Source organism: Canis aureus, chromosome 20, assembly GCF_053574225.1.
Source record: "Canis aureus isolate CA01 chromosome 20, VMU_Caureus_v.1.0, whole genome shotgun sequence".
NCBI lineage: Eukaryota > Metazoa > Chordata > Mammalia > Carnivora > Canidae > Canis > Canis aureus.
The window spans coordinates 45,303,939-45,448,117 of NC_135630.1; the positions used below are offsets into that span (position 1 = coordinate 45,303,939).

The 144,179-nt window shown below is 37.6% G+C and overlaps 1 protein-coding gene, 1 long non-coding RNA gene and 1 other non-coding gene across 10 annotated transcripts; 1 reads left to right on the forward strand and 2 right to left on the reverse strand.

The window, feature by feature from the left end:
• Positions 1–4,876: 4,876 nt before the first annotated feature.
• On the reverse strand, positions 4,877–4,970 carry LOC144292006 (small nucleolar SNORD12/SNORD106). Its single transcript, XR_013359553.1, has one exon. It is a non-coding gene; the product is annotated as a small nucleolar SNORD12/SNORD106 (small nucleolar RNA).
• A 9,321-nt stretch (positions 4,971–14,291) lies between these two features.
• DARS1 (aspartyl-tRNA synthetase 1) lies at positions 14,292–75,040 on the reverse strand. Of its 2 annotated transcripts, XM_077861534.1 has the most exons (16): positions 74,839–75,039; positions 72,559–72,616; positions 68,951–69,043; positions 59,036–59,138; positions 35,193–35,295; positions 32,311–32,391; positions 31,236–31,295; positions 29,198–29,309; positions 28,248–28,382; positions 26,028–26,175; positions 22,740–22,886; positions 21,016–21,058; positions 19,478–19,558; positions 18,298–18,409; positions 18,045–18,116; positions 14,292–14,954 (listed from the first exon to the last, which is right to left on the reverse strand). In XM_077861534.1, exons 1-16 carry the CDS (start codon positions 74,902–74,904, stop codon positions 14,863–14,865), a joined length of 1,506 nt encoding a protein of 501 aa, XP_077717660.1. In that variant the 5' UTR covers positions 74,905–75,039; the 3' UTR covers positions 14,292–14,862. The 2 variants fall into 2 exon arrangements, with proteins under 2 accessions (XP_077717660.1, XP_077717661.1); XM_077861535.1 differs by lacking the exon at positions 31,236–31,295 and having other exon boundaries at positions 74,839–75,040.
• On the forward strand, positions 74,807–120,079 carry LOC144291769 (uncharacterized). Of its 7 annotated transcripts, none has more exons than XR_013359233.1 (5): positions 74,807–75,421; positions 94,794–94,956; positions 106,568–106,627; positions 112,488–112,541; positions 119,876–120,079. It is a non-coding gene; the product is annotated as an uncharacterized LOC144291769 (long non-coding RNA). The 7 variants fall into 7 exon arrangements; XR_013359232.1 differs by having other exon boundaries at positions 74,807–75,385; XR_013359237.1 differs by lacking the exon at positions 119,876–120,079 and adding an exon at positions 113,807–114,397 and having other exon boundaries at positions 74,807–75,385.
• The last annotated feature ends 24,100 nt before the right edge of the window (positions 120,080–144,179 follow it).

Here is a 144,179-nt window from a genome sequence, read left to right on the forward strand (position 1 = left end):
GCAAGGGTTTTGTGCTGGTCTTCTGGAGTGGGGTGGGGGGGGGGAGTGGCTTGTTGTGCTGATTCTCAGACAAGCTTGCTCTGGTGAAGATGTACCTGCAGAGCACATCCCCCTCCTCTCTTCTACAAGGTCTCAGCAGACCTGTAGAAGACTTTTGCCCAAGGCTTCAGATAGAAAAACCTAAGAATGAAGGTTAGGAATGTAAATATGTGAAGAGTGTGACCAGCTAAAGGGGTCTGAGTCTTTGATTGCATCTCCCTTCAGATTTATGATGTATTGGCCATGCACCAGTCTGGTTTGGGGAAGGCACCTTTCCCTTATGAGGCCTGCCAAGTAAGTCTTTGTAATCACCTATGGCCAGGCCTGAAAAATCACACATAGATTTTTAACAAGCAACTAGACTCCTTAATCAGTAGATCCCATGGTACTGTGCCTACTGTTCTGCTATAAAGTAGGGCTCTTAGTATGAATTGTAATGTTGGATTCCCTGTGACAGATCAAAATTTGTAAGCTGCTGGATACTGCTACTAGATGAGCTTTTGTGGAAAGGAAAAGGAAAAGGAAAAGGAAAAGGAAAGAAAGGAAAACTTACACCTTAAGTATGTCAAGGGGAATTGCTGCCCTTTCTAGGGTGGAAGGGTCCAACATAATAAACTTGCTAAAAAGTGAAGGGTTGGGGATCCCTGGGTGGCGCAGCGGTTTAGTGCCTGCCTTTGGCCCAGGGCGCGATCCTGGAGACCCGGGATCGAATCCCGTATCGGGCTCCCGGTGCATGGAGCCTGCTTCTCCCTCTGCCTATGTCTCCGCCTCTCTCTCTCTCTCTCTGTGTGACTATCATAAATAAATAAAAATTTAAAAAAAAAAAGTTTTAAAAAAACAAAACAAAACAAAAAAAAAAAGTGAAGGGTTGGTTTTCTTAAGAGATGATTTCTGTCATTGACAGGACATTTAGCAGTGAAAATAATTAGATCAGCTTTAGTGTGTGGAAACTCATACTGGGCGCATATTCACTATCTTTGCCACCAGACTACTCTTTCAAGAGCCTATTGTGCCAGCCTTGCAGTGGCTGATGACAGAGGCTGGCTGACATCAACTGGCCCAGCTACTCTGTCTACCAGTGCCTCTCCCATGGTGATTATTTTCTCTTGGGCATTAACATGTGATATTAAGATCTTTACATTTTGTGCATATGCCTTTTTAATAAGTCTCCTTATTCCCAATTTCCAATCTTTCTCTTTCCCAGCCTCTGACGAATCAGCATAGCCATTTTATTCACCCACAAATGAATGTATAGTCTTACCTAGGACCACTTCTCCTTCTAAACAAAACAGATAGCCAGAGGCACTGTCCACTAGGAGGGTTTCAAATCTTTCAAGTCCACTCTTGAGTGGTAGTAGTGTATAACAGCAGTCACTTGTCAAGTCAGCCCAACCATGTATCAAATATGGCCCTTTTCCTCCTCTGCCAACTGGTCTTAGGAATCTCCTTTCCCCCTTCTACCCCATACATGGTCGTAAGTTTGAGCTGAGGAGCAATGGAGCACCAGTAGTGATGACAAGGGGCTCTTGAGAGTCTTGATTATCTAACTTACTTGGGCCTTTTTCTATTCATGCCCAGTTCCAAATGTACCACCTACTATCTAATGATAGATTGCTTTTGACTCTTGTAATTTGGTGGATCTGACAAAACCCAGCACATAATGGGAAGGTCTGACCACATGGTCACTTGGTATCCTGTAGTTAGGTGCTTTATCTCCACCAGGGCCCTGTAGCAAGCCAGGGGCTATTTACTGAATGGTGCATAGTTTTCTGTTTTAGATGGCATGGCTATGAGGACCATGTTATGATTCTCCTATTGAGGCCTCCTATAAACTCCACATGGCACCTTTTCCACCAATATAATTAAAACCATAGGTTCTGCTGCTTGAACCATAGCCTGGACCTGGTGAAGAGCCCTCTCCTGTTCTAAGCACTACTCACACCTGACAGCATTCCATGTAGATGGGTCAGAGCAGTATTCTGTGAAGTAGTCTGTTAAGAGATATTAGTTCCATATATTCTAGACTTGGAAGGTAAAAATAAACTAGGATATTATTATTACACTTTTTGAATGTCTTATAAAAAGTGGGGCAACCATAAAAATGTTATGGAGGAAATCTCTTTAATCCAGAATCATGAACACAGCACAGTGCTTTCTGCAAATACTGCTGTAGAAATTGTCAGTGTGAAAGGAAAGAATCCCAGTGAGCAAATTTTTTAGGATGCTCTTCAATGAAAAGTTTCTTAAAAGCCATTCCAACTTTCTTTCCTATCACCTTAACATAAAAGTGAAAAAAACCAAAAAAAACAAAAAAACCAAAAAAACCCAGAACCTTTAGTATTTCCAATAATAAAGTTACATACACATTTTCAAAATCTATTTTGTACATGTTTAGCCTTACCATGACTGCTTGCCTTGTTAACTATTTTGGTGATGGCAAAAAGAAAACACAAGAACTTTGGAATTAGTATTTTAATGCTTCTGGGAAATTCAGTTAGGTCTGGTTCTGAAGGAAATATTTAGATATGGAGGCTAGGACTAATAACCAGTTAGAGCAGCAATAAAGCTGTGTGCGCATGTCAGTGGTTTTCCTGCAAATTGGAAATGTTTCCTATCCCAAACTCAGTCAGGTGACAATCTAGATGCAGGAGTGTGTTACTGTATAAAGCATGTTTGAGTTACTTATTTAAAGAACACTCATACAGAGATATGTCTGCCTGAATATGTTGAAAAGTAGAGTGCAGGCATCCCCTCAATTTACTGCACTTTGCTTTACTGTGCTTCACAGATACTATATCTTTTACAAATTGAAGGTCTGTGGCAATTCAGCATTCAGCAAGTCTATCAGCACCATTTTTCCAACAGCATTTGCTCACTACATGTCTCTATGTCACATTTTGGCAATTCCTGCTATATTTCAAATATTTTCATTATTATATTTGTTATGGTGATCTGTGATCAGTGATCTTTAAAGTTACTATTGTAACTGGCTTGGGGCACCACAAACTACGCTCTTATAATGGCAAACTTAATAAATGTGTGTTCTGACTTTTCTATCTACCAGCCATTCCCCCATCTCTTTCTCTCTCCTCAAGCCTCCCTATTTCCTGAGACACAACAACATTGAAATTAGGCTAATTAATAACCCTACAATGGCCTTTAAGAAGTACTCAAGTGAAAAGAAGAGTCACATGTCTTTCATTTTATTTTTTTTTTTTAAGATTTACCTACCCATTTTAGAGAGAAGGTGGGGGGCAGGGTCAGAGGGAGAAAGAGTCTCAAGGAGACTCTGCACTTAGTGTAGAGTCCAATATGACCCTGAGATCATGACCTGAGCCAAAACCAAGAGTCGGGCACCCAAATGACTGCCACCCAGGTGCTCCTATTTATTTTAAAAGGTGGGAGGAGGAGCAGAGGGAGAGAGAATCTTCAGCAGGCTCAATGCCCAGCATGGAGCCTGATGTAGGGCTTGCTCTCATAACCCTGAGGTCACGACCTGAGCTGAAATCAAGAGTTGGACACTTAACTGACTGAACTACCAAGGCACCCCACATGTCTCCAATTTAAGCTTAGTGAGGAGGGCATATTGAAAGTCAAGATAGGCTGAAAGCCAGGCCTTTTGTGCCAAACAGTCAAGTTGTAAATGTGATGCATTTAAATATGAAATTTAAATGTGAAATGTAAATGTGAAAAGTTATTGAGGGAAATTAAAAGTGCTACTCCAGTGAACACTTAAATGATAAGTAAGCAGAACAGCCTTATTGCTCATATGGATAAAGTTTTAGTGGTATTGACAGATCAAAGCAATCACATTTCCTTAACCAAAGCTTAAACAAGGGCAAGGCTCTAGGACTCTTCAATTCTTAGAGAGGTAAGGATGCTACAGAAGAAAAGTTGGGAGCAAGCAGAGGTTGATTCACGAGGTGTAAGGAAAGAGGCCATCTCTTTAACATAAAAGAGCAAGGTGAAGCAGCAAGTACTGACGTAGAAGCTGCAGCAAGTTATATAAAACATTGAGCTAAGATAACTACTGAAGTTGACAACACTAAACAGATTTTCAATGTAGACAAAATAGTCTTCTATTGAAAGAAGACACCTCTAGGAATTTCAGAGCTAGGGAGAAGTCAATGCCTGGCCCCAAAGCTTCAAAGGACAGGCTGACTCTCTTGGTAGGGGCAAATGTAACTGGTGATTTAAAGTTAAAGCATTGGGTGATGCAGCTACTAGGATAGGCTCCATCCTAGAACCCTTACAAATTATGCTCAACCTCTGTCTGTGGTCCATAAACAACAAAGCCTGGATGAGAGCACATCTATTTTCAACATGGCTTACTATTTTAAGCCCACTGTTGAGACCAACTGTTCAGAATAAGAGATTCCTTTAAAAATGTTACTGCTCATTGACAATGCTGCTTGTCACCCAAGAGCTCTGATGGAGATGTGCAATGAGATGAATGTTTTTGTCTGCTACCAGAATATCCATTCCATAGCCCATGGATCAATGGGTAATTTTGACTTTCAAGTCTTATTATTTAAGAAATACCTTTCATAAGGCTACAGCTGCTATAGATAGTGATTCCTCTGATGGATCTGGGCAAAGACAATTGAAAACCTTCTAAAAAGGATTCACCATTCCAGATGCCATTAAGAACATTCATGATTCATGGGAGGGGTCAAAATATGATGAACAAGAGTTTGGAAGAAGTTGATCCCAACCCTCATGGATGACTTTGAAAGACTCAAACTTCATTAAAGGAAACGATAAGAGAACTAGAATTAGAAGTGGAACCTGGAGGTGGCTGAATTGCTGCCTTTTTTTTTTTTTTTCCCCCTTTCTTTCCAATGCATCAGAAAAAACACTGGCTAATGGTTCAGCTAGATCAATAAGGTTAATCTAATGGGGAAAAAAGTTATGTTATCAGCTGTGTTTGTTATTGCTTCTACCTTATGATAAAAATTTAATGGATAAGGAGTTCCTTCTTATGGATGAGCAAAGAAAATGGTTTCTTGAGATGGAATATACCCAGTGAAGATGCTGTGAAGGTTGTTGAAATGACAACAAAGGATTTAAAATATTACATTAATTTGTTGATAAAGCAATGGCAGGGTTCCAGAAGATTTCAATTTCGAAAGAGGTTCAATTGCGGATAAAATGCTACCAGTGTCACATGCTACAGAGAAATCATTCACGAAGGAGTCAATTGATGTAGCAAACTTCATGGTGGTCTTATTTTAGGAAATTGCCACAGTCACCCCCAACTTTTAGCAATTACCACTGTGATCAGTCAGCAGCTCTCAACATTGGGACAAGACCCTCTATCAGCAACAAGATTATGACTGGCTGATAATGGTTAGCATTCTTTAGCAACAAAGTGCTTTTATTTATTATTATTTTTAAAGATTTATTTATTTATCTTAGAGAAAGAGAGAGAGAGAGAGGGAGAGAAAGAGCATGGGGAAGGGCAGAGGGAGAGAAAAACTTTAGCAGACTCCTCGCTAAGCTCAGCCTGATGCAGGGCTTGATCTGATGACCCGGAGATCATGACCTGAGCTGAAACCAAGAGTTGGACGCTTAACCAACTGCGCCACCCAGAGGCCCTAGCAAGGATGTACTTTTAAATTAAGGGATGAACTTTTTTTTTTTTTTAAAGAAAATAATGCTGGGACGCCCAGATGGCTCAGAGGTTTAGCGCCGCCTTCAGCCCTGGAGTCCTGGGATTGAGTCCCAGGTCAGGCTCCCTGTATGGAGCCTGCTTCTCTCTCTGCCTGTGTCTCTGCCTCTCTCTTTCTGTGCCTCTCATGAGTAAATAAATAAAATCTTAAAGAAAAAATTATGGCATTGCATACTTAAGAGACTATAGTATAAACAACTTCTATATGCACTGAGAAACCAAAAAAACTCATTTGATTTGCTTTTAGATATTCACTTTATTGTGGTGGTCTCGAAATGATTTGTAGTATCTCCAAGGTATGCTTGTAGTTAACTTGAAAACTATTTCAGTAAAGATCTAAACTAGAAAAATGGATTAACTCTTTTGAAGCTGAAATAATCCATCAGTATATGTAATCTTATTTTATTTTTCATGATTTAAAAAAAAATTCATTTATTTATTCATGAGACACAGAGAGAGAGAGAGAGAGGAGAGAGAGAGAGAGAGAGAGAGAGAGAGAGGCAGAGACACAGGCAGAGGGAGAAGCAGGCTCCATGCAGGAAGCCTGATGTGGGACTTGATCCCGGGTCTCTGATCAGGCCCTGGGCTGAAGGCGGTGCTAAACCGCTGAGCCACCTGGGCTGCCCCTTAATCTACTTTTTAAAAGCAGATTAGGAAAAAGGCATAGGGTTAAAAATGATGTACTGTTTATATCTGTTCAGACCTCTCTGAGTGCATACACATATTTGGATAGGTACATGTAATTTTCCGTGAATAGTGTGACGTGGTGTCTAGGTTAGGGTCCTGGTGGGAAACACATGGCACACTCAGGAGTGCTATGCTTGAAGATAGCTTTGTGAAGAGGTCATAAACAAAGCTTTGGGAAGCTTTAAAGAAAACCACAAGGGATGGTAATGTACCCTACTAGAACTAATGAGTATAGGAAGCTATTACCACCTCTAGACCTGAAGGGGCAAAGAGAGACAGTAGTAACTGGAACTTGAGAAGCTGTGGCTATACAGGAGCTGAGACTTTTGCTCAGTGCAAGGTGTGGCCTTCAGGAGAGGACAGAAATCTCAAAATGTGGCTCAGCAGAGAAGGAAAATAAATATCCTGACTTTTCTCTTCTCCTTGCATTCGATCTCCTGTTAATGCTTTCCAACGACCAAATCCAATTAGAAGCTATTGAGAAGGGAGGGCAATTGATGCAGTCTATAGAAGTTGGACTCCCAGAGAAGAAGGGGGAAAACAAAGAATGCCCAGCTCTCATACAGAGCTTTCAATAACAATGACTACACATACATGAAGTCCTAGCTTTGCATGGTTCAGATATACACAGCTTTCAGTTACTACTGTTCCGTTAAATTACACGTCTTTGAACAACATGGTTCAAATTCCAGTTATCATGGCATATTAACAATGAGTAATTGCATAAAATACAAACTTCACTGTTAGCTTTCCAGTCTACAAATCACTCTGCAAATAATAAATGTTCATCATATTTGTAACCAATCATGTCACTTCTTTCAAAGCTTGCCAGTGGTTACTGCATGTTGTTCAGTTCATACATGTTGTTCAGTTTTTTTTTTTTAAAGCTAGGTGCATTTCTTTACTGCATTCCTACCCCCCCACACATATTCCCATATCACCCTCCCTTCTTCCTTGCTGCTAGTATGAAGGGAGCCAGGGAAGACAAGGGGAGGGACGCTTGCAGCCCTTGGACAGCAACAGATACAGCAAAGTATATAGTTGTGTTGCCTCCTTGTCCCCATTAATGAACCCATGTGACTTTTTAGAAAAGCAGGTAATTCAAAGAGGGAACTGGCCAACAAAGATGAAAGTAATGCAAATAAAAACAGAAAAGAATATTTTAACAGTCTAAATATTTCCAGATATGTCAATTATATCTCAATAAAGCTGGAGGAATTAAAAATCCCTTCCCCCTTAAAATACACCTTCCAGAGCTTGCAGGAGCTTGTCTGCTGAGAAATAAGTTTTATATGACTCATATATAGTAATATACTATATAGAAACATTTACTTCAAAGGAAAAAAAAAATTAGAGGTCCTGAACTCATGTTTCAGCCTGAGTTAACAAAGTTTTATTTCATAAAGTGCTCTTAGCTATAAGTTACAAAGAAAAAAGAAATCCAAAGTACAGGAAGTTATGCAATCCAAGAGATAGTCCAAGGCAAAAGCCTCAAAACAAATTTGACTCTATCCCAGAACTCATGCAATAGCCAGAGAGAACTTCCTATGGAGCCTGCTATCCTCAGCCACTGTAAAAGCCAACTGGCCAACAATTCAGTATGAAAACTACTGGGCTAGGAGGTAGCATTTACTCATTATTCATATATTATTTTCTTCTTTCACATTATAATCATCCTCCTCAAGATGGTCCATGGTGAGAGGGCACCTGGGTGGCTCAGTCCATTAAGCATCTGCCTTTGGCTCAGGTCATGATCCTGGGGTCCTGGGATCGAGCCCCGCATTGGGCTCCCTGCTTCTCCCTACCCCTACTCCTACTCTCTCAAATAAATAAATAAATCTAAAAAAAAAAAAAAAAAGGTCCATGGGGTTTACATGTGATAACTCCTTTTATGTCAAGAACAAAACCAAAATAAAATCAGGCAAAAATAATTTTGTAGGATAGTATGATAAAGCATTTATTGGAAGCATAAATGATGGCATAATTCTCACCAAAGAATATATGAACAAAAATGGGCACAAATGAGGTAAGAACTAATTAGAAATTTTATTTTTTATTTATTTTTTTTGTTTTTTTTTAATTAGAAATTTTAGAAATGAAAAAGTCACTAAAAATATGCAATAAATGGGGTTAATTTTAGATTAAGCATATTTGAAGAGTAATTAAATAAATTAGAAGACCATGTTGAAAGCCTCAGAAGAACACAGAACACAAAGATGAAAAATATGAGAAAAGTTAGAGACCCAACAGAAGAGTTAGAGGCCCAAATTTAGCAAATTGGAGTTAAAAAAAAAATGGAGCAAATGGTAAGAAGCAATATTGAAGATACACTTGCTGAGAATTTTTCATACTGAAAAACAGATGTGGGTCTTTGACAAAAAGCATATTCATTACTGAGCAAGATGAATAACTGTCAAACAGATGACAAATTGGTAGAATATCAAAGATAAAGAGGCAACTTAAAAGCTGCCAAGGAAAGAGGACAGATTATCTACAAAGGAAAAACAACTATACTGACAGTAAACTGTTCATAAACAGCAAGAGAATTTTTAAAAATTTCATTTATTTATTCATGAGAGACACAGAGAGAGAGGCAGAGACATATGCAGAGGGAGAAGCAGGCTCCCTGTGGGGAGCCTGATGAGGCACTAGATCCCAGGACCCTGGGAGCGAAAGCAGATGGCTCAACCACTGAGCCACTCAGGCACCCTGACAGCAGAGAATTTAATGGTGCTAAGGGAAAGATAACTGCCAACCTGGAATTTTATACTGAGTCCAACTATCATTCAAGAGGACAGGACACATTAATGTTTATAATCATTAATCAACAGGCTCTAACTTAAAGAAATACTAAAGGGGGAACTACAGAGAGAAAAATGAACACAGATGAAATGTACAGATAAAAAATGTCACACAAGTTTATAAAAAAAAAGTCAGTATATCAACTAGACTATAAGAAAGAAAACTGAAACTTAGTCTTAGCAAACTAGGGGAAAAAACCTTAAAGAAAGCATAAGGAAGGAAAATGATATAAGAGCAGAAATTAAAAAACAAACAAGAAAACATAAAGAGGATCAATAGGATCAAAAGCTAAATATTAGGTGAAGAGATTTAAAGGAAATACATAAATGTTTAATAAGATCTTAAGGATTAATGAAAGAGAAAAAAAAGGTACAAGAAGATGAGGTTAAAACTTTTTAAAATCCTAAGAGAATACTGTGAATCTTATCCTATTAAATATAAAACTTTCTAAATCAAACCTTTTTTTTTTTTTTTTTTTTTTAAGATCACATTTATTATTTAGAGAGAAAGAGAGCATGAGTCTGTGTGTCAGCAGGGAGGCTTGAGGGAGAGGAAAGGAGAATATCAAGCAGACTTCTCAATGAGCGCAGAGCCTGACTGGGCCTCCATCTCACAACCCATGTGAGAGTTCCTCCCCACAGGAAGCCTGACATTATGACCTAAGCTGAAATCAAGAGTCAGATGCTTAACTGACTGAGCCACCCAGGTGCCCCTCAACAAACCTTTTCAAAAATCAGAGGCTAGGACACCTGGGTGGCTCAGTGGTTGAACGTCTGTCTTCAGCTCAGGGGGTGATCCTGGAGTCCCGGATTGAGTCCCATATTGGGATCCTTGTGAGGAGCCTGCTTCTCCTGTCTCTGCCTCTCTGTGTCTCTCATGAATAAATAAATAAATATAAAAAAATCAGAGGATGTTATCTCATAGATATTCAAACTGGAAAAAAATATATAAAAAAGAAAACAATGGCTATAAACAGAGACAGAAAATCCTAAGTATAAAATTAGTAACTATAAGTGGACTGTAAAAGTTAAGAATGTATATTATAGTCTCTAGAACAATCACTAAAAAACAATACAAAGAAGTTCAATTAAAATACCAATAGGAAAAAAAATTCCAATAGGAAAATGAAATACTAAAAAATATTTAGATTCATTAAAAAAAGACAAGAAAAGAAAAATAGAGGAACAAAAAACAGAAGAGGCAAGTAGGAAACATTAAAGGTAGATACAAACCTAACCATGTAAATAACTACATTAAGTCTTTTGGGATAAACTTCCCAATTAAAATGTAGAGATCGGGGACGCCTGGGTAGCTCAGTGGTTGAGTGTCTGCCTTCAGCTCAGGTCATGATCCTGGGGTCCTGGGATTGAGTCCTGCGTCAGGCTCCCCACAGGAAGCCTGCTTCTCCCTCTGCCTGTGTCTCTGCCTCTCATGAATGAATAAATAAAATCTTAAAAAAAAAAAAAAAAGGAAGACTCAAACTTAATGTGCCAATTCTCCTCAAATTGATTTATAGAATCAATACAATCCAAGTCAAAATCTTAGCAAACTTTTTTGAAAATAAATTGATATGATGATATAAAAATTTAAATGAGAAGTCACAGGACTTAGAATAATTCTGGAAAGAGGAACAGGACTGTAAGATTTATACCCTGATTCAAGATTTACTTAAAGCTGCAAAAATCAAGACATTGTAGTACTGGTACAAAGAAAAGACAATATAAATCAATGGAATGGAAGAGAGAGTTTAGAAATAGATCCATATATATAGGATCAACTCTTTTCTACAAAGGTGCTAAGATAATTCAACAGGGAAAGAACCTTGACCCCTACAAATACCATTTACAAAGATTAACTCAAAATGGATCATAGACCTAAATGTAAGAGCTCAAATTACTAAAATTATAGAAGAAAACATACGAGAAAACACTTGTGACACTTGATGAAGCAGAGATTTATTAAACAGATCACAAGCACAAGCATAAAATTAAAAGCTTTTGCTCTTTAAAAGGCAGTTAAAGAAAAAAAAAAAGGCAAGCCACAGACTAGAAGAAACTAGCTGCCAAAAATACACTGTCAGAGAGTTCATATTCAGAATATATAGAGCTCTTACAACTGAAGAAGACAATCAACTCAATAAAAGAAATGGGCAAAAGATAGGAAGACACTTCCACAAAGATACAGATATGGCCAATAAGCACATGAAAAGATGCTTAACATCATCTGTCAGGAGGGAAATGCAAATTAGAGCCACAATGAGATACAACTATACAATCACTGCAACAGCTAAAAGGAAAAAAAACCTGACATTTCTAAGTTTGGCGATAATGTGGAACAGCTTAAATTTTTAGTCCCTGCTGGTGGAAATACAAAATGGCATAGCTACTTTGGCAAACAGTATGGCAGTATCTTACAAAGTTAATTAAACATACACTTCTCATATTAGAAATTTCACTCCTAAGTATCTACCTAATACAAATGAAAACATGTCAGACTCCTGGGTGGCTCAGCAGTTTAGCATGTCTGGCTCAGGGCATGTTCCCAGGGTTCTGGGATGGAGTCCCACATAAGGCTCCCTGACTGTCCCTCTGTCTGTCTCTCTGCCTCTCTCTGTCTCTCATGAATAAATAAAATTAAAAAAAAAAAAAAGAAAACATGTCTACACAAAGACATTCAATGTTCATAGAGGCACTATTATAGATTAAAATCTGGACACTACTTATATGTCCCATCAACTGAATGGGTAAGTAAAATATGGCATATCTATTCTATGGAATACCACTCATCAATAAAAAAGTATACTAGTGTATCTGGGTGGCTCGGTCAGTTGAGCATTCGACTCTTGATTTGGCTCAGGTCATGATTTGAGTTGTGAAACTAAGCCCCATGCTGGGCTTCACACTGGGTGAAGATTCTCCCTCTACCTCTGTTCCTCCTCCCCGCTACAAAAAGGAAATACACTATTAATACACGCAACATGGATGAATCTCAGAAACATAATGCTTAGAGAAAGGAATGAAGCATGAAAGACTATTATATTGTTCCATTTATATGAAACGCTAGAAAAGGCAAAACTATAATGAAAGTAGATCTTTAGTTGCTAGAGGTGGAGACTGACTAGGAACTTGCTGGGGCAATGAAAATGTTCTGCAGTTTGATTATGCTGCAGGTTACTTCACTGTACAAAATCACCAAAATTAATCAAAATGATACACTTCAGTGAATTTTTGTTTTGGTATTAGAAAGCTGAATTCAGTAGTACATACGAACAAAGTATTATGTAGTGTTCAAGGAATATCTGTTCCAGAAAATTATCAGGATTCTCTATTACTGTAATCTACCATATTCAAAACTAAAAGAAAAAAATTGCAGCGAACACGGAAAAAGTATTTGACAAATTCAACATTCATAACAAAGTCTTAACAAAAGGCATCTATTCAAAACCTACAGAAAATATCAGTCTTGAGACTTGACATGTATTTAAATTAAATAAAAACAGGAAAAGCATGGCCCCATGCTTTTATTCAACATTCTACTTGAGGACTCAACCTAATGCAATAAGTAAATGATGCAAGAGTTAGACAGAAAGAGCTAAAACTCCTTTCCTTAACTGCCAGACACTATTCTATGTGCCAGGCACTGTTCTAAGGGTTTCACTTTTTAAACCCTACAATAGTCCCATGAAATAGGATTACGCAGATGAGGAAAGTTGAGGATAAGCAAGTTACCCAAGGTTATACAGATAGTGAATAGCAAAATCAGGATGCGAATCCAGTCAGTATAGACACAGAACACATAACTTACTCCTGTGCTATCCTTACCATTAGTCTACTTTGAAAATACACTCAGTACGAAGTATACAACTAAGAGTTCAGGTATGTTGCTGCACACACAAAAACCCCCATAAAAACTGGTAACTGATAGTATTCTTATGCCTTAGTAACAAACAACTTAAAAATCTAATAGGAAAAAAGATCCCATTCCCTATAGAAAAAAAAGTAGTAAGATACTCTAGCATAAAGTAAAAATTAAAAAACAACTTTGAAGGAAAATAAAGAGTACCAATGTATTTTACAATTAAAGAAAAAATACGAGAAATGAAGGGATAGACAATGTTCAGTCACTGGAAGACTAAAGAGAAGAAAATTCCAAGTCTTTCAAATTGTTCTACAGATTTATGGCAATTCCAATCAAAATCCCAGAATATATATATCAAATAAATCTGCAAAATAATACGAGACATGTTTGGAATACTTCATAATACAAAAATTAAATAAAAAATGTCGTATCATTTTAAGACTTTACAGACCTTATTTTGAAAGAAACTATGATTCTATAAATTTGAGAATAGCTTTAGGCTATTTTAGGGCCTGGGAGTTAATACAGAAAAAGATGGTTAATAGTCCATTTATTCTTGGGGTAGCTTAAACTTATTCAATAGTTTTGGAGTGCCTACTAAGTGCCTTCATATTCTAGTAGAATATGAAGGAGATAGTCTAAAAATTGAGTCTCTACTTTCTCAGAGGCTTATAATCTAGACTATGAAATATTAATTTTCATAAAAAGTAGTGGGTAGATGTTTATGGGCCAGGAGTAATGTCCTACCTTTCTGACTTCATTATTTTCTGCATTATTTTTTCTTTTCCTGTAGGAAAATATCCATTTTATTTCTGTCCATTACATGTTTTTCACTGTAAAATTAACATTAGCATCAACATAGTTAATACTCTAGTGGGAAAGTATTCCTAATTGTAATTCGTACACAAAAGTTTCTTTTTGGTAGGGAAAATGATAGTGCATTTCAATGAAATTTCACTAAATATTAGTACCAGTTAAAAATGAAACAAAATTCTGCAATATTTTAAAATCTATGTGAAATAAACTATTAAGTAACCCAAGCTTTCAGTTTTAGGAATTCTACCCTCTTATATCCATCTGAACTTATATCCTGATATATGTTATCAATATATCAGCTTTCATTTATTTTTAGGCATTTACATGAACTAAAGTACTTTTTCTTTTTCCAAATTATAAATGTCAAAACCAGTTACAAAATCAGACTGCCATGAAGTTACACAAAGACAACGATGACTAGCTTTAAAATTTTATTGAAATTCAAGTTAGAATTTAACAATTTAATACAGCATTATATTGGATATCTTCTAACCAGTATTCTCACCTGCTTTACAGGATTTCAGGGCACAACGTTAAAGAATTGATACTTTCTGCCTAATTTTCCATGAGATGCCAATTATACAATCATTAAAATCTTAGATGCTTCCCTAAAATTACCCTTATTTCAATGTTAGAATTTAAAAAAATAAGCTCAAATATTGAAAATTTAAGACATTAATATTGTAGCCACTATAATATAGAAAAAAAAACTTTACACAATCTGTTTAAAATTAACATTTACTGTAGTAATGCAGTATGAATTTTTAACGTAACCACATGAATTTTTCATTAAAATGTTCGACCATTTCCTACTGAAGCATGTCCAAAGTTATAAAAATCTTCTGTCTTAAAGTGACCTATATTGCATTAATCCAAAGTAACTGTGGCACTTGAGATAAGACATTTATTCCATTGTATATTTTAACTAGCTAAGGGATAGCCTGATCAATAGCAGGTTACTGGAAAGAATAAAAAAAAGCAAGGCTTCTTTAAGGAGTGAGTCGTTTAGGATCCCGGGGGAACATTGACGTCTGACGAACATTGTGCAATCCCAAAAAAAGCATCGTCACTCGTTCTAACCCTGGGGAAAAAAAAAATAATTAACTCCTTTTCTGAAAACCTTTCAGGGTCTTACTTATTGAAACTACTATCACAGTATCATTCAACAAAGTACTATTATTTTGGGTTTATTTCAAATGGACTGATTTGGAGTGCCTAAGTGGCTTAGTGGTTCAAGCATCTAATTCTTGATTTCTGCTCAGCTCATGATCTAAGGGTTTAGAATTGAGCCCCATGTGGCTCTGTACTGGACATGGAGCCCATTTAGGATTCTCTCTCCCTCTTCCTTTGCTCCCTCACCCTGTGCCCCCATGCACACTTTTGCTCTAAAATAAATAAATATTGGGTATGATTCAGAAATGGAAAAACAGAAATGATGCTGGTTGTGGGAAGGATTAAATGAGATATCCTTAAGTTGTCTGGATTCTGTGAACTACAAAAATCGTCTAAATGTCCAAAACTTATAATTTAAACAAACACAAAAAACCCATTTTATAAACCTATCTATATTTGGGGCATCTGGGTGGCTCAGCTGGTTAAGCATGCAACTTCTTGATGTCGGTTCAGGTCATGATCTTGGGGTTGTGAGATAAGGCCCCCATACTGGGCTCAGGCACTGGGCATGGGCCTGCTTAATATTCTCTATTTCTCTCCCTCCCCTTGAGCTCTCTTAAAAAAAAAAAATATATATATATATATATATATTTATATAGGTGTATATATATGTATTTTCAAATGGGGCCAAAATCTTTTTTTTGGGGGGGGGGGGGTCCAAAATCTTAATAGTCCAGGCCATCACTATAAGATGAGAGCCATAAACTTGTTCAAGGAAGATTTTATTTATTTATTCATGGGAGACACACACACACACACAGAGGCAGAGACATAGACAGAGGGAGAAGCAGGCTCCAGGCAGGGAGCCTGATGTGGGACTTGATCCTGGGACCAAAGGATCAGGCCCTGGGCTGAAGGTGGCGCTAAACCACCCGGGCTGCCCTAACGCTTTTTTTTTTTTTTTTTTTAAGAGTTTATTTATTTATTTGAGAGACAGCAAGTGCGAGCATGAGCAGGGTGGAGTAGAGGGAGAGGGAGAAGCATCCCAGACCCTGGAATCATAACCTGAGACAAAGACAGATGCTTAAATGATGAGTCACCCAGATGCCTGAGAATTAACATTTTTAAGAAAAGATTTTATTTATTTACTTGAGAGAGAGAGAGAGAGCGCACAGGCAGAAGGGAGAAAAGGGGAGAGGGAGAAGGTTCCCCATTGAGTTGGAAGCCCAATGTGGGACTTGATCCCAGCCACTCTGGGATCATGGCCTAAGCCACCAAGGTGCCCCCCAAATTAACATTTTTATTGTTATACCTTACAAAAAAAAAAACAACTGCAGATATTTGAACCTCGTATTATAGTAATCTAATATTAATCTTAAAATAAAAACACCATATCCCAGGACGCCTGGGTGGCTCAACGGTTAAGCATCTGCCTTTGGCTCAAGACATGATCCTGGAGGCCTGGGATTGAGTCCCACATCGGGCTCCCTGCATGGAGCCTGCTTCTCCCTCTGCCTGTGTCTCTGCCTCTCTCTCTATGCCTCTCATGAATAAGTAAAATCTTAAAAAACAAAAAACAACCCCCCCCCACATCCCCACTCAGAAAATGAGTGGTATTTGATATTCATTCAAATGTCCTTCACAAGTATGATTAAAATTTACATTGTCAATCAGTCACGAAAATTTGGAAAATACAAATGCACATTACTGAATACTTTAAGAGAAAATAGCTGTCAATCTCCCACTAAAAATTAAACTATATTTCCAATGTAGCACTGTTTGTAATACAAAAAAAGGTTGGTATCAATCTACATGTCCATCAGTTAAGAAGGTGATAACAAGATTATGGTGTACCCTTTCAATGGATTGATTCTATGTAGTGTTAAAAAGACTGAAAAAGTCTTTAAGAATTGATAAGGAACACAGCAGCCCAGGTGGCTCAGCGGTTTAGTGCCGCCTTCAGCTCAGGGCCTGATCCTGGAGATCCGGGATTGAGTTCCATGTCAGGCTCCCTGAATGGAGCCTGTTTCTCTGCCTCTCTCTCTGTGTCTTTCATGAATAAATAAAACAAATCTTAAAAAAAAAATTTGATAAGTTACAAAATATAGTGAGAAATGCAAGGTATTGAATAATTTAAACAGTATGCTACAACTTGTGTAAAAATATTTTTAAAAGTGTATTTTTACATATGCAAAGATTATCTTTGCAAAAGTAAAAAGAAAAAACTAGAAACAACAGTTTTTTATAGGGAGATGAATTCACATTCTTCTATACCTTTCAAAAAAATTTTTAAAGTATAGTACCTATTCACCAACCCCCTCCAAAAAACAACAAACAAAAATTTTAACAAATCTATACATTCAGAATTCAGAGTCTTTGATACGGACATACAAAATTGAGCTAAACATTCACTCTTCCTATTTATCTTTTTAAGTGATCTGTACACCAATTATAGGGCTCAAACTCACAACCCTGAGGTCAAGAGCTGCATGCTCCACTGACTAAGCCAGCCAGTCACCCCTTACCCTTTTTAAATCAGAGTGGTATCTTACATGTATTTTAGAAGTGACCCGAAAAGTCAATGAAATGTTACATTACAAAAAAATTTGGGAGCAATCTGAGCTAACTTGTGGGAGAGCTTTAATTTGGGGTGGTCCAAATGAACTCATGGATGCATAAAGTAGGATACTCAATTTATAAGAAATTTTGCTTCTAAACTCTTCAGAGAATAACAATGGCTAGAAATTATAGTATTTTAGAACATACAAATTACCTGTTTGTTTTGTTCCTTGGAAATCAAATATTCATTCAGTTGCAATTCATTCATTCAGTTGCAAAATGAATGAATTATTCATTGAATTATAACAAATTATAAAATTTGTTATAATTCAAATTTGTACTATATTTAGCACGTATGGGCTTATTTGTAAGCAATCACAATAAACAAAATTTAGTTTTTGGATCCAATGCTGAAGAAATTTAGCTAGAAGTGAATGAACACTTTGCCAAATGAAATCTGGGTTGGAAATACATTGTCATAATATTAAAATAATATTACCAATGCCTCCGCCGGCATGAGGAGGGGCTCCAAAGCGGAAGGAATCAATGTATGCCTTAATTTTCTCCAAATCTAGAAAAAAACAGAAAAAAACTCAAAAACCAAATGTAACTTATCATCTTATTTAGTGACTTTTAGCAATTATTGTTCAGTAAAGATTAGAACAAATGATGATATTTCTGAGAAGTCTTTAAAAGGTTTAAAATGTGTTGCTTTCACAATATACATTACTCTCCCGCATATCTCTGTTTACCAATTCCATGATGTAAGGCTCGCTCTGTTAGCAGCTGAGGATCATGTATTCTTTGAGCTCCTGATAGTATTTCTTCTCCTCTCATGAACATATCGTAAGAGTTGGACTGTTTCTTCAGGGAAAAACAAACACACAAGAAAAGACCACTTTTCAACTGACTGTCATTCCACTTCCATTACTCATGAGAAAAAAAATCTCTTGCACAAAGAGCAAGTCCATTTTCCCCTCTATTAATGATGCAATCTGCTCCAATGAGCACAATTTGTTTCTCTAACACAAGATTAAACTAGTGAGAGCTGTATGATAACTTCTTCCTTCCCTCTATCAGATTTTATGATCCCCCTCTCCTACACTTTCGGATAACAGATCAGAGCACCATAATCTGGCTTGTAAGATGTAGTGCTGATTCTCATTTCATCATCAGAAATGTTTTTAAGTGTGATATGATTTGGGGTCATTTTTAGAACTTCAAATTATCAACAACTGTTTGTCTTTTTAATAAAAAAATTTTTTTTTATTTTTAAAAAAGTAAATAGAACATCAATTTACCATAGTTTAACTTATTCCTGTATCAGGTTTTAACTTACTTTCCCTGTCTTTTGATAAACCAATAGTTTTCAAAGTATGAGTCCTAGATCATTAGCCTCAGTAATACAAATTATCAAGATCCCCTAAGACCAACTAATCAGAAGGTCTGGTGATGGGGCCCAATTATTTGTCTTTTAAAATGCCCCCCTAGTGATTCTGATGCACACTGAGGTTTGGGAACCACTACAATGAAAAAACAGTAAAAGGCCACAAAACACAAATTAGATGAACTCTCAAGACAGAATGCTGTTTCTTAGTTCAAAGTCAATGGTAATATGATATGTTAAAGTCTGCAAGTCTAATGATACTACTTATTATTTATATGGCATTTCTTCCTCATAAATCTTCAAAAAAATTATACTTGAAAATGATTTTTAATGTAGGTTTTGGGACTAATTTTCTAGAATACTTATATTTCACAGTATCATTTTGACCTGAATTGACAGAAACTAGTAGTAATACATATAATGATAGCCCATTAAAACTGCAAATTACTGATAAAAACCATTATTCCCAGTATACAATTTAACATAGTCACAATAAGATTTTTCCTTCTTCCCCAAAACAAATTACTTAAAATAAGATTACTTACAGGATTTCTTGGGTCAGGCATGGTATAGAAAGGTCTTACAGCCAATGGATATTTATCAAGAATATAAAAGTCTGTATCATACTATAAAAAAAAAATTAAAAATTTAACAGAAGTAAAAAAGGTTAACATTTTGATAATTAACTGTCCTTTAAAAAATGTTTGGTCTTTCAAAATTACTGTAATTATACTATATATGCAGTAAGTATTCTACTTCTTTCAAGTGTCATCTGTATCCTATAGTATTTTGCCATCACGTTATAAATTCCTCCAATACTTAAATTGTAGGAGCTACTATTTATTTACTATTTCAAATATTTGTTTTCTTTTTTTTTTGACACGTAATCTCTTTCCCAATGAAAATTATGCTACAATACAATTCTTTGAATTTCATTTCTTTCCTTTGCTAATCTAATTCATTTATTCTTTCAGAAGCAATTTATTAACTTTTTGTTAAATTATCCCAAATCTCTTTGGGTTTTACAAAAACTACATTAAATCTATAAATTACTTTAGGAAAACCTGACATCTTTTACAATATTCATCTTCAAAAAAAACCTTATTTTACCAGCAATTTAAATTTTTGTGCAGACATCTAAAAGAAATTTGGTAGTTTTCTTCATATGAAAAGTATAAGTGAAATAAGTAACATTAACATGAAATTATGACATTTTTGTTACAAAGAATAGTTACTTCATAACCTAAATTTAGTTGAAAAGAAACCAACCACATTTCAACTGTTTTTACATTAAACATTTTTACTAAAACTCAAGTGTAGAGGAAGGTCAAGAGCGGACAAACTGGAATCTACTCTGCTGAAATAGCACTTTATTTTTTTTAAAGATTTTATTTATTTATTCATGAGAGACACACAGAGAGAGGCAGAGACACAGGCAGAGGGAGAAGCAGCTCCATGCAGAGAGCCCAATGTGGGACTCGATCCCGGGTTTCCAGGATCACACCCTGGGCTGAAGGCTGCGCTAAACCGCTGAGCCACCCAGGCTGCCCTGAACAGCATTTTAAAGGTATATATTCAACACTGCAGTTTCAGAAACAGGTGAGCTCTCCAGTCAGTTTTGAGTGCAACCAGTAGGAGGAGCTCAAGGACTGTTTCCATTTATACACAATTCTAATTTCTTGAAAGACTACATTAAGTTCAGCTTTTATCTCTGGAGTTTTAGAAAATGAGATAGGAAAGCAGCTTTCACAAAAGAGGCAAAAAAGAAACTCATTTGCCTTCAAGTACCATGAGTCATCAGGGGTAGCAGGGAAGGCCATTTCTAAATAATTTTAAGCCATCTTGAGGTTGTTTCTGGTTAATCTGACAGTCTAATACAGATATTACTTTTAGAGGTACCTCAGTACAACCTAGTACAAGAATTAGACACTGAGCTAATCAAACTGACTGAGCAAAGCCTGTCTGAATATTTTTCATTATGGGATCTTACCGTTTGGAAGACTGTTTACCCTGCAACTGTTCTTTAGTACCAGAATATGTTTCAGATTTAGAAAAAGAAATCTACCATGTACAAGAGACCTACCTTTTCCTTTACCAGACGACCCAACAGTTTTTCATTTGGTGTACTGAAAGACAAAAACACCCCCCCCCCCAGGAAATCAGGTGTTTGAATATCAAGTAGCAACTTAAAGAGTTTTAAGTTAATAAGGCCCCTCTCCCACTTGAAGTTCTCAAAGGATAAAAAAATTGGTCATAATACATAGTTGTCTATCCTGTTTTTTTTTTTTTTTAAGATTTTTATTTATTTATTCATGAGAGACACAGAAAGAGAGAGACAGAGACATAGGCAGAAGGAAAGCAGGCTCCATGCAGGGAGCCCGAGGTGGGACTCGATCCTGGGACTCCAGGATCACGCCCTGAGCCAAAGGCAGATGCTCAACTGCTGAGCCACCGAGGCATCCCTATCCTGCTCCTTTTAAAAAGAAGTATAATGACAACACTTAGTAGGTGCTGCTCAAAAATATTTAAATAAAATAAACAGATATAACAATTTATAGATTCAGAAAGAACATGGATGAAATAATATCCTACAATTATATATAATAAAAGTTTACTATAGCAACATAGGCTATTCTTGCCCTCTTAAGTGGCTCCACTTCAAGATGGTCTCCCATTTTGTTACTTTATCATCAAAAGTTTATAAAACAAAAATCAACATTTTCAAGTTTAAAAAAAATTTTTTTTAAAAAATTTATTCATCAGAGACATATAGAGAAGCAGAGACATAGGCAGAGGGAGAAGCAGGCTCATCTCGGATCCCAGGATCATGCCCTAAGCCGAAGGCAGATGCTCAACTGCTGAGCCCCCTAGGCATTCCAAGTCTTTAAAATTTATTTATTTATTTTTTTTATTTTTTTTATTTTTTTTATTTTTTTTAAGTCTTTAAAATTTAATAGTGTTACTATAGCTAAGAGGCTATTACTTAACTTCCATCCTAGGTAAGAACAACTGCCAAAATACTTAAGAAAATTCTGCTCAGCTTAAAATAATTAAAGAATTTATAGTTTGCCTTAAAAATGTAATTTAGCAATGAAGGAGATGCTTAAAACCATAAATGTATATTCCTGTCAAACAAAAATAAAGGGTTTTGAGCAAAATATGCTTTTAAAAAGCCCTAAAAAAAGACAACAACCGTCCTTTTATTCCTTTATCCATACCAATTATTATTATTTTTTTATCCATACCAATTATTGTAAGGGCTTAAATATTTTAAGAACCCTTGAGAAAAATGTAAGTATGGTAGATAGTATTTCTTTATTAAACTACATAATTTATTCAAAATTATAAGTTACATGACCTGAATTTAGATAACATAATACTATGTTACCAAATAAAGAACAGATATTTTTATAACTTTTGGAGATATTAATTTTGTGCCCTAATCCTGTGTGGGGATGGATTAAAACTGCTGTCTACTCTAACACCACTGATTTAGAAAGAGAGTAACATATCAGATGATAAAATCACAGGCGTACGTCCCTATATATTCTTTAAAGTGTTACAAACATGAGGGTGGTGTAGGGTCAAAAAATGGTGTGTATAAACAAAACTACTGAAGCTCGGGCAGACCATATTAAACATAATGTTTTATTTCAGATCATACATTAAACAAAACATCATATTATACATCAAAGGTAATAAAACTGAAGTTTATCAGCTAGGTGGAAAAAAAATCATTTGTTAATATACTCATTCTTTTGTATCTTAAACCTAATTACTAAAGTTTAAAAAATCACAAAGTCAAACCTCAGATCTTCTTCATCTCCCATTTCGATTCCAGCTTCCCTAAGCATAGCCAATGCTTCACAATACTCAAGTCTTAATGTTGGTTCCAAAAATTTGAATGGCTCACACGGGAATTGTTTATTCACTGTCTGAATTTCAGTTTGAAACCTATTTGTACAATGATAGAATTAATAAAAAATGTGTCATGTTCTCTCCACAAGAGGTCACTGTCACAATACATAAACATAATTTTTAAGAAAAATTTTACTAATACAAGTGAAATAAAGAGCATATAGCTTTATTCTTCTACAACTTGATACATATATATTTTTTTAAACAAAGAAACATTTTTAACATTTCACGGGGGTCACTGTATGTGCGATGATGAAGAAAGGGCGATCTGAGTAGGTTCAGGGGTGGTAGCTGCTCCATGGTCAGCCAAGTGCCTTCTCTGGCTGAACCACTCAGCCTTACAGACTCTCCTAACTATCTGGGGAACCATTCCCTAATGGCTGGCTGATATGAACCCAAAGAGTCTACTCTACATATTATTAGTTCTATCTGTTCCACTGATAATGATTTTGAAATTCAGAGGTAACTCAAAAGGAAATAGTTTTATAGCATTTTAAATTAATTATAGCATAATTAACTTTTTATAAAGGGGATGGGCAGAGGCAAGGGGAGAAAAAGAATCTTAAGCAAGCTCCATGCTCAGTGCTGAGCCCGAAGCAAGCTTGATCTAACAATCCTGAGATCATGATCTGACTCAAAATCAAGAGTTGAACGCTTAACCTACTGAGCCACTCAGGCACCCCTAAAAGGAAATACTTTTAGAGAAAGTTGTCTTATGTAAGATCAGCCTCAATACAAAAATTGCCTTGGAGACTTTCAGGCTCTTCTGTAGTAGTAGTAACATCTAAGAAAAAATATATATATGGTAGGTATTGAGTACCTAACTGTCACATAAAATCATTCTTTGAATCAGTGTATGTACCAGGAAAAAGTATTAACAAGGAATTATTTACATTAAAGATGAAATTTAAATACTCAAAATATTTAACACCTTTCTTTAGTCTCCTCTTAATTTGTCACTACAGTGGGATTAAAGGATTAAAAACTTTATAACTCGTATCAGCTAATACTACTAGTGATATAAAATATCCACTTTATAAGGCATTAAAAATAACAGACTTTTTAATCCTTTAACACTTGTTATCCTCAAGGCAGACCAAATTAATGAATACTTGGTCTTATCTTTCACCGTTCCCATTATACTGTAAGTGTGTGAGTGCCAATTTCCCATTTTAATAGCCACTATAGTACAGTGTCTGGTCTTTAAATAGCAGGCATATGACAAATATTCACCATATTGAATTGTGGAAGATCATATTTTAGTAAGATTTAAAAAGTGTCTTGAAATTTTCATAATTTATAAAATTGAAAAAGCATGCTTATATTCCATGAAAACGGTAGAAATGAAAACATTATCATTTTCTGATTAAAGATTTTCATGGGAGCAAGAAGACCTTGTCACTAATTTATTCAAATCTCTATGTAATAAGGGTTAAGAAGATCCCAATAATTAATTTTTAAATTGCCTTTCTTTGCTTTGGATATTAACCGATGCATGTCTATCAATATTTTAAAATGTATTTGTATATTATTCTTCTATGAGCGATAAGTACTAAGGATATACGTGAGAGGGACATGACACAAGTCAGGTAGCCCAACTTACAACTGACTGAAAAACTTAAAATTCCTAAATGATTTATAGAATATAAAAAGAAGGCTTTTATTTCTATAAAGGTTGCCACCTTAAATCTACTTGAAAAAGTCCAGTGATGATGGTGTCTGAATCTCTAATTTATAAACAGAGATTTGATTAATCCCAAGGACCCGATTCATACTTGATCTGTTATTAAAAAAACAAAGTGGGAACTTTCATTTCCTAATATTAAAGAGAGAAAATATCAATATCCAAAATAAATGGGCTTAAGAAACGTTCTTGAATTATAAATGTGAAAAAAAATGAGAAAAATGTTCCTTCACTGGGTTTCAAAGGGTATTTTATTTTATAAGGAAACATTAGTTGTTCCATAGACTATATCTAAACGAAAGTTGCTTAAAATAAACTGTATTGAAATGTTTCAGAGAACAAAGATTTAAGAAAAGGCTGTCATCAATGTTCCAATGCAATGCAGAGAATGCCTAGAAAATATTGGTGCTTTATCCTACAAGATTTTTGTAAAATCAATGATTAATTTCTATGTCCTTGAAATTACTCATTAGACTTGCAATGGAGTAAATAAGATTAATAGTATTTTTGAACTCTTTTTAAGTATCAATGGAGCATATCCAAATAAATCAACAATTAACTGTTAAATCAGCAATCTTTAAGTAAAAATTTCAATACAGACTTTGGTCAGTTATCAAAGTGCTATAAGTCTACTATAGCCTACTTATTATAGAAGTACTGTCTCAAGTATGGAAAAAGGAAAAAAAAAAAGATTCTCTTGATCCTACTTAACTTGTTCTTCCATTTTCTTTTCCTATTTTCTCTGTGTTAAACATTATCACAAGTAAACAATTTTCTTTCTTTTTTTTTTTTTTTAATTTTTATTTATTTATGATAGTCACACAGAGACAGAGAGAGGCAGAGACATAGGCAGAGGGAGAAGCAGGCTCCCTGCACCGGGAGCCCGACGTGGGATTCGATCCCTGGTCTCCAGGATCGTGCCCTGGGCCAAAGGCAGGCGCCGAACCGCTGCGCCACCCAGGGATCCCAAGTAAACAATTTTCAATGACCTTTAAGGGAGAAACTATTTGCCAGTTTAGAGGGTGTACCTAATGTGAATATTTTACATAATTCAGATTTCTGCATATCCCAAACATGTCTAATATTTTTTTGTAAAATTTTACTCACATTATTATTATTACCACTACCAGTTTAATAATAAACTGGTATAAAAATAACATAGGCTTTATTTCTTTTAGACATTCGGGATACAATATAAAGGAAAACACTATAGCTAGGCTGGTTCACAACAGGGTAAACTTCGCTACCAAAATGAGGTTAACTAGCTGAAGACCAAACTGACTTAGATTCAGCAGAAGTACTATTTTGAGTGTTCATTTTTTCTCTAATTAACTATTGATCATCTAGGTGGCAAGTTCTCTCTCCCCATATATATATGTATGTTCACTATATAAACTTAGTTTACATGTTTTAATTCAAGAATTGCTTTATCTGAAGAACCCAAACTGATTAGACATTAAGTCCATCTAGAGATATGCAATATTTGTTTTTACCTTTTTTGGAGTCCTTTGAATATTTGTACTAAGGTATCAGCAATTTCTTCAACAACTTCATGATAATGGTAATTAAAAGCCATTTCAATGTCCAAACCAACAAATTCAGTTAGATGTCTGTGGGTATTCGAGTCTTCAGCTCTGAATACTGTAACATTATTAAAAGAAATAAATAGTAAACAGTGTTTCAGGTTTTGGAAAAATTAAGATTTAAACACAAAATTTTATTTACTCGTACTATTATTTTCATGATCATTACAGGGTTCTAGAAAGACTTGTGATAAGCCATATATTTCAGCATTCTCTTGGTCAGCAAGTACATTACCAACTCCTACAGTCATGCAGTAAAAGCTGTAACAAATGTAAATTAATAAATGAGGCTCCAGATAATCCTGAGGGAATGCAAGGTCCTGAATGCCTTCTCAATAATTAAAAATATGTTCAATATATTGAGTTCTTCTCAATTTTATTAAAACTTGACCCAAGCTAAATGAAATCTGTACTAGTGAGGTAACATTATATATATTCCAGCCATTACTTCCGTCCAGCTGTTATTGTCCTCACTGCACTTTCCTCCTTTTCCAGTCTTCCTGACTCTAATCTCTGCTTCATCTTTCACATCACTTTAAGATTAATATTCCTACAACACATTCTTGCTCAGTAATTAACTAATTAACCACTGATCATAAATTGCTCCCAGATGGCACTGTAATAGAATATAAAATGACAAAAAACTAAAACCGTTATGCTTTCATATTTAATCCTACCCTATATTTTCTATTTCTTCTTAACACTAACTAGTCTTACTTATATTTTCTCCAATGTTCTTTATGAATTCTGCTTCTGCTTACTAGAATGCCATTTCTGTAGTCTGTATTTCCTTCTCTGTTCTTAAAGCCCACTTCAGTTTGCATTTTCCTTTGGGGTAACTCTAGCAAACTCCATCTTCTCCCTCTTTTTACACTATGTAGTATAGATATACTACATAATTAACACCAATCTGCTGATTGTACAGCACAATCTGATTATTCGCTGTGAAAATCAGTTGAATATTCCCTGCGACTGCTATATGTATGCATGTCTTATTCTGTCTTGGGAGCATGGACAATGTTTATTCCCTTGTAACTCAAAACATGGTCTACAAATCAGCAGCATCAGCAGTACCTGGAAGCTTGTGAGAACTACAGAATCTCAAGCCTCCCTCCAGACCTACTGGTCAGAATCTGCATTTTAATAAGATCCTCAAGTGATTCATGCACATTAACATTTGAGAAATGCTGGTTGATTCTTCTTTCATGTACATGTTATTTAGCACAAGGCTATGTATGCAGCAGGCATACAACAAATTAGTTAATAAATTCAGAAAATTAACACAATTAATGTTCTTGCCAGTTTCTCTAACAGAGGCATTCAATTTCTCTTTTAGCTATCAAAAAACTTACATATATAAAATAATCAGGTAAATTTTATAGAATGAAGCAAAGCTCGTTTTCGCTTATAATCAATTAGCTTCATTAAAGAATATGCTACATGATTATGTGTCCATGCTTTAACTTTCGGTTAATATTTCTTAAAAATCATGTTAACATATTCTAATCAATATCAGACATTCGTTAATAATTCTGATGGACTTTAGCATATTCTCAACACTAAGAACAGTACAAACAGTAATAGTAAAACAGAACAGCTTGAAATAAAGTCGGTAGCAAAGTATACAGAGGTACATTTATAAACTTACAAGAGTAGTAAAAGGCTACCAAGGACAAAAAAATACATTATTTAGAAGATTGCAACTACTTGTTCTTTCATGTTCATGGAGAGTTGAGAGCTCAAACAGGAGCTAATTCTGTTCTAATTACACTGAAATAATAAGTAATATACTCAAGTGTATTTTAGAGGGTATATATTTTCAAAGTATGCATTTTTAAAATGAGATATTCCCAAGGCAAACATTTTCTTCAGCAATCTTATGTAGGAATATAAAATGCTTATGACTCTATTCACATAAATGATGTTCAACTACTTAAAGAGCATACAATTTTTTTTAGGAAATGTCTACCCAAGCACAGTGTCATTTTTACCTAAAAGTCTAGTATTTATACAGCCAACTTACAAAAGGATTTAAGCTTTGAAAATGTCTGTATGTAAAATGTGTTCCTAAAACTGTAACTATGATATGATTAATAAATTTTGAGAAAACCATAACCACCAAAACCTTACCTGGTCCAATACAGAAAACCTTCTCAAAGTCAGCACAAATACACATTTGCTTGTACAGCTGTGGGGACTGCGCCAGGTATGCATTATTTTTAAAATATGACACAGTAAATACATTGGCTCCTCCTTCACTGGCAGCTGAAATGTAAATATGTATGTCATTATAAGCAGCTTCAAGCTTATCAATGCATACTTCTAATAAAAAGTTTATACTTTTAAGCATTTCACTTAAAAAAATAAAAAATTTCAGAGAAACCATAGTCTATACATGTCTTTTACCTGATTCTAAACTGTTTATATTTAGGACAGATTTACTTCTTTGGCTATACCTTCATTTTACTTCTTCAGATTTACGTACTCCCATTCTGCATCAATTTCAAATCAATTAAAGCTACTCTGGGGTTGTAAAAAATTATTTTTAAAAGAAAAAGATATTCCTATTGATTTTTCTATGTATCAAGAATGCAATACTCAATTTTTGACTTTAGAGCTAAATGTTATTTGTAACATACTATTTAGTGTTACTTAAGCAACTCCAAAAAAGGTAAAATGATTAAAATAAGGTCCTTATGTAAGAATGAGAATTAATGAGATATTTCTATTTGTAGCATTTAATAATATTACAATGCAGTTTATACAAAACAAAATTGCAATATCAATTTAGAAAGAAACCTACATAATGAAAGTAGTTCTGGTGCAACTTACATAATAACAATCTTGCTTCATGTGTTACTGCCTCATTTTATAATCACTATCACATAATGACTTCTGAAACAGGAGATGTGTTATTGATGTCAATTGTAAGTGACTGCTGCTATATAGCAGACCTCAAAATAAGAAGTCTCATGGCAATAAATCTTAAAAGACAGTTGGGGTTCTCAAAGTTAATATTAAGCAACTTGGAAGAAAGCAATTTTACTTTTAAAAATTAAGAGAAATGTCTTAAAGCATACCTGAGATAATTTTAGGAGTTTGGATCTCCACAAAACCTTTGTTAATTAAAGTTTCTCGGAAAAGATGGCAGATGCCAGACTGAAGACGGAAGACTGCCTGACTAGTTGATGTCTAAAAGACAATAATAAAAATCTAATGAAATCCATCTGACACTTTAGCTGAAATGGAGTATTTTCTAATCAGGCCACCTGCATAGAAGATTCACAGAAAAAACAATTCATTATATGACAGAAAAGTTAGGTTATATGACAATTGGCCTAACTTTAACCTAACTTTATATGAAATTAACCTTTTTCTTGTTTTCTATTATAAGAGAATGGCAATTTTGCCCTTTAAAATCTCCAACACAGGGGTGCCTAGGTGGTTCAGTCAGTTCAGCATCTGCCTTGCTTGGGTATGATCTTGGAGTCCTGGGATTGAACCCTGTGTCAGACTCCCAGCTCAGTGAGGAGTCTGCTTCTTTCCTTCCCTCTGACTCATCTCTCCACCTGTGCTCTGTCTCAAGTAAATAAATAAAATCTTTAAAATCTCCAACTTCTCCAACTCTTGACTTTGCTGAGAGTCTATAAAAGATTAGAGAGTAGTTTAGACATAAATTAAGATGCTTAAAGGATTTTAAGTATACAGTGTTTCCCCAAATGTAAAGTCAAAGTAGGGGTTAAAAATGTGAATGCTTAGGGGCGACTGGTGGGTCAGCTGGCTCAGCTGGTTAAGCGTGGGACTCTTGATTTCCTATCTAGTCATGATCTCAGAGTCATGAGATCAAGCCTCCCATCTGGCTCCATGCTCAGCGGGGAGTCTTCTTGAGATTTTTCTCTCTCCCTCTCCTTCTGCCCCTTTCCCCTCTGCTTGCAGGCACATGCTCTCTCTCTCTCAAATAAATAAATCTTTAAAAAAAGTGAATGCTTGCAAGGGCCAGAAAAATAACATAAATGGAATAAATGAATGAAACTTTCTGGGTGGTGCAGGGCATAGCAGAGGACATAATGCCCCATCTAGAGTGCTACCTAATGTTGCCATGTCACAGTATTGCCAGATTCACCGCCAAATTTTTAAGAAAAGCCATCTATCTAGATTTAATGTGGGAATCCCTACTTTTCAAAGGTGGCAATGAATTTTAAGTTTAAAAAAAAAAAAAAAAGATGCCAAAGAAAAATATCTTGAGGCCAAATTCTACAGGCACAACCAATAACTTGTGTGAAGAGAGTATGATGTCTACCTACTGTGGCCAAAATTAGGAAAAACCTGAGGTTTCTAAGCAGTATCAAGAGGACTTTTGATTATTGTTATAGCCTTTTCTATGAACTACAAATTAAAATAGGAAAGGAAAAGGGATAAAAAAGCAAATAATCAAGAGAAACATGAGTGTATAATAAAGGTAGACCCATATGATTGCAGAAAAGTTGGAAAGAACTCTTAAGGTGACAAAGAATTTATGCTTTAGGTAGAATATTTAAGGAGGAAGATGTGGTCAAAACATTAAGAAAGAAAGATGACACTGGTTTTACTATAATGATGAAACCACTGAACTCTTTCACTTGCAACCAAACCAGAAAGGGAAACAGAAGACCTATGAGATTACTAAATAAACCACAAGGGCCAACTACTTCTTTATTATTAATTCTGTGCTCAGATCAAATTCAAAGGACTGAGGCATTAATTACTGATCTATACTTGGTCCACAATCTAAAATGTGCATATAATTTCTTTCACAATTTTGTAGTGATATTAATGGTTATGTTTTTCCTTACTAACTTGTCTAAAACAGGTATCATTTGACAGCAAGCCCATTTATTGGTTTCAGGTTCCTTTGTCATTTTAAAACAAAGTAAGACAATATCCTGTGAATTATTACTTGACTGCCCTGTTGCCTCCAATTAGTTTTAGGGGAAGAGTCAGTCAGAAAGGTAAATTGCTTCTGTATCGTCATACAATAGGTAAATGCCAATCAGTTCTATAAGCCTCAGACAAGTGTGGTATCCCTGCCCATCCTGATTTTGGCACAATCATGTCACTTAATAAATAAATGAGGCATACCCTAAGATCAATGACTCTGTTGTCTAATCTTGTATCCTGGTTAACAGTAGCTCTTCCTTCCTAAAAAAAAGAAAACAAAACAAAACAAAAAACAAAAAAAATAGATTTTACTAATTTTTTTTAAGAACACAAAAACATTTAAGGAGCCATGTTTACTTTTAAGTGAGAATAAGTGTGCTTATGTATATTAATATTACACCCCCAAATCAGAGATCCAAGAAACAAGAACCAGGGCCAGAGAGAAGCTGTTGTTAAAATAGAGATGGAAAGAAGAGAAATGCAAATGAACAGAGGTTAATGCTTTCTTTCCATCTCCCATCCCCATCAAAGCCTTGTCTCATTACAGAGACAACTGAAGAATCAACCGCTTGCCCCTTCATGGATTCCTGGATTTTACCTGCTAGTTAAAGACTGAAGTAACAGATAAAAGCTGACAGAGTAGTGGTTCTCAAAGTATGTTCTGGGCACCAATGAAGGTCCCAAAGACACTTTCAGGGAGTCCATGAAGTCAAACCTACTTTTCACAATGATACATTTTCACTCTGCACTGAGTTTTCCCAAGGCTTCATGATGTGTGCTATCACAACAGAATGAATGCAGAGGCAGGTATGAGAATCTAATTGCTGTCTATTAAGGCAGACATTACAAAGATTTGTAGATATTTAAGACAATGTCACTCGTGGCACTGAATTATTTTTTGTTTTTGAAAATATTTTTCAAAAATGTTATTTTTGTCATTCATATAAGATTAATATATATAAATACCAAAATATTTCTAGATTACTGATTCTTTTATTAACACACACTAAAATTTTTCTATTTTGATTTCTAATGTAAATATTGATAAAGATATACAAAAACAAAAGTTGGTGGGGGCAATTATTTTTAAGAGTGTAAAGGGATCCTGAGACCAAAAAGTTTGGGAACTATCAATGTAAGAGTAAATTTAGATAAAAAAATGAAGCTCAAATCACTTCACAGGCACCCTTCATACAAAAGTAGGGCATCAGGTTTTCAATGTTTTATAAATTAAAGATACAGAGGAAGAACAATATTTCAAAAATGTAATTTTAACCTCTTCTCCTTCCACCTCAGGCCGAACAGCATCATCCAGCTGCAGGGGTAGGCGGGGTTCAGCCAAACTGATCACATAAATCTGAAAGTGAGAGATTACCAAAAATATCATGAAGCACACAAAACCTGTTATCTTTTACTTAAAAAAAATCTACAGTTGACTTAAATATGAAGCTATGTTTGCATATATCTTAACTGAAACTACTTGCTAAAATCAAACAAAGATATACATGTTTTTTCACTTATTATAAAATGGGGATCATAGTATTTCTTGCCAACCTCCACAGGTTTTTGGAAGTCAAATGAGATAACATACATACAAATATTTTGTAAACTCTAATGTGCATACCAGTGTGACAAATAAGTACTAATTGGAGTCAAGGGGTCTAAGCTTAAGGCCTTCCTTTGTCACATAAAAGCTGTTGTTAGGCGAATCATTTAACCTCAGAGCTTCAATATTCTACTCTGTAAAATAAGGTCTGAGGTATGAATCAAATGGAGTAATGAATATGAAAACACTTCATAAGCAAAACACTTGTTCTTTTGAAGGGGCCATTAAACAAATGTGTTACTATCAAGGTTCACAGTATTTGGCCATTTTTACCACTAAGACCAAAGTCAACCCAACTCTGCTGTGCATCAACTCCCTCTTCTCATTTTTTCCTCAAATATCCCTTCCTTGCCATCTTTTATCAAACATATTATATCTCACTTCCTGCTGTTCTCCTGGTTGGGAGCTACCATCGAAGGTATGCCTCTCTGGTGTTAAAATTCCTTTTAATTTGTTAAATTCACCCATACTAATTGCACATTTTAGTGCTAAAAAGCAGTTAGGTCATAAAAAATGAGCTAGAGTTTTTTGGCTACTCTTAAAAAAACATGTTACCCTATCAGTTACTTCCAACTATGCTTGGAAAACCTGTTAAAGCACAAAAGGGAAACAGAGCTTATTTAGTTAATTCAGGAAAGGAAATTATATTCTTCCAGTTGGTAGATCATATTTAGCATTCAGCTCAGGCTCTTTAAGAAAAAGTGTCAGAAGGACACTCTAGTCCTCCTCAGAGTGAAACAGAATTATTTGTTACCATCTTCTATGCTCAAGTATGGCGTTTCTCTTTGATGAGTTAATAGAAACTTGATTTCCAATGAAAAGTTGGAGAATGGAACAGCTACCTCTTCTATTTTTGTAACTAGTGGATATTCATTTCATTAGGTTGTGAGAACCCCGGTAACTTTACACAGTGCTGGCACAAAGAATGTATTAGTAACTGCTGGCTGAATAAATAAATAACTGATAAGAGTCAGTGCTTACTATCAGAGCCTTTATAAGATACAATACTTTATACTTTGTGTGAGATACTTCATAATTATTTCCATTAAGGCAAGATCTGTAAGCTCTTTAGGCTGTATATTTATCATTTACATTTATTAAGGTTGTATTGAATGCTAAATAATTAGAATGTTTTAGAAGTATATTTACTTGCTCAATTTACTAAAATTTTACTTACTGAAGTATTGAAAAAGATTTGTTCCTTGAAAAATAGGGAGTTGTTTTACTTGGCCAGCAAAACCTCAGGTTGGTTTGCCTTTGTTAGGTTACTTTAGGTTAACCTTCTTGGTGCAGTTGGTTTCAAATGAATTTACAAAAAGAAAAGAAATTAATTTGGCAAGTTAACTCAGTAAAAAAATGCAAGATTTTCTAAGTCTTGAAGAGTTCCTATGATGATTTTAGTTAAATACAACCTTACTCCCAAACTAGTGTGTATAAGTCTATCTTTCTGCATCGGTCTGTCAATCTGCCGAACGGCTCTATCTTACTTATGCTCACACACATGTAAATACACATATAGGGATGAGGGTAGGAAGTGACTACTCCTTAAGAGAATATAATGATGCATATTGTAGATACAAACTACTAGGCCTGGACTGGACAACTGCAGGTTCAAAGCTGAACTGAATATTTCAGAAGTACTAAATATGTGAGAGTTCACTTACAGTATTTTAAAAGTATTGTCAAAGATAATGAGCACTTATAGTTTTTATGTCTGAGAAGAAAATAGATGTGGGATAAATAAATCTTGTACAAAAGGCAGTTATCGCTAGACTGTAAGACCCACAGTTTAGTTTTGTCTCTTTTGATTTCTCTATAAAGTACAGGAAATATAATGATTATAAGGAAATATAATTGTTAAGAATTAGTATAATTAATCAACATTTAGAAGCACATTGTCAGAACAAAGTTCACAGCAAAACTTATTCATAATAATGAACAAAGCTTTTAAATGTGTCATATTTTTCCGTATGGGACTATGGTAGATTGTTTGTAGAAAATGGCTCTAATAATTCCTCAGGCTTCTACATACATGTCTCTTTTCAATGACGTTGCCTCTCTTCCCACCAAGAGGTGGAATCTATTTCTCCATCCCTTAAATCTAAGTTAGTTCATGTGACTTGCTCTGACCAGTGACACATTTGGCAAACGTGACACAAGGAGAAGCTTGAAAAGTGCTTGCACACTAGGGCTTCTCTCTCTTGCTGCTGGGAACCCATCTGGCACCATGTCAACAAGCCTGGGCTAGCCTGCTGGATGAATAGAGGCTACAGGGAGAAATATCCCAGAAATATCAGTAGGCCCAGGTGATGTCATGCAGAGCAGATGAATCATCCCAGATAGGCGGACTCTAACTGCCCCACGCACAGGAACATGAGCCAATAAATGTTTTAAGTATTAGGGTGGTTTCTTATAAGACAAGAGCTAATTGATTCAGTAATCAATTTACAAATCTCAGTATTTTATATCAACTCTAAGAACATAAAGATTTCATATGAATGGTTATAAGAGCCACTTGAATCTATGTACACAATTTTGTTTTAAAAAGTTACCTTTTGAACATGTAACTCTACATCTTGCTGTGTACAGCTTCCAATTTTCTGATTCACTTTTCTCACTACACCTTCTACATCTACGATGCTCTCTTTGTTAATGCTGTCAAAAGAAAAAATTCCCAACTTTAATCATCTTATCAGAGGTGTCAGAAATCATTTGGTGTTTCAACAGTAAAGCTGAAATACTAAACTCTTTTTTAATACAGTGAGCCACTTGAGATAAAGCCAGTCTATTTAACCTACTTACAATAAGCTATTATGTAGCACACCTTGTGAGATTCCTCAAAGAGATGATTTTCTAGATGCCATAATTTAGTTACCATTCATAAAATACTCTGAACATAAATGGCAACAGACAGGCACTGAATTGTGAAATGCAGAAAAAAAGTCTTTCAATTATTTATTAAAGAACATTTTCCTTCTTAGAGTTGAAATTTACAAAGATCAGCATTTCCTATAAGGAGAAGCATGGGCTTCAATAAATGCAATTACTGGTATGTAATGGAATTAAATAATAGAAGAAGGTCAACTGAAAAGATTTCAAGGTAATAAAAGGACATTAGGTGGCTGCAATTAAGCCCTCCTTGCCTATAGTTTCTGAGTACTCTGTCATTGGATTTCTGGCAGACAGTCTATAGGGATTGTGCAATCCCATTTAAGAATGTCTACATGAAGCTCAATATACACTCAACAGGTCACCTGGGCATTTTAACCTTATAACAAACTTGAATTGTGAACATACAACACTCAAATTCTGAAATATAAAATTTATGAAGTACCTTATTAAGCTCACCAAGTGTTTATTTGTTGATCTCTAGTACCTAACCAAGGAAGACAGGTTATAATCCAAAATGGTGGTTCCCATACAAAATATACCAGTTTTATTTTTGTGTGTATTATTGTACTAACAGAATATATCATAATATATTTGTGGAAAAAATTAAGATTTAACTTTCAGATCTTGCTTGGAGAGTGATGTCACAGCATCACAGCAGCTCAACTGGCCAAAACTATCAATGTAAGACTACCAATTAAAACTGTCAGGTGGGGGATCCCTGAGTGGTTCAGCAGTTTAGCGCCTGCCTTCAGCCCAGGGCCTGATCCTGGGGACCTGGGATCAAGTCCTGCATTGGGCTCATTGGGCTCCCTGCATGGAGCGTGTTCTCCCTCTGTGTCTCTATCTCTCTCTCTGCGCCTCTCATGAATAAATAAATAAAATCTTAAAAAAAAAAAACCCCAAAAACTGTCAGGTGGTAACTGGAGCTGTAGAAGTGAGGTGAAAGGATAAGGAAGAAAAAATGCAAGAGTGGTAACTGGGAGAGAGCGGAGTTCCTGACACAGCTGGCATAACAGAAAGGGCAAACATCGATCAGAAAATGTGTTCTGGACTCGCTGTTTATCTGCTATATCATAAGCCCCAGTTACCTTTTAATCTTTCATGGCTTATGTCCCAACCCAGAATCTTGTCTTAAATGACAAGAATCTAAACAAAACAAAACCAAAAAAAAAAAAAAAAAAGAAAAAAAAAAAAAAAGAAAAGAAAAGAAAAAAAAGAAGAAGAAGAAAAGAAAGATTTAACCTTCACAAGAAAAGTTAGTTCTATATATTCTGATGAGGAATTGGGTCCCTAGTAGTTGGGGTGCCATTTGAGAAGATTTCAGAAATCCAACAATGTTTATTTTACCGAAGAGAACACCACAATCCATTTCAAAAAACATTTGCTCATGGTTGGAAAAGGATCAAAATGAGGACAAGAGATGAGAAGTGGTGAAAAAAGGAAGAAAAATTTTCATTTCATTTTACTACACTGTCTAGAACTCTACATGACTGATACCAACCTAAAAAGGAACCCAACAGTATACATATTTCTTGCACTCTCATAAGTTTCCTGCACTAGAGCCATTGCCTAGTATCTAGCTAAAATTTTGTGCACTGAAGAAACTTAGAATTTATTGTGGTGTACTGCTTAAGGGCTTTCTAATACTTGTAATCTAGTGTCATTGAATCTTTCTTCAGTGTGATTTCCACCTATTAGTTGCCTCTCCTAATTGGAAGAGTAAACTTGATACCCGAGTATATGATTCAAGCTATATGAGAATTCTATTGCTTAGTTTACTTCCACCTTGCCATTAGGAAGGCTTTCTCTTCCTTATTGATCAGTGTGTTTCATCAAGTAACCTGTCCTACCCCAATTAGAGCTCCATTCGGCTACATTTCTGCTATGACCCTATCCCTCTTAGGTCATCCCCTTAGTAAGAAGCCTTTCATTATCAGAAAATCTTCAAGCCAACTCAAGTTAAACATATCTACTCTCAAGGATTGAGCACTAAGTTAATATCCTTCCAAAAAAAAAAAAAAAAAAAAAAAAGCTGGGATGTGATCTGACACTCTGCCCTAAAGGTCCAATTAAAGAAAATAAAAGTCTCTTTTTTCCGCAAAAGTACCAGATGACTTCCTTCCTTTATCCAGGACCTGAAACTTATAAGTTTATTTTTAATACATTTAATTAAGTAATATTATGTGATAAAATACTTGCAGCTAGACAAAAAAATAACTATTTTAAATATCATTTCTAATACCAAACATCTCACAAAAGGAACTTCTGAAAACCCAACTTCTTTTTTTTTTTTTTTTTAAGATTTTATTTATTTATTCATGAGAAATAGAGAGAGAGAGAGGCAGAGACACAGGCAGAGGGAAAAGTAGGCTCCATGCAGGAAGCCTGACGTGGGACGCCGTGGGCACCCAAGTGCTGAGCCACCTGGGCTTCCCAACTTATTTCTTAAAATAGAGCCAAAGATAGACTTCTATCATATATTAGTCTACTGAATCAATTAGAAAGAAGGTAGAATTAACCAGATACAGAGGATGCTCATAATTATTATTTTTTTGCCCTTCCAATCTCAGTATAATCTCCTTATTATACCTAACAGCTATACACTGTTAACAGAAGTCTTTTTAGATTTTAGTAACACCATTCCAAGATTTTTTTTTAAACCTTGGATAATTTACTCTAATATCTCTATATTTACATCCATATCTGTATCCAGCAAATGTTATTTATCTGTAGATATGAATGGATTCAGTATAAATAATATTAAAATAAAAGAGATTTGTAAAACAGAGTCAGACTAGAACTTGCTAGTCAGTTTTAGTAAAGGGTTAATGAGGGTTTTATGTATGTGTGTGCATAATTAGAGTCAATGCAAGAGAGGGACAGGAATATTTGAATAAGCAACTGCTAGTAGAAGGATGAAATTCTACTTTTTAGAAAAAAACCTAATATGATTTTAACTGATATTGTATGTTATGATGGCTTAATACTTTAGAGTGTGTATACTGTAGTTTAACTGCTCTCATAAAGAGACTATTAAAGTTTTGGTTTTACGGTTTGAAACTAATATGCCATTATATCCGTATTTTGAAAGAAGTTCAAAAGTTGTCTGTCAAACAGACAACTAAAAGCCTTGGGTTTTTAGAGGTGATAGCAGGAAAAAAAAAATCCATGGTGGAAAGCATGGGAACTATCTGATCATAAAAGAAATGAAACACATTCTTCCAAGAACTAAGTCAACTATCTTTATTATTACTACTACCTCCTAAAACACACTATTACTGCATTGTGTATTACACGTTTTCCACTTTCCACCCTATATATAACTAATCACTATAAATAAGATAAATTAGTTATAGCTTTGATATTAAAAATGTCCTAATAGGCCATCCTATTCATGTCATCCACTAGGAACTGTCAACAATCAATTTAATTGTTTATTTCTAATTTACTATCTTTAGAAAATGAAACTGTAGGGGTGCCAGGCTCAGTCGGTCGGGCATCTGACTTTTGATTTCAGCTCAGGTTATGACCTTAGGGTCATAAGATCGGGCCCTGCATTGAGCTCCACACTTAGCTAGGTGTCTCTTTAAGATTTTTGGGATCCCTGGGTGGCGCAGCGGTTTGGCGCCTGCCTTTGGCCCAGGGCGTGATCCTGGAGACCCGGGATCGAATCCCACATCAGGCTCCCGGGCATGGAGCCTGCTTTTCCCTCTGCCTATGTCTCTGCCTCTCTCTCTCTCTCTCTGTGACTATCATAAATAAATAAAAATTAAAAAAAAAAAAAAAAAGATTTTTTTCTTCCTCTCCCTCTGCCCTTTCCCCGGCTCATGCTCTCTCTTGCTCTCTCTCTCTCCCCCTCAAACAAATAAATAAAATCTTAAAATAATAAAATTGTAAAAAGCATCATTCTTTATATAAAGTATTTTATAAAAATATTTTGAGTTTGCTACAATTTTTTTAAAAAAACAAATGATATAATGTATGAATAACTCAATTATAAAACATGCAACTTGGGAGAAAAACAAACTACTCTCTGTTATCTGAAGGAATAAAATTCCATCTTTCCAACGTGAGTGCCATATAGTTTACTACTCAGGGCCTCACCAGTAACCTCAGGGACACTCTCAGTATCTGCAGTTTTATCAATCTTGATTATAAATGTTCGTATCTACACTACCTTAGGAGCAACAAATTAAAATAATAAGTCTAATAACTATTAGAAGTAGGCACAATTATTCCATTAAGAGTTGATTGCTGGGAGAGCTGGGCGGCTCAGTGGCTGAGTGTCTGCCTTTGGGTCAGGTTGTGATCCTGGGGTCCTGGGATCGAGTCCCGCATCAGGTTCCACGCAGGGAGCCTGCTTCTCCCTCTCCCTATATCTCTGCCTCTCTGTGTCTCTCATGAATAAATTTTAAAAAGCTGAGTGTGTTTAAAAAAAAAAAAGAGTTGATTGCTAAGGAATATATATTAAAAAACAAACAGGAAAATGACAAATAACCACAGAGTAACTTGGCATAGTAATAGATGTTCATAGGATGGCTCTCTCATTAAAGAAAAGAAAAGAAAAGAAAAAAAAAAAAAACACCCAAAAACAAAAAACCAAAACTTTAAAAAGGAAGAATATATAAAATAGACTTCAAAGATTCTGTTAAAATTGTCAAAATAGTTTCAGTACTTAAAGGAGGTAAGCTTCATAGCCTCAAACAATGTACTAATGAGTACTGCCTTATTCTTCAATGTTGCCAATTCTTTAAGTTCTTAGCTTATCTCTGTGGTGCAATGAATTCTTGCTCTCAAGTTTTTGCTCCCCTAAGGTAGTAGTATTCATCCACACTTTTGCCATAGCCTCAAGGTAGACCGAAGGTACTTTTTGGCCTCTGGACTTTGGGTTTGGCCATATGACTTGCTTTATCAATGATGTATCAGTGGATGTGGCACCAGTAAAGGCTTGAAATGTGCTTGTGCAGCTGAACTTGTTCTTCAGCATTCCTGTTTTTCTCCATAAGATGATGTCTAAAGTAGCGATTGGTCCAAGGAAGCTGAGAAACATAAGCAGCAGACCAGGATACAAATCACAACTTCAAAACAAGCCTAGATGAGCTGAATTCTAGCAGACCCACAGATGTAGGAGCAAGAGATCAAGGTTTATTACTGTATACTGCTGAGCTTTAACTATTGGTAAAATATACAATACATACAACTAAACATTTTAACCACTCTTAGATGCTCAATTCAGGGGCATCCACAATGTGCAACCACCACCACTATCCATTTCGAGAACTTCTTCATTATCCCAGAAACTCTGTACTCATTAAACAATTAACTCTCCACTCATTCCAACTGCTCCCCACTTCCACCTCAACTTCTGGTGACCTCTATTCTACTTTCTGTCTCTATGATCTTAACTATTCTAGGTACCTCAGGTATGTGGAACTGTAATATTTGTCCTTTGTAACATTTGTCAGACTTACTTCACCTGGCATAAAGTTTTCAAGGTTCATCTATATTACAGCATGTATCAGAACTTCATTCCTTTTTTAAGGCTGACTAGTATTTCATTATAAATACATAATACATTTTGTTTATCCATTCATCTGTTGACGGACATTTGGGTTGTTTTTTTATTTAGGTTATTGTGAATAATGCTGCTATGAACAATAGCAGGCAAGTATCTATTTGAGCCCCTGCTTTTAATTCTTTTGGGTATCTATCTAGATGTGGAACTGTTGCATCATATGAGGATTCTTGTTTAACTTTTTGAGGAACTGCCATAGTTTTCCACAGCAGCAGTACCATTTTACATTCCTACCAGCAATACACGAGGGTCCCAATTTCTCTACATCACCAACACTCATTATTTTTCCTTTTTTAGGAGAGGGGAGAATAGTCATCCTAATGGATATGGAGTGACCTCTCATTGTGGTTTTGGTTTGCATTTCCCAAATGACTAATGATATTGAACATCTTTTCATGTGCTTATTGGCCATTTGTATATCTTCTTTAGAGAAATGTCTATTCAAGTCCCTTGCCCATTTTAGAATTGGGTTGTTGTTATAAGTTATCAGAGTTTTTATATATTCTAGATATTAATCCTTTATCAGATATATGACTTGCAATTATTTTCTCCTATTCCATGTCTTTCTTTTCACTCTCTTGAATACTGCCCTTTGAGTTTTACTTTCAAAGAAGTCAAAGTAATCTAGTTTTACTTTTGTCACCTCTACTTTTGGTGTTAATATCTAACAAATCACTGCGAAATCCAATGTCTAAAGCTTCTGGTATAGTTTTCTTCCAAGAGTTTTATGGTTTCAGCTTTTATGTTTAGGTAATTGATTCATTTTGAGGTAATTTCCTTTTTAAAAAAATTATTTGAGAGAGAGAGAGAGAGAGAGAGAGAGAGAAGCACACACAAGCAAGGAGAGTGGCAGGCAGAGGGAGAGGGAGAAACAGGCTCCCAGCTGAGCAAGCAGCCAAGATGTGGGGCTTGATCCCAGGACCCTCGGATCATGACCTGAGCCAAAAGCAGATGCTTAACTGACTGAGCCACCCAGGTGCCCCGGAGTTAATTTTTATATGTATGTGGTGTATGGTAAATTCTTTGGTATACAGATATCCAGTTTTCTCAGCACCATTTGTTGAAAAGACCATCTTTTGCGCCATTAGAAGGTCTTGGTACCCTTGTCAAAAATTCATTGGCCATTTATGCCAGGGTGTATTTATAGGCTCTCTCTTTTATTCTGTTAGTTTATATGTCTATCCTTATATTAATACCACATACTTTTGATTACTGTAGCTTTGTAGGAAGTTTTGGAATCAGGGAATGTGAGTCCATTTGTTACTTTTTTTTTTTTTTTTAAAGATTTTTATTTATTTATTCATGAGCAACACAGAGAGAGAGGCACAGACACAGGCAGAGGGAGAAGCAGGCTCCATGTAGGGAGCCCAACACAGAACTTGATCCTGGGTCTCCAGGATCACACCCTGGACTGAGGCGGCGCTAAACCGCTGAGCCACCCAGGCTGCCCTTTCTTTTTTCACAACCGTTTTGGCTGTTTCAGGCCCCCTGAGATTCCATATGAATTTTAAGATGGATTTTTCTATTTCTGCAAAAAATACCATTGGGATTTTTGGCAGGGATTGCACTGAATCTGTAGATGGCTGTGGATAGTCTTACCACACTGCAGAATTTAAGATGGCTTGTTACACAGTTTTTTTTGCAACAGCTGACTAGTAATACAATTTTAAGTTTAAAAACTTAAAAAATTAAAAAAAAATGCTTGAGCTCAAAGCTGTCATCTGATCCTAAAGAAGGGCTCTGAAATAAGTGAAAGTAGATTTGTTACATACCATACTTGCAAACCTCCAGTGTGTATTATGCATTGTGAAGAGATTTTTAAGAAGATATACAAAATTTGACTATAAAATATTAGGCTTGATTTAATATTAAACACAGCAGAATTTATCCATTCAAATGAACATTGTATTATTTATTTATTTATTTATTTATTTATTTATTTATTTATTTATTTATTGTACTCTTTAAAGTGTTTAGGGAAAGACTGTAGGGACTATAAATATTTCAAAATTAGCACTGCCTAAAACAATCTTGAAACAACTTATCTGCAATTACCTCTTGGTTTTGTCACATAAAACAGCTTTTGAGGGGTCAATCTCATTTATAACTATTGTTTACTACCTGTCAGAAATGCTGAAGACCGAGGATCCCTGGGTGGCTCAGCAGTTTAGCGCCTGCCTTCAGCCCAGGGCATGATCTTGGGGTCCCGGGACTGAGTCTTACGCGAGGCTCCCTGCATGGAGCCTGCTTCTCTCCCTCTGCTTGTGTGTCTGCCTCTCTCTCTGTCTCTATGAATAAATAAATAAAATATTTTAAAAAAAAAGAAATGCAGAAGACCATGACAGAACTCTGTATAGAGAATAAAAGACACCTTCCTTCCACCCCAAAAAATTAAGAGAGAGTGGCATTAGAGATGCAAGAAAGTCACATGTTTCAAAAAGGAGAGAAAAGGGGTGCCTGGGTAGCTTCCCACATTGGGTTCCCTGCTCAGTGGGGAGCCTGCTTCTCCCTCTCCCTCTGCCTGCTTCTCCCCCTGCTTGTGTTCTGTCAGATAAATAAAATCTTAAAAAAACCCAAAAAACAAAAAGGAGAGAATAATATATCAGTTATAGGGTTCATATAGAGATTAATCTTACATATAGGATTAATACAGATAAATATAATTAATATATTAACTATAGGTTGATAACTGTCTCCAAACATTTCTGATAATTTGATATACTCTATCAGTAAAAAAAAAAATTGGAGGGTATATATCCCAACATGTATATATTTATTCTTTAGATTTTGAGAGAGAGAGAGAGAGAGAGAGAGAGAGAGTGTGTGTGTGTACTAGCAGCGGGAGAAGGAGAAGCAGACTCCCTGCTTAACAGGGAGAATGATGTGGGGCTTGATCCCAGGACCCTGAGATCATGACCTGAGCCAAAGGCAGATGTTTAATTGACTAGGCCACCCAGGTACCCCTATTTTATTTATTTTAAAATTATATACATCCTAAACATAATTATAACCCTTAGGCAAACATAAACTGAGGATAAGGTTCATCATAATTAGCAATAGCGAATGCAGATTCATACTTTATAGTCTTCCTGGTAATTCCTAATTCAGGAGCACTGATATCTTGCTCAAGATGATCAGATTATATATCTCTCTCTCTCACATACACACCCACACACATACACACAGCATGCACAATGTGGCTGATCCAAAGATCTAAAAGAGTAGAAGTGTCAGTATTAACATTTTCTCATATGTGCTTATGTTTTACTTTTTAAAGATTTTATTTATTTATTCATGAGAGACAGAGAGGCAGAGACATAGGTAGAGGGAGAAGCAGGCTCCCTCTGGGGAGCCCGATGCAGGACTCAATCCCAGGACCCTGGGATCATGACCTGAGCCAAAGGCAGACACTCAACCACTGAGCCACCCAGGTGTCCCTTACATTTTAAATTATATCCTCAATCTGTGGTCTCTTAGTAGAAAGTTCGTTAAGCCACTTGTTCCTTTTTGGTTTATCTTAATACATATAAATATAATGTCCCAAAAAGCAAAATGAAGCACAATAAACTGCAATTGGTTACAATATGCCAAAGGGAGTAAGTTTGGGTACCAGTGTTAGCTTTTTGTTACTAGAATCCTGCAGTCTTGCTTCAGAGACCTCATATATAATAGATGACATGTGGCCTTCTGAGATGCAATCCAAGTGATAGGCCCAGGGTTTATCTATAAACATTGAACCATTGAACCATAAGGTCAACCAAAAAGCTCAAAATCTTTCCCACTTTTTTAAATAAAAGAAGGAAGGAAGGAAGGAAGGGAAATAAATAGCAATTTAATTACTTTCTTTCCCTCAATGGTTAGTCTTGAGCAAAACTGCACTGTGAAGACCATTGGAATAGGGACTAAGAATCATAAACACTGAGAAAAGGTTGTTGGAATAGATGATTTATAGGCCACCAGTGAAAGTTTCATTTCTGTGTAACACCTAAGTGAAAAAATACTTAACAGTACATGACTCCAAAGAGATTACTATCTTGCATATAAATGGTAGAGAAATGGATCTGGGAAAGAAGTACTTTATCCACCTCTTGTTGCTGAGTCCCAGTGGCAACTGTTGACTCTGGCCAAGTTCTCTTGGAGAACAAAGAATTACCTCCAATTTATACTCAGCAACTGCACCTTGTTAGTGAGGGATGGGAAATAGCAGGGTTGCTTTAAAGTTATTTTTGAAACACTGTTTTTTAATATATTGTTTCAAGAACTTATTTTTTATTATAAAATATATTTATTATTATAAATTCTAATGTTAAATAATCATTTAAAACTCTCCCATCACATGCTCAACCCCTTCTTCCTATAATCACTGTCTATACTCCTCCAAATTTTTTCTTTGTAAAAAATAGAGAATGCTTCATAAATTTGGGTTGTCCTTCTACAGTAGTTTTGTACATTTTCCTCTGTATTTTTTTAATGTTGAAGCAAGAGTTTTTTTTAGGTTTACAGCTCAAACAAAAATGATCTTAATATATATAAATACCCGAAGTATTATTATTCCCATATCACTTACCAATTTCCTTTTATGTTCCAGTTCTTGTATGAGGTGCTTTACACATATACCATTTCACTTAAACTTCTCAAAGGCCTACAAGATTGATATGTCCACCATTTTATGGTTGAGAAAATTGAGACTCTGTAAGAGGTCAAGTAAGTAGCCTAAGGTCATACAGTAGTAAGATCATGTATTGATTACTGCACTAGACTGTTCTATTACACTCACAAATTAGCACCAAATTTTAAATACTCCAGAATGCATCATCAGTTCACTCTGAAATACATTCTCATTCTTAGAAGCTCATGACCTGCCAGACTCCTTTGCAGTTTATGTGAAAACAACTGGAAATAACAGGCCCTTCACAAATAGTTTTCAAAAGCTCAAGCATCATACTATCTCCTTGTAACAACGATGCATCTTGATGTCCTTTTTTTTTTTTTTTTAAAGATTTTATTTATTTATTTATGAGAGAGAGAGAGAGAGAGAGGGGGGCACAGAGACACAGGCAGTGAGAGAAGCAGGTTCCATGCAGGGAGACTGATGTGGGACTTGATTCCGGGTCTCTGGGATTATGCCCTGGGCCGAAGGCAGGCGCTAAACCGCTAAGCCACCCAGGGATCCCCAATGTCCTGCTTTTAATGCCACCCTCAATAGAAGTTCCTCAGAATCTTTGTATAAAACAATATGATGTTGTTAAAGTTATATTTAACTTAGAAATTAATCCCAGGGTACCTGAGTAGCTCAGTCAGTTAAGCATCGGACTTTTGATTTTGGTTTAGGTCATGATCTCAGCATTGTGAGATTGAGCCCGCATTGGGGAGATGCTCCCCAATGCTCAGCAGGGAATCTACTTGAGATTTTTTTCTCTCTTCCTCTCCCTTTGTCCCTCCCCCTTCACTCTTCTCTGTCTTTAATAATAAAGAAGCTTAAAAAAAAATCCCATAAACTGCCTGAGAATTTCTGACAGATTTTAGACCTACCTTTAAAAGCACATCTTGGGGGATCCCTGGGTGGCTCAGTGGCTTAGCGCCTGCCTTCGACCCAGAACATGATCCTGGAGTCCTGGGATCGGGTCCCATATCAGGCTCCTTGTATGGAGCCTGCTTCTCCCTCTGCCTATGTCTCTGCCTCTCTCTCTCTCTCTCTCTCTCTGCTTCTCTCCCTCTGTCTGTGTCTCTGCTTCTCTCTCTCTGTCTCTCATGAATAAAAAAATCTTAAAAAAAAAAAAGCACATCTTTATCAAAGTTTTCAATACAAATGTTGAACTGGACAGGATCAAATATAGAAGTTCTGTTTCTCCTCCAATAGATAAGTATCTTACTCCAACAAAGAAGTATAAATCATCTATGTACAGTTAGTTTTTCAAAGAGTTGCAATCCATTGCAATACAATATTCACCAACTTATTATCCACATCATGCTCATGCTCAAGAAGCACCCAATGCCCATTCCCTCTGGGCCTCGACTATACATGATACAGACACTTCTACCACAGCACTTGTAGCATGTCTTTGCACGCAGTTGTTAATCTATTTTGCTTTCTCCCCAAATTAAGTTTCTTATGTGATATATGTGTCATGGTATACCCAAGCTCAGCAGAGTGTCTGGACCAGAGGAGGTGCTAAACAAGTTTTCTAAATCAGTGAGATTTCTTCTGAGTATTATTGTGATATTTTACAATTTCAAAAGTTAATTTAACAAACTGAAATTTCAACTTACCAACTAAATAAAATACCTATTTTTAGATGAAAGATCTAAAAAGGAAAGAAAATGCACAGACTTGTATGTAGCTAGGTGAGTCATTACAGAATGAAAAATATACTGGTGACTCAATAGCTACCAATAAATCACTTAACCACAATGAGTAATATGAAGAAAAAGAAAATAAAACATGTATGTATACAACCAACAGTCTGAAAGAGTCTTTTTTCTCAGGATCCAAACATCTTTATGCTGGGTTGGAAGAGGGATGTTACAAAAGCACAAATAACAAAATATTCAAATTAACTGTAGCATTTTATAGTAGTCACTATAACTTTAGCTCGAAACTTTATTTTTTTCTCAAAATTTTTAAACTAGAAAAAAATGGAACTAAGACCATTGAAGGAAATATTACAGATCACTTAGCCACTTGTACCTTAAACTTGCTGCTCCTCCCCCCCAACATAGCTTGAAACTTTATACACTGTTTACATTCACTGTAGTCCTTAATAGCAGTCAATACAAAAAGGCCTCTACGGGTTACCTTTAAAATAATTTTGTCTTTACAAAACTCAACCCTGGGATCCCTGGGTCGCGCAGCGGTTTGGCGCCTGCCTTTGGCCCAGGGCGTGGTCCTGGATATCCGGGATCGAATCCCACGTCAGGCTCCGAGCCTGCTTCTCCCTCTGCCTGTGTCTCTGCCTCTCTCTCTCTCACTGTGTGCCTATCATAAATAAGTAAAAGTTAAAAAAAAAATAAAAGTTTCTATTAAAAAAAAAACAAACAAAAAACAAAACTCAACCCTAACAGAGGACTACTCTGTTCATTACTTTTTTTTTTTTTTTTAATTAAGATTTCATTTATTTATTTGACAGAGAGTGCAAGCACAAGCAGGGGGAGCAGCAGGCAAAGGGAGAAGGAGAGGACTCTGGGATCATGACCCCAGTAGAAAGCAGACGAGTAGAAGGCAGATAGATGCTTAACCAACTGAGGCACCCAGGTGCCCTGTTCACTTCTTTAATATGGCACTAAATAAAAAATAATTTTAAAAAGAAGAGCTGACTTCTTGCCTCAACTCCAACATTAGCTACTAAATATTGGAAAGTTAATGTCAACATAAGATGGAGATCCAGAAACACAGGCCTGGATAGGTATCCCATCTTCCTGCTTCCAGACAAATTTCATTTAAGGACCACAAACCATTTTGGATACTCTATTAAGAACCTCTTCTTAAAGATCTCTAGGGAATGAGATGTGCCAACCTTTTTATGTAACTCATTTAGTTGCTTCATTTTTATATGCATTCAACCATGAGAAAATTGATCTTTCCAACAAATTGATTAAAATAATGTGTTGAGTCCTGTGGCACTTAAATCCAATTAGTGAGTCAACTTTTCAGATTAGTATATTGATGAATTGGAAATTCCTAGGAAAGATAAGTGGGGAAAACAACTGACCCCACATTAAGTGCCAATGTTGCTCTTAAGAATACACTCAAAAGCTAGAAACTGCTAGCGGTACAATCTAGTTAGTAAGGCAAAGATAAGCACCTCAGATTTAATATCTAAAGTAAATGCTAAGATAGTTATCCACTTAAGATATTAAAAGTGACCTCATATTTTGCCTTTTAAATGATTGGGAAACCTCAGCTGGAACTATCTGATTTGATATTTTTAATAGTGGAGTCTTTGCTTTTTTCCACCTGGTATATGGCCAGAGGGAATAGAGTTAAATGTAGGGCCTCATGGAATTAACATATAAATACCATTATTTCTGCCACTTTGTTGTGTAGGAGTTCACATGTTTTAAATGTCCAGTCTCTTAGGGTAGCACTATTCAAAATGGAAACACCTTGAGAATAAATTAATAGTCCTTAGGCACTCCTCCAGTACTAAAGATAATTGCAAGCATTTCACATACAAGAACTGATCTGAGACAGAATGAAAATTAACTGTGGATCAGAAATGGCCTTTTTCTCATGGACATATTTCTAAGCATGCTATTTTCCAAACCAAAGACTCTAGCAGAAGGGGTGGTTAGCTGACTTACTAACTGAGCTACCACCTTCTCAAAGTGAATGTATTAGTAAATACACATTTGAATTACCTCATGCTTCGCTGGTCCTCATATTTCTAAAGTAAGCTAAAAACATCTATAAGTAAGGATTTTTGCTTCATTTAAGTAAGTAACAAAATCCACCAGAATTTATATGTTGTTGTTCATGTGCTATTTTTAATCAGAATACAAGGCTAATGATATATGAAGCAATAGAAGTCATAGTGTTTTCTAAATTTTTCTTTTCTAAGTACAATCATAGTTAGAAACCAAAGGATCAAGGGGAATGAGATACTGAAGAGTTCAGTCAAACAATGAAAACAAGGGCAGCCTACAAACCTCTATTTTTATTATAAAGTAGAATACATTTCACTAGGCCTGGTTAGGAATAAAAATCAATTCTTGTGCCACAAATATACAATATACTCCTTAATCTTGGAGTTAGATTTTAGGATCAGGAGTCTATGAGGCTGGATAGTTTGCAGAGTATTTGCAGGGCAAAAGTAACAAAGAGAAGGGGAACAGCGGGCAGGGATGCAGTGAGAGTAGTTCTGAGAATGCAACTGGGTTGCATGAAGTCAGAAGAGGACAGAAAAGTAGGGCAAAAAGGGGAGACTGGTAAAAAGACCAGAAGTCTTGATAAGGTCCTAGGAGGCATAGGATAGGCAAAAAGCTGGAAATTACGGTTAGAGAAAATTGCCACTGGAGTTTAAAATTAAGTTCTAAGAAGCAAAAAAATCCAAGTGGTAGCCAGAGGAGTGAGTTATTAAAATTAATAGTGAAGCTATTGGAGGAGAAGTAAGGAATTTTAAGGCCAATCTATTCCAAATGAACACCAAAAAACATTTAGAGTGAGATGACTTGAAATGAGAGGAATACTATCAGCCAGAAAAATAAAATGGCTTTGAGTAAAACAACCTACTTCATTCAGTCTTTAGACTCTTCATAATTCCAAAGGCTGAACTTCTCTCCAATTTGCTTAGCATAGATGAACTTAGGTGATATTGCCAGCTGCCTATTCAAACCCACTTTCCTTTTCTTCATGGCTAACAGAGCCCCACCCCCATTCAGGATCCACTCTATCTGCTCTAAGAGAAGGTGAGCCCGTCACAGCTCCAGAGAGTGGATTGTGTTTAGTCCCAGCCCCTCCTGGGAATTTAGTCCAGATTGATGGTGTCATTTCCACATAATATCTCAAACTGGAAACTCTGAAGTAATTTTTAAAAAAGATTTTATTCGTTTATTCATGAGAGAGAAAGAAAGAGGCAGAGACATAGGCAGAGAAAGAAGCAGGCTCCCTGCAGGAGCACAGTGTAGGACTCGATCCCCAGACCTGGGATCACCACCTGAGCCGAAGGCAGATGCTCAACCGCTAAGCCACCCAGGCATCCCCTTCCCTGGCCTTTCATCTAGGAAATATATGTCACCAGGTAACAGAGGCCACTGAAGAGTACGCAATCATTATTCATATAATCTACTCAACACATCCAAGATAATGATGGAAGGTTAGCCATATAATCTTTGTGTGAACAGTGGTTTTACCTTTTATTTCACATTTAGGTACCACATACTCAAGCCCCTCAAAGTGCTTCTATCAAACTAGCTTGTCATAGTAAAGGCCTAAAATATGTCAAGAAATCCTATATATGAATATATATATTTGCAGGGCAAAAGTAACAAAGAGAAGGGGAATATATGTTGACTGTTATTTGTTAATAGTAGGGATAAACCTAGGAATTGGTGAAAGCTAGGTAAAGACTCATTACAATATTAGGTAGTCATCAGCTCAAATTTTTAAAAACTACTCCCATTTTATTCCTATTTACCCTCATTCCTCCCCCGTAAAATCAATAATGGTGAAAAAGACACTATTTGAAGCTTTCTTGGGGGCATGTTTACAAATTCTAATATCAACAAAAACTATTAAAATTTTAATACTTCTAGAAACTTGAGTATTAAAGGTTTACGGCAAAACCGGCAGCAAATTTGTTAGCTTTCTGGTTGTCAAAAATTATGTGTTGACTCTTAATATACTCAATAAGAAGTGTGGCCCATAGATCTACATAACCACCCATATTCAAATGAATAATCTGTACATCTTGGGAAAGGTGTAATAAAGAATTAGTTAAAAAAAGGATAGGTTAAAAAAAAAAAAAAAGGATAGGTTAAAAAGTTGCTACACACTATTTTTTCAAGTAATACACCAACACAAAGTGCATCAACGATGCAAATTAAATATAGAATTCATTGAGGCAAAGAATTCAAAATTCCCAAACATAAGAAAACCTATATTTGCCAGTTAAATCAAAATAGTATCCAAAAAGTATTAATTACATAAGTAGTAAAAAAAATAATAAGCCACCTTTTGATAATAAAAATCTGTATTTCATTTTGTTTTTGTTTTGTAAAAATGAATGGTTTAAATCATTCTAGTAGTTGTATGATGACCTGTTTTGTGAACTCCTTTGTCTTCACCAAAACTCCAATAATGAATTCAAAATAAGCTTGGTAAAAAATTAAGCTCAATATGGCACAGACCACTGGTTCTCAAACTTTTACATGGTATAAATAATGTCAAGGACTCACTTTAACTGGTGTTATCATGTTACTTAAATACCTACAAATATAAAAGTAGTATGAATGCCATAGGCTTATAGCCCTTAACTTTATTCTATTTGTTTTAAATTTTAATTTAAATTATAGTTAGTTTACAGCACAATATTAGTTTCAGGAATACAATATAGTGATTCAACATTTCCATACATCATCCAATGCTCATCACAAGTGTACTCCTTAATCCACTATCACTTAATCACTTATTTCATTCATCCCCCCTACTCACCTACTCTCTGGTAACCATCACTCTGTTCTCTATAGATAAGAGTCTGTTTCTTGTTTAGCTCCCTTCCCCTTTTCTTCCCTTTGCTGGTTTGTTTTGTTTCTTAAATTCCACATGAATGAAATCATATTTGTCTTTCTCTGACTTATTTCAATTAGCAAAATACTATCTAGCTCCAACCATATTGTTGCAAACGGCAAGAGTTCATTCTTTTTTATGGCTGAGTAATATTCCATTGTATGTATAAATATATAAAATATGTACATTATATATACATATATATACACATGCCTGTGTGCGTATGTATATGTACACACACACACACAGACACTATTATCTTCTTTATCCATTCACCAATCAATGGACACTTAGTTTGTTTCCATAATTTGGCTATTGTAGATAATGCTGCTATAAATATTAGGGCACAAGTATCCTTTTGAATTAGTATTTTTGTATTCTTTGAGTAAATACCTAGTAGTGCAATTGCTAGGTTATGGGGTAGTTCTATATTTAACTTTTTGAGGAGCCTCTATACTGCTTTCCATTGTGTACAGCCCTTAATTTTAAATCAAAATGAATTTTAAAGGAAAATGAAAGCAAATATTAAAAATAACAAAATTCAAAGATATTAAAGTCTGCTAAAACTAAATTGCTGACATTTGGTTTACTGTATAGTTATATTCTCAGATCCAGTTCTATATTTAATGTTTCTGTATTTTTACTTATTACCAGTAATGTGAAGAATGTCTGCTCACAATTACATAAAATGTTAAGTCTGAGGTTAATTTAGGACAATTAGACCTCTAATTGACCCAAATACTGCAAACAGCAATTCAAGAATGACAATTTATATAAGGTATCAGTTGATTATTTTTAAAACTATCTTGTTCATATGAAAGTTAATGATATAGCATTGTTAACTGAAATTTGAGTCAAACAGATATCTAATCTGAGAACTACTAGAAATAGAAACAGAAACATTTTTTCCTTGCATGGGAACTATTATATTATTAGTGATGTGCTGCTCCTATATAGACAAAAAATAGAATTCAATAAATCTGCTGGAATAGCACAGGCTTTTAAAAGTTCAGGAGGCCTTTTTATTTTATTTTTTTTTAAAGATTTTATTTATTTATTCATGAGAGACACAGAGAGAGAGAGGCAGAGACACAGGCAGAGGGAGAAGCAGGCTCCATTCCATGAAGGGAGCCCGATGTGGGACCTGATCTCAGGTCTCCGGGACCACATCCTGGGCCGAAGGTGGCGCTAAACTGCTGAGCCACCCAGGCTGCCCAAGGATTCCTCTTAATATCAAATGCCAACTAGTAACCCAAATTGTTCTCAGCATGTGTTGCTATTCAAACTACAGGGAAATCATCATTAGTGCAGAAGATGGCTATCGTCTGCCTTCAGCTGGCATGAACACAACTGTAAATATGACAGTAAATGCTGCATGAAAAGTACACAGCAGTTCTCTGTTAGAAGTTAGGCCTTTAAAATGACATGGAAAAATACCTTTTATAACTTCAAGGTAATCATCAAAATGTATACCAAATTAAAAAAAAAACGTAAAAAACTTTCAGCCTCCTAAGAACATGTCTATGGAACTCAAAGAAATGAAAAGAGAAATCAGTGAATGAGGATGATCAGTGACATGGACCTAAGCTAAATGATGATGAAGATTCAACGAATAAAAGCAAAACCTTTAAAGTAAGAGGAAGAGAGGTCACAGCAGACAGAGAATGTGCCCAATATGAAGAGTGTATATGGCAAAGTAGTGGGAAATAATATTATGGTGAGGCAATCAGTAGGCAGAAGTAATCTTGCACATGGTTGGAAATAGAAAGCCATTAAAGATTTTAGTTAAAAATACCACTTGAAAATAAACTTCTGGCAAGTATAGACTTAAGGAGAAGCAAAAACAGCTTGTATCTCTCAATAAATACTAAGTTTAATAAATGATTGGACTATTTTGTTCCAACTCAACATGTGGCAGAAATTACAAAGAACAACACTTAAAAGAGAGTAACAACAAAAAAGCCAAATGCCTTAGAAAACTCATCTGGAGAGACAAAAAAGAAAACTTTACTCCCCCCAAAATTTTTGTAAAATAACTATATGATTACTATCATTCTAGTGACATATCTGAAAATTATTCTTTGTGCTTAAGAACATAGAAAGTCTATGTGAGCTTAAGTTAAGGTTTTTGCAGTATGGTATAAAAATAATATGAGTATAATTAGACCACAGCAAGTTATAAAAATTCTTACTTATCAACTGTTAATGTCAAGTAATTTCTTTTTAACGTTATTTATGATTTAACAATAACCTCACACCTTAGATTCCTGTTTTACAGAAATGCCAGCTCACCAGACAGCATTGCCAGAGCAAGTAACCTTAAAGATTAATGTATGACAGCTACCTTAATCTTTGTTTTCATAATAGAGCCAATGAACTCATTTTAAATAAAAGTTTATTTTAGCCATAAAGATTCTAGGCATAAAGGTAATTTTTAAGAAAAGGATTTTAAAAGATGAAGGAAAAAAATTGCAACTTTTTTCTAAAAAAATCCTGAAAGTTCTTTAGAATTCATACTATAACCTTATTGGATTTATTACATGAAAAGAGTAGGTAATCTCAAAGTAAAATTTTTCTGTTCTTGATTTTCCTTTTTAAAAATTGGCACTTTGAATATAAGATCATACTACTGGCTTTCTGTCAGAAACAACATGTGCCTTAGATTTCTATTACCGAGAAACATCAGGATTTCAGTACTACCTGAGAAGTACAGTCTAAAGGCACATAAAAAAGACAAGCTGACTGACCTATCAGGGGGCATGAAATCATGTTCCTAAGAAAATTATCAACCAACCACAAAAATTTTAAAAATCATCATTTTTACATGGATGAACATTAGAGGGGTTATTATGCTTAAGTGAAGTAAGTCAAAGACAAATACCATATGATTTCACTTACAACATGGAATCTAAAAACAAAACAAATGATTAAAGAAATGAAGCAGAAATAGATACCCAAGTACAGAGAACAAGCTGGTAGTTGCCAAGGGGAGGGTGAATGGGAGGATGGGCAAAAAAAGATGAAAGAGATACAGGTTCCAGTTATGGAATAAATAACTCACAGAGATGAAAAGTACACCATAGGGAATATAGTCAATGGTATTTAGTAGCACTGTATGGTGACAGATGGTAGCTACACTTGGTGGTGAGCATAGTATAATTATATAGAGTTCCTGAATCACCATGTTGTACACCTGAAACTAATGTAACATTGTGTGCCAACCATACTTCAATTTAAAAAAACATCGTATTTTACCACAGAGAGTCTTAGTCATGAGAATCTTCCTCTTTCACAAGGTAGCAAAGTTATTAACACACTCTTAATTACTCAGGCTAGATACTTTAACGTATTAGTGCCAAAAGTTAAATAATTAACCTAAGTACCACATGTTAAGCCTATTGTACAAAGTTGGCTTCGTTCACTTGTATATAGCCAGTCAAAGGCTTTATAATTTGCAAAAGCTCTATTATGAAACCATCTTTTCCCACACATTACTAATTATATAAAGTCCATTTTTTGAGGAGACTAAAAATAGATACATGTTCTTTGCTTAAAAAACAAAAACAAAACAAAAAAAATCCAAGCCACAATTTAATTGTTAAGTTGAATTACATCTAGATCTTGAGTTCTACCTACTTCAGGATTATGAAATCCAGACTAAATTCTTGCCTTGTCTAAAAAAAAGATCACATCTATATCATTTATACAAAACTCTAATTTATATATTATGAGGACATTAGTGAACTAAGTTCTATTTGGGAGACCATTTGCAAGTAGCTCTGCCAGCTTATAGTAAGCTTTGGTTGATCTCTGATATGGTTAATTGATATTAGTTAAGTGCCAGAAGTTTGAGAAGATCCAAAATATAAGAAATAACTATTTGTGGACTACTTCAAAGTGTTTACTTCTGAAGACATCAAATGAACTCATTGTCCTTTTGTCAGTAGAATGTCTCTCAGTAAATATTAAGGGTAAGTGGGAATTTCAAAAGATTTTTAGACTAGATTATTTTCTTTAGGAATTTAAGACTAAGGTTATAATGCAATTTAATGGAAACACACATTCTATATAAAAACTGTCAGCTTCATATATTAGTTTTCAGAACCAATTTAATACATAAAAGACAAAAGCCATAAAGGTTATTTGTTGATTTGAAGTGGACTTTTTCCCAGTATTCTTCAGTATATTAAATATAATTTGGCAAAAGACATGAAGAGAAATCTCACAGAGGAAGACATAGACATGGCCAACATGCACATGAGAAAATGCTCGCATCACTTGCCATCAGGGAAATACAAATCAAAACCACAATGAGATACCTACCACCTCACACCAGTGAGAATGGGGAAAATTAACAAGGCAGGAAACCACAAATGTTGGAGAGGATGCGGAGAAAAGGGAACCCTCTTGCACTGTTGGTGGGAATGTGAACTGGTGCAGCCACTCTGGAAAACTGTGTGAAGGTTCCTCAAAGAGTTAAAAATAGACCTGCCCTACGACCCAGCAATTGCACTGTTGGGGATTTACCCCAAAGATATAGATGCAATGAAACGCCGGGACACCTGCACCCCAATGTTTCTAGCAGCAATGTCCACAATAGCCAAACTGTGGAAGGAGCCTCGGTGTCCATCGAAAGATGAATGGATAAAGAAGATGTGGTTTATGTATACAATGGAATATTCCTCAGCCATTAGAAACGACAAATACCCACCATTTGCTTCGATGTGGATGGAACTGGAGGGTATTATGCTGAGTGAAGTCAATTGGAGAAGGACAGTGTATGTTCTCATTCATTTGGGGAATATAAATAATAGTGAAAGTAGAAGGGAAGGGAGAAGAAATGTGTGGGAAATATCAGAAAGGGAGACAGAACATAAAGACTCCTAACTCTGGGAAACGAAATAGGGGTGGTGGAAGGGGAGGAGGGCGGGGGGTGGGGGTGATGGGTGACGGGCATGAGGAGGGCACTTGACGGGATGAGCACTGGGTGTTATTCTGTATGTTGGCAAATTGAACACCAATAAAAAATAAATTTATTATTAAAAAAAATATATATATATATATATAAAATTTGGCCTATATATCTATGATTTCCAGGGGCTCTATTTATAGAAGGCTGTGTGGAAAGTTTATTTCTAGGGATCAAGGTTATTTATGTCCCACTTCACAGGATACAGACTGACCTTAAAAAGCTAGCTGACAATGTACCCCACAAGAACATACCCTTATAGACCATGAGATGAAAACAGTAAACTTAGAGGTACCTGGGTGGCTCAGTCGGTTAAGTGTCTGCCTTTGGCTCAGGTCATGATCTGAAGGTCCTGGGATGGAATCCCGTGCTGAGCCCAAGTCAGGCTCCCAGCTAAGTGGGGAGTCTGCTTTTCCCTCTGCCTCTCCTTGCTGCTCATGTTCTCCCCCAACTTGTCTCTCTCTCAAATACATAAAATCTTAAAAGAAAAGAGCAAATCTGATCACTAAAAGATACAGATAGAAGAGATGGAAGTTTCTGAGTAGTGGGACTGGGAGAAAGGGTGAGGTGGGGCTACTGTACCAATAATACAAATCCTAGTGAGTCATCAGTATACTGATATAATTAGTGGCACTGGAATTTTTAAACCAGAGTACAGATATTGCTGTGATACAATAAAACTAAATTTGATAAATAAATCTCTAAACCCTCCTCAAGTTACTGAGCATCTACTACATGTAAAACACTATATAAGAAAAAAAAAAGAAAAAAAAAAAAACACTATATAAGGAAGTCAGGGAGGGCCCAAATATAAATTAGGATGTTAAATCAGATTGTCTTTTAGTTCTAAAATTGATAATTCTATTTATATTCACTCATCTTTGAAAGTATTCATCTAAAGAACAGACAAGAATCAATAGAAAAATGTATTTATCCCAAATTTTATTTCTTTTAAAAAACATTTATGCTTATGAAGTATGCTATTACTTAAAATATAGATTGTCCATTTTTCCAAGTCTTCTTTGATTATCATGGAAATAAAATTGATTAAAATGAGAAAAACAAAGAGAACTAGCCACATTACCAACTATCATTACCTTACAGCTACAGCATGCACAAGTACTACACTATCTCTATATCCTGCCTCTTGCAAACTTAACAAAACAATGCATTTCTACAGGAACTCTGAGCCAGACAGCAAGACTTTGGGGGTGGTGAGAGGTGATTTAACTTTTTTTTTTTTAACCCCTTTGATGTCAAAGTTAAAAGCTGAAACACGGTATGACATTTCTTTTACCTCCTTTAGGAGGGAATCATTTGCAAAACGACACCCTTATTTTATGTGCTTTTATTTTTCAGTTAGAAAACTTGTTGCTTAATATGCAAATCTCAAACTGGGGGAGGGAGAGAGGACACGAAGCTCAACACACACAACAAAATAAAGTTGCTTTGCTATGTTGAGGCTGCCAGGCTTTTTGTTACTCTACTTGAAAGTAAATGTGACTTGTCTGTAGAGAGTGCTGCTTCAGCAGTTCCAAATGAATTTCAAGCCTGTGTTCCATATTTTCTCTTTTGTAAGTTTAATGTATTCAGCAATACTGAACTGACAATTTAAATAACTACATTTTTAAACAAACGAAGCACTGATGTTAATGTATGAAAATGGTCCAAACCCCTGGGAGTCTTGGTTCCCACCATTGTTTATTCTGACAACAGGATATAATTGCTTACTTACTTGGCAGCAAATTTAACCATCTGCTTGCTTGCATGGTCTCCCACTGCCACGAGCGCCTGGACATTAAACTGTTGTTGACGTAGGACTAAGAAACACTGCTTCCCTGAAGAAGACAAAAGAACACAAGTGTATTCAGGACATGCTACTTCATGTTTTACAAAGAAGAAAAATGTTATTCTACTTTAAAATTGAGCCAAAATTTACTATACTTATCAGGCACGTACACATGTGTATCCAGCTTCCGCAGCCCAAATACTCATACTGTTGACAAGCTTTAAAGAAACCTAAGTTCCCACTACGAGTAACAAAAAGGCCTTTAACATGTGAACATAGGAAAATCAAAAAAATATTATAATTATTTTGTCATTGCACTGATTAAACAAATTTCAAGTAACTTCAGATCTCTTTCAACATTCATTCAATAACAAGTATATTCTCCAGGCAAAGGCACTGTGCTAACTACTCCAGGATCTTCAATGATGTAACCACAGAAGTGCTAATAAAGTGCTAAGTATAGAGGGCACAAGGATTCTGTGCTGGTGGTCCATTTTACTTCCTACCAAAATACATTTTATTTTATTTTTGTTTTTGTTTTTTTTTCCAAAATACATTTTAAAGAGCACTGAGAATGACAGGCTAGTTTCTTCCATGTTCTATTTTCCTCTATCATCTTCCTCATCCTTCATCCTTTTTAAGAGTTACATTTTCCTCTTTACTCCAAAGAGCTTATTTTGTCTATAAAAGTCATTCCCTTTATCCTCTATAACTGGTTTTATTTTTATATATTCTGGGCCTCATGAGCACCCCAACCCCTCTCCTTTCATAAGGAACTGTCATTCCCTATTCCTAACATTTTGAAAAATATTATTCATAATAGATTCAGCGACTATTTATCCTTGTGACATCCCTTTCCTATAAAGCAGATTCTTTTTAAGTCTCTGATCAAGTTTTGGGAAATTATTTCCTCATAAAACAAGTTAAATCTTTTCAAGACCACTTTTCTCATCAGATTGTTTTATAAAACTTCAAAAGAAGATTTCAGTTTTAAAATCCTTGCAAAAAAAAAAGACAAAAATGCAAGCAGATTTATAGTCCTTGCTTTCAACATATAGTATTTTGAAATGCAAATCAGACCACAATCGTGAGTCAAAGAAAAAAAAAAGACAGGTTGCAAACAAAGTGCCAAGACAGACATAATCTATGGACTTCAGAATAATACATCACTAACATATTTTTAACCACTAAATATGCACTTATTTTCCCTTTCCTTTGGAGTATGATCCAGTCACAAAGTAAAATATTAAAAAAAGAAAGTTATACATACTAAACACATTCAAGGGGATTTTAAGATACTGAATGGATAAAGATTGTTACCATGGAGAAATCTGCAGATGGATCAAAATGACATTATCCTGAGAATGATTGAAACCACAGAATGTTTGCGAAACCTTCAACAGAATGTTTTTGTAAAATAGAATGGAATGTGATTTAGTATGTGTTTTAGCTGCTCTATTAGTGCAGATAGGCAGCACAGACATAGCTGTGCTACAAAGCCATGCTTTGATGAACTCCAATACTACACAAAAGACCTTGCGAGAGAATAGAGCCCTACAGGACTCACAAAAAGGGTTAGTGCACGAAATGTCTCTGGGTCAGCACACTAAGGGGTAATTTAGTGTAAGGATTGGTAAAGAGTAAAAAGCCTTGAAATCCAAAGACCTAGGACCATACCCTATCACTTCCTATGAAGGAGCCTGAGGGAAATTAAACTACTTGATGCTACAGTTCTTCATCGGTAAAATGAGAAAATGGTGTTGTTACTCTTGGGGTTTTCTCCTACAATCTTGAGGATTACACAGGTTATATGTTGTGACACACCCAATTAATGTTAAGTATGAATGAATGTTATTAGTTAATGTTAATTATTATTAATACTGCCACTGGCGGCTTGAGGATTGATTACTATTCCTATTTCACATTGGATTGCTATGTGCAACAACCATGCCAAGTGCTGGGAACACAAAATAAATATTTGATAGACAATCATGATAGACTATTATGTGAAGAAAGTGATAAAATCAGGTAAAGTATAATCCCAATTTTGTTTAAGTACATTAAAATTGATTGTATAGTAAAAAAACACCAAAATGTGGCTGCTAACAGATGTGAAATTATAAGAAATTATGCTGTTCTTCCGAATTTTTTTTCTAAACGTTCTACAATAGGCATTTAGTACTTTTCTAATCAGAAAAAAAAAAAGCTTTTTAAGAGAAAAATACAATTGGGGAGGTACCAATAGAAGGTAAGGGTTTGAAGGAAATCTTGGCAATCTTGAAGATTTAGGTACATAGAACCTGAGGAGTTCTATGAAGCTAAGTATAGATGCAAATGCACTCCCTAAAGTTTGATGACTACTAGAGAAACAAATCAAGAAATCAATGGCAAAGGGTAGAAGGAAGAATGTTCATTTTTCTCTTTTAATGTTCAATGTGTTTACTGTATGCAATTCTAATTATTAAACCTTTTATTTTTTTAAGAAAGGAAACAGAAGGGAGGGAGTGAAGTAGTAAAACTAGCACCATGAGATATTATATAAACCTACAATAAAACCAACACAAAAACAACCAGATCAATGGAACAGAAGAACAGACTCAAAATAACCCTATTAGAGAAAAGAAATTCTAATTCTAGATGGAATTCAGGAAATTAAAAAAAAGAAACCCAATAGATAAAAAACATTAAAAAATAAAGCTGAATATTAAACTGTACAAGAGGAAGGGAGACCTTTCCAAGCTTAAAAGTTACAGAATATCAATACACAAAAAACTGAAACACTGGGAAAAATTATTTGCTGAACGACTTATAATCAATATGAGTTAACATCTTTAATACATAGAGACCATAAAGACTTATAAGGACACTAAGATTCCAATAGGTAAATGGGCAATAAGCTAGAACAAATCATTTGAAAGGAAAAGAAAAAACCCTAGTAAATATAAGGAAAAAAATGAAGGTACTGCAAGTTGAAGCAAACAATGAGGACACATAACTTACCTCTTAAATTTGCAGATTTAAAAATATGGAATGTTATCTAATGCTTGAGAGAATTAAGTGAAAATCATTCCTTCATAAGCTGATGGCAAGGTAAACTTGCATATGCTCTCAGAGAACCATTTGGCAGTGGGCATTAAAAGGCTTAAAATCATTCTCTTTGCTTCAAGAAATGTATTTCTTAGAATGTATTAAGAAAACGGAGTATGGAAAGAGCCACAGTGACAAAGATGTTCATAGCAGTATTATTTCTCTAAAAGCACTGAAGCTCTAATATCACTCACTTCACACTTAGGCAGTCTTTACTAGTGGAATGATCTACATGTGACTTTAACGCTATGGTTCCCAGGTTTTCGATATTCAAATACTAGAACCTTAATGGTCCACTCAAAAAGATTTTTAAAAGACTCAAAAAAGCCCAGTACTGGTTTCCAGATAAGTAGGCCGGTCTGCTCTGACTACTTTTATCAAGTACTTTAGAGGTCAAATTCTTGGCTCTTAGTAAACTTCCTCGGTTCTGGTTGGGGATACATTGTGCTGCATGATCTGCTATGTTCCATGTTTTGCAAGGCACTATCTCATAGACACTGGTGATTGATAACAGGGAGCAGCATATGAATTGCCATTCCTTTTATGTAAATTTAAAAAACAAATATACCCATGTTTGTAAATACATTGTTTTTTCCTGGAAGGATATACAAGAAACAACAGTGGTTATTTTTGGGAGAAGAGATTGTGAAGAGATGGAGAAGATAGAATAGATAGACTTCAATTTTTCCTTTTCTTTTTGCACTTTTGGAGTTTTAATTTTTATTATGTCCATATATTGCTTTTTATTTTAAGAAGCAAATACATAATTTCTCACTTTAGCAAAAAGTCCTCACTGCGTAAGTTAGTACTAGAACTTTCTAAGATTAATCAACTGCTAAATAGGACGCATCTTTCATCTTGGAACCTGCCAACCAGGAGACAGTTTAGTATATGTGCAGAAGCGAGCACTACCAGGAGACAGTTTAGAGAAAGGAGAATAAAGTTGATGTTGAAAATAGCTGAATGAATTAGCTACTTTTAGATATTTTAAATTTAGCTCCTTAACAGGAATTTGTGTTGTATTTTGGTTCTCCAGTTTTTAGAAGAGGCAGTTACATACGAGTCATGTTTAAGAAAAAGGTAGTCTGATGCCTTTTCTAAAGTATTCGGTGCATTCTTTATTTCTAAGCTGAAGAACAAACATGGTCACAGTCAGGACAAAAAGGCTTCCCCTCATCTCTCTTAATGGTGATAGCTCAGTAACAAAGTGGGCTTTTGTGGAAGAACATTATCCAAGATGTGAGGCACTCTTACGCTTTCATCTTTTCCTACTGTCTTTTAGTTTGCCAAGCTCCTGAATATTATTTAGATAATGTACCTTCGCTTCCTCATACTAAAACATTAACATTTTCCTTCATCATTTATTTTGATTCATTACCCAATAAAACAGCAAAGACCTAAATGTTTTAAAGTACTTTCCATTTATTTCCCAACACATTCATGAGGTTCTAAGCTATCTGACAACCAAAATAAACTATTTTGGAAATATGAGATTTTAGACAGAATAGTATTGAAGCAGAATTAATTTGTGCCATTGACTTCAATATGGTATATATAAAATTTGAAAGCAGCCACAGATATTTGAATGAATCTTTCAATATTCAGGCTTAAACTCAAAAGATTTCACAATCGAAAGAAATGAACTTTATCATTAAGAGTTAGAAATTTCTCCTTGCTCCAGTATAAACCACCTGATTTTAGGGATAGGATACATAAACATAGTAAGAAATCTGATTTAATTTTCAAAAATGTATGAAACACTATCCTTAAGAATATTTGTTATAGGGCAGCCCCGGTGGCTCGGCGGTTTAGTTGCCTGCCTTCCGCCCAGGGTGTGATCCTGAAGACCTGGGATCGAGTCCCATATCAGGCTCTCTGAATGGAGCCTGTTTCTCCCTTTGCATGTGCCTCTGCCTCTCTCTCTCTGTGTCTCTCATGAATAAATAAATAAAATCTTAAAAAACAAACCACAAAACAGTATTTGTTATAAAAAGTTGCATTTTTTTCTTCATATAACAGTATTCTAGTTGCCAAACATTTGACACTATGATTTTGACACTTCCATTTCCTTATTCGTGGTTTTCTAGAGCTTTGCTCTACTTGAAACTGCCAGCATGGGTTATTTCCACAGGTCCAGTTTTAATGTGTTACTAATTTTGGAGATAAAGCCCCTGAATGCTTCCAAGTAAGTCATATTTATTGGCACTTTTTCCTGTGTAAGAAGGGAGTAGTAGCAATCAGGATTCTGCAAAATCAAACCATAAGATTTTATTTATTTAGATAATCTACTTTAGCGGAAATAAAAAACAATGATCATATTGGAAATAAAAAACAATGATCAATATAGGGAAAGTGGTAATGTCACATATTTCTGGAAGTATAACTGAACATAGCTTTTTAAAGGGTAATCTGGTATAAGAAATTTTAAATATGCATATGTATACCCTTCAATCTAACAATTTCACTTCTAGATATCTACCTTGAAGAAATACTGTCATGTGTAGGTCTAGAACTAATATCACAGATAGGTCTCCAAGAAACAGTTAATTGAAAGTAAAAAAAAGTTGAATAACATGTAAAATATATCATCTATGTAAAATAAGACAAGTTCAAAATCACACACACAAAACAAATGAAAACCTGTATATATGAATGTGTGCATATGTGCATTAGAAAGATTTTTAGAAAGACACTGAACAAATTATTGAGAATTAACAGAGAATGAGGCAGAGGATAGAGTGTAGAGAAGAATAAAGGGGGTATCACTTCTATATTCTCTGAAAAATTCATATAAAGATATTAATGTATTACTTGGGTAACTTACAGCTTAAACACAGATACACACAAATATACAAACTTACAAACAAAATAATAGTATTTTCCAATAAAAAATTATGAAAACCAGATTAATGTAGAATTTCAAGGAATAGGGCAGCCCTTAGTGGCTTAGCAGCTTAGCGCCGCCTTCAGCCCAGGACATGATCCTGGAGACCCAGGATCGAGTCCCTAGTCAGGCTCCCTGCATGGAGCCTGCTTCTCCCTCTGCCTGTCTCTCTCTCTCTGTCTCTAATAAATAAATAAAATCTTAAAAAAAAAAAAAAAAAAAAAGAATTCCAAGGAATAAATACTGAACTTAACCTAGTACTATACTAAAAAGAATACTACCCACACCTTTGCCAAATTCAGTTTATTCCAAGAATCCAAAAAGTGGTTCAACATTAAGAAATCCAACTATTGTAAATCATTACAATTACAGAGTTGATTCTTGTTATTTGTGGTAGTTATATTTTATAAAGTCACCAGGAACAAAGAATTTACAGACATTGAACCAGATCCTAGGGGAAATACAAGGTTAGGTTCCTGTGAGCCTCTGGTCACAATATTTTCATCAGTCCATCAATACATAACCTTATTATGTATGTGTTTCTGTTTGAAGGCACACTATATTGCTGATTCATTAACACTGAACTATGGCCAACAGCACTGCAACTCACACTTGAATGAAGCTTATCTAACACATGTATTTTCTCTGCAAGGCATGCGCCCTCTTGCACTTAGAAACACTAGAAAAAATTTTAGCACTATGGTTGGTGACCATTGTAAACCACCTTATCACCAACAAAGCACAAAACTGTGTGAAGAATGTGGCATTAGACTGTGAAAGGAACACTTGTTAAATGAGAGCTGATAGAAGAAGGCAGAGCTTCACTGTTTGACCTCAGCTGGGAATATGTGCATTGGGTGATTTGTTTTTGGCCTCTCTGCACATGCACATGTCTGGCATTTCTGTGAATGACAGTGAAAGTGCTACGAGTACTGATTTTGGGGTTACCACTATATTTTACCAAGCAGGAAAATTTGCAAATACACAGTCCACAAATAAAGAGGATCAACTGCATTTTAATTTTTTATTATATGGAAAATTTCAAACAAACACAAAAGAAGAGAGAATAGTATATGAGCTTCTATATAAATACACTCAACACAATTATATTTTGAGGGAAAAAAAACTGATGGAGAAAGGTCTAGTAAAACTTAACATCTATTCCTGGTAACAGAAAATCTGGACTAGAAGAAAACTTCTTTTAATCTAGTCTTTGAACTGTGGCATTTTCTAATGACACTTTATGCAGAATACCCAAAATCATGAAATAACTCATCAGGAGTTTAAATCTCTGCAGTTTGAAAAATTCTTCATTGAGGGAATCCAAGTAGTACTGGAGAATCCACTAATCATTGCAAAGAGAAACAAGAAATGAGATAAACATTTGAAAGAAAAGGACAAAAAGATCATTATTTCTAAATGATACCAATGTCTACCTACAATCCCCATGGATATCAACTCATGGCCATTCCTGTTTCAGCTCTATCCCAATCCTCATATCCCTTGATTCCTGTACTACTGTGAAGCAAATTTCAGCCACATTATTTCATCCATACATAATTCAGTATGGATCCTAAGATAAGATCTTTTTAAAAATAACATTACCACAGTACTATTACCTCAACTTAAAAAAAAAGAACATTTGTTAACATCAAACATCCAGCCAATGTTCAAATTTCCAAGAGTCTCAAGTGTCCTTCCTTCCTTCATTTATTTAACTTCGAATCCAAATAAGTAACTGGCTGAGGGATAAAATTCTTAATTCTAATATTCCCTTTTCAATTTATTTATTGGAGAGATCAGGTCATTTTTTGCCCAGTAGTTTCCTATAGTCTAGATTTTGCTGACTGCATCCTCATTGTTACTTTCTCCCATTTACCATTCTGTTTCCATACAGAAATGGTATTTTCTCTTTATTTATCAGTTTTCAAAATAATGAGCCTGTTTCATTGGTTACCAACCAGGTTTTGTTTGCCTGTCTTAGAAATGTTATAAATTTATGAATTTAAAAATATCTGATGTGTTTCAATTCACTGCAATTATCAAACTGTTCCATTTGGGGGATGGGTGCAAAGGGAAATATTCTTGGTTCAGGCCCACATGTAGCATACATTCTATCTTTTAATTTGCTAAATAACTATGTTTAGGGAACACACAAAGGCTCCCAGTTTAATGGGAAAAAGACAACTAAATGAAGGATTACAATACAATGTGATTATCTTTTGGTAGAATAAACAGCCCAAACTTTCAGAAAGGGAAATCATCATTTTATAAAAAATTAAAATTCCACCAGTATTCTTCTCAAAGTCCAACAGCATTCAGCTATTTGGGTGGAGTATACTGGAAGAACAGACAAACTTCTAGTAGTAGTGATCTTGAGAGTGAGATATATGTATAAAATGTTAGAATTTTAAAAGTGATGGGCCTACATTAACTCTCTAATAAAACATCCTAAAGTAAGAAATAATGTAACATAGAATATATTAGATATCACAGAAGTAACCAGCTAACTAGCTTTGCTGGGGATACTAAGTGCCTTAGAAAACTACCACATTCTGTTCATATTCTACATACCAATTACCATGAGAACTTGGGTGAGTGGCTTTACCATTTGAAGTCTTAGTATTCTGATTACAAAGTAGAATAACAAAGCCTGTTCTGCTTACTTCACAAATTTGTAGGGATGATCAAATGTTTCAAAAAAGTGTGTGAAAAGTATAAAATTATAAACTAATGTTAAGTGTCATTAATATGTTTAGACAATTCTGAACACTAGGCTAGGACAATTTTCTAGAAGGAACAGGTCTGTCTAAACTACCCCAACCTTTCTTTGTTGTTAATGCTAAAGTCTTAGTACTGTCTGACATAGTTTTCTACAGTAACAAAAATATTCTGTATTTTTGCTGTACTTGGGAGCCACTAGCCATTGCAGCTATTAAGCACTCAACATACAGCTAGTGACATCTGAACTACTGAATTAAATTGAAATAGTTATTTTATTTTTTAAAGATTTTATTTATTTATTCATGAGAGACACAGAGAAAGAGGCAGGGACACAGGCAGAGGGAGAAGCAGGCTCCATGCCAGGAGCCCGATGTGGGACTTGATCCTGGGTCTCCAGGATCACGACCTGCGCTGAAGGCAGTGCTAAACCGCTGAACCACCCAGGTTGTCCAAATTTAAATAGTTAAATGTAGCCAGTGGCCACTGTATCAGACAACTTAATCTTAGCCTTATTTCTCTATCACCTATCTGGCTATCTAAATATGACAAATATAAGAATATCAAATATGAAAAGCTTTTCAAATATACTCTTCACTTAAAAGAATTAAACTTTTGGGGTCCCTGGGTGGCTTGGGGTTGTGAGATAGAGCCCTGTGTTGGGCTCCACCCTGGGTGTGGAGCTTGCTTGGGATTCTCTCTCTTCTTCTTCCCCAACTCAAATAAATAAATAAATAAACAAACAAACAAACAAATAAATAAATTGAACTTTTGAGAGATGCTAGAAAAGTACCTTACTTAAAATGTTAGATTTAATCTGAGTCTTTAAGGTTAAATTATTTTTAAGGATGCCTTTTCTTTTTCTAAGTAGGCTCTACACCCAGGATGAAGTCCAACCTGGGATTTGAACTCACGACCTTGAGATCATTACTTGAGCTGAGTCAAGAGTCAGCTTAAATGACTGAGTCATTCAGGCATCCCAAGGATATCTTGCAAGAATCTAAAAGTAATTAACCATGCTTAATTAACTAATGCTTCACAGTAATTCGAGAAAGAAAACAGATGTTTTTGCTTTGTTTTTAAAGATTTATTTTGATTTGTGAGGAATCTGCAAAACAAAAAAGTCAGAGTCCTTATCAAAAGGGCTGTAATCATTAAATCAATCTTACCTTTAGCTCTACTTGTATGAACCCTTGCACGCACCCAAACAACTTCATCAGCTTTGTGCACTGTCAAGTCACTAACTCGAACCAAAACTCGATCTGCAGTAAATAAGTGAAACAATTTTCTAATTCAGAATGTACAAAGTCATAATCATTTTGGTTTAACAGCTAGCATAAGTACTTGTTATTATCTCAAGTAATCTTCAATCTCTGACATATTCTTTCCTATCATTCTCCATATACAATTTGCTTTAAGGTTTATGAATTATACTAAGTATATCTCTAAAATCTATCCAATTCTCTTTCATCTTCATTGCTACCATCTCAAACCAAAGTACCATTTATTTTGCCTAAACTGCAGCAACAGCCTTAAAACTGGCATTCCCCTGATCCCCTAATTCACTCTACATCGAAGTCAAAGAGATAGTTCCCAAATGCAAATCTCTTGAACACTTCAATAACTTATAGGGCCAAATACAGCCTGTCTTCACCTGCCTTTGCCTAAGTGGACATGGTATTTCCCCTTGCCTGCCATAGTATGTAAGTCAACCACACGGGACGCTCTTCTGCAAGGCCTGGAGAGTCATGGTACCAGGACACAGAGAATGATCCAGAGGAGGCATGTTACTCAAAATGAGCTAATCAAATCCTTCTGTGGGACTTATTATAAACACATGGAAATGAAACTCTCTTTCCTGGGGTTCCTGAGCTGAGATGGTGTAGGCCTAGGCTGCAGCCACTACCTTTCCCAGTACCTGAGATGGTAGGATAAGAGGACAAGGCCAATAACCTAAAGGAAACAGAGCCAAAAGTAAAGACAGAAACTGCAGATGCTGCTTGAGCCTCTAGATTCAGTCATGCTGTATAATATCTCATACTTGGTTTCCTATTACAAAATACTATATCCAGAGTCCCCAAAACAGGAAAACTGTGGAAAAAACAACTATTATGTCAAGATAGTAATAGGGCAATCATGATCCAGAAATCATTTTATTGTTATAATTATACAGTAACTTCAAAGAAAAATTTTTAGTATTAATTAAAAACAGTAATAGATGACATCATAACATTAAAAGTAATAAAAGCTCTCTATCCTCAAGAGTTACATTGCCTAACTGTAACCAAATCTGTCAATAACACATGCAGCAAAACCTAGTTACATTATTAAAAATACTTTTGGGAGGATATTATAATACAATCAAATTATAAATTTATTTTACCTACTTTGCTAAATATATTTATGACTTGTCTCTTGAAGCAAAGACGCAGCTTAGAATTTGATTTACAGAAAGCCATAGATCTCATTGCCAGAAACAAAGAGAAAGAATGAGGAATTTTTAAGCCATGAGGTATCACAAGAAAATTTCTGCAAAACATTGCTAACAGATCTTATGAATTAAACCAACTTCCAAATCTGCTCTGTAAACTCAGGCAAAAGAAAGTGTGAAAGAGAAAAGACAGACAAAGCAGCATAAAATTTTAAAAGACAAATTTGAAAATGCCAAGATTAAAAAAGCAAACGACTTATTAACTAGTCAGTCAAAACCAAACCAAACCAGAGTAACGTAAATCTGAAAGAATAAGCTTGTAAATAAACAGCATGATTAATTTTAATAATAATTTTTTTCAAAAAGATTTTATTTATTTATTCATGAAGAGACAGAGAGGCAGAGGGAAAGCAAGTTCCCTGCGGGGAGCCCAATGCAGGACTTGATGATCCCAGTACCCCAGGATTATACCCTGAGCCAAAGGCAGATGCTCAACCACTGAGCCCCCAAGGCGACCCTATTTTAATAGTGCCTTTTTTTTTTTAAAGATTTTATTTATCCATGAGACACACACACACAGAGATAGAGAGAAAGAGGCAGAGACACAGGCAGAAGGAGAAGCAGGCTCCATGCAGGGAACCTGACGTGGGACTCGATCCTGGCACCCCAGGATCACGCCCTGGGCTGAAAGCAGCGCTCACCTCACCGGGGCTGCCCCTTAATAGTGCTTTTGAAAGCAAAAAGTATCATTCTTTTCTGTGGCATTCCAACTAATTAGCCTAGGGATTCTCAACCTTCACATCCATACATACTTGAGGTGCATGTCACACTCTCACCAGTATGACTGGCTGAGACAATGATCAGGGCCAGCAGGGTTTTAGTTTGAAAATCTATTGCCTCTTCCATATTTTTTGTGTGGTTTAAGATTTTATTTATTTATTATTTATAAATTTATAAATACATTTATTTATTTATAGAGAGCAAGTGGGAGCATGAGCCAAGGGAGAGGCAGATGGAAAAGGAAGCAGGGAGCCCGATGCAGGGCTTGATCCCAGTATCCTGGGTTCCTGACATGAGCTTGATGCTTAACCAACTGAGCCACATAGGTGCCTCCTCTTCCACACTTGTAAGTCACTAGTATTAGAACAAAGGAATTTGGAGAATTCGAAGCACACAGGAAGCAAACTTCGCATTCAACTATTAGGATTTTAGTAGAGATAAACCAAGGGCAGAATTTTTCTAATACTTTAATTAGGTGACATATATAGTTATTTTTCCCCTTTGTGAGAATAAAATTGTAAGTGGAAGACACTAGTCTGGCTTTGCCAGCCAAATGGGAATAATAAGGCAACAGTGACTGGGGCTCATGTTAAGAGATCAACACTCCAGTGCGCTTCTTTGTCATAGTTCAAGGAAGTCCAATTCAGGATACTGAAGCTGGAAAAAAGTCTCAAATCACCCCTTCTGCTTGTCCTGGCAGACGAATGTCCTCTTCCATACTATACAGTTTATATTCCATTTTATACTAAATTATTTCACTCCACCCTCTTTGCTTTTGGAAATAGTTTATTTTTAGCAAACCATTTTGGCCTTATATTGTACATTTTTCCAAGAAAGTTGCAAAATAAGTGATATTGTGGCAATGCAATAAATCAAATTCGAAAAGTACAATAAAACTGACCTGGAGGTTTATTTTCAAAGCATAAAATTCACAGGTAGGCTTGGAAGGGAGGGAGGGAGATGTATTTAGTACTTCCAATGAGCCAGAACTTAAAGGTCTGCAATTGTACCAAAGATTGAAGGATCTGGGGTGTCTACCAAAGGAAAAGTGTTAAATAGCCGAGAGTAAGATAAATCTGCTGAAACTCCATACATACAAACATATAAAAATACAAACAAAAGGAAGAAATAATTAGAAATAGAAAACGTACAGATCTGAGAGAAACAGCATGTGACAAGTAAATTTTAAGGAAATATAACAGAGTCAAGGGGGAAAAGGAAAGGAGATGGCTTCATACAACACACAAGAAGGTTGCTTATAACGAAAGCAGTTAATATTAACCATTCTTGTCTCCTAGGCTAGAGATAAATCTTAAATCTTTTACCTCATCTTTTTAAATATGATTTACCATTTAAAGTAAACTCTAACATATTCTTCTTCTCTTTCAAGATTGGTAGCCCTAGACTGACCATGATTATGCAGAGTTACGGCACCTGCCTGGGTTAATCACTTAACCTTTCAGAGTTATGCCTTCAGAGATATGCCAAACTTACTTAACTTCATGAAGGGTTTCCTGGAATTACAAAGGAAAAAAAAAAAGGCTGTATTATCATATAGCTACTAACCTGGTTTGTCTTGTGACTGTATCATTGAAGATACTCCGTATCTTTCTTTAGCATAATCCTACAAGAAAATGGTCTTGGATTACAACTTTTTAAACACGAATAACGCAGTATACACATACCTACAAACAACAATATAAAAATGAATTCATTTTAACTTTCCGGAATTTAGAGAGCCAGCAGTTGTAAAGTGTGGAAATCTGCCGGATCATTTACCTATATACAGAAAAAGTTTCTGGTTAATTTGTTTTGAGGATCATCATTCCTGGATGGATAGACCATACACAACAGCACTCAAAGATAAAATTTTCACACATACAATACATCTTAAGTACCTTCTGCAAAAAAAGGACACTAAATGACTTCAAAGCAGGGATATAAATTTCCTTTATGAAGGGAGTAGGATGAAATACCACAGTTTTATTAACTTCCTATTACAGGAAGAGATGTTCAAAGAGAACCAACATTTCTGGGTAAGCTCTCTGAGCACCAGATGTCCTCAGTATTTAGATATCGGAGATGTTGGATATAAGCTACTACAAACTTTGTAAAAAAGGCAAAAAAATATTCACCAGCTTCCTGTTTCTAAAACTACCTTCAGTATACAGGGTTGCAGGCAGTTGGAAAGGCACACTAATTTCTTGTTACATTTTAAAGTCAGGGAACAGGAAACAGGAGATCTCTACGGTGCAGACGATTAACAACAAACTCTACTGACAGAATAGGTAAGTGGCCTTTTTATTTTAATCCCGCTTTACTTCTAAAGTGGTATCTTAAGATTCTTCTAGCTATAAAACGACACAGTCCCACCATTACGTCGACCTTCTATCTAGACCTATGCTATCTGCAAGGGAGCACAATTTAATTAATCAATCAGATCAAGAGCGACCGAAAATTATTTCCTTCGATTTTACAAGGTAACGTAAGACATACACGAAGCAGTTAGTTTCGGTCGCTCCGTAGCTATTTGCGTGGCATCCTCTCCTTTAGATCTGGCAGATAGTGGAGTTTGTGTTCACACGGAAATAAACGAGACGTGTTAAGGTGCATACTGAACTTTTTTTTTTTTTTTCAAATAAAAAACACATCGGGGATCCCTGGGTGGCGCAGCGGTTTGGCGCCTGCCTTTGGCCCAGGGCGCGATCCTGGAGACCCGGGATCGAATCCCATGTCGGGCTCCCGGTGCATGGATCCTGCTTCTCCCTCTGCCTGTGTCTCTGCCTCTCTCTCTCTTTCTCTCTCTGTGACTATCATAAATAAATAAAAATTAAAAAAAAAAAAAAAAAAAAAGAAAGACCAAGATAACCCAGCCTTCGTGGGGAGAGAGACGATCACACGATGCAGCACGAGGCCAGCATAAATCGATCACAACGTGTGGAATACAGGGTCACTTATCAGTACTGTTCACATTTCAGCAGCTTTTCATTCCGCCCAATATTATTACGATGACCTATTCCTTACGCAGCTTATCACAAATCTGTAATTTCTCAAGGAGGGGGGGGGGTCGGTTAAGAGCCGGGTAGGGATGAAGGCCTGGGCTATCCTGCAGGACACACGTAGTGGCAGGGCGGCTTCAAACGTTCATTCCCGAAGAGCACCGAAGGCGCCCGAAGGGGTGGTTATCACGAATGACCCACAGGATTCTGCCATCACTTCATCTCTGATGCTTGCTCTGCAAACTTGCCCCCCTGAGCTCCCGGGGATCGCGAGCAGGGAGACCGTGAACGTGGCGAGCGGGCTCTAAGGCTGTCACGTGGTGCATGGTCCTCAAACCGGTGGGCAGACCCGTTTTTTTTTTTTTTTTTTTTTTACCAAGTCTCGTCATTACTTGCAAAAAACATGAGGAACACGAGAGCCGCTTTAAAAAAATAATTAGAAAAGAAAAAATAAAACCGAAGGCGAGCGACCAGGGGCGAGGCGAGGCGCAAGGGCGGAGGACACGGAGGCCGTGCCTCACCCGGGGAGGCGCCAACGTGAGGCGGGCGCTCCTACTTCCGGGGCCGCGGGCGCCGCACGGACACCCGCCCCGGGGCGCGCCAGGCCTCCCGAGCGCCCCTGTGAGAACCGCGGACCCGAGCGGCTCGCGAGGGCCCCGGACGCCCAGGGAGGCCGCCGGGCACCCCAGCCCCAGGCCCCAGGCCCCGCGGCCCGCAAGCCGGAGGCCGTGTCGCCGCAGGCCGCGCCCCTGCTCGCCCGCCTCCCCCCACCCCTCCTCCCGCCCTCCCTCAGCGCGTTGCGGCCCAGGGGTCCCTTCTCCCAGGCCCGGGGAAGGAGGACACCCACTTCCGCCGCGTCCATGATCTCCCGCGGCTTCTCCTGACTCTTGCGGCTGGCGCTGGCGCTGGGCATCGGGACGACAGGACGGGACGGCGGTCACCACCCTCCCTCGCGGGCTTCCGTAGAGCAGGCACCAGGGCTTCTCCCGGTCACTCAGTCCCCGCCCTCCGGGGCCTGCAGCCGGCACGCGCGCTCCGACGCTCGGTGGAGGGGCGGCTCCGGAAAGATCGCGAGAACTGAGACGCCGGCGGGGCGGCGTCGGCCCCGCCCCTTCGGGTGCTCACCTGGAGTTGGAGGGCGTCCCTGGAAGTTCGCTGTAGTCTCGCGGGACTGGCCCCGAGCGGCTGGATCCCGGGGAGGCAGGGTGCGAGCCTCCCAGCTGCAGCTTCTGCTCGGTTCCCTCCGCCTTATTTAAGCCTCCAGGCTCTGACTGCGGACCGTTCCCTGGGACACCAGGCCGAGCTCAGGTGTCGGCTCTCCCGCCTGCGGTTACGCAAGCCGCCCTCGGTACCGGGGCCCGCAGTGCTGGGTTAAAAGCAGCGGGCGTGCTCAGGTGGGACCGGGCTCCGCTCCCCAAGCCCTAAGTGAGGTGTGAACCTAAGGATAGGAGCCCCCTGGACCCGTAGCATTATTTCACGGTGTGCCTGGTGTTGGTTGTTCAAGGGACAAGCCTTCTGGCTTAAAAAAAAAAAAAAAAAATTGTGATCCTTGAGCCTTTTATCGCAATTGAAAGTAGTTTGGGGGTTAGATGACTTTCTCACCTGCTACACTTCTTTGCACTCTGTCAAGTTGTAACCATCTTAGTGACGTCTCACGCTGGCACAGAGTGGCACAGGTAACACTCATTGAAGGAGTGCAGAGAGGGGAACCCGGGCTGGCCCAGCGGTTTAGCGCCTGCCTTCCGCCCAGGGCGGCCCGGGGTCGAGTCCCACGTCGAGGCCCACGTCGAGGCCCACGTCGGGCTCCCTGCATGCAGCCTGCTTCTCTCTCTCTCTCTCTCTCTCTCTCTGTCTCATAAATAGATAAAATCTTAGAAAAAAAAGTGCAGAGAGACCCCGGTGCAAATAGAAGAGCTCCGGAGGCCAACCCCTTTAGGTTCTGGGATACAGACAGAACACAGTCATCCCTGCCCTTGCGGAGTTGTTGTTGCCCTTCTTGCTTCTATGAAGCAGAGAAATTCTGTGAAAGTTTCTTTGAGGGCATTCACCTCGTGTTCCCTGAGGAAGTGATGCTTCAACTAGAATCTAAAGTAGGCAGAGGGATCCGCTAGGTCAAGAGGGACTGAAAAAATAGCATATTCAAGATGAGGGGATGGATAGAGAGAAAGATCAGGTTATGGGCATGGGATGCTTTTGAGATATCCAAGGGGAGATGCCCAGGTAATCACTCGCCTTGTGGGGTCGGGAGCATGGAAGAGAGGTCTGGGCTACCCGGAAGGATGGGTAAGACTGGAGAGATAGGTAGTAATTAAAGTCCTGGACTCGGAAAGGGAATATTACTACAAGAGAGTATTAGCACTGGTTGTCACTGCATAAACCTCAAGTAAGATGATGACTGAAAAATACCAGTTGGATTTAGCAACATCGAGGCCGTTGGTATGCATAATAAACACTGTTTATGGTAAAGTGATGGGGTCAGAATTGGCTGAGAAGTGAGTGACGGTGAAGAAATGAAAGTACTGGGAAAGTGATGATAACAAACCTTTATATGGTGCTTACTATGTGCCAAGCGTGGTCAGTGTTTTCCATATACTAACTCACTCAATTCTTAAATTTTTTAAAATTCTAAGTATAGATGAAACAATATTAAGTGTACAACATAGGAATTCAACGTTTATATCCGTTATGAAATGCTCACCACATTAAGTGCAGTTACCGTCTATCACCATATAATTTTATTACAATAGTATTGATTATATTCCTTATGCTGTACTTTATATCCCCGTGACTTATTTTTTCATTTTTTAAAGATTTTGTTTAGTTATTTATTTATTTGAGAGAGAGCAAGAAATCAGAAGGAGAGGGAGAAGCAGACTCCCCACTGAGCAGAGAGCCCAATGCCAGGCTGGATCCCAGGACCCTGGCACACACTTAATTGAGCCACCCAGACACTCCCCGCCCCCTAGCCCCATGACTTATAACTGGAAGTTTGTACCTTTTAATTCTTTTTATCTGTTTTGCCCATCCTCTCACCCTCTCCCTTCTGGTAACCAGCAGTTTGTTCTCTGTATTTATGACTCTATATTTTGTTCTTTTCTTTTTTAGATTCTATATATAAGTAAAATCATACAATATTTGTGTTCCTTTGTCTGACTTTTTTCACTTAGCATAATGCCCTCTAGGTCCACCCTTGTTGCCCTAGATGGCAAAATTTCACTCGTTTTATGGCTAAGTAATATTCCATTGTGTATATACCACATTGTCTTTATCCACTCATCTGTCAATGGACATTTATATTGCTTCCATGTCTTGGCTATGGTAAATAAAGCTGCAATGAACATAGAGGTGCATGTCTTTTTAAATTAGGGTTTTCTTTTTTATTTATTATTATTTTTTAAAAGATTTTATTTATTTATTTATTCATGAGAGACACAGGCAGAGGGAGAAGCAGCCTCCATGCAGGGAGCCTGATGTGGGACTCAATCCCGGGACTCTATGATCATAGCCCTGAGCGAAAGTCAGATGCTCAACTGCTGAGCCACCCCGGTGTCTCTTTTTTTTTTTTTTTTTTAATTAGGGTTTGCATTTTCTTTGGGTCAATATCCAGAAGTAGAATTACTGAAACATATGATAGTTCTATTTTTTATTTTTTGAGGAACCTCTATACTGTTTTCCATCATGGTTGCACCAATTTACAGTCCCACCAACAGTGCACAAAGGTTCCTTTTTTTCCCACATCTGTGCTAACACTTGTTATTTCTTGTCTTTTTGATACTAGCTATTCTGACAAGTGTGAGATGATATCTTACTGTGGCTTTAATTTGCATTTTCCTGATGATTAGTGATGTTGAGCATCTTTTCATGTGTCTGTTGGTCATTTGTATGTCTTTGGAAAAATGTTCAGGTCCTCTGCCTGTTTTAATCAGATTTTGGGGGGATGTTGAGTTGTATAAATTCTTTATATACTTCAGATATTAACCCCTCATCAGATACGTCATTTGCAAATACCTTCTATTCAGTAGGCTGCCTTTTTGTTTTGTTGTTGGTTTCCTTTGCTCTGTTAAAGCTTTTTTTTGGTGTAGTCCCAATAGTTTATTTTTGCTTTTTGTTTCCCTTGTCTGAGGAGAAATATCTAGAAGAATGTTACTAAGGCTGATGTTAAAGACATTACTGCCTAGGTTTTCTTCTAGGATTTTTATGGATTCAGGACCCACATCTAGGGCTTTAATCCACTTTGAGTTGTTTTTTGCCTGTGGTGTAAGAAAGCAGTCCGGTTTTATTCTTTTTCAAGTAGCTGTCCAGTTTCTGTGCCAGTCCCATACTCTGATTACTATAGCTTTGTACTATAGTTTGAAATCTAGGAATGTGATACCTCCAGCTTTGATTTTTTCAAGACTGCTTTGGCTATTTGGCATATTTTTTGGTACTATACAAATTTTAGGATTATTGATTTTAGTTCTGTGAAAAGTGCTATTGACATATTGATAAGGGTTTCACTGAATCTGTAGATTTCTTTTTGAGTAGTATAGACATTTTTTTTTGACATTTTTTAAAAAAGATTTTATTCATTTATTTATGAGGGAGAGAGAGGTAGAGACACAGGCAGAGGAAGAAGCAGGCTCCACACAGGGAGCCTGACGTGGGACTTGATCCTGAGTCTCCAGGATCAGGCCTTGAGCCAAAGGCAGGCGCCAAACTGCTGAGTCACCCAGGCTGCCCAGGTACTATAGACATTTTAACAATATCAGTTCTTTTAATCTGTGAGCATCTTTCTATTTATTTGTGTTATCTTTAATTTCTTTTATCACTGTCTTATAGTTTTCAGAATATAGGTCTTTCACCACCTTGGTCAAATTTATTCCTAGGTATTTTATTCTTTTTGATGTAATTATAAATGGGATTGTTCTCTTAACTTCTCTTTCTGTTAGTTTGTTATTGGTGTATAGAAATGTAACATATTTCTATATCTTAATTTTGTACCCTGCAACTTTACTGTATCTACTTATCAGTTGTGATCATTCTTTGGTGGAGTCTAGGGTTTTCTATAAATAGTATTGTCATCTGCAAATAATGAAAATTTTATGTCTTTCTTACCAATTTGGATGGCTCTTATTTCTTTTTATCGCATGATTGCTGTGTGTAGGACTTCCAGTTGAGTAAATATTGTGGCAGTGGGCATCCTTGTCTTGTTTCTGATCTTACAGGAAAAGCATTTAGCTTTTCACCATTGAGTATGGATTTGTCATAAATGATCTTTATTATGTTGAGGTATATCCCCTCCATACCAATTTTGCTGAAAGTTGCATGAATGGATGTTGAATTTTGTCAAATGCTTTTTCTGTATCTATTGAAATGATTATATTGTTTTTATCCTTCATTTTTGTTGATGTGGTATATCACATTGATTGATTTTGTGGATGTTGAACCATCCCTTGCATCCCTAGAATAAATCCCACTTGATCATGGTGTATAATCCTTTTAATGTGTTATTGAATTAGGTCTGCTAATATTTGTTGAAGATTTTTGAATGTTTGTTCATCAGGGATATTGGCCTATAATTTTCTTTTTTTGTAGTGTTTTTGTTTGGTTTTGGTATCAGGTAATGTTGGCTTCATAGAATGAATTTGGTATTATTCTTTCCTCTTCTATTTTTTGGAATAGGTTGAGAAAGATAGGTATTAACTTTTAAAATATTTAGTAGAATTCACTTGTTAAGTCGTCTGGTCCTGGACTTCTCTTTGTTGGGAGTTTTTGTATTGATTCAGTTTCATTGCTAGTAATCAGTCTGTTCAGATTTTTAATTTCTTTATAATTCAGTCTTGGAAGATTGTGTGTTACTAGGAATTTATTTCTTTTTTGTTGTCCAATTTGTTGGCATAATTTTCTTGTATAATTGTATTTGTGGTGTCAGTTGTAGGTTGTCTTTCATCAGATTTGTTTGATTTCTTTTAGTTCTTGCTTTTATTTTTTTTTTAGCGTATGGCTAAAAGTTTATCAATTTCATTTATCTTTTCAAAGAATGGTTCTTAGTTTCATTCATCTTTTATATATTTTTTTGTTTTATTTATTTCCACTCTCATCTTTATTGTTTCATTTCTTCTAACTTCAGACTTTGGTTATTCTTACTTTTCTAGCTCCTTTAATCGTGAGGTTAGTTGCTTATTTGAGATTTTTCTTGTTCTTGAGGTGGGCCTGAATTGCTGTAATCTTTCTTCTTAGCACTGCTTCCTGTATCCCCAAAATTTTGGACCATTTTGTTTCCATTTATATTTGTTTCAAAGTATTTTTAAATTTTTTTCTTTGATTTCTTTATGGACTCATGGTTGTTTGGTAGTTTGTTGTTTATTCTCCATGTTTGTGGAGGTTTTTTTCTAGCTTTTTCTTGTTACCGATTTCTAGTTTTATACCATTGTGGTTGGAAAGGATGTTTGATATGATTGTAGTCTTTTTTTTTTTTTTTAAGATTTTATTTATTTATTCACGAGAGACACAGAGAGAGGCAGAGACGCAGGCAGACGAAGAAGCAAGCTCCCCGCAGTAAGCCTGACATGGGACTCGATTCCAGGACTCTGGGATCACGCCCTGAGCTGAAGGCAGATGCTCAACTGCTGAGCCACTCAGGCATTCCCGATTGTAGTCTTCTTAAATTGACTGAGACTTGCTTTGTGGCTTAACATGTGATCTGTCTTGGAGAGTGTTTCCTGTACATTTGAAAAAAATGTCTTTTTGGATCAAGAAGTGTTCTATATATATTTATATATATCTGTTAAGTCCATCAGATAATGTATCATATAAAGCCACTGTTTCCTTGTTAATTTTCTGTTTGGATTATCTATCCATTGGTTTAAGTGGGGTATTAAAGTCTCCTACCATTATCGTATTGCTTGTCAATTTCTCCCTTTAAGTATGTCAACATTTGCTTTACATAGTTAGGTGCTCCTTTGTGGATGTAATAGTATTTACAAATGAGAGAGAGGCAGAGACATAGGCAGAGGGAGAAGCAGACTCCATGCAGGGAGCCCGATGTGGGACTTGATCCCAGAACTCAAGGATCACGCCCTGGGCCAAAGACAGGCGCACAACTGCTGAGCCATCCAGGCATCCCTAGTTTTTGTTTTAAAATCTATTTTGTCTGATAGAAGTATTACTACCCCAGTTTTTTCTTCACTTCCATTTGCATGGAATATCTTTTTCCATCCTTTCACTTTTGGTATGTGACTTGAGATCTGAAACGAATCTCTTGTAAGCAGCATATAGTTGGGTCTTGTTCTTTATCCATTTAGTCCTCCTTTGGATTTTGATTATAGTATTTAGTCCATTTACTTATAAAGTTATTATTGCTAGATGTATATTTACTGCCATTTTGTTAAATGGTTGTTTTTGTAGTTCTTCTTTGTTCCTTTCTTCTTATCTTGCTCTCTGGTGACTTGATGAATTTTTTTAGTGTTATGCTTGGGTTACCTTCTCTTTATTTTTTGTATATCTGTTATAGATTTTTAGTTTGTGGTTACCACGTGGTTCATACATAACACCCCATGTGCATAGCAGTCTATTTTAAGTTGATGGTTGCTTAAGTTCAAACACATTCTAAAGGTACACTACATTTTTACACCCCTTTCCACATTTTATGTTTTTGATGTTATATTTTACATCTTTCATTTTGTGTATCCCTTAACTAATTACTATAGATGTAGTTGATTTTTACTACTTCTGCTTTTTCAACTTTCATAATAGCTATATAAATAATTGATCTATTACCTTTATTATATTTTGCTTTTACCAGTGAAATTTTTCTTTCATAATTTTTTTTACTTATAGTCATGATTTTTTCTTTTCTGCATAAATAAGTCTCTTTAACATTTCTTTAAGTCTGGCTTGGTAGTGATGAACTCCTTTGGAAATTCTTTGTCTCTCCCTCAATTCTGAATGATAAGTTTATCAGGTAGGGTATTCTTGGTTTTTTTCCATTTAGCACTTAGAATATATATGCCACTCTCTTCTGGCCTGCAAAATTTCTCCTGAAAAATCAGCTGATAGTCTTATGGGATTTCTCTTCTAGATAACTAGTTGTTTCTCTCTTGCTGCTTTTAAGATTCTGTCTTTATCTTGAATTTTTAACATTTTAGTTATTATGTGTCTTGGTGTGGCCTCTTGGGTTCATCTTGTCTGGGGCTTTCTGTGCTTCCTGGATTTGGATGTCTGTTTTCTTCCCCAGGTTAGGGAAATTTTCAGCTATGATTTCTTCAATAAGTTTTCTTCTCTTTTCTCTCTCTGTTCTCTTTATAGGATCCCTATAATGTGAATATTAGTATGCTTGATGTTTTTCCAGAGGTCCCTTAACTGATCTTCATTTTTAAAAATTCTTCTTCTGTTTGGCTTGGTTGATTTTCATTAGTCCATCTTCCAGATTCCTGATCTGTTCTTCATCCTCTAATCTCCTATTGATTCCCTCTAGTATATTTTTCATTTCAGTTATTGTATTTTTTTAGAACTGATTGGTTCTTTTTTATATCTACTATATCTTTGCTGAGGTTCTCATTGAATTCATCCCTCTTCTCCCAAATTTGTTGAACATCCTTATGACCATTACTTTGACTTCTTCATTAGGTAGATTGCTTATCTCTGTTTCATTTAGTTCTTTCTTTCTTTCTTCTTCTCTTCTCTTCTTTCTTTCTTTTCTTTCCTTTTCTTTCTTTCTTTCTTTCTTTCTTTCTTTCTTTCTTTCTTTCTTTCTTTCTTTCTTTCTCTTTCTAGTTTTATTTTACATAATCTCTACACCCCATGTGGGGTTGAAACTCATGACCCCAAGATCAAGAGTCAACATGCTCTTCTGACTAACCCAGGCAGGTGCCCTTCATTCAGTTCTTTTTCTGAGATTTTGTCTTATTCTTTCTTTTGGTATATTGTTCTCTATGTTAGGAAGGTCCACTATGTCTCCTTGTCTTGCAAGTAGTGGCCGTATATAGTAGGTGTCTTATGGGGCCCAATCCACCCTTGTCACCAGAAAAAGGGTGTTCTCTGTATGGGCTGTATGCACTCTTCTTTTATGTCTGGGCTGTGACTGTTAAAGATGTGCTGGTGGATGGGTCTGGCCTTCCTCCTTTCCCTTGGGTGGAAACTTTTAGAGGAGCACTGGTCCTGGCCAAGGCTGTCTATTGAGTGTGTCAGGGTGGCAGCCACTTTAGGGAAGTAGTGCCTGCTGAAACATGTGGGTTGGGTGGGGCAGGTCTGCCGGGAACATCAGGGTAGGTTGAGTGGTCCTTGCAAGGTAGATGGAAAGTATCAGAACTGGCACCCACCACTGTTGGGCCAGCTAAGGTAAAGGAGGGGAAGAGAAATGGGGCCCACCAGCACTTCTGTTCCTGGACAAAGTTCTTACAGATACCTGCTTCTCTACATATGCTCTAAATTATTTTGGGGTTTGGTTCCTGACCAGACTATATCTCTCTCCCTCCTTCCTACCCTTCTGGATGTGGCTTTTTCTTTATATTTTCAGTTGTAGAAGAGCTGTTATGTTAGTCTTCAGGTGATTTTCAGAAAGTTGCTCTATATTTAGTTTCATCCTTGGTGTGTCCATGTGAGGAGATGAGCTCAATACTTCCTACTCTGCCATGTTCCCCTTGCCTCTATAACTCACTTAATTGTTACACCAATATTATCAGAGAGATAACATTACAGTCTTTTTACATGTGGGAAAATTGAGGCAAAGAGATGTGAAGTAACTTACCTATGATTACAGAACCATTAAATGATATATTTCAATTCAGGGAGTATGGTGCCAGAATCCATGTTCATAACTGAGGTAACTTACTGCCTTTCTTGTCTTTGGGAGACAATGAGAAGATTGGATATGATGGGAAAGAAAAATATAGGTGATAGCTAATGGGGAATAAGGCAAGTGAAACTTCTTTTATTTTTAAGATTGATTGATTGATTTATATATAGAGAGAGAGCATGAGCAGGAGAGGCAGACAGGGAGGGAGAGTGAATCTCAAGCAGACACTGTGCTGAGCGTGAACCCTGAGATCATGACCTAAGCTGAAACCAAGAGTTGGATGCACAACTGACTGTACCACCCGGTGCCCTGAAACTTTTTTTTTTTTTTAAGAGAGAGATGGGAGTGCATTGAAAAACTATAGGAAGGATTCTTGAAAAAGATGAATATGCAAGACAAAGAAGGATTGAGAGACAGTGTAAGATTCTCTGTATAAGAAAGAGATAAAATTCAAAACACAGGAGGTGGGACAAGCAAGTGTATGACAATTCCTCTATCACAACTGGAGGAGAAAAGGCTAAAATAGTTATAGATGTTTGGTTTCAGGAAAAGGAGAGAACTCCCATTTGATAAATTCTGTTTTCTCTAAGAAGGGCTAAGTCATGAATGTTGAGTCGGGTTGTAGGGGAAGGAGAAAAGAGAGATTGGTGATTTGAGAACAGGAAAGATAAAATAGTTCTGGAAGTTATTTGGTATTATTTCTGGGGATTGTAAGGACTCATTTGATAAGGAATCATGAATTTCAGGGAAGTGAGACTCCTCCAGACCATGGTTGGTTGGTGCTTTTTTTCCCTCAGTTAATTATAGTCCTAGTATAGGAACTGATGGTCAGAAATCTGAATACACATTATTGTCCCTTTGCTAGAGTAGGGATCTTTTTTTTTTTTTTTTTTTTTTTTTCTTTCTTTCTTTCTTTCTTTCTTTCTTTCTTTCTTTCTTTCTTTCTTTCTTTTTTAATCTTTCCATTGCTCATGAGGCCTCTACAGGTGCTTCCTTACTTTACTCCCCTTGTCTCAATAGATTATTCTTAATTAAGACATAGCCCTGGGGGAAGACTATGAATATAAACTCTTGCTTCTGGCTTTCTTTTTTTTTTAAATAAATTAATTTTTTATTGGTGTTCAATTTACCAACATACAGAATAACACCCAGTGCTCATTCCGTCAAGTGTCCCCCTCAGTGCTCGTCACCCACTCACCCCCACCCCCCGCCCTCCTCCCCTTCCACCACCCCTAGTTCGTTTCCCAGAGTTAGGAGTCTTTATGTTCTGTCTCCCTTTCTGATATTTCCCACACATTTCTTCTCCCTTCCCTTATATTCCCTTTCACTATTATTTATATTCCCCAAATGAATGAGAACATACACTGTTTGTCCTCCGATTGACTTCACTCAGCATAATACCCTCCAGTTCCATCCACGGTGAAGCAAATGGTGGGTATTTGTCGTTTCTAATGGCTGAGTAATATTCCATTGTATACATAAACCACATCTTCTTTATCCATTCATCTTTCGATGGACACCAAGGCTCCTTCCACAGTTTGGCTATTGTGCTTCTGGCTTTCTTAATAGTGATGGAAAAGAAGAATTTGGCAGAACAGTGACTGTGTACCATGTGCCTGAGATCTTGTGAATGTACTCTAAAGATACCACATCTGCAACTACTTGCTTGAATTTGCCATCAGCTTCCTGGATCTGTCTGCTTTTTGCAGGAGCCAGATTGGTGAAAATAGAAATATGATGGGGATGGTCAACCATGAGGTCTCTAAGTGTTACACTAATCTCTGCCATTTTCCCTGGAGCTATGATATTATTTATGATTCACTCTCATAGTTGAGGACTGGGGAAGCATATTTAGATGTTTCTTGTTTGTTTTCTGCAATATGATAGCCCTATTCCACAGACTAGGGGACTATAAGGGAGCAACTCCAGTGTGTAACCCAACAACCTGGCAGGTATCCACATAAACCATATAGGCAAAGGCTGGCTTGAACTGCAGCTAATCTGAGTCTTGGAAAAATGCCATGTGATCATTTTAAAACAGAAAGGGCTGTGATCTCCCACTTGCTTCCCTGTTTCCTCTGGGATGCTGTCTGATGAGATATGGGCTTCTGCCATGCTTTTCCCACCAGTGGAGCCACACAATGTGAGCTGCATAGATGGAGCCTAGAAATGGCTCCTCAGAACAGGGTGTCTATAACTCATATTGTAGTTATCTGGCTCCTTTTGTTTCATTGTTATCCTTTTTGGTGTGCAGGGCAAGGATCATGGAGAGCTAGCATCTTTGGCTCATCCTTCTTTTCACTATGTAATTAACAAGCTATCTAAATCTAAAAGTGGCTTGTTATATCTTTACTGATCAGATCAGTCAGGGCTTGACCTTGGCCTTGCTTGTCTTGTGTGTTCCTGTCTTGACAGAAACCAATGTGGGGTTCTTCCAATTACCAATTGTGTCCATTCCAAACTATACAATTAGAGATCAGGACAATGACTATGGGTAGGCCCCCATACCTATGGATAGCCTCCTCCCCCCCCCCCCCCCTTCTAGGTGTTGCTGTTGAGAGGTTTGAAGCACCATTGTGATTCCTAAACCTTTGTGATTCTTTTTTCCCTGAGAAAAGAAGTTTGCACATAGTAGGTTACTACTCTTCCTTCTCTTTGTTCCTAATGCTCTGCAATTTCACAATGTGTGCCATCCTGGGGGTCTAAATTTACCATTGTGCTGGATACTCAGCAGGCAACCTGGAAAATCATGTAACCTAATGTTGGGGCATTTTCTTGAAAACTTTCTTCAATGATTCTCTTCCTTTCATTTTCTCTCTGTTCTCTTTCTTGAATTCTTATTATTCAAATATTGGCATTTGTGAGTTGGTCTTCTAATTTTCTTATCATTTTTCTCCATTTTTCCATCTCCTTGTCTTTTTGAACTGCTTTTGGGAGATTTCTTCAACTTTATCTTCTGATCTTTCAATTGAGAATCTCATTTCTGCCATCCTGTTTATTTCCCAAAGTACGTTTTTATTCTTTGAATAATCTTTTAAAAGAATAACATCCTGATCTTTTTACGTGAAGACAACATCATATCTTTCTGAGCATATGAATAAGGTGATTTTGGAAATGGGTAATTTTTTTTTTGAAATGGGTAATTTTTAAAGTATTCTCTCTACATAGCCCATTTCTTACAAGTTGTTTTTTATTTGTTCATTTCTGGCTTCTATCTTCCATGTTAGAGACCTACCCCAGCTGTCTGGTGAATATTTATTTAACTTTCTGTAATTGTGATATCTTAACATCTTTTCTTTGTGAATCCTTGATTGCTTATTTTAAAGATGGGCACTAAAAATATAATTAGAATCTCTGAGCACTTGGATGGGGTTTGTCAGTTTTGGGTTTTACCATACAGTGATCTCATTGGGCCATTTGATAGGCAAGCCCAGATGTGAAGATCTTTAGATATTTCCCCTTGGCTGGTCAGATTGTTCAAGAAAAAATTCTTCTAATCTTCTTCTTGGAGAGTAAAAGTCTGACAGTGTTCTGGGAATATTCAGCATTCAACATGCCTTTTGTCATTGTGTCCCAGTATCTAGTTCCTATAGTCCAAGAATTCACCCATTTACCCTCTCTAGAGACTACATCATGACAGAGTAGGAGAGGACTCTTGCCAAGAGAGTAGAGTATGGAGGGATTCAGGGATCAGACTTTTCAGGTGGCTTTCCCTTAAATGTTCCTTTTTATAACTCCCAGACCCCACTTCCATTTTCAGAGGTAGTTAGTGCTGCTTGTTCTCAGTCTTTTGAGGTTTCTATGGTATATATTAGGTTGATTCTTAGTGATACCTTAGGATTCAGTTTTTCATATCTGCAAAGTTGTTTACCATTGGTCTGACTCTAGCTTCCCACATTTTGTGGGTATTGTCTCCTATTCTGTTCTCCCATTTTCTTGATTGTACTCTTTGTAGGATTAGGGACAGGAGCAAAACTGGATCTGCTTGATCCCAGAATCACAACCTGAGCCAAAGGCAGATGTTTAACCAACTGAGCCACCCAGAGGCCCTAAATATCCTAGCTCTTGTGCATCTTATCTTTTAGAGGGAGGACGCAGACAATAAATAATAAACAAAACGAATAAATTGTTAGGGCACCTAGGTGGCTCAGTGGTTGAGCATCTGCCTTGGGTTCAGGTTGTGATCTCAGGGTCCTGGGATCGAGTTCTGTATCAGGCTCCTTGTGGGGAGCCTGCCTCTCCCTTTGCCCCATCTCTGCGTCTCTCTGTGTGTATCTCATGAATAAATTTTAAAAATCTTTTTTTTTTTTTTTAAAGAGCAAGATAAGGGGAATGAAGAATGCTGGGGGACAGGAGGGCAGAGTTGCAATATTCAATATGGTGGTCAGAGCTTTGTTGAAAAAGTGATATTTGAAGATTTGAAAGCAGTGAGAGATATGGCAATGTACATATATGGGGGAAAAGCATTCCAGGCAGGGGAACAGCCAGTGGAAAGGCTTTAAGATGGTAGGAACAAGGACAGTGATCTATATAATAATGTTTTAGGGCCTTTGAAATGTAAGACTTATTGACTCCAGTTTGCTGAGCTATTTTTTAATTGTATTAAAAATGCGTTTAATATAAAATATACCTTCTTTTTCAAGTATACTGTTTAGTAATGTTTATTCACAATGTTGCATAACAGATAAGTAGAACTTTTTCATCTTACAAAACTGAAACTCTGTGCTTATCAAACAACTCCCCATATCCCCCTCACCTAGCCCCTGGCAACCATTATTCTACTCTCTGTTTTCATTTTGACTACTCTAGATATCTCATATAAGTGGGATCACACACTATCTGTCCTTTTGTGAAAGCATTTACCAAGCTTTTTGAGTTCTTGTATTGCAAATGTATTCCAGTCTTGCTCTACTTTTAGCTATCATTTCTCTTCTGCGTGCATGTAAGTCAAACCTTAACACCCCTATTTACCAGCTGACTCAGATGAAATGCCTTGGCTGCAAGAAAGAGAAACCCTGAATCAGACTGTAAAGGAACAGTAAAGGAACGAATCGCTCACATAGTATAAAGTTTAGAGAAAGGGAGTTCCAGTTTGTTCTATGTAGCCCTTCAGCAATGTCATCAAGGACTGAGGAGTTTTTTTTTTGTTGTTTTTTTTTTCTCTCAGTTCTGTAGGTTTCATCCTCAGGCTGGTAGCAAGAAAGTTGCAGCTAAGTCATGAGAACATCAGAGAAGGAAAGAGACCTACTTTCTTCTTCCTGTCTCTTAGACACGGGAGTCTTTACTCAAAGTCCTTTCATGAGGCTTTCCTTCACATTGGATTGGCCAGGATTCTATCACATGCCTGTGTCTGAAACAGTTACTGGGATGGTTTGGGTCTCTTGCCCCAATAGAAGCACATGAATGCATGGGAGAGAGGTGGATACCTATATAAAATTGGTTCTGTTAGAAAAGAGGAAGAAGGATGCTGAGTACACAGCTGTGGCATTGTGATATAAGATGTATACATTTGGTATTCATCTCTGGTTCCTGGAACAGGACTTTTTTTTTTTTAAGATTTTATATATTTATTTGAGAGAGTGGGAGACAACACAAGCAGGGGGAGCAGCAGAGGTAAAGGGAGAAGCAGACTCATCACTGAGCAGGGAGCCTGATGTGGGGTTCCATCCTAAGATCCCAGGACCCTGACCCACGCCCAAGGCAGACACTCAACTGAAAGAGCCATCCTGGCACTCCAGGAACAGGACTTCTAAACCCTTGGAATCTTCTGAGTGGTAGAGATGATAGGAGTGCCTTTTGTTATTCTTTTAAACCACACCTGAATTTGTGTTATTGAAATAATGGGCAGGGATCCCTGGGTGGCGCAGTGGTTTGGCGCCTGCCTTTGGCCCAGGGCGCGATCCTGGAGACCCGGGATCGAATCCCACGTTGGGCTCCCGGTGCATGGAGCCTGCTTCTCCCTCTGCCTGTGTCTCTGCCTCTCTCTCTCTGTGACTATCATAAATAAATTAAAAAAAAAAAAAAAGAAAGAATAGGCAGCTGAAAGCCCTAGATAGCTCTAGGATGAAGGTATTGTTTGCCAGAGGAAGCAGCTATGTGATTAGAGGGTTGCAGTTTTCAGCTCCACTCCCATCCCTAAACCTCCGGGAGAAAGAAGTGAGGCATTGAGTTAAACACCAATGGCCAATCATTTAATCAATCATACCTACATAATACAACCTCCATAAAATACCTAAGTGGAAGGGTCAGGACAACTTCTAGCTTGGTGAACACATCCGTATACCAGGAGGGTAGTGCATCCTAGATTACATAGGAACAGAAACTCCTGTGCTTATGATCCTTGTGGAATCTTGCCCTATGTATTCATCTGGCTATTCAATTGTATCCTTTATAATATAACAGTAATAGTAAGTAAAATGCTTTCCTGAGTTCTGTGATCCATTATAGTAAATTATCAAAACTGAAGAGGGGGTTATGGGAACTTCTGACTTGTCGCCTAGTCAGACAGAGTGTGGGTAATCTGAGAACCCACTACTTTGAGCTGGTGTCTGAAGTGGGGCAGTCTTGTGGAACTGAGCCCTTAACTTTTGGGGTCTCTGCCAACTGCAGGTAGTGTCAGAATTGAGTTAAAATTGCAGGACACCCAGTTGGTGTCTGTGGGGAATTAGAGAATTACACAGTGTAGAAAATCCATACATTTAGTTTCAGAAGTGTTGTGAATAGAAACAGGTGATTGTAGTAATAATACAGCTAATGGTGTCACTACACCAGCTGTATGATTTGAAGAAAGTCATTAAACATCTCTGATTCTCAATTTTCTTGAGAAAATAAGAATAATGCTATTTTGCTCATGTGATGATTAAATTATATAATAATTTACATATGTAGAAAACATATGTACAACTGCCCAGGACAGGCCATGACACATAGTATTGCCTGGTTAATTAGTTCTGAAATTATGGTCCCTGGACCAACAGCATCAACGTCAGCATCACCTGGTGTTATGGGCCGAATTCATATGTTGAGGTCCTAACTATAGGTACCTTGGAATATGATTGTATTTGAAGATAGGGTTTATAAAGAGGTAATTAAATTAAAATGAGGTCAATACCATTGGCCCTAATCTATTATGACTGGTGTCCTTGGAAGAAGAAATTAGGACACAGACACACACAGAAGGATGACCATGTGCAGACACAGAGAAAAGACAGTTCTTGATATATACACTAAGGACAGAAGCCTTGAAAGAAACCAACTCCACCTATGCCTTGATCTCAGACTTCAAATTTCCAGAACCATGAGAAAATAAGTTTCTGTTATTTAAGCCACCCAGTCTGTTGTACTTTGTTATGGCAGCTGTAGCAAACTAACATTATCAGGGAACTTGTTAGAAATATAAAATCTCTGGCCCCATCCTAGACAGACTGAATCAGAAACTCTGAGGGTGGAGCTTAGCATCCTGTGTTTTAAAAGCTCTTTAGGAGGTTTCTGGCTGGCTAGGTTGGTGGAGCATGGGACTCTTAATGGGTCGTGAGTTCAAGCCCCGTGTTGGATATGGAGCCTACTCGGTAAAAAAACCAAAAAAACAAAAACAAAAAAACAAAACACAACCCTTTTAGATTACTTTAATGCACACTCAAGTTTGAGAAAAGCTAGCCTGATTGTTAAAGGATGGAGGAACTTGACTAGCTTCATATCCCAACTCTACCACTTAACCAGCTGTATGATTCTGGGTACTTTCACAAACCTCTTTGTGTTCCAATCTCCTCATCTGTAAAATGAAGATAGTCCTAGTCCTTATTTGTTAGGCCTACCTGGTGGTAAATGAGTTGATTCTTATGGAATTTAGAACGATGTTTGGTGCATAGTTAATGCTCAACAAGCATATACTACACTGTAGTAGATAAATCTCGAATCTGAATCTTATTTTAAATGGTTGAATTTGGAAAAAGAGATAGTAGCCAAGCTTATTGGAATAATTTGTAGGTGAGGTCCTGGGGACTCTCTTAAATAAGGTTGAATACTCCAGCCCCTATTTTGGCAGCTCAAAACCCTTTTTTTCTTACTTCCTGGTTTATGATTGTAATGTGGAAAATGTAGAAGGTGCCAAGTTCTTTGGAGTTCATGCAAATAATACATAGCACACATTGTTATGTTGCTCTTCATTTTCTACGAAGGCCCCATTGTCATCAATTTTATATCCTGTTCCCACGAGAACTTTACCATTTTCTTCTCTGCATTCCATTCTTGATGGATTGTCTCGTTTCTCATCTAGACAACTTACCCTCTTTTCCCAACTGCCCATTTCGAACCACCTCCTATCAAAAAACAAGTTTTCCATTGAGGCATCTGTATACTCATTTCCCTTGTTATTCATTTGCCTTCTATCTGAGGTGATTCCAATTGTTTTACAGTGTGCAGCTGCTACTAGATACTAATGCCATTTTCACTGGGCAAGTTGCATTTCCCAGGCTTGTTTCTGTATATTTGATTGTCTTCAGTATTTTATGTGAGTTGTAAACACACTGGGTAGAAACAACTCAATAAATGACAAACAGTAAAATGAATAATAAAAACTTATAGTCTCATAAAAGGAGAATGAGTGGGGCCCCTCTCCCAAATAGAAGTAAGCCAGGGATTTCAGTATGTTCAGAAAACTACCGGCTAGCTGCTACTTTGCTTTAAAATATTTTTTTAGTCACAAACTTGTTTTCCCCTGCAATACACAATTCACTTTCCCCTCTTCTTAGCTTCTTAATCACTCTGGGAAACAGAACCATTCATTTATCATCCAGGCCCCAAATCTTGGTGTCATTTTGTGTGTGTGTGTGTGTGTGTGTGTGTGTCATTTCTTATTGCATTCTCTTCTCCCTAACATTGAAATATCTACCAAAATCTTTCTGCTATTGTGTTTCTAACATTATCCATCTCTAACTTATCTCAAAGACCAGACTTTCTATAATTGTGGTTAGGTTATCTCCAATCTTATTATTTTTTTAAAGATTTTATTTATTTATTCATGAGAGACAGAGAGAGAGGCAGAGACACAGGCAGAGGGAGAAGCAGGCTTCATGCAGGGAGCCTGATGTGGGACTCTATCCTGGGACTCCAGGATCACGCCCTGAGCCAAAGGCAGACGCTAAACCACTGAGCCACCCAGGGATCCCCTCCAATCTAATTTTATAATTCCATGCATTACTATAGCCATATCCAGAAATTCTATAAAGACTTTTGGACTCCCATCCACCAATAAATTGAAATGTAAAATACAAAGTAAGTGTAAAGTTTCCCACATTTTTAAAAGAATTGTATATGAGCAGGAGGTAGGGAAAAATAAAAATTTCAGTAATGGCAATTATAGGACTCTTGTGGACCTCTTGTCTGACTTTTCCTACTGATTATTTTGATGCTTTTTATTGTCTTCTCTTCTGTTTACTTCAACATAATACCTTTTAGTTTTTCACTCTAAGCTTACCTATGTCTATTCAGGGAGTATGTGGTTTTACCACCTGCCATTTCTTTAAGAAAAAGCTTTTACTTTTAAAAATGCTCTTTATTGAACACTGTTTTCTCCAACCTAATGTCCTTTATCTATTCTCATTTATGCTTCTGAATATGACTTTAACCCAAAGGAACTATTTTCCATATTCTGAAGAATAAGGCTTCATAAGTCCTATATAAATAAGTTATGCTAAATTAAAACATTAAATTCCAGTTATTTCATTTTAGTAGGTAATCTGGTGATCCAAACTCAGATTGGTCTTCATCATAGAGTCACTCACCCCAAACACTGTTAAGAAAATCTAATTTGCTATTCCCTGGGTTGTTGGTAGATCATGTTTCTAAAGATGGCTGCAATAATATCGCCTATCTTGTATGTTCATTTGCAGTGTGCTAGCTATTCCCTGATCAAGAAGTAGAATTTATTGTAACTCCCTTTGTTTTTTGTTTTAAAGTAGGTTTTATGCTCAGTGTGGAGCTCAAAGTGGGGCTTTAACTCATGGCTGTGAGAGTTCTGAACTAAGATCAAGGGTCATATACTTAACTGACTGAGCCAGCCAGGTACCCCTGTTGTCACTCCCTTTGAGTCTAGGCTGGTCAATGACCTATTTTGACCAATAAAATGCATTAGAAATGTGCTGTATAAACTCCAAGGCTGGGCTTTAAGAGGTCTGTACCTTCCACCTTGATGTCTTCGAATGTTCTTTTTTGGAACCAGCTGGTCATACTGGGAGGGAGCCCTAAAAACCACGTGAACAGATCTCATCAAGAAAAACCAAAGACCTTGGCCAACAACCCCAGATGAGTCTCCAGCTAGGATGTGAATCAGGCTATTTTGGTTGTTCCAGATACCTCAGATACCCTAGCCAATATTCTATAAACTAGAACTGCCTAATCAACGTATAGAAATACAGGAAATAAGAAATTGCTTCTGTTTTAAGCTACTATATTTTGAGGTGGTTTGTAATGCAGCCATGCCTACCTGAACCACTGGGACTCCACTAATCTTTTATTTTTTATTATTATTATTTTTTTAGATTTATTCATTCATTTATTTTAGAGAGAGAGTGAGAGTGAGCACTAGTGGGAGGGGCAGAAGAGGGAGAGAGAATCTCCAGCAGACTCCATGTTGAGGTCAGAGCTTGAGTGGGACTTAATCTGATGACCCTGAGATCACGACCTGAGCTGAAACCAAGAGTCAGATGCTTAGCCAACTGTGCCACACAGATACCCCTTCACTAATCTTATTTTCGAGGCCTTGTGCCAAGTTTACCAGTTTAACTCTCCACCCTCAGACCTCTGCAAGGAAATAAGTATAACTTACTTTCTGGGTCTTCACAATCTCCTTTTAGCTCTAGAGCCAAAATAGCTCATGCTTCAGTGAAAATGGCCAACTGATAATCATAATACTAATGGATACTTTTTGAATGCTTATGATGTGCCAGGCAGTGTTTTAACTATATTTATTAATATATCTAATCTTTAGAACATTTTTTTAGCTAGGTACTATTATCTCCATTTTATAGATAAGAAAACCAAGGCACAGAGAGATGGAGTAACTTGTACAAAGTCCAACAGCATGTGGAACCCAAGCATTAGGTTCCAGAGCCACACATTTAGCCACTACGAGGTACTGCCTTCCATAAAAAAATGCCTCAAGTTCACCGGATTAATCCTAAAGTGACTGAGGTAAGTGACTTATGTTACCTGATCCTCTTACTTTGGTTAAGCAAGTCCTTTAAAGGTTTGATTGTTTCATTCATGTATACTAGATTCTGAACTGTGTCGCCATTTATATTTAGAAAACCCTAATTTTAAGAAAGTCTGAATGCTTGACTATTTTTACATTCACAGTTCTGGGTAGGATAGAAGCACAGGTTCCTCATCTCCATTCCTCCTCCTCCGCAGAGGGCAGCAGAGTGACAGGCAGGCAGCGACCAGGAGGAGGGAGCAGAGAAGCAGTGCTGGTCTGGGGCAGAGCCTTTATTCCTTTAGATCACAAGAGCCTTCGGCCAGGATTGCTGCACAAAGCCTCTCAGCACCTAGTAGACTGAAGGAAGGAATGACTGCTACTTCTAATAATAGGGGCCAAAGCCATGCCACTCAGATTTGCAGGGGAGGGAAGCCTCTGTGCCTGTTAAGCAGTTGCAGCCTTGACGGGCTCCCAGTGCCACTTTCTAGCTGGACTGTTGCCTTCAGGTCTCTTCTAGGCAGCCCTTCCAGAGCTGTCACCACAGGGCATTCTGTGTCAAGTAGTCTTAAAGTCCTCCTGCTTCCTATTCTGCCTAATTGCCGCAAGAATGCGAAGGGACATAAAAAAGCTAATTACAGTATTCAATAGGTCTGTATTCTCATGCTGTATTCAGAGCAGGGCCTTTGGAGACAGACGGTTTTGGGATCCGAGCCCCATTTTTGCTGCTGAATCACTGTGTGATTTTGGGAAAGTCACTTTCTTCCTTCCATCTCAATGTCCTTAGCTGTAGAATGGGTTAGTGATTTTTACCTTGTGTGGCTGTGAGGAATAAATAAGTACTGTGGGCAGAACTCTTGGATTCATATATACCAAGCAACCATGAGGGTGCCCATTATGCCATAGACAGGATATACTGGACATCTATAGAACCATGAGATACTATTCAGCCTTAGAGTGTAAGCTGATGTTTCAGGCTCTGCTATATTATTGGCTGCTCAGGAAAAAGGCACCTGCCACAATTGGTTTTAGAAAAGTACTATTTTGGGATCCCTGGGTGGCGCAGCGGTTTAGCGCCTGCCTTTGGCCCAGGGCGTGATCCTAGAGACCCGGGATCGAATCCCACATCGGGCTCCCGGTGCATGGAACCTGCTTCTCCCTCTGCCTGTGTCTCTGCCTCTCTCTCTCTCTCTCTCTCTCTCTCTCTCTGTGACTATAATAAATAAATAAAAATTAAAAAAAAAGAAAAGTACTATTTTTTAGGCCTTTCCCTTTTACTTTCATCCCCTAAATGCTCTAGAGGTGTGTGGTATAAAACTGACTTCTCTGGTTTCAAAAGGTATTTAAGTCTTGCTTGCATGTTCTTAACCTGAGGTTTACTGTTATTGGTCTCCAGGAGCCCATGACCCCTTGAAATGTAGTGCAACATTTTGTGTGTCTACATGTATGTGCATTTTTGGAGGAAGAGATGATTCATAATTATCAACAGATTCTCAAAAGGATCCATGTTTGGACAAAAGACTAGAAGACTCTAATATAGAAACAGCCTTTTAAATCTTCTCCTGAAAGTAACTTGGAGGGGTTTCCTGACTTAAGACAAAGCAGGCACAATTTTGGGAAACACTGGGAATTTATCCTGTCTTTCAGCCAAAGCCCAGTCTCTTCGCCAGTGTGTCTCTAGTAGAGTGGGAGGCTGGCTCTTCCCATTGGCACAGGTAAATGCCATAAAGACAGTATTCTGTGGATGAAGAGGTGTTGCCTTCTGTAATTACATCTCACAAAGACGAACTGGCCTCAGCTGTACCTTCTGTCTCCGCGAAGTCACTTATGGAGCAGAGCATAATTAGGATTTGCTACCTGAAATATAATTCTCAGGATGATGAATATCTAAATTATGTCCCTAGACACATACCTGAGGCAGAGCTCTAAGTGGGGTTGTGTGTGGTATTCTTCATTCAATGGGGATTAATAAATGAGGATGATATCACTCAGAATTTCTAAAGGGACAGGTGTTCAGGAGGCCCTTTTGGCTTCTGCAGTGGGGCCTAACAGCCTGTATACACTGGGCTCCATAATTTATGCCTCAGGCACATAATTCTCACAAAGCAGGAGTGGCCACATCAGCATTTTGGGATTTAAGGCCAGCCTCTTTTTTCCACAAATTCCTCTCCCCCCAAAATGGAGATTGTTTGGCTAAATAATTTTATTTTATTTTTAAAGAAAATGATTGTTGGTATATCAAATAAATGAAAATACAGTTCTTGGGGAGGGGTTTTAAAGTAATTTAAAAGTTCAATGGATGATGACTAATTTTGCAATTGTTATTCTTACATCTCTAATGAACAGATAATTTGTGAATTATGGAGTATACAATGTAAAATGTATGGACTATATAAGGGAAACATTTTTAATCTATGTAAATAAATTGAGATACACGATGGGTGCACCTGTTCCTAGCCTGTCTCAGGAATATACGAAAGTCTGGCACAGGATGAACGTCTGTTGGTGTCAGTGTGACAATAACAAAACAAAGCTGGCACCGGGGGTCAGGAAGTCTTTGGTGGGCGGGGAGCCACTGTCTGCAGCCAGAGCCCAGCACAGCACGGCTGTGTGTTCTGATGTCCATCAACCAGGAAAGGGAATCTAAGGTTTTCAAATGATTTTCCCCCCTTCACAAAGCTGCTGTAAAATAAAATACAAATCCTTCCTGAATGGTCCTAGCTTTCCTTCCTTTAGGAAGTTTTCAGTCAATGGGAAACAAAGTCTTATTCAAAGGATTAAAGCCATAGTCATTCTATTGTTTACAGCTTCAATAATGTGGCTTTCCTTCCACAGACAAAATTTCTAATTCACAAATCATCTAAAAAACAGGAAATTTGGGGGAAACACGTGCTGATGGTAACAAACAAGGGATCTGGAGTGTGGTATAGAAGTTTATGCAAGGAGGCATCCGATTTTAAGGTTTTTTTTTTTTTTTTTTTTGACTCCTGTGCTTCTGGATGCATTCTAGGAAGATTATTCCTTAAAAGAAAAAGCCATATGGCCTATAACATAAAATGACTCTGTTCCCACCCCCCCCCCAGCCCCCGCCCCCAGAGAGGGGAGGAGCAGGGAAGAGGGGAGGTAGGTTCTGACTGTGTTTCCAAGGCTGTGCTGTAGAGGTAAAGGACTTTTATGGGTTTCTAAGGGCTTCTATCCTCTTGTCCCTGCCCTTGTTAGTTGTCTGTTTCTCCTCTCTCTCCAACCAAGCCAGAGGCCCTTACCTGCAGGATGGAGGGAGAAGGGCCAGCAGCATTGGTTAGCTGGGCTGGAGAGGGATGGGCAGGCAGCTTTGAGTTGTAGGCAGTAGGCACAGGAAGCCATAGGAGGCTAGGGAGGTGGTGGAAACGGTCACTACTTTTGCAGGTAGGGAGAAAGCAGAGTTGGTAGGGCCAAGGAAGAAGCAGCAGCACTAAAGTGTGAGCAGAAAAAATCACCTGGGAAATCTATTCCAGCTGCTTCTAAATAAACTACCAAAAGAATTCTTTTTTTTGTTCAGATTATTTTGGTGACACTGTTTTAATGATTTTTATCTATATCCTCCAAGGAACACCATAGTACCTCCTGAATAATAATTTTAAATGTCTGAATTTCCCCAACATCATGATTTTCCTCCAGTTCCCATCTTTCACCATTCCCTTTAACTTTTAATACCACTTTTCCCTGATTGAGGGTTGACAGAACCTATGTCCTTCCTAACATTTTCTTCTGTGCTCTTGCTACTCAAGGTGTGTCTAGTTCCCAGCAGCAGCAGCATCTAACTTAGTAGAAATTCAGACTGTCAGTTCCTGCCCTATGACTACTGAATTTAAGGGAATTTAAGGGAATCCTCGGTGATTTGCATGCACGATAAATTTTGGGAAGAGCTGGTCTATTCCCTACTACAGACTTGACTCATAATCTACACCACCAAGGCCTGCAGGATCCCATATTCTCTGGCCCTGCCCACTTCTCCAATCCCATCCCATAACACTCTACTGCTCATTCACTAATTCCAGCCTCCAAACTCTTATATTCCCCATTCCTTCTGCCTGGGGTGCTCTTGTCCTCTCTTAGTGTGGTTAACTACTTTATTTCATTGTGGTGTTGGCTTAAATGTTGCTTCCTTAGAGGAGATTTTCCTGACCATTCTATATGAAGAACCACCCCCAGCTAGCCACCATCTATCCCATTACTCTGTTTCATATTTTTTTATGGCACTTGTTATCTGGTATCATTTTGTTAATTCATTTTTGGGTCTGTTTTGTTGAGGGTTGTATTTTCAGTGTCAAAAAGCAATGCCAGGCACATTGAAGGCACTCAGAAAATATTTATTGGATCAATGAATAAAATTTTGGGGATCATGAACAGTGTAAACCTTTGCCAAGAGAATTATGTGGTAAGATGAGGAACCCTCTGAACCAGCTCAACAGCTTTCAGCTAATTGGCCTGAGACCAATGCTTTTGAGTCCCAGATAAGTGGTTCACAAAGACTAGTCTCCACGCCAGCAGCATCAGCATCCACTGGGAACTTGGTAGAAAGGCAAATTCTTGGGCACTTTAGCCCAGGCATATTGACTCACAAACTCAGATTCAGAAATTTAATAATTACCCTAAATTGTTAAGTCCAGGACTGATGTCTTAACAAGGACTTTAGATGTGATTGATGCATTAACCTAGACAATATTGGCATCTTACTTGTGTAGAGAACCCATAGTGTTCAAAGCCCTTGCACATCTATCAATGTAGTTCTAGACTTCAAAGAAGCCCTGAGAAGTAGCCAAGGCAGGTGTCATTCTCATTTTACAGATGAGGAAACTGAGCCCTAAGAATTGATTCAGTTTGCCTATGGTCATATAGTTTTATCAGCATCACCTGAGATACTTGCTAAAATTGTAGATACCTGGGCTGTATCCCAGACCTACTGAATGAGAGTTAGTGAGGTTGGGCTCTAAAATCTGGATTTAAAAAAGAAACAAGCTTTCTAGGAGATTCGGAAGCTCCCAAAAGTTTGAGAGCCAATCATGCTAGGGAATAAAGGAATGCAAATTAGAACTCCTAGCCCCTTGTTGCTAATGCTCTGCTCTTACAGGGTCTTGAGAAGAGTAAGCGCAAATGATACTGACCATTAGGAAAATAGTTAAGCCAAAGTCTCAGTAATTCCATCACTTTTATTAGGCCCTGACTCTATTTGCTACCCTTATAAATGAGGGAGAATCAAACTCCATGACAAGGGACTGTTTGGTTATTATGAGTTAGTTGTGATTATTATGGAATTAACTAAACAGACTCTCCCTTAAGGTTTGGTAGGTATTGCTGCTTTATGATGCAAGAATTAAAAAAAATTTTTTTCCTACTGTGAGAATTGTTGTAAGATACTTTACCTGTTTGGTGTACTCCTGTAGTCCTTTCCAACTGCTGTACTTATTTTCCTTTGCTTACATCTTCTAGTTAAGAAGAAACTTTTAGAAAAATAAAAAAGTCTTCTAAGCTAAAAGCTATAGCTGTTTAAGCAATTATTACAACCTCAGACATCATTTATTTACCTGGCTAGTTTGTAAAAAAAGTGAACTTTTAGAAGGACTTCTCCAAATTGTCAGGTAACTCCCAAGTCTCTCTCTCCTGCCCAAGCAACTCCCACAAACCCCAGACTCATAAATTCAACTGCACGTGGAACAGTTGTCTTCTGAAAGTCCTGCAGATATCTTAAGTGTGTCCAAAACCAAAGTCATTACTACCCCACCCATTCATCCTCCTGGATACACTCTATAAGCTAATAACTATATCCTCCATTGCATCATCCTGGCCAGAAATCTGTGCATTATCTCTGGATTTCTTCCTTCCTTAATCTGGATCGCCAACCACTCCTTTCATTTTCCTCCTCCAGTCTTTCTCTAATCCCTCTCTTCCTCTTCGTCTCCACTCCAGCTCTCCCTCAGGCCTTCATAACCCATGCTTCAGCCCCCTGGATATGCTTCTACGCGACTTCATTTCCCACCGTTCCTTACTTCAGTGCTGCTGAACTGCTTTCACTACTTAATGAGATTTGGTACTTCTTTGCCTCTGCACGTACTACTGCTACTTCACAGATTTTTCTTTCCCCACCTCTTAGGTATAGCAAACTCCTACCTGGTTTTCATGATGCTGCTCAGCACTCTCTTCTCTGTGAAGCCTTCCCTGAGGATCCCTTTATAGAGTGGACCATTCCCTCCTCTGTGCAGCCAACCTAACATCTAATCTGCCTTCAAGATAGTACCTCACTCACAAGGTCGCACATGTGTTTATGCTTTTTTCTCCCTCAACAGAGCATGAGCTCCTTAAAGGAAAGGAATATGTCTTTAAAAATGTTTGAATCCCTACCTTGTATCATAGAACCAGGCCCATCAGACACACTCAAACATGCATTCAGTGAATACCTGGCTAGATTTCTGGATTCCAGAGATGGTTGAGGGTACAAGGACCTGAAATGTACTGAGCAACTCTTATGTGTGAAGAGCTTCACACCCATTATATATCTGATTTTTACCAATAATACTTTGAAGTAAACATTATTCTAATTATTTGCATGTTGAAACTTAGACCCCAAGTAATTAAATGGTTTGCCTGAGGTCTCATAGTTCATAGTAATAATGCTTGGAGTTTAAATCAGGCTTTTCTAACTCTAAACTCTGCATTCCTCTCTCCATCCCATGTGCCCCCCCCCCGCCGTGTTACCTTGGCATAAGCCATAGGTCTTAATATGACTGTACCCAGTATGCAAAATATTAAAACGTATCATCTTTAAAGGGTAGTTTTGATATCATGTGTAGGAGGTAGTCTCCAAAGATGGTCCCTAATGAGCCCTCCCCCCTTTTATAATTCTCCTCCTATGTGTCTAGGCTTATTGTTTTTAGGCAATAGAATGAAGTGGAAGTTGGATCATAAGCCTCACAATGTCCACTGAAATGCTTGTTCTGATGAAAGCCAGCTGCCATGTAAGAGATCTGACTTCCTGGGACCACCATGTTTTGAGAAGTCCAACTTGTCCACATGGAGAGAAAGAGACATTTGACCCTCCCGCATCTTTGCCAGCCATCCCAGCTTAGATACTAGACATGTGAATAAAAAAGCCTTCTTAGATGTCTAGTGCCAGCCACCATCTGATTGCTCCTGCATGAAATATCCTGCATGAAACTGCCTAAAAGAGCCAAATACTATTCTCTCTCACAGAACCATGACAATAATAAATAGTTCTTTGAAGCCACTCAGTTTTGTGGTAGTTTGTTTGGCATCAATAGGAAAGTAAAAGATCATGATTTTTTTTAAAAGAAAATTAACCTCCTATTTATAAGCACAGCTTTTTAAGCTTTTTTCCATTATTTTCCTTTTATACAAGTACATTCTGCAATATAAGTAGATTTCTTGCTCAATCCTTAACAGGGTTTATTACCTTGAGTGAATAGCTTTATAATGACACTGAGCTGCTCTTGCCTTAGTTCTAAAACAAAGGGCTGTACTAGTGAATCATTAAAGTCCATTCTAGTTCCAAAATTGTATCATTCCCTTCAAACTATCAAAGAAAAACTGAATCTTTGTCTGACAAGTTTTAACTTGCAATAAAATTTTACAGGCACGAGAATTTTCAGCAAGGCAACCAATGCCATAGAAGTGCTGACTCAGCACAATGCTGTCTGTTAGCAGAAGGAAAACTGACCCAGGATCAACTATAAATCTGATCCTTTTGGTCCTTCTCCCTGAAGCAAAATTCAAAGAGATGATTATCTGTAACAAAACACTTGAAAGAGGATTCTTCTCCCTCTTAAAAATCTGTTACTGAAGTCTGTGGGTGACTTCAGATCTTTGGCTGACTATTCTGTGCTACATAGTTGAATCAGCCTCCGGAAGATCCCTACACACAAATGCTAAGTTTAGGGCAAGTGGCCTGGGTGATTCCTAGAGGAAATAAACTCTCGCCTGAGAACAACAGCTGAAGTAAAATCCCATAAGCCAGGAAAACAGCCACACAATCACAGTAACAGGTGGTCAGTTTCAAAACAAATTTCAAGGTCTGACTTGTGTGGCACCTGCTCTAGAACCACAGACAGCAGTGTAACCCTGTCTGGATTCAAGTTAGGTCATCTCTGCCATGCTATGAGGAAGATTAACTACCTTTATTAGCTGAGCTAAGTCATGGTAGGTTAGGTGACTGCCTCTGTTTGATAGTAACCCTTGGGGTCCCTGTCGGAGAGGAAGAGGGAATGAGAGAATCTGGGAACCAGAGGGAACTTGGAGATTGACTAGTTTGAGGCCCTTGATAGCTAAGCACAGTGAAGCCCAGGCAAGTCAAGTAGAAATTGGTTCAAGATCACATGACCTATGGAAGCAAACCCCTCCCCCTAATTTTAGTAGGAAAAATTTCGTTTACACAGCAAAGTTGAAAGAATTTTCCCAGGGAACGCCATTATCTAGAGTCTACTGTTATCATTTCATTAAGCCTGTTTATCACATATCTATCTATCTAGCCATCCCTCAATCCTTCTACCTTATTTTTTGGACGCATTTCAAAGTGAACTTCAGACATCTATACTCTTTCCCTAAAAGCAACACTAAGTTTTATCAGTATTTGTCTAATTATTTGATATACATTATGGAACCAGACAAAATTACCAAAAAAAAAAAAAGTCACTGGACACAACAAATGTAGGTTAGCATCTATTAGCTAGAAGGGCAACCCAGCTTCCTAACTCCAGGGTCCTTGAGGATTCTTACTAAGAGCAAATTCAGAGGAGACAGAAATACTGGTCAATACACCGCCCTGCCTATATTCCTTTCCCTGCCTGGAATCCTACTCTTGCCCATTCCTCCAAGAATGGTCTCACATATCTACAAGTAACAGAGCCTACTGTTATATATGTGCTCCTGTTTTAGGAAGAAAAAGTTATAAAAAAAAAAATCTGAAATGCCACCTCCATCCTAATGCCTTTCCTGACCCCTGAGTTGTTTTTTGTTTTATTTTTTAAATTTTATTTATTTATTCATGAGAGACCCAGAGAGAGGCAGAGACATAGGCAGAGGGAGAAGCAGGCTTCCCACAGGTAGCCCGATGCAGGACTCGATCCTGGGATGCCAGAATCATGCCCCGAGCCAAAGGCAGATGCTCGACTGCCGAGGCACCCAGGTACCCCTGAATCCTGAGTTTTGTTCTTTCTCAATTGAATGCTCACAGGCCTCCCTTGTTATTTTCCCTATTACATTCTACCTAGTTACAATTTAATGTGTATTTGTTTATCTATCATTGCTACTACTACTACTGTTGTTATGGTTAATTCCTCTTTGTGAGGGACCATTTCTGAACCTCCTGCAGTTAGAGTCAATATTGAATCAGCGTTTGGGCAGTTTTGTGAAAATCAGATCTTAAGGACCTGAAGGATTTGTTTAATGTGCAGATTTCTGGACCTCCCACTCCCAGAAATGCTGACTCAGTAGGTTTAGGGTGGGGTCCAGAAAGCTGCAGCTTTAGTAAGTGCCTTGGTGATTTCAATGCAGGTAGTACAGAGATTGCAATTGGAGAAATCTGCTCACAGTTCTGCCTTACCAACCCAGCTTTAGTCACTTTTAAACCAACAGCCCCAATCTGCCTGTTCCTGTGATGGATCTGAGATAAAGGTGTGGCAGACAAGGAGCATGTCACGGTGGGGTGTGACAGTCACAGCATTATCCCACACCACATCATGTGCTGCCAGTCACCACTTCTGCTCTTGCCACCAACCCCCATGTTTCCCTTTGTCACTTCCCCCTTGCCACCACCAACTGCCACTACCTCTCTTGCCCCTCACCCTCCAAGGCTGAGTCAGATCCACTGTGGAGCACTTGAGGAAGCACACTTTGGAAGACAGGATGAGGGTGTTCTCATTCTACCTTCACTCTACCTATGTTGGGGAGCAAAGGAACACCTGCTTCTGACTCTGGATTCTTAAGAAGTTTGCAAACCTGGTTAGAAAGTTGAGCCCATGGTTTGGAGTTCCTGCACCTTTGATTTTACAATGAGTGGAAACCAAAGTTGAGTAACAGACCTCTTGCCCAAGCAGTAGGCCACCACAAAGAAAGCATAGAGCAATGGGACAGGAGCTCATAAGATGCAGCTGCTCCCTCCTCCAGGCTCAGTATTTCTGTGTAGGGAATGTTGACTGTACTCCTCTCCAGTGTCGGTCTTAACAGTAGTTTTGTATATGCTAAAATGGATATGCCCAAAGGATAATACTAAGAAAAACTATGGACCAGAGAGTTGTTTTGTGAAGCATAACCTACAGTAGGTTTGAGTTGAATATACTTGAAATCATTTTCTTTAGGACATTCACAGCATTGTCATTTTTAGTTCAACATATTTCTTTACTATGGTGGTTCCCAAACTTCAATAGATATCAGATTCATCTGACACTCATGGAGTTTCTGATTCTCTAGGTTTGGGGAGGGGCTGAGAATTTGCATTTCTGACAACCTGCATGATGCTGCTGGTGTTGCTGATCTGGAGGTCGTGCTTTGAGAACCACTGCTCTAAGAGAAAGCAAATGGTACTATGTAGGTCATTTGTTGATCTTCCTGCCTGTCTTCTTATATCATAGTGGCTCATAGCAATGATTCTCAGCCTAACTGTCCATTAGTACCTGTGAAACCTTTTAAACATAGGGTCTTGGGTATGATGCTTAAACCCTACCTTAGAGCCAAATAAATCTGTGGCTCTGGGATGGAGCCTGGGTATTTTTGAAAAAGATCCCCAGGTAATCCTATGGCGTATCCAGGATTGAGAACCACAGGCACATAGCAGATTCTGGCCCTGTTCTGTGTTAACATATGATTCTCACTTGACAGATATTTATTGACCACTCAATATATGTGATAGAAAATGACAAAGCATATAAGAAATGGTCCCTGACCTCAAGCAGAAATAGATCATATACCCAGACATTTAAACAAAAAGCCAGTGTGTAGCAAGTGCCAATTAGAAAAATAAACCATTGCAAAAACAGAAGGCTAGCTAATCCAAGGTAAATCAATGCTGTACTAGAGCCTGACGTTGTTTGTGATATGTTATATGTGCCTTTGCCACACAGGAAACATATTCCTTTGGTGGGGGAAATTGCTCATTTATTGGTTCATTGAGGATGCTCCAACTGATTCACCATGGTAGGCGTGATTGAACCATGGAAATGATAGAACATTAAATCAATAGCTAGTCAGCTGGCAACTATTCCTTTGCTAAGTATGCTATTAAGGTTCCATTTCACAAACCCTGTGCTCAACAGAGGTGAAGCTTTTCAGTGGAGAAATAAAACATGGATTATGTTTGGAATTCACTTCAATCTGGAGTTTTAAATAAACATTCCATAAATATATAAAAATTTGAATTTATTTGTGAATCAAAAGATAAGGATCTTTAAAAATGTGTACCTATTTACATCAACTGGAATACAGCATGATTTAATGATTCAGTGACAGCTGGTCCATGAAGGGGAGAGTTTCTAGAAATGAGAAAATATCCTTTTCAGATATTATTTATGTATTAATGTTATTATTTAATTCATTATGACATTTAACTTGGTTATTTTTTTTTAGATTTTCTTTTCATGTGGGGGACTTTTCCCAAAAATAAGAGATCCCACAGACAACAAAAAGGTAATTGTTTTTAAGAAAAGAAAATAAATACTTTTTAAACCATTACATTTATTTCCATTCAAAAACACACTCCCACATTTTAGGCATTGTGGGTGGGAGATAATGTGAATTTGACAAAATAACTGACTCTCAAGAAAACTTAAAACCTAGTAGAAGGGAAAGATTTTTTGAAACAAAATATGATACATGCCTTCAGAGATGAATAAATTTTAATGAGGCTTCAAAGAACTGGAAGAAAAGGAGGTCAGGGTTCAAAGAGCCTAAGATAAGGCAGAGAACTGGGCTTCTTGTGCAGGGCATTACTGCATGGCCAATTTTCAAAGGCCAGCTGTTCCCAGTCAAACGAAGACAGAAGATGAGGGTGGATGCAATCAATGGGAAAATCAGGGCCCTCTCCCTTATTTTCCTGGCAATGTAGCTTCAAGATCAATAGTTTTACAATCTCATTTCAAGAAGCAAAATGAAAATGCATCTGATGCATTCTTTTTGGATCACTTCTTATTAATAACATCCAATTTAAAGGATTTTATGTGTTGGCTCCATAGCCACTGATACTTAATAAAAATGTTTAACCTTATTAGTAATCAAAGAAATGAAAATTAGAATAGCAATAAAATCACTGGGGCCTTTTAAGTTAAGATTTTAGATGGCTACCAAATATTGGGGCTTCCTCCTCCTGCCTATAGATTGTTCTTGGCTCTGCCTTGGTTCGCCATAGCAATAGATTAGAATTTTAACCAAGAGGGAACACTGATGAAGACCGATGCAAGGGAAAATAAGCACTTTTGATCAGTTATCAGTTGTTTGACCATCTCAATCACATGTGTTTTAATCAGTAGGTCTTAAACACAGCCATGAAGAGAGATGAGATTGCTGGATAATTGAGAGGCAAAATAAAAATGAAATGTTTTCAGTGGGGAAGAAAAGACTTTGAAAGAGTTTTGTATGATGCACATTGATTTATACATTCCCAGATTCAATAGACAGCATAAATGCCATTCATGTTAATGGTGAAAATGCCTTGATGCTATCAGTGAGGGAGTTAATAAGCTGAGCAGCTGAACTATTCAAAATAGTCAAGCTCCTTTAAAAAAAAAGGGGGGGATCCCTGGGTGGCTCAGCGGTTTGGCGCCTGCCTTTGGTCCAGGGCGCAATCCAGGGCACGATCCTGGATTCCCGGGATCGAGTCCCACGCCAGGCTCCGGACATGGAGCCTGCTTCTCCCTCAGCCTGTGTCTCTGCCTGTCTCTCTCTATGTCTATCATAAATGAATAAATAAAATCTTTTAAAAAACCCAACCAAACAAACAAACAAACAAAAAACCCCAAAATAGTCAAGCTCAAGTCTTGCTAAGGCATTTTCTGTCCCCACCTGGTATAACCTACATGTCCTATTATACTTAGCAATACACCTGCTGGCTTTTGTGGGTCTTCAGGAAATGCCTTTACTTCCTGAAGAATGCAACAAACTACAACACAAAATACCACCATGGCCAGCTGACACTAGACTGTAAACTGTAATTACCTCTTTGACAGGATTAGATACTTGGGTGATTTGTGTTTGCAGGTTGTGCTGTGGCCAAGTTCACAAAAGAAGTTCTTATATTAAAAAAAAAACCATATATATGTATATATATGTATGTATATATATACACACACACAGATATATGCAAATCCAAATAGTATGGATTCTATATATGTATGTATAAATCCACGTATGTGTATATGTATGAGTTTATAGTATTTTTGGGGGGATCATTACTTTTTTCTTATAACGCTCCCTAATGTGACAAAAGTAAGCCTCACTAGAATAGATTATTTTTATCAGTAAACAACAACAAAAACTGCTTTTCACCAGGCAGAGGTTTGCTCCCTCTGCCAAGTAGCAGTGATTTACAGACCTAACATGTGAGCAAATGGGAAATGCTATATTCCAGACTTGGGTAATGAATAACCTCTGAGGGCTTGAACTTTCCTCCGTTCCCACAGACTGCATCCACAGAGCGGTGCTCTTGCCCTGAAAGGAAGGATTTACTCCAGTTTGGAAGGAAGTGGAATAAATAGAACTGGAAGTGGCAAGGTCACCTTTAATATCATATGAACTGCCTCTTAACAAGCTTCACAATTGCTTTGTTTCTTCCTCCCTCAGTTCTATAAACAGGCAAAGTCAAAGCAAACTCTTAGAGCATACACAGTGCGTGGAGGAAGCTCCCAGAGCTGTGAGGAAGGGGAGGCTGCAGGCTCCGTGGGGCCCATCCCGCACGCCAGGGTTACAATTGTATTATAGTGTGGTGGCCAGAAGGGAAAACTGCTTGTTTTTAAAGGAAGGGGTTATATTGTCCTAAATTCCTGTGTATAAAATACAGGACAAACAAGTTACAGTGGGAATCTGTAATTTGACTATGTGGAATATGTGGCATATTTGCCTTTCACTTGTCTCTTTTCCCTACTAACTTTTAAGTATTGCATGGTAATTGTATAAATACAAAAATGTGATTTTTAAAAACGCCTTTCCCTAGGACCCATTCCAAACACAGTGCAAGCTCTTTACTGGCATTCTGCTTCACAGAATGAGCTTTTCCAGGTTCCTGCAGGCACGTGAGGTTGGGCTTTTCTCCACCTCTCTTGGTTCTCAGCATTTCTTTTTGAATATCTCCTTATATTTAAGGGGAGGAAAGGATATCTAGGCAGTGTGGAAAAGGAACTAACAATGTTGGGATGCCAGAGGGTCAGGCAACAGGACTGGAATTTTGGTGTCCAGGCTTTCAGTAATTCTTCATAGTCCAATGTATTACTCATCATGTAATTACTTACCATGTGGGTGAATAGTACTGTCATTATCAAAGCAAAACAACAATTCACATTGGGCTTAAGTGTAAGGTAACCTCACATGGCTTAAAAACAGATAGTCAAAAAAAATATGAGCCAAACAAAACTGAGATTGGTACTTTGTTATCCCCCCACTCCCCCATGTATAGATTCTCCATATTTGGCAAACGTGTCTAGGAGAACCTCCCTCATGTTTCTGAAAGTGCAGTAGAGCTATGGAGTATTATAATTATAAAAAAGTGTGATTCAAAGGATATAAGAAAGATAAAAGTCTCTTAGGGGTAGAAAGAGAAACTTAGGGGGCACTCTGTCTAATCTGAATTTTGGCCATTTCTTTACAATTTCAAGATGATATAAGTTCTTGGCATTACAGATAATGGGTCAGAGCTGAGCTATTGTGGAAGCTGTTAGATGGAGCTAGAGCTACGATATGACCAGATATTTTGATCCGTGGATAATGTGCAATTTCAAGAGATTCTGATCTCTGGTAGATGTCTTCAATTCTCTGGGGAGGAGACATTGAGGCATCAGTCTACAAATTCTGGCAGATGTGCTCTACTAAAATGCTATTATAGGGATGCCTGGGTGGCTCAGCAGTTGAGTGTCTGCCTTTGGCTCAGGTCCTGATCCCAGGATCCAGAATTGAGTCCCGCATCGGGCTTCCCGCGGGGAGCCTGCTTCTCCCTCTGCCTGTGTCTCTGCCTCTCTCTCTCTGTCTGTGTCTCTCATGAATAAATAAATAAAATCTTTAAAAAAAAATGCTATTCTAGAATGGACCTGACCAGGCTAATCAACCTCTAATGTGCCTCCTGCACTGTAATAGCTAGAAGATATCCTACACCCCCCCACACTGCCCCACCTGTATGAAGGGTAGGCTGGAGAAAGGGTGAGCTCTTTCCTTTGTCCTCTGGCCACCCAGAACAGCATGGCTAATTTGCTTTGTCTAGCAGTAAGAATCTTCGGTAGATGTTTAGCTGTCAGGTTGGGTGCGTGCACTTGCACACACTCCTCCTCATGCTCACTTCATATCTTCACATATCGTATCTTTTCTAAAATATGAAAGTAATGAATCCAGACTGAAACTTGCCACACTTTCCAATCGGACAATCTTTTTCTCCAAGGACAGCAGGACATTATCCAAATGTGTCAGCTGGGCAGTTGTGCTGTTATTTCTTTTACAGATGACAAAATAGCAACACACTTTGTGATGATGAAACTCAGTTTTATTTTTTCTTTTCTCTTGTAGTTCTGTTTGTAGCAGGAATCTGACACGGTTTACTCTTTGGACAGAAAGTCCCCCAAGTCTGAACTACATGATTGCATGAGCCCTGCACCCTGTTCATTAAGACTGCCCCCTTTGAAATGGAATTGATGAGTTTTCAGTAGCCATTTGTGGCATTTGAGATCCATAGGCATCAAAGCTTGATGCATGGCCCTCATCTCCGTGGGCTGCTGTGCAATGATTCTCATCTGTCTTGGTTAGAAAGTGAATTAATCTTGACCTTGGCCTCAGGGGTGTGGCTCTCTGTCCTCTCACACATCTTCAGCTCACTTCTTTATCAGGAGCACTTCTTGTTTCAGGCTCAGGTTCCCCCAATTTCAGTTTTAGCCTCTTGTCTTTAAATTACATTGCTTTGATTTAAACCAAAATCTTTATTTCTGGTATTGTATATTATATTTCTAGTAAGTTCTCATTCTGAGTTATAACTTAATTATATGGATCATTAAAGCTTTGAAGGATGCTAAAGGGCAGAAAAGGATTGACAAAATGCAAGTTATTATTAGGAATTACAAATCACTTAGCATTTCAACATCATTCATCGGATGTGGGCATTTTGTTGAAAGAGACCTTGTTTTGAACAGTGACAATGCAGAAGACCTTTGGAAGAAACAAACTTCCAATTTGATTTCTCTATGTTATAGCATGCTTTGGAAATCATCAATTTTATTTTATACCAATAAGGTATTCTACTTAGATATACTACTAGCAGAAAACTTGATATATCAGTGCTATACTACCTTGATCCAACCACTCAGCTGTACTTATTTCATCCATACTTTCTTTGGATGTAAATAATGTTGGTATTTAACAGTGAAAAGAAAATTGCCAGATACTCTTGTTTATGCCTTCAGTAGGCTGAAGAGTTGAACCATGGTGACAGCACTGTTGGTTAGGAAGGTAATGAAAACTTAAGGTAGTTTTTTAGATTCTCTTTTTTTTTTAAAGTAGATTTAATTATTTATTTTTATTACTTTTTATTTTTATTGAAGTATAGTCGACATAGGATTATTCTTATTAGCAAGCATAGTTGAAAGTTAAATTTAGGAGGACACACCCAAGTATTAAAAGTATTTAAGCCATACCATGTGCATGAGGTTAATAATGAAACACTGTATGGCTATATACAGTATAAACAATGGTTTAAACAATATAAACCATTGTATGGTTTATGTTTCTACCAAATTTCATTGAGTTTTCATATTCAATTTTTGTTCCTTAGTCAGTGACACACTGAGAGTAATTCTTGTCTGAAATGAGGAGCAGAACAATAATATTTCAGGTATGCAGACAAGTAGACATGGCTGGAAAATCACAGATAAATTGTTAGTTATTCATATGGAATTTACAGCTCTCCAGTTCTGCTTATAGGCCATGCATAGCAAAGGAGAGAAACATAATGGTTTCTAATAAGAATATTTCCTACCATTGCATCCCCTGCCCATTCCCACTCAGTGTGCCCCAACTTAATTGGCTCCCTTCATTCAGGCCACTGCAGGGAGGGATGCTGAATTTACCACTATCTGGCCTTCACTGTGGTCATTCGTTCCATTTCATATGGCTACAAATTGATATGCTATGTTTTAAAACAATGGGGATCATGGAGATTGTTAATACTGAATTACAAGCCAATGTTTGTGTTTTCCCAGGAATGACCAAATTCCGTGACAATGGAACGAATAGAGATAGATGTAGTGGCACATAGAAAAATACTCTCACCCTATACTATTGATTTTTTTTTTTAATCATCCAGGTACACAGGAGGAGGAGAAACAGGACAAATTATGGTGGTGGAAAAAGAATGCAAGTAAGGAGAAGTAGAGAAAGGAAAGAATTTGGGAGGGGTGGTAAGGAAGAAGGGAAGAAGGAATGCAACCAAATCCCATGGAATAAGTGGAATCGCTATTAGAAGAGATTTTCTTTTAAATAAAAACTCAGATACCTTTTAAGCATAAAAGAAATAAGAAAAGAGAAACAAAAGTAAACATGTAAAAGTATAGTTATCCAAAAGGGGAGGCAGAAAGTAGAAAGAGGCCAAGTGTACCAAGACTATACCAGGTAACTTTAATGTAGTAGAAGGTTTCTTTTATTTTACTTCTTATGACTTATCCCTTAAAAAAAGGTCCCTGTTTTATCGAGTCAGTGACCAAGGAACTAATTATAGATAGCTGCCTCACAGAAGACTTGAATTAAATGGCATTCTCTCTTTTAGGATTTTAAGTGGTCTAAGAAGTTATTTAAAAATTGCGCCAAAGTGCATAATTTCCCCTAAATCCTAAGTTCTGTTGAACTACTTCGAGGAACTGAGAGTTATATTTTTATGTAACCCACATAACAGAGTAATTTGTGAAGCCCTGGAAGGGAAATATGAGTTGTGATGGTATCTCAGCTTGAAACACATGAAGCAGAACCTGAGGTCCCACTCATAACCTATCAGGAATTAAAGGAAGTAATTCCACTTGAGAGGCCCTAATTTTATGTCAAGACTGGAGAAGATAGGTCCTTCCCCAGAGTGGAAAGAAAGGGAGAATGAAGGTGGAAAGGTGATCAAGAGGGACAACAGTTACATGTATCGTCCCTGGGTGAGTGAGTGTCTATCCTGTTGTGACCCGAGTTCTGAATCTGGATATCATTGATCTCCCCTTCACACTTCTTCTGAATTAATTAAACCACTGAAGCCACCACTTGATTCCTTCATGTTCACAGTGTAGGTTAATATGTGTTTTTATGGGACTGGGATCTCTGTCGCTACCAAAGCCAAAAAGAGCAAGCCGAGGGAAGATGAGCCTGATTCCGGGCTGACTCCATCCCTGCAGGAGCACTGAGCTGCACCCTGCATCCACCACAGAGACCTTCCCAGGAAATCCTTTACCAGGCAGCAAATGCTTGCTCTCATAAAAAGAAAAGCATGAAAGAGCTTGTCTGAAGAACACAGGCTGGGTTCAAAACTAGTTGGCCCTCCTCTGCTTCCTTAGATTCTGTGATCCCTTCTCATGGCTTAGTAAAAGGTGGGTTTCCAAATGGCTTATTAGGAATGTGGCTAAGAGCTAAACTGCCTGTGTTCACTTACAGGTGCACCTTGTACTAGATGTGTGACCTTCATCAAGTTACTCTCTGAGCCTCAGTTTTCACATCTATAGAATGGAGATAATTGTAACATCTACTTCCTAGACTTGTTGGGATAAATGCATTAGCATGTATAACATGCTTAGAAGACTGACTGAAATGTTAGCTATTAATGTTATTATAAATCTATCTTTTCCACCAAAATGTAAGGTTCTAACAGTCAAGGAAAATTTGAATATCCGATCCTTAGCATAATAGAGTATTGAGTATTTATTGAATGTTATAAGGTAGTTGAGATAGGCTTCGTTTTAGAAAGATGATTCACATTCACTATTCATTCACTTAGTCATTCAACAAATGTTTCTTGAACCTTGAAGTAGGTGCCAGGGATCTTGCCAAATGTTGGGTGAACCAAAGGAAGAAGGTCTCTGCCCTTGGGGAATTTAGTGGTAAAATTACTATAAGAGACTAAACATAAAAATAAATTAATAATTATAGTTTATCTTAAGTGCTTTGAAGGGAAAGTAGAGAGCTATGAAAGATAAGAAACTTTGTATATTTGTATATTTCCAAAGACTAATTAGATTTCCCTTTATATATGTGCTTCTCATATTATGTTAATAAATATTGGTGATCAAGGTAGAAACATCTCAATAACTGATCTTTTGCTGGTTTTTCTTGTGGTTTGGCCCAATCAACATATAATGCTCTCTGATGTCCATGGCTGGTTAGCTCATTTGGTTAGCTAATGAGGTCAAGGTCAGAGGCCAGCATGGGTCAGCGAGCTTTTCTCCTTTCTGTGGCCAGATTGCACTCTTAACCCCAGTCATCTTTCAAAAGTGCGTGTTTGGTCACAGGAAGGCTGTGTCAAGAGAGTGTGGATAGAGGAGCCCCAAAATTACTCTCACTGATAGTTGATCTCTGCTGACATTTTCATATACAAATGATACCATGCTATAATTTATTATTTCCTGTCACTAGTTAGGGTCCAGTCCCATTTTTGACAGTTTTTTTTTCAGGAAGGAAAACTGCCATTCAAAATATTCAAGCCACTTTGAAACATTATGTCTACCGGATGGAAGTTATAGACTAGTGCAGTGCTTTTCAAATGGTAATGTGCATAAAAATCACCTGGGGTATTGTTAAAATGCAGATTCCGGCACAGTAGGTCTGTGTGGGGTTCACAATTCTGCATGTGTACTCCCAGGTGATGCTCTTGCAGCTGATCCATAGAGCATGCTCTGAAGAGCATGGGACTAAGCAGAGAGTAATGAATCAAAGCTAAGTCTATAGATTCTAGAAAAAGAGCAAATACTAAGCCAAAGCATGCTGAGTTTGACCAATGGTGCAACTTGCTGGAACTGTTTACTATTTAAGGCACTTTATTGTTTATAGACAAGCTCTCTCCAAATGTTTCCTTTCAGCTTTTTTATAGTGGTGTTCTATTTTCTGAGGAGGGTAAGTATACGAATTCAATATACTTTCATTTTAGACAATATATTTATTATATACAGTATACACAAAACTCAAAGGGCTGGAGCTAGAGCTAATTCCATGTTATGCAACATAAAATGCCTTTGAAACACACACAAAGCCTTTTGTTTTACGGAGGAGATTTTAGTTTCATCTTCCACTCACTTCACCATATGTGACAAGTATAGTAAAAATCTTTTGTGTCTTCTGTATTTACTTTTGGTAATAAAAGGAGACAGCTCCTTTTTCCCACTGCCCAGAAGAGGCCTATTCCCCTGCTGACATGTCTGTGTAGCTCCTATTGATACTAAGATGATCGTGAGCATGAAGTTGCCAAAGAAACTGCTTCTCTGAGGAAATTTCCATGAGTGTGAAATCATGGGAATCAAAAGTGATGGGAAAGTCCCTTTGTACTTGTGAAAATCGCCAGGATTGCTAGGAGAAAAGCCTAGAAATACCATGATTATCTTCTTTACTATTCAGTGAGATGCATTTCCATTGCATTTGAAGAAAATGGTCAGGCTCTGCTCAGTGCAAAATGCTTCATTTATTTTTCTTCCAATGCTTTAGGTGGATATATATTTGTGAGATATGGATTTTCATACTTTAGATTATTTGATCTGATCTCAGCATTTAACAGGCAAGGACACCCAAGTGCAGAGGCTCAAAATGACCCTCTGAAGTGTCACCTCCAAGCTAGAGACAGAACTAAATCCCTGGCTCCTTCTATTGCACCCCCGTGCCTTGGGCGCCTCCAGGTCATCCGAAGGGCAGAAACTTGAAAACACATTGATTTGAAGAAAAGCTTAGGATTTACACATATCTTGGTTTTCAATTTATTTAAGCAGTCAGTCAATCAATAAATATTCCATTAGCTTCTACTATGTGCCCAGCACTGTTTTACATAATATAAAGTAATTTAATATTTATTTATTGGTCCAGACTTTCTGGCAGTAAACTACTTTGGGATGAGTTAGGCACTTCAAGTTGCTAAGTTAACTCTTTGAGTCCACTTGAGAGCTATTTATTACAACAAACTTCTGAAATTTGAAACCTTCATCGCTGTTTTACTCCTTTGTCTCATATCCCCCACATAAATCAGTGGCTAAGGTTCTTTCCCAAGTGCCTCTTACATCACTTCTTTCCTTTCTTCATCTGCTTGTCTTGAAGGCCTTGTTACACAACTGCCATCTCTAGCCTGTGGTTGAGGTTTGGGGCCCCTTCTTCCAGAGGTCCCTGCTACCCCTAACATCCCTATTCTGTTTTCCTTCAAAACATACCCTGGATTTTGCTCCCCTGAATTTGCTAGTTAACTGAAGCTAGTTTACTACCATCACCCTAGTCTCTTTTCCTGCAGTCTTTAACCTAGACTCTTATAAACTTCTCCTAATCAGTGTCCTTGAATGCAGCTTTTTCTCCCTCCTACTTGTCCTGCACATATGGCTACTAAATCCATGTTTCTAAAGTGTGGTCATCTGTATGCATGATCTATCTTGCCTGGAACCATACCTGAAACACTGCAGGCAGTAAGTGTCTCCTTTCTTTTTCTGTATTACATATACAAAGCTGGAGGAAGAAGTCCTTAATGATTCTTTGTTTCCACATATGTAAAGTGGAGATAATAATAGTACCAATAATTTCATAGAGTTGTTGTGAAAGTTTAGTTCTTACTATTATTGAGGAAAATTCCAAGCTATGAATAGTTAATCTTATTGTCTTCTCTCACTTGGTATCATTTCACATATGCTAGTTTCATTCTTTAAAAAACCAAATAAGGGGCGCCTGGGTGGCTCAGTCCTTTAAGCGTGGGGGCTCTTGATTTTGGCTCAGGTCATGGTCTTGGGATTATCAGATGGAGCCCCATGTTGGGCTCCGTGCTCAGTTCAGAGCCTGCTTGAGACTCTCTCTCCCTCTCTCTCTAAAATAAAAAATAGGGATCCCTGGGTGGCGCAGCGGTTTGGCGCTTGCCTTTGGCCCAGGGCACGATCCTGGAGGCCCAGGATCAAATCCCACATCGGGCTCCCGGTGCATGGAGCCTGCTTCTCCCTCTGCCTGTGTCTCTGCCTCTCTCTCTCTCTCTCTCTCTCTCTCTCTCTGTGACTATTATAAATAAATAAATAAAATTAAAAAAATATATAAATATTTAAAAGAAGCCCAAATAATAAGTACCTCGAGGAAAGACAATGTTTTGTTTTTTAGAACTCTCTTGGCCCTCTAATCCACTGCCTAACACAGGGCTGTGATCCCAGTGCATGTTAGTGGTACTGCTTAGCTGGCTTACACCCATACAGACTACCCATGCAGGGTCCATGTTCATTGCTAGGTGTCTGCTCTGATGGGTCAGTGCTTGTGCCACATCAGTTGACAAATATTCGCACATCACCCCGCTTGATTGATTTAAGGTAACTGTTATTTGACATTGGTCAACTGAAAAAGTTAAAATAGATTTAAGGCACACAGGCTTTTACTCTCTCCCTTTCACCCCCATAATATGAGTTCTGTACCTTACATAAGCTATTACTGCATACTTGGATCTCTCTCATGGCCCACTTTATTTCATTGTGCCCGGGATTTAACAGAATATTATGGGGGAAGGGAGCCGGAATAACTAGAGAAACAGAGCGGCCCCAGGTGAGCAGTAGCCAGGGTGCTGAGATATGGGACCAGTGCCTGTACCTCCGCCCCTGGCCTGTGGATGGCGCTGTGGAGAACCCTGCTGAGCGATAGGCATTTCATTGATAACAATATATTTTTGAAAAGCAGGTAGCTTAGCGTTGCCTTCATGCACTTCTCCCTGGGCAAGTACTATTGGTATCAAAGAGCTGACGTAACGCTCTTTGTCCGTGTCACACTGTGGAAGAAGAACGGGCTCACATCTTGGCATGCTTTTCCTTTGGAGAGAGATCCCTTCCAGCTTGTGCATGCAATTGCTCCTGAGCACGACTTAAAATTTCTCTTCCCAATTCACCACCGACTTCCCCCCACCCACCCCCCACCCCCGAATCCAAACACAACGTTGCACACTGGGGTCAGGGTATAGAGGGTGGTGAATTAAATGTAACTCTCTTCAGGCAGGAGGACAGGGAAGCCTTGGGAAATCCCAAGGACTCTGAGTTCTGACTTCAGTCTCTCAAGTTTGGCGAGTTTGGCAGACAGCATAGAAAAGCGCCCTTCATCTTCTAAATTGTTTGAGTTCCATGGCAACGGGAGCCTTAGAAACTTGAGGGAGAGGGATGGGGGGGGGGCGGGGGCGGGATGGGATGGGAATGGGGGGAGGGGGCATGATTGAGAAAGAGATAAGAAAAGATGACCGAATGGGCCTGGGGTTTTCTGGGCAGCGCTTGAGAGAAGGAAGCGAGTGGGGAGGAATGCCCGCGACCGCCGCCGGAGTGATCTCAGACCAGCCAAAAGGCAAACGAGGGCCTGGCCGCCAGCTGAAAGGAACAAAGGCGGTAGGTGGGTGGATGTGGCAGGGGGAGGGGGGATGGGGGGAGACAACTCGCCCACGCTTGCGAAGCGCTGCAGCCAGCGTGCGACAGGCCCGGAGCCCGGAGCCCCGGCACCGGGAGGGGAGCAACCGAGCCTACAAAGGCTGGGCCTGGCGCGTAATTCAATGCAGGCCCCGTGACCACACTGCAGTTGTAGCCTTTTGTGTGAGCTGCAACAATGGAGGGGAAGAAATGAGGCCACAGGCTCGCGGCGCAGACGGGCTGGTGCGGATGTGTCTCGGCCCTGGCGGCAGCGTGCGCGGGGCCCAGGCCGTTGCCCGGCAACCGGACGCCGCCCGCCGGTGCCCGCCGAGCCCGTTGAAAGGCGCGGCCGCCGGGTGAAAGCGAGAGCCGCGCGGTTCACAGGCCGGGCTGCGGGAAGAGGGAACAAAGGACAGGGGCTGGGCGGGGACTGCGTGGGACCCGGGGACCGCCTCGCTCTGCACGAGGGGGACCCTTGGAAGCTCTTTCTTCGGAAGGGCTGGGCTTGGTGCCCTGCCTTGGCCTCGCGTGTGGACTATTTGAACAAATAGGGCTCTTCCCCCATCTTTCAAGTGCACAGCCTTCCTGGCCCGGCTGTATTAAATTGTTTGGCTATTGTGTAAAAACATGCAAGCAACAAAAAACAAGCCCTGTCCAAGTGGCCTGCAGAAAGTCATTTGTTAGGCAGGAATATTTCCCAAAGAGGACCACGCACCTGGCGGGTGAATACAGGTTCAACCGTGCAAAAGTGTTCTCTAAATGCACTATGATATCCTGCATTGCATCGTGGGACATTAGTGGAAAAACTAGTCATATAAAGTCTGTAGTTAGTAGCAGTATTAAAATGTTAATTTCTTAGCTTAGATAAAGAGTCCGCAAACTTTTTATGTAAAGGACCAGAAAGTAAAGACTTTGTGGCTTTATGGCCTCTGCTGGAGCTCCGTACTTGTGCTATAGTGGTCAGGCCTTGACAGGCAGTATGTAAAGGATTGGGCTAGCTGTGTTCCAATAAAATTGTATCTGTGGATACTGAAGTTTGAAATTCATATTCTTTTCACATGTCATGAAATATTCTTCTTTCTAGATTTTTTTCAACCATTTAAAAACATAAAAACTCTTCTTTGCCTTGCAGACCCTACGAAAACAGGCAGTAGCCAGGATTTGGCCAGCAAACTACTGCCATTTGTCATCCCCTGGTTTAGATAAATGGACTAAGGTTATGTAAGATGTTAACATTAGGGAGAAACTGATGAAGGGTATGTAAGAACTCTGTGCTTTCTTTACAACTTCTCTGTAAATCTAAGATTACTCCAAAATAAAATGTTAATTAAAAATATTTAAATGGAAAGCTTTTTAGATAGAACGTTGAGACAGAATGTAGTGAGTATACGTGTGTGCATGTGTGCGTGTGCTAGAGACATAAAGGAATGTTTTTCTAAGTATTTATTGACATATGGTACTAAGACCTCCCAAAATGAAACTCTACTGCATCACTGTATGGGTAATCAAGCCATTAACATCAAACAGCCTGAAAACAAAACATTCCCAATAATACAGAAAAACTTCTGACCCTGAGGGTTGAATGAAGAATATTTTCAGCTCCCACTGAAACCAGGAGGAGGGCCACCAGAACAAGGAATAAAATCCATTTTGCTCTAATAGGAAACTAGGGAATTCTCAGAAGCTCATTTTTAACCACACACCCACATATGTGCGCACACATTCCTTTTTTCTTTCCCAATCTGGGTAACATCTATACCAAATAAAGTACATACAAGACTTTTCCTTACAAACCAGGATCTATATCCCTTTCCTGATATTATTAGTTGTACACAGACTCTGCTTTTAGTTGCCTGAAGATGGTATGATACTACGAGATCCTCTTTTTTGCCTTCTTTCAGATTGAGTTCTAGAACATTCCATCTCAGGCTGGGCACTACCGATTAAGAATAAATGATGAGGGGATCCCTGGGTGGCGCAGCGGTTTGGCGCCTGCCTTTGGCCCAGGGCGCGATCCTGGAGACCTGGGATCGAGTCCCGCATCGGGCTCCTGGCATGGAGCCTGCTTCTCCCTCTGCCTGTGTCTCTGCCTCTCTCTCTCTCTCTCTCTCTCTCTCTGTGACTATCATAAATAAATAAAGAAAAAAATATTTAAAAAAAAGAATAAATGATGAGAAAGTACAGCAGGGCATTTAGTAGAAAGCACACCTTTCTGACTATAATACTAGAAGGGTGTGGGATGCAGTATAAAGATGATATAAAAGTCCACAAGTAGTAGATTGGTGTAACACTGGCATGGTGGGCAGAGAGGAAGCTCAGTAATGAGAATTGATGCTGAGAGCAAGGGAGAGACTTGGAATATTGTTTCTTGGCAAAATGTGAAGCAACTGGAAATTTGATGAGAGGGATTTTCCATTGCTCCTTTCTTCTGATTTCTTTTCCTGGCCTCACACTCCCAACTACTCCACATTAAGACTTTATTTGATGTTTGTTTTTTCAACCAGAGATGTTTCAGGACTCTTTTATTCAACTTTTTTCAAGCATGGACTTTCCCTGTGCCATGGAGTGGTCCTGGATTGGGGGCAGGGTATAAAGATGAATTAAAGAGGGCTTTTAACCTCAAGTATCAAGGGGCACAGGGTACTGAAAAGGCTGAGTTCTCCAGTGTTGTTGGTGGATACTAGGATCAGAATCACTAGGGAGGGTTTTATTTATAAATGCAACCTCCTGGGCCTGTTCCACAGAAATCTCTGTACAAAGCAAAGGGATTCTGTTTTTTTTTTTTTAAGCAGATTCTTCAAGTGCATATTTTGCTCACTAAACATTTGAGATCTACTAGAAATGTGGATAGATGTGAAAATGTCTTAGTGTGTTGTTGTTGCTATGAGCTGGCTATCTTAGAAGCATAGAAGAGGGGTGAGAGTGGGGGGTGCCTGGCTGGTCAGTTGCTAGAGCATGCGACTCTTGATCTCATGTCCTGAGTTTGAGCCCCATGTTGGATATGGAGATGACTTAAGTAAAAACTTAAAAAAAAAAAAAAAAAAGAAAAGGGGTGAGGGTGAAGTCAAAGGGAAGGTCCCTAAAAATGACATCTGAGCCGACCTTGAAGAAAGGGAAGATGAGAGTGGGGATGAGGGTGAGGGATAGCATATAAAGGGAATGAGAGCAGAAAATGAAATTCTGAAGCGGAAAAACCACACCTTCTAATGTAGCTAGAGTGTAAGCAGTAAGGAGGACTGAATGTTTCATGGTGGACTTTCAGGCATTTTGACAGACAGTGGAAAACTTACTTTGAGCAAGGGATCCTCCTGTATGTCACTCTGTCTGATGATAAGTTCAAGTCTGCCCCCCAAATATGGGTATGTAGGGTTTTTTTTTATTTTTAAGATTTTATTTATTTATTCAAGAGAGAAACAGAAAAAGAGAGGCAGAGACATGGGCAGAGGGAGAGGCAGGCTCCATGTAGGGAGTCCAATGTGGGACTCGACTCGATCCTGCAACTCCAGGATCATGCCCTGAGCTGAAGGTAGACACTCAACTGCTGAGCCACCCAGGCATCCCTGAATATGTAGTTTTTGATAAAAGCTTGGCTTTTTTCCCTCTTAGTATATTCTCCATAACACAGATATCTAGAATGCAAATGTGCTCTATGGCAAAGGGTAATAGCAGATAAGGGTGTATCAGGTCATTTAGGCTGCTCTGCTTCCAGACCCAAACATTCCTGGAAATAGAGTGATCCTCTTTTTGATTAGAGTTGGGCTGTTACCTCTGTGATGTGTAACCCAGGGAGGATGTGGATTATGCTTTGGTGCTTTTAAAAGAAGGCAGGCAATGCTTCTGTTTGGGGGGATGGCTATGAGGTAGTTATGAGAAAAGAATGTGGTCCACCCTGGCCCTCCAACCTTCATTTCTAGGTTGGCCTATCATTGCATCCTCATCAATATTTCTATCTTCTTCCATTGTTTCTTTTCCTGGACTTCAGCAGGTGGCCTTGGCATTGCAAGACTTTGATTCTTCAGAAAATGAGACGATTGGGTTGTCAGCCTTATCTTCTTTCCCACGGTTTCACGTTTCCTTCCAGGTTGAGCTGGTTTCTTTGACTGTCCTATTTTAAGAATGAGGCATTTTGCTTGGTCAAGTGAGTGAATTAACGTGGCCAGGGCAGCTAATCTAGACAGAAAAGTACATAACATAGAAACCTCCCAACAGCTGCAGGGACCATTATCTATGCTGTTTTTCTTCACCAGCTAAAGAACCTCAATTCATCAAAAATGGTTGAAGATGCCTGAAAAGTTAGCACTGACTGTTTGGCTCCTGGAGGAGAGAAACATTTATTTTGTGCTAAAAGCAACCCCTTGTATCTTATAGTAAGAGATCATAGACTTAGGTGAAAGCAGAATGGTGACCAGTTATACTAAGGTAGAAGAGGGTATTGAGGGGTGGAGAAATTAGGGAGCAAAAAAAAAATATATTTCTATCCCATCCTTACACAGTCACATCTGTGCCCATTTGCACAGAACAGTTGTGGAAAAAAAAAAAAACAACAACAACAACCAAAAAGTCCAGCTCAGAGTATCTCAACCTAGATGCTATTGACATTTTGGTCAAGATAATGCTTCTGCTATAGAGGACTGTTCTCAGCCTTGTAGGATGTTTAGCAACATCTCTGGCCTCTACCCACCAAATGCCAGTAGCACCTCAACCTCTCATCCCTAGCAGTGACCATCAAAAATGTTTCCAGACATTGCCGAATATGCCCTGGGAGGTAAATATCAGCTCCTGTTGAGAATGTCTGCTCTAGTAGAATCACTTACCACTTTAATAAATCAAGCAGTATCCAAAATGTTTATGGTTGTGATGGGAAGGCAAGATGCTCCAGTGGCTGCATATTTGTGGTTGGCAGCTTTCATGGGCAGATCAAGCTTAAGTGGACATGGAGGATAGCTTCACCTCAAGAATGTGACAGTCACAGCTGTGAGTTGCAGGATGGTTGAGAGAAGTAAATCCTTTTGGATAGGATATCCTGTGAGCATAATATGTGATATTCATTGGTTTTCAAAAGTAGCTTTAAAGTTTTTTTTTCTTCTGAGGCTTTGTGCTGTTGCTTGTGTCTTCAAGCATATAATTTCAATTCTTCACAGTTCATGGGAGTTGTAGGAGAGACATTTTTTTTCTCCCATAGTGTAGTCTGTGGGTCTCCTTGGCAATATACTAGTATCCATAAAAAGGAGAAATTCACCTCAACTTCTAACTTGTGGTATTTGATTTTCCTCAGAGTCGGAGAATGTTCCATATCCTAGGTCCCATTAATCTTACGGTAAAAATTAAACTATAGACTGGTACATCCTTCGGTAGGAAATTCTCATGGTTCCAGGCCCCTAGGGTGGGTCCCCGTGCTGATTCTGGAGGAAATCCATGCTGCCTTCTCCAAACTGTGTTAAGCCTTTCCTTTGCTCTTATCAGGCTTGCCCGGTCTTTTAATACAATAAGGCCCAAACAATGAAAAAGTAATGCTGAGATTCAGACCAAAAAAATCACAAAGGAAGGAAATTTTGAATTATTGCTTTCACTCAGGCTCTCATTCAACAAGTCCCAGTGTTATCAAAAGATCAGGGAATCATATTATACATCCCACAGCATATAATTATCTACAAATATATTATTATAGGCTTAGATTCTTAAAATATCTCAATCCCTGAAATGTTAGGTAAAAATTCCAGAGTACTAGCTAGGGTATCTTGGAGAGCCTGGAAATAAATTATGGGTACAGTTATAATACAACTTAACAGAATGCTTTTAATATTGGTAATTACACTACGTTTGGCCTTTGATCAAATTTAATTCGGTCTAGATCTTAGTGCCATGCTTAGCTATCCCGACCTTCTTCCAAATTTATATTGTCATCATAGTTGGATATGAATTGACATATTGACATTAATATGCAGGGATCAAGTTGCTTTCATCTTTCCAATGCTGACATTAGTTATGTCTCCTTTAAAGCAGCAGTTTAAGCCTGTGGGTTTTTTGTTGTAAGTCAGTTGTAAGTGAGTGATTGTAGTTTCACTGTATTCTCGTGGGTGTAACTTAATGCTGTTGGGTTTACTTTGGCATGTGAGATAGTCATAATAACATTAAACTTTAAAATCTCTAGGACAAAATCGAGAGTTTGAGTTTCCCTAACTCTTTGCAGAGCTGTTACTTAGCTGGAAAATTACATTTCAATTGAACATTCTATAATGCTCTGAGGTATTGCAGTAAATGAGTGTGAAAATGCCGAGCGCATCCCATCCTGGCACTTCTTATTAAGCATATAACATTTTTGAGTGAAAGTAATATTGCAGAGTAATTTGGTTATTAAGGCAATAATAGCATATCTTGTCCTGGTGATAAAGTTACCTTTTCTTAACAATTTTTCTCCCCCATTTTAATAGCTGCATTAAGAAAGACACGTAATGAATTTTCTCTGCAAAGATGGCCTGATCCACATTATTTTCTTCTACCTGATTTTACTACTATGTCCAAGGCTGGATAACAAAGATGACTATCCATAGGGCTAGTAAATCTAAAGATTTCACATAAAATGATCGATAAACGAAAGCCTTTGTAAGTTAGACCTAGAAGGATATATTCTTTTTATTTTTTTTTAAGATTTTATTTTTAAGTAGTCTCTATACCCAACACAGAACTCAAACTTACAAACCTCAAGATCAAGGGTCGCATACTCTACTAACTGAGTCAGCCAGATGCCCCTAGAAGGATATATTCCAGGTGCTTATTCATGGGTAATAGGGTTACAGGTGATTTGTTAGACAATTTTTTTTTACATTTTTTATTTAAATTCAGTTTGCCAGCATATAGTATAACATTCAGTGCTCATTCCATCAAGTGCCCTCCTCAGTGCCTGTCACCCAGCTACCCCATCCCCCCACCCACCTACTCTTATGCTACCCTTTGTTTGTTTCCCAGAGTTAGGAGTCTCTCATGGTTTGTCTCCCTCTCTAATTTTTCCCACTCAGCTCCCCTCCTTTCCTTTATAATCCCTTTCACTATTTCTTATATTCCACATATGAGTGAAACAATATGATGATTGTCCTTCTCCAACTGACTTATTTCACTCAGCATAATACCCTCCAGTTCCATCCCATCAAAGCAAATGATGGGTATTCGTCTTTTCTGATGACTGAGTAATATTCCATTGTATATGTGTACCACATCTTCTTTATCCATTCTTCTGTCAATGGACATCGTGTCTCCTTCCACAGTTTAGCTATTGTGGACATTGCTGCTATGAATATTGGGGTGCAGGTGTCCTGGTGTTTCACTACATCTGTATCTTAGGGGTAAATCCCCAGTAGTGCAATTGCTGGGTCGTAGGGCAGGTCTATTTTTAACTCTTTGGGGAACCTCCACACAGTTTTCCAGAGTGGCTGCACCAGTTCACATTCCCACCAACAGTGCAAGAGGGTTCCCCTTTCTCCGCATCCTCTCCAACATTTGTTGTTTCCTGTCTTGTTAATTTTCACCATTCTCACTGGTGTGAGGTGGTATCTCATTGTGGTTTTGATTTGTGTTTCTCTGATGGCCAGTGATGCGGAGCATTTTCTCATGTGTTTGTTGACCACGTGTATGTCTTCTTTGGAGAAGTTTCTGTTCATGTCTTCTGCCCATTTTATGACTGGATTGTTTGTTTCTTGGGTGTTGAGTTTGGTAAGTTCTTTATAGATCTTGGAAACTAGCCCTTTATCTGATATGTCATTTGCAAATATCTTCTCCCATTCTGTAGGTTGTCTTTTAGTTTTGTTGACTGTTCCTTTTGCTGCGCAGAAGCTTTTTATCTTGATGAAGTCCCAATGTTCATTTTTGCTTTTGTTTCCTTTGCCTGCATAGATGTATCTTGCAAGAAGTTGCCGTGGCCAGGTTCAAAAAGCTTGTTGCTTATGTTCTCCTCTAGGATTTTGATGAATTCTTGTCTCACATTTAGGTCTTTCATTCATTTTGGGTTTATCTTTGTGTATGGTGTAAGAGAATGGTCCAGTTTCACTCTTCTGCATGTGGATGTCCAATTTTCCCAGCACCATTTATTGAAGAGACTGCGCTTTTTCCAGTGGATAGTCTGTCCTGCTTTGTCGAATATTAGTTGACCATAGAGTTGAGGGCCCGTTTCTGGGTTCTGTATTCTGTTCCATTGGTCTATGTGTCTGTTTTTCTGCCAGTACCACACTGGCTTGATGATAACAGGTTTGTAATACAGCTTGAAATCTGGCATTGTGACGCCCCTGGCATTGGTTTTCTTTTTCAATATTCCCCTGGCTATTTGGGGTCTTTTCTGATTCCACACAAATCTTAAGATTATTTGTTTCAACTCTGTGAAGAAAGTCCATGGTATTTTGATAGGGATTACATTGAACGTGTAAATTGCCCTGGGTAGCATAGACATTTTCACCATATTTATTCTTTCAATTCTTGAGCATGGAATGTGTTTCCATCTCTTTGTGTCTTCCTCAATTTCTTTCAGAAGTGTTCTGTAGTTTTTAGGGTATAGATCCTTTACCTCGTTGGTTAGGTTTATTCCTAGGTATCTTATGCTTTTGGGAGCAATTGCAAATGGGATTGACTCCTTAATTTCTCTTTGGAGAAAGAATGGTATAGAAATGCCACTGATTTCTGGGCATTGATTTTGTATCCTGCCACATTGCTGAATTCTGTATGAGTTCTAGCAATCTTGGGGTGGAGTCATTTGGGTTTTCTACATACAGTATCATGTCATCTGTGAAGAAGATGGGTTTGACTTCTTTGCCAATTTGAATGCCTTTTATTTCTTTTTGTTGTCTGTTTGCTGAGGCTAGGACTTCCAGTACTATGTTGAATAGCAGTGGTGAGAGTGGACATCCCTGTTGTGTTCCTGATCTTAGGGGAAATGCTCCCAGAGTTTCCCCATTGAGAATGATATTTGCTGTGGGCTTTTCATAAATGGCTTTTAAGATGCGGAGGAATGTTCCCTCTATCCCTACACTCTGAAGAGTTTTAATCAGGAATGGATGCTGTATTTTGTCAAATGCTTTCTCTGCATCTATTGAGAGGATCAGATGGTTCTTGTTTTTTCTCTTATAATGTGATCTATCACAATGATTGTTTTACAAGCGTTGAACTATTAGAGAACTTTTTATTTGTGCTTACCTGTGTTTTCAAAGTTTTCTGCAATTAGCATGTATTATTATGTATTTCAAAAGCTTTATTGTAAGAGAGTTAATGGATCCAGCTTTCTAACTGTTTTACCACAGAAACACACACTGTATTAAAACCACAGAAATTCAATAAAAATTTTTCATCCCATGAAGATATTTTGATTGCTTAAAATGCAAAAGGTAATATTTTCACTCCTACAGCCTGTTTAACAAAAAAAGAAGCAAGTCATTTTCAGCTTTTGGTTCAGGATATTCCTAGGGAGATGTGAATATATTATGTATTCATTTAGGCATCTCAAGTGGATCAAACTGCAACAAATGAAGGAGTTCATTATACATTCAATTGACTTGCATTTTAAGTATAAGTGATGCTTGGAATGTATTCAGATACATTCCTGATAAATATTTTTAATTTGGTTAAATATGATTTGAGGAGGCCATGCTACACAAGAGCAACCTTGTATTGTAAAGGTATGAGAAAGTAAGCATAGCTACCTGCTGCTCAGTTTGCTCCAAACTTCCATGTTCTTTCTCTGCATCTATTATTCCTCAATTGAAAAAAGAAAGAAAGAAAAAGAAAAACATAAGTAGGAAGCAAAAATGCATGTCAATAGCCAATTAGTCAACAGTATATATTGAGAACGTACTAGTTGCGAGCCATTTAGCTGTTTGCTGGGGGATTTCAAAGCCTTAACGATGTTCTACCATCATAGAACCTGACATATAATAGGTGCTTTATAAATTTTTGTTTTGAGTGAATGCATGAGGTCATAAAAGTTAAGTTGTGATAATGAATAAATAAATGTAGAGATTCGAAGAAGGGAAACTTGACTGTGGTTTGGGTAGTTTTCACCTAGAAGATGGAACTTCAGTTTGGCCTTGAAATATGGGTACTTAGATGGAGAAGGCAGGCAACAGATGTCTCAACTTCAAGGCCCTGGGTTCATAAAGATCAGCTCTTTCCTGAGTAGGTGGGGAGGTTGCACTTAGGAAGGGAAAGAGAAAATGGTCAGATGGAAGAAGAGCTGTTCAGACAGAGAGATAAACCCAGACCTGCTCATTCTACCTGTGTGTTAGGTGGACTCCAAATTATGTCTTGAGGGACACTTTGGGCCCATTTTCAAGGAGTTCTTTGAGATCTCTGGCCTTCCGTTTAGTTTCCAGCTTCCTCCTAACTTCTCAGCTTCTCACTAATGTCACTTACTCATGCTCTAGTGGGGCTGACAGTTTAGGACACCTGACACCTACCTGGTGATAGGGTTCTTCTCACAATTATGAGTTTAGACTTCTTGCTGCTTAGAGTTTAAGGAGAACTGAGTGGTTGTCTGAAGAATTCCTCTAGCTAGTGGTTTTCATGGGAAAAATACATCATGACTGTAACATATATATTTGCATATGTCATGATGCCATATATATATCATAATTACTCTGCTTTATATATATGTGTACACACATACAAACATATTTCATTTATAATGTTAAATTATACATATTACATATAATAATATGTATGTATTCACAATTAAAGAATACTCTAATTTCATATCCTTGCAACTTGGGGCATATACATTCTAGTCTGCTCTACATATATTCTAGTCTATTCTGTTTTGTATTTCATTTCTTAATGCTCATCAGTGGAGTGCCTGGGTTGGCTCAGTTAGCTAAGCCTCCAACTCTTGGTTTTGGCTCAGGTCATGATCTTGGGGTTGTGAGACTGAGCCCTGTGTCAGGCTCATGCACTGGGCATGGAGCCTACTTGAGGTTCTCTCTCTACCTCTCCCTCTGTCCTTCCCCCAACCCCTGCTCACATGCTCTCTCTCTAAAAATTAAAATAAATGCTCATTGTGCCTCACTGGATTCATTTCATACCCCATAATAAGTCTATCCATAGACTGAAAAATTTAGCTCTAGTCAAAGTTTCTCAAACATCAGTGTGCATTTGAATTGCTTGGCAAACTTAAAACAAAAAGCACAAACTAAATTTCTGAGGCCCCTTCCTCAACGGTTCTGATTCATTACATCTTAGGGGAGTTCCAGGAATCTACATTTTTAAATTAAGTATTTTAGTCTGTATTGATGATATATAGATCGCATTTTGAGGAACATGATACCTAGAGATTTAAAAGAAAATCCATCTCCAAATGAAGCCAGACCAGCTAAAAACAGATCCTGTTGCTTTGGAACCTTTCATTAACATGATTCTCACTGATTTTGACTCCCCTTACCCCAGGCTTATACTGCCTGCCTACATTACTGGATGCACTTACTATAGGAATATTATTGAGGATAGTTACTGTTTACCAAAGAGTACAAATCCTTCTGTGTGCAGACCTTAGAGAGAACTTTCTGTCTGTTCTTGGTATCAGAAACTATTGGGCTTATCCTGAGAAATTGGTTTGTGTTTTATCTTACTTACATAATGATTCAAGTGTTAGATTGTACACTTTTTGTAGCATACATTTTATATAACAACCTTACCTTTGGCTTTATCTTATTTTCTAACCCTAATTATTCCTTTGTTCCAATTTAGTGACCAACTTATTTTAAATTTTATGTTTTCTTGTATGAAGTTTTTTGTAAACTCTCTGAAATTTTATTTTGGAAGAAGGGATATATATAAGTAAAGAATAGAAATAATAGGGAAAAATACTTAGGACTCATCTAATTGATGCTGTGGTTCCACTACCAAACTTTCCATCCATTTTTTTTTCTTTCCATCCATTTTTGACTGTCCTTCTCCCTGAGTTACATCCACTCCTTTCTGCTTTATTTTTTTCCTTTCTGCTTTAATTCCAAAGCCAATAACTTCAGTCCTTAACTACTCTAGTTTTTTGTCTTTAATTTGCCTTGAATTTATCCATCCTGTATAATTCCACTAGACTAATCCTCCTAAAACTGTCTTTCATTGTATTCTCTTCCTGTTTAGAGACCTTTATTAATTCCCTTGGTCTTGCACAGGGGGCCCTCTTCAATCTGATCTCATTTGAGTTCTGTGCCAACTTGACATATCCTTGTACTTCCTGCAGGTCTAGCATGATACTTAGGCATCAAGGGTAGTGTTCCATACATGTTGATGGAAGATGATGCAATCTGCTAAAGTTCTACTGTCCTTTATATATTTAGCTTTCAAAGAAGATTTTTTAAAAAGTAACAATATTAAGAGTTAGATATATTCAATATAAGACTCAAAGAGGCAGATGTAGTCTCTGTCTTCAGTGAACTCACAAATTTTATTGGGGAGAAAGAATTTTTACATGGAAAATTAAAAAATGATGCTGAATGTATCCTGCTAAGGTCCATACGAGAGGTTCTGACAATATATTAAATACATGTTCAGAGTGAAAAGTGCTTAAAGTCCTGGGCAGAGTCTACAATGTTCTAACTGTGGTGCTGAGAAAGAAAAGCCAACTCATGGAAGAGAGAAATAAAGAAGCTAGTTCACTGGAGAAAAGTTATTTGTGTTATCTGCAAAACTAGAAATATTCAGAAGCATTGCTTCACTTAATATCTTCACCTAACTTACTACTTATAAAATATATTAATCTTCTCCTTCTCAATATAGTAGAATACACTTAAAGTATGAGTACATTAATGATATCTAGAGGTGATAGCAAGTTAAATGCTAGGTGAATTGCCATTTGGTCGAGAATCCCATAATTAAAAAAGTCATCAACAGATCTCCAACGGAAGTCTTCAAAGGTATGTAAGTCTGACATAAAACCAATCGAAAGTCCACATACCTAGAATTTAAAACACAAAGTGAACCTCATGATATTCAGATAATGTCTAAGAGAATAAGTAGTATTTGCTCATTTGCTTTTTTTAGAGCCCTAGAAGACCATAGTTGCTTTAAGCAACTGCAAAATAACTAGATTTTTGGAGCAAAATTAAGACTTGGTTTGAACATCATTGTTTTAATCAAATAGTATGTTTAAGTCCCAGATGCTCTATGAAGCCCTCCTAAATGATGTGATTTCTGTCTTTAAGAGCTGGGATTTGTAAGGAGCTTCTCAGTTAAAGTATAGATATAAAATACTTTCTTGTAGAAATATAATGTGATGTCTTTTATATAAGAAGATAATGGTGTTGGGATGCCTGGCTGGCTCAGTCAGTGGAGCGTGCAACTCTTGATCTTGAGGTTGTGAGTTCAAGACCCATGTTGGCCATAACAATTACTTAAGGAATAAAATCTTAAAAAAAAAAAAAAAAAGATGATGTTCCTGACCTACCATCATTTATCTTGAGGCTTTTCTCTGTACTCTCACCTTGCTACACTCACAACCAAGCTTATATTTGCTGAAAGAATAATTCATGGAACAAAACAAAATGAAACAGGCTGCATGAAGTTAGTTTATTACTCATACTTTTAGAATTTTAGTGGTCTGTGAGCTGACTGAACTAACCCACAAAAGGCACTCAGATTGGAAAATGCCTTAATTTGGTTTAGGGCAAAATAAATATTTACATTATATAAATTATTTTTGTCTGAATCTTTGCATTATATACATTTAAAAATAGCTTTCTTGAGATGTAACTGATATACAGTAAACTGCACATATTTACATATATGTGCAACTTGATAAATTTTGGCATATGTATACACCCATGTAACCACTGCTACAAATCAAGATAATGAACATATTTCATATTCATTACTCCCAAAATTTCCTTGTGTAGTTGCCTCCCCCCAGCCTATCCCTTCCAACATCTCCAGGTAACTACTCATTCGCTTTCTGTCACAATAGATTAGTTTGCAATTTCTAAAATGTTATATAAAGTAACCATATAATATGCACTCTTACATGGCTTCTTTTATTCAGAGATTATTTTGAGATTAACCCAGAGGGGAATAAGATGCATTACAGACAGAGAAATAAAGGTAATGATGGCAGATTTGTTTTTGTTTTTTGTTTTTATAGGGTTTGTCTCTTCCTCACTGAATTTGAGCAATTTGATTATCATGTGTCTTGGTAGGGTTCTCTTTGTTTCTTGTGCTTGAGTTTTGCTGAGTCTTGGATCTGTGGTTTTATTGTTTTTCATCAAATGTGGAAAAATTGTGTCTATAAGTTCTTTAAATATTCTGTTTCTCTCCCTCTAAACCATTTTTAGGGACTCCCATTCTGATTTTCTAATTTGATATGATTTTCCTCTACTAGTGTGTTTGTTTCACCCCCATTGTTAGGAATTGCAAGCATCTTGATGCATCTTTCCCTTACTTTCTGCACACTTAGCACACTGTCCTAAACTGCACGTAAGAGGTGATCAATATGTATTTATTGAATTGTTTGTTTGTGTTTTCACATACTGAAGCTCTTAAAAATATATATGTATATCTGTTACAAGTCAATAATAAAAAGGCAAATAATGCAATAAAACATGGGCAAAAGATCTGAATAGGTATTTCTTGAAAGAAGAGATACAGATGGTCATTAAGTACATGAAAAAATGTTTAATACAATCAGTCGTTAGGGAAATGCTAATCAAAATGACTGTAAGGTACCACTTCATACTCGGATGGCTATAATCTAAAGGAAAAATAAAACAAGCCTTGACAAGGATATAGAGAAATTGGAGCCTTCATACACTTCTGATGGGAATTTAAAATGGTACAGTTGCTTTGGTAAACCATCTGGCAGTTTCTCAAGTTGTTAAACATAGAGTTACCACATAATCTAGTAATTCCATTTCTAGCTATAGACAGAGCCAAGAGAAATGAAACACATCCTCACAAAAACTTGTATTCAGATGTTTGTAGCAGCATTATTCATAATATCCCCCCAAATGCCATCAACTGATAAGTGGATAAATAAAATGTGGTATATCCATACAATGGAATGTTATTTTTCAATTAAAAGAAATAAAGTACTGATATCTACTACAATATGGATGATCCTTAAAAACATATAAAAGAAGCCAGCCACAAAAGACCATATATTATACGACTCCATTTATACAAGTGCATGACCCTAAATATGCTAAAGCAATTGAATTGTACACTTTAAATGAGTAAATTGTATGTGAATTATATTTCAATGAAACTATTTTAAATTGTACACTTTAAATGAGTAAATTGTATGTGAATTATATTTCAATAAAACTATTTTAAAAAGATATATCTTAATTGATTTGAAAGAGAAATATGTAATATGGGAAATATCAATATGTATAAACTGTCTTGATAAAAAAAGTCTTTTTCTATGAGAAAACAATTGGATGGCAAAGCCAGTTTTCTTGGCGAGAAGAAAATTGCTCAGGCTATCACAAATCTGCCTGTAGACTAAACAGATGAATTCTGCTAGGATGGATGCCACTTATTTTTTTGCTAAGACATCATCCTTTTTTGGCACATTGTTATTAAGCTTTGACTTGTTACCACTTTTCACAAAATTGGTAAAGTTCCACCTGACCATTCTCTTTTATATTTTATATTGTATTACTAGAATATGCATCCAAAGCTTGTCTTTGGTCTTTGCAAAAAAGCAAGAATAGTCATTACTTTCTATATTCATAATATGATCATCCTGAGTTAAGTAAGTCAGGCTTTACTCACATAAGGAGCAAGTGGATGAGGCAAAATAATTAAGGAGAAGGTTTGAAGACTAGATCTGATATACTTTCCTCTGCTTTCTGGACAGGCTCTCCAGAATGTGCATGTACTCCTTCAGGTCCCCAGTTATATGTTAGATGTCCTTTGTGCAAACTGCTGTAGATTTATGTCTTGAGTTTCACTGATGTAAGCCCTCAGAGAAATAGAAACAAACTTTCAGAGGACTCCAAACCAACTTTCAAAATAATTTTCTTACCTGCTGAAAAGCTTTATATGCCCAAAGAATGATAGAATTGATTGGGCATTTAAAATATTGTAAATCTATGTTTTTGATATCATTATGACCTTGATTAGTGCAAAAAACTATGCACTTAACATACTTTTTTTGTTATAATCAATAGAGTGAAAAACATCAGCTATTTTAACTCTTGTTACTAGGAATATTTTAGGTTATTAATTGGAATATTTTTTTGGATACAAAGATAAATAATGTGCTATATACATTCATTAAGACAGGCATTTTAAAGATCACATATTAATAAACTAGTGAAATAGAATTATGTTAATTCAAGATTTTTTCAGGAAAAGAAATATGCCTTGCTGGAAATCTATCCTGTGTGTATATGTGTTTTGGTGTAGGCTGTAGAATCATACCCCTCTGATGGTTAATTAGTTTTGGATAATCTGTTTTACTGGAAGAGCCAAAAATGTAATGAAAAGATCTTTTTGAATTTTGTTTTTTAGTTAGCTTTATCTTAGCATGTAAGTAGTAAAAGCAAATCAAAGGGCTTGCTTGGCTGGGAACCTCTTGGTAAAGTAATCAGCTTTGATGTTTGTCTTTTGATAACCCACATAATTTTGGGTAGAGGAAAGGTCAGCTCTTCAGGATTTGCTTCCATTGATCAGGATCTGATAAACTTGCAAATTCTAACTTTACATGACAGTACCTGGAGTACTGGACTTTGTCTGTGAACAGGCAAATAATAAGCAATGGGAGAAACATACGCTACTTAGTGGAAAATAAGAAAAGGAACAACACCCTGAATCTGTGGGAATAGAACACATTTTAATTTTGAATTGGAAAAGAGTTTAGGGATTTTTATTTTAATTTTGATCATGGAGAAAAGTGGATCCCAAAGAGGTTAAATGAAATATCCAAGATCAATAGAAAGTTAATGCTAGAACCAGAATTGGAACCCAACACCTTGGCATGTTTTTACTCCTCTACCAATCATTTATTCACTTGATCATTCACTCATTTCACAAATATTTATTAAGTGTATATTATGTTCTAAGTTCTGTGGCAGGCCCTGGGCTTACAACAGTGAATAAAACAGAAAATGATTCTCACCCTTGTGGATCTTACAGTTTGGTAATGGAGATTGATATTAATCTCTCTTGTTCACACACACAATTGTGAACTCTGGAGGATATAGACAGGGTGCTATAAGAACACATTATACAGAAGCCTGGCTAGTGAGGGCAGTCAGAGATAGATCCCTACCTATACATAAATTCACACTCCATTTTTCTAGTCCCTCAAGTCTGTCCTCCTATTTTGACTTCCAGGCCTAATTTGTGTCTATGTTCACATCTCTCTGCCTGAAATGAATTCTCTTCACTTTTCTACATGGCAAATTTCCACTTGTCTTTCTGGGCCTTTAAATATTATTTCCACAGAGCAGTGTTCCTTGACCCTGCAGACTAGATTATGTACCCCCACCATGCATTCTCATAGCACCATACACTTTTCCAAAGTAACACTTCCCACCATTAATTGTACAATTGTTTATTTAAGATCTGACCCCTACTAGGCTGGAAGCTCTTTGAGGGCAAAGACCATGACTGCCCTGCTCAGTCCTAATAATAGTCTTGCCATGTAGTAGACACTCAACAAATATTTACTGAATGATTGCTTAAGTGAATGATTCAATCTTTGAGCTGTCATTAACAACGTTGACCACCTTTTTCTCTGAAGCCTCTAAAGCCCATAAAACTAGAAGCAACTTGATTCACGTAAGGGACACCTTCTCTGCTGCCCTTTTTCCTTGCTCTTCCTTCAATCTTCAATTTTTGTAGTTCTTGACACAAAACAATCCTTTGCCTAAGCTTCACTTTCCTCTTTTAGTCTTTGGGAGAATTCGATAAAATTAGCTCAGGGATCTAATTAGTTTTGGTTGCAAATGGGAAATTCCTTATTTGAGGTTTGTCTGTCCACGTGCCTCTCCTTGTATAGCTGGCATACATGCTCTGGAATAAAGAAAACTCTTCTGATAGTGTTGTGAAGATTCTTTCAAAATATACATTTCCTTGACATGTCTGGGCAAAGGCATGTTCTGATAAGAAAATTCTGTCAATGTATACTGGTCCATGCTTTCCTGAAGTGGTCTGACTTCCTTGTAGAGATAGAGACACAAAGGAAGAGTATTATTTTAAAAACACATTTTAAAAATGAGAAATATCAAAAATTACAGAAGTCTGGAGGGTAAGCCAGTGGAAAAAGCAATATGCTGATATAGAAAACAACAAAAGATACTAAAAAAAAAGCATAAATGAATTTTTATAGACTATCCAGACTTCACTTGTTGGCTATGCTTACTTAAGGAGAATATACTCATGCATCTTGTTTGTCCTTCAGTTCAGTTCCACACATTAATGAACACGTGTTGAATACCTACAATGTGTAAATCTAGCAGGACTATGGAAATGAATAAGATTATGACTTCAGAAAAACATCAATCTAATGATAGCAATCAAGCTGTAGATATGCTTATAACTATAATGCCAGACATAAACAATGCCCACCAAACAAGAGGCATAAACAAAATATAATAGGAGCCCAGAAGAATGTATTGTGACCAAGAGGAATCAATGCTGTTCTTCATGGAGGCTTTAGCATTAATTAGGCTTAAAAAAAAAACAGGTTTGAACGGTTGTATGTGGTACAGTAGAAGGAATGGTGGCAGGGAGAGTGGGGAATATGAGGAATGCAGGAGGGAAGGATATTCTGGGCTGAAGGGAGAGCTTGACCAAAACCATAGAGTTACAGTACATTTGAAAACTTGAGTTGACACTAAAGTATATGGTATGAGGCTGGAGAGTTTTGGCAGGAGATAAGAATAGAAAAATATTTGAGGCCAAATTGTAGAACGTCTTTGGTTCTGTGCTAAGGAGATTAGATTGAAGTAGAGTGGAGGCTTTACAAAGTTCATGAAACTCAAAGTGCTTAATCATCCCCTAAAACCATTAACTCTATGGATATCTGTTTTAATTTATTTCCAGTTTGTAATTTTTAATTTATTTCATGGAATAGTTTTGTTAGATGTTTGTGTTTTTTCGTTTTGTATTCCTGGCACTTAGCATACAGCCTAGCTCATACAGGCATTCAACAAATTTGTTGAATGTGGTTCGCTTTCCCTCAGGCCTTGTTTATACACAAATTAAAAACTTCTGTCACAACACATCAACCCAGTTCCATGCAAGTGACCAATCTGGACCATTTAAGCTAAATGGAACTTTCTCACTAGCCTGTATTCTAACCTGTCTGCATAATCAAGCCAAGATTTCTAATTTGTCTTGTTTTCATGGACATAGCCAACTTAAGCTCCTTTTTGATTTTCCTTTGGATTGCCAACATTCTATTTGGTAAGAAGAGAGCCAACCTAGGTAATTGGAGACAAAAAAGAAAAAGAAGTGTTTTCCCACTATGAGCAGTCAGTTCTTCAGTTCCTCTTAATTTCCCTGATAATTGCTTTAACCCAGCACTTCAAGCTGCCTAGCTTAGTTTCTACATTTCAAGGTCTGATGCACAATTCCTTGGAATCAGTTGACATGTTAACTTTGAACCTTCAAAGAAGAAAAGCTTTCACTCCTGCACAGTCACATATGCCTGAACGGCTTGCCTCTTTACATACAGAACAGGCTTGGTTGCCTTTGCAGAAAATTAAATAACTCATCCTTTTTATACCAGTGCCAAACATCAAAAGGGCCAACTACCTACTGAGTAGTGTTCAAAGACCAGCTTAAAAAAAATGAAGAGAGGAATGAAAGCCAAGGTTTTTTGCAAAGCAAATGCTTGCAAGAAACCTCTGGTAGTCATGGAGTAAAATCCCATTTTCATAGTTTCACTCTGTGCTTTTAGATACATTGGGCTGGTTTTTTTTTTTTTTTTTTTTTTTCCTCCTCATTGCTTGTCTTACTTCCAGGGGCAAGTTGGGTATTTTTGCCTTTTTGGGAATGGAATGAATTTAGGCCTATTTGATGAGATGTGCAGTAAAAATATATTATAAATGCTGATATCAGGGAAAGGAGGTGACACTCCTGTGGGAAGAATGGTAAGACCCACAGTATGGCTGAGTTCATGGAATGCTTTCTATTGAGGCAGGATTGTACCACAGGAGCCTGTTGGATTAGTCTAGTTTATGTCATCCATTAAAAGCGCTGTCTTGCATGAAACCACCTCTGTTTCCCATTGGTTCTAGGCTGAGTTGGGAGCTGGCTTGGACCTCACTCCTCCATGGCTTTGCTTTCTGTCTTCCTTTCTTGCTAATGTGCCAAGTCTTTGTCATCAACACCTGTCTGTGCCTCATCAACATCTGCCTGTGCCTGTCAAAGACAATAGCCTCTTGCCCTGTTCTTTCTTCCTCCCTCCCTCCCTCTATCCTTCCTTCCCCTTCCCTCCCTCTTTCCCTTCCTTCCTTCCTTCTTTTTTTCCCTCCCTCCCTCTCTTTTTCTTTCTTTCTTTCTTTCTTTCTTTCTTTCTTTCTTTCTTTCTTTCTTTCCTTCCTTCCTTCCTTCCTTCCTTCCTTCCTTCCTTCCTTCCTTCTTTCCTTCCTTCTCTTTGTCTCTTCCTTCCTTCTTTTCTCCCTTCTTCCCTTCATCCCTCTGTCCCTCTCCCCTTCTCCTTCCTTCCTTCCTTCCTTCCTTCCTTCCTTCCTTCCTTCCTTCCCAGTAGCAGTAATCAAAGTTTATTTGGGGACATCTTGTCTTTTATTTGTGTGAGACAGGAATGTTTCCAGAAATAACAGACAAAAGGTCTTAGAACTAGACTAATTTGGTGGGAGAAGGACAGAGATAAGGGATAAGAGCACAGGGCATTGGTATCTCCACCTTTCTGCTCCCAAGTACTGCTGTACTAGACCTTAATGTGTCTCTGTGACTAAACAACCCACTGTCCCATGAAGTCTTGTTGAAGGGGCAGCTCTCTGTGGCTCAGTTTTATATGATGTGACTTTGTTGCTCCGAGCATGGTTGATTGAAACAAGACAGGACACTTGTGCCAAAGATAATCTGTAAACTGACTAGTAGCTTATGGTATGGCCTGGCAGAAAAGATGTATTTGATCCATTGGTCAGTTGTATTTTATCCCTGAAGGACTTCAGCAGATATATCTGTAGCTGAAATATCATTTAAAGAGACTTGAAATGCCCTAAGCGAGTTCACTATATTTGTGAGCAAGCAGACAATATGAGGCAGAGAAAAGATACATACAGTGAAGAACCTGAATGAAAATCTCTAAAATTGCAAGTGAGGATTCCTGCCTTGAATTCAGAACTACTGTTTAATTCAGGCTCTGTGAGGCCTGGCCCTGTTATTAAAGCATTATGAGATTCTTTCTCCCTGTTAGCCATGTGAATCCTTATAATAAGCCCCCTTTTCGTGCCAGCTGAGTGAGTTCATGTTAGAAATGCTTTCAGCTGCAAGGCATAGAAAACCCAACTGGCAGTGTCTTAACCATGAGGGCATTTATTATTTATGTGATGAGAATTCTATAGTAGCTTGATGATGTCATAAAAGATCCAGGAGCATTTGCCCCTCTGGATTGCTTTGTGCCTAAGGTTGCTGCAATTCCAGGTATCATGCATCATGGGACAGTGTCTTCAGTAGACAGGGAGATAAGTGTGTGGAAAAGTCTTTTCTCCTTGAACCTTTATGATATATATGATATATAGGAGGATATATAGGAGGATATATATTTGGGAGAAAAATTTGCCTGTAAATCCATGAAGATGATGCAAGTATTTCCAAGAACTATACTATAGGGCTCATAGTCTTAGGCTATTTGTGAACTGTCTTTATTCCAAAATTGCATATGAAAGTTGATTATTTGGAACCCTAAATAATTTTTTTCCGTAGCAATAGCAATAGTAATAATTAGGTTTCCTAGTAAATCTGCAAGATACCATAGCATACATGAAGTATGGTATGATTTTACCTTTACCAATTGCTATTTATTAAACTGTTTATTTACAGTGAGATACATTCTGGATTCTAGGAAGTGATATGTCTCCCATGATGGGTGATTGGAAATAGAGCCACAGAAGAGAAGGAAGAACTTTATTTCTTCCATAAGAGAATCAAAGAAGGTTGGATTGGGAGTTGGGAGCTCTGGATTGCATTTCTGCTTTGGCTGCTTTCTTAGAACTGTCAGGGTGTCTTTTTTTGTTTTGTCAAAGGAACTAAGGGTCAAAAGGGTCTCAAGGATCTAAAGAGTCTAAATAGATCATCTCTAGAGCTCTTGCATCTCTAGCATTCAGTATGTCTTTAGAACAAATAATCTGAATTAGAGAACAAAAAATGTGTATACAATAGGGCAAAAACACAGTTACAAATTCATATTTTCTGAGGCCTGTACATATGCACAGAATTACATGGTGACATAATTAGTAAAAATGGGCCTCCATGCTAAATCTAATGTGGATTTCCCCTGAATATAACAAAGAGGCATCTGTCTTTCTCCAAACGAGTGAGCTTGGTTAAACCAGAACAATGTCTTAGTGAGGGAACAGGACGAAGAAAGTGAAATCCCCCTTCCCTCCAAGCACTACCAAAGGTAGGAGCAAATTTTCCATAGAATAGAGGGCTACTCTTCAATGCCTTTACTACTATAGTTGCTTGTAGTCACACAAGATATCTTGGGAACTGCCTGAGGTCTGAGCAGAGGTAAAGAGACCCACCCATATACTCCTTCCCCAGTCTGGTCTGGTCTGGACTTGGACCTCTTTAATTTCTAGGCCTGCAGCCTGGTGACACCATCCCCACCCCTTCCTTGGAGTATCTAGGGATACTCATAGTCCATGGGACCTGTGTCAATGCCCTTAATGGATAGACTTATTGTGACCATTTATTTTGGGCAAAGCTTGTGTTGGTAATTTGGAGTTGTTTATATTCAGACCAGAGTATAATTTTGAAACTCTTATTTCCATGTGTAAGCTACCAACTAAACGATTTTCAGCTGTCATTAGAAGTCTCCATGTAAAGTTATGCATAGGATCATAGTGGACCATAGCTACAGCTATCCAGGTCATTCACGAAATAATCTCAACTTTGGGATGAATTTCAAAGGTGATTCAGATTAATGTCCCTCCCTTTGCCTGAATTGTCTGGGAAATTAGACAGAGTTAACATGCTTCAGAAAAATAAATATATACTCTACTTAAATGTGTACCTTAAGCTCTGCTGCCTAATGTCATACAAAAATTTCATTGATTGCTGATCTGCACTGTGTCATTGAATCTCCTTGAGACTTAACATAAGTTACTGAAACTTGTTTAGCTTCAGTTTCTTCATTCCTGAAGTCAGGGATGATAAAAAGTTTCTAAAATAGGGGAGTGTTTTATATTTTTGTTTTGTTTTTTTAGTCTTTTGGATGGTAGATTCTCAATTTTTTGTAGATACCTGATGTAGAAGAAATTTATATCCAATTCCCCCCCCCGATCTTAAGGATACATCACTTGTATCCTTGTTGACAGTGGTAATTAATCAGGGATTGTAGATCCCAACATACTACTAGTAGCCTGTTTCAAAATTCCTTCCTTGATGCAACTTTCTACCAATGCTAATATCTAGTAGAAAGGTGTTTGTGTATATATTATTTAAGAAGAATCAAAGAACTTGGGGATCCCTGGGTGGCGCAGCAGTTTGGCGCTTGCCCTTGGCCCAGGGCACGATCCTGGAGACCCGGGATCGAATCCCACATCGGGCTCCCGGTGCATGGAGCCTGCTTCTCCCTCTGCCTGTGTCTCTGCCTCTCTCTCTCTCTCTGTGACTATCATAAATAAATAAATAAATAATTAATTAATAAAAAAAAGAACTTGTTTGCTTCTTTCTCCAGATGCCCCCTGCTCTCTTCTGCTACTGAATAGACTATAGGGTGATCTAATACACATAACGTGCACGTCAGACTGACCCAGCTTTTAGCTTTAGCTTTGTGACCAGCTAGTGTATACTGGGTGCCCAACCAATGTTAAATATGAGTTTCTTAAGTTCTCTTTGCCTCAGTTTTCTCATCTGATAACTAAGGCAGTTTTCACTTATGGCAGACACTATTGGTTGGTTAGCCCTGCAGTCATTTCAACGCACCCTTTTCTGCCTACTTCTTAGGATAGAATAGAGCCTGAGAAATGAAATAGGACCTTGCTCAGCCTCCTTTGCAGCTAGATCTGGCTTACATAAACCAAGGGACAGGCTGCTAGAGGGTTTCTGAGAAGCATTATTTCCTAGATAAGGTGTCAGAGACATGGGAAGAATGCCCATTCTTTGCCTTCTGCTTCCTGCCTTGAATGCAGTTGTGGGAGAAAAGAGATGCCTAGAATTGTGACAACCATCTTTCTTCCATGTGTAAACAAGTGTGAGGATGAAAAGCCAACAATCTGAGGGTGGTGGGGTCTAGAGACAGAAAGAGGCTAAGTCCCTGGCCGCATTGCTGAGCCATTACACCAACCTTTGAACTGTTTATCCATGAACTTCTTATTATATAGTCATATATCTTAGCTCTTAAACAAAGTCAAGTTTTTTCTTCTTGCAGCCCATATCATATCTAGAAGCATCTTAATCACTACAAATTACTTGATCTCTAAAGTTACTTCATTCTATGATTCTTTTTCCTCCAATACTGACTGAATTAAATGTTTACTCAGTGTCGTCTAATTATAGATGAGTTTCATTTCCTTTTTGTGTTGTGTTAGAGGTGCTAATAAGCACCGAAATAACAATAAAGTTAATTAATAGGAGGAAAAAAGTAGGAAATAAAGATTTCAAAATAACCCACCCTCATATATTTCAAAAATAATCATGAGGAAAATACATGAGAAAGCTGGAGTGCCTTGGAGAGATGATCTCTATTTCCCTTGCCCTATTCCCAGAAGACTCAGGATGTGCTGTGAGCAGGGATATAATAAGAATTTTAGCAAGTCACTTTCTCCATCCTGTGAACAAATTTTAACCTCAACAATTTTTGTCCCCAAGTAATCCAGTGAGGAGGGTGGCTTCCATAGGATGGAATAACCAGTGAAGAGTCATATCAGGACAATGGGGGAAAAATCTAGTTTTGTATTTGCATTGTGTTTCTAATTCTGGTATCTGATAGCCCTTTACAAGAACATGGAATTGAAAAGCCATTGTGGAAGCACCTGTTCAAAGCCATTCTGAGCTGCCCACGTAGGGTACTTGGTGAGTTTCCTCTGAGAGGCAGTGTCCAATAGCATCAAGAGGGATGGGGTAGGTATGCTTGAGAACAGAATTTGTACACCAGCATCTGTGAAAGTTTTGCTCTATTTGAGTCGCTGTGAATACTGGGGCTTTCCATAAACATGCATTATAACCATATACATCAGGTTGACTAAAACAAGTCTGCTCTTGGTGTTCTTCCTGTAACCCGCCTGACCTGATGCTAATATTCAGTGTGTGCCTTCTGGTGAGAGTGG

Coding starts and splice junctions, on each gene's coding strand:
- DARS1 (XM_077861534.1), bottom strand. CDS start 74,904: ATGCCCAGCGCCAGCGCCAGCCGCAAGAGTCAGGAGAAGCCGCGGGAG. Junction 26,176..28,247: donor GGTTTTCTGTATTGGACCAG/GTAAGGTTTTGG, acceptor ATAATGTTACAG/TATTCAGAGCTGAAGACTCG. Junction 21,059..22,739: donor GGAGATGAAGAAGATCTGAG/GTTTGACTTTGT, acceptor TTTGTCTTTCAG/TACACCAAATGAAAAACTGT.